This window comes from Peromyscus maniculatus, chromosome 9 (genome assembly GCF_049852395.1).
Source record: "Peromyscus maniculatus bairdii isolate BWxNUB_F1_BW_parent chromosome 9, HU_Pman_BW_mat_3.1, whole genome shotgun sequence".
NCBI lineage: Eukaryota > Metazoa > Chordata > Mammalia > Rodentia > Cricetidae > Peromyscus > Peromyscus maniculatus.
In genome coordinates, this window is record NC_134860.1 from 32,181,968 (window position 1) to 32,325,340 (window position 143,373).

The window sequence follows — 143,373 nt, forward strand, 5'->3', positions numbered from 1 at the left end:
AGTTCTTTTGTTCTGAGCTAGCTCACTGTACTGGCCCTATAGGAAACACAGTAGAGTGCAAGAGTGCCTGTTTCTCAAAAGCAGAGTGTTTTTCTTGTAAGGCCAACTGGGCTTCAATACAACTTCCTAAACGGAGTTGAATCACATTCAGTTTCAAGTTCTAGCATTAAGTGTTAATTCCGGGTAAGAAGACCACTATAGTGCTTTTCTGGCCATAAACAGTGCAAATAGCACTCGCATCTGTTCCCAGCAAATGCAGTGTATTGGACTGAAGAGAAGCTCCTGTTTTACTTAGTTTCCAATACTGAGTTGAACTAGTAATGCCCCGTTTGTGTAGGAAGCACAGTTCTTTTGTTCTGAGCTAGCTCACTGTACTGGCCCTATAGGAAACACAGTAGAGTGCAAGAGTGCCTGTTTCTCAAAAGCAGAGTGTTTTTCTTGTAAGGCCAACTGGGCTTCAATACAACTTCCTAAACGGAGATGAATCACATTCAGTTTAAGTTCTAGCATTAAGTGTTAATTCAGGGTAAGAACACAACTAATGTGCTTTTCTGGCCATAAACAGTGCAAATAGCACTCGCGTCTGTTCCCAGCAAATGCAGTGTATTGGACTTAAGAGAAGCTCCTGTTTTACTTAGTTTCCAATACTGAGTTGAACTAGATATGCCCCGTTTGTGTAGGAAGCACAGTTCTTTGGTTCTGAGCTAGCTCACTGTACTGGCCCTATAGGAAACACAGTAGAGTGCAAGAGTGCCTGTTTCTCAAAAGCAGAGTGTTTTTCTTGTAGGCCAACTGGGGTTCAATACAACTTCCTAAACGGAGTTGAATTACATTCAGTTTCAAGTTCTAGCATTAAGTGTTAATTCAGGGTAAGAACACCACTATTGTGCTTTTCTGGCTGTAAACAGTGCAAATAGAACTCGCGTCTGTTCCCAGCAAATGCAGTGTATTGGACTGAAGAGAAGCTCCTGTTTTACTTAGTTTCCAATACTGAGTTGAACTAGATATGCCCCGTTTGTGTAGGAAGCACAGTTCTTTGGTTCTGAGCTAGCTCACTGTACTGGCCCTATAGGAAACACAGTAGAGTGCAAGAGTGCCTGTTTCTCAAAAGCAGAGTGTTTTTCTTGTAGGCCAACTGGGGTTCAATACAACTTCCTAAACGGAGTTGAATTACATTCAGTTTCAAGTTCTAGCATTAAGTGTTAATTCAGGGTAAGAACACCACTATTGTGCTTTTCTGGCTGTAAACAGTGCAAATAGAACTCGCGTCTGTTCCCAGCAAATGCAGTGTATTGGACTGAAGAGAAGCTCCTCTTTTACTTAGTTTCCAATACTGAGTTGAACTAGATATGCCCCGTTTGTGTAGGAAGCACAGTTCATTGGTTCTGAGCTAGCTCACTGTACTGGCCCTATAGGAAACACAGTAGAGTGCATGAGTGCCTGTTTCTCAAAAGCATAGTTTTTTTCTTGTAAGGCCAACTGGGCTTCAATACAACTTCCTAAACGAAGTTGAATCATATTCAGTTTCAGGTTCTACATTAAGTGTTAATTCAGGGTAAGAAGACCACTATTGTGCTTTTCTGGCCATAAACAGTGCAAATAGCACTCGCGTCTGTTCCCAGCAAATGCAGTGTATTGGACTGAAGAGAAGCTCCTGTTTTACTTAGTTTCCAATACTGAGTTGAACTAGATATGCCCTGTTTGTGTAGGAAGCACAGTTCTTTTGTTCTGAGCTAGCTCACTGTACTGGCCATATAGGAAACACAGTAGAGTGCAAGAGTGCCTGTTTCTCAAAAGCAGAGTGTTTTTCTTGTAAGGCCAACTGTGGTTCAATACAACTTCCTAAACCGAGTTGAATCACATTCAGTTTCAAGTTCTAGCATTAAGTATTAATTCAGGGTAAGAACACCACTATTGTGCTTTTCTGGCCATAAACAGTACAAATAGCACTCGCGTCTGTTCCCAGCAAATGCAGTGTATTGGACTGAAGAGAAGCTCCTGTTTTACTTAGTTTCTAATACTGAGTTGAACTAGATATGCCCCGTATGTGTAGGAAGCACAGTTCTATGTTCTGAGCTAGCTCACTGTACTGGCCCTATAGGAAACACAGTAGAGTGCAAGAGTGCCTGTTTCTCAAAAGCAGAGTGTTTTTCTTTTAAGGCCGACAGGGGTTCAATACAACTTCCTAAACGGAGTTGAAGCACATTCAGTTTCAAGTTCTAGCATTAAGTGTTAATTCAGGGTAAGAACACCACTATTGTGCTTTTCTGGCCATAAACAGTGCAAATAGCACTCGCGTCTGTTCCCAGCAAATGCAGTGTATTGGACTGAAGAGAAGCTCCTGTTTTACTAAGTTTCCAATCCTGAGTTGAACTAGATATGCCCCGTTTGTGTAGGAAGCACAGTTCTTTTGTTCTGAGCTAGCTCACTGTACTGGCCCTATAGGAAACACAGTAGAGTGCAAGAGTGCCTGTTTCTCAAAAGCAGAGTGTTTTTCTTGTAAGGCCAACTGGGCTTCAATACAACTTCCTAAACGGAGTTGAATCACATTCAGTTTCAAGTTCTAGCATTAAGTGTTAATTCCGGGTAAGAAGACCACTATAGTGCTTTTCTGGCCATAAACAGTGCAAATAGCACTCGCATCTGTTCCCAGCAAATGCAGTGTATTGGACTGAAGAGAAGCTCCTGTTTTACTTAGTTTCCAATACTGAGTTGAACTAGTAATGCCCCGTTTGTGTAGGAAGCACAGTTCTTTTGTTCTGAGCTAGCTCACTGTACTGGCCCTATAGGAAACACAGTAGAGTGCAAGAGTGCCTGTTTCTCAAAAGCAGAGTGTTTTTCTTGTAAGGCCAACTGGGCTTCAATACAACTTCCTAAACGGAGATGAATCACATTCAGTTTAAGTTCTAGCATTAAGTGTTAATTCAGGGTAAGAACACAACTAATGTGCTTTTCTGGCCATAAACAGTGCAAATAGCACTCGCGTCTGTTCCCAGCAAATGCAGTGTATTGGACTTAAGAGAAGCTCCTGTTTTACTTAGTTTCCAATACTGAGTTGAACTAGATATGCCCCGTTTGTGTAGGAAGCACAGTTCTTTGGTTCTGAGCTAGCTCACTGTACTGGCCCTATAGGAAACACAGTAGAGTGCAAGAGTGCCTGTTTCTCAAAAGCAGAGTGTTTTTCTTGTAGGCCAACTGGGGTTCAATACAACTTCCTAAACGGAGTTGAATTACATTCAGTTTCAAGTTCTAGCATTAAGTGTTAATTCAGGGTAAGAACACCACTATTGTGCTTTTCTGGCTGTAAACAGTGCAAATAGAACTCGCGTCTGTTCCCAGCAAATGCAGTGTATTGGACTGAAGAGAAGCTCCTCTTTTACTTAGTTTCCAATACTGAGTTGAACTAGATATGCCCCGTTTGTGTAGGAAGCACAGTTCATTGGTTCTGAGCTAGCTCACTGTACTGGCCCTATAGGAAACACAGTAGAGTGCATGAGTGCCTGTTTCTCAAAACCAGAGTTTTTTTCTTGTAAGGCCAACTGGGCTTCAATACAACTTCCTAAACGAAGTTGAATCATATTCAGTTTCAGGTTCTACATTAAGTGTTAATTCAGGGTAAGAAGACCACTATTGTGCTTTTCTGGCCATAAACAGTGCAAATAGCACTCGCGTCTGTTCCCAGCAAATGCAGTGTATTGGACTTAAGAGAAGCTCCTGTTTTACTTAGTTTCCAATACTGAGTTGAACTAGATATGCCCCGTTTGTGTAGGAAGCACAGTTCTTTGGTTCTGAGCTAGCTCACTGTACTGGCCCTATAGGAAACACAGTAGAGTGCAAGAGTGCCTGTTTCTCAAAAGCAGAGTGTTTTTCTTGTAGGCCAACTGGGGTTCAATACAACTTCCTAAACGGAGTTGAATTACATTCAGTTTCAAGTTCTAGCATTAAGTGTTAATTCAGGGTAAGAACACCACTATTGTGCTTTTCTGGCTGTAAACAGTGCAAATAGAACTCGCGTCTGTTCCCAGCAAATGCAGTGTATTGGACTGAAGAGAAGCTCCTGTTTTACTTAGTTTCCAATACTGAGTTGAACTAGATATGCCCCGTTTGTGTAGGAAGCACAGTTCTTTGGTTCTGAGCTAGCTCACTGTACTGGCCCTATAGGAAACACAGTAGAGTGCAAGAGTGCCTGTTTCTCAAAAGCAGAGTGTTTTTCTTGTAGGCCAACTGGGGTTCAATACAACTTCCTAAACGGAGTTGAATTACATTCAGTTTCAAGTTCTAGCATTAAGTGTTAATTCAGGGTAAGAACACCACTATTGTGCTTTTCTGGCTGTAAACAGTGCAAATAGAACTCGCGTCTGTTCCCAGCAAATGCAGTGTATTGGACTGAAGAGAAGCTCCTCTTTTACTTAGTTTCCAATACTGAGTTGAACTAGATATGCCCCGTTTGTGTAGGAAGCACAGTTCATTGGTTCTGAGCTAGCTCACTGTACTGGCCCTATAGGAAACACAGTAGAGTGCATGAGTGCCTGTTTCTCAAAAGCATAGTTTTTTTCTTGTAAGGCCAACTGGGCTTCAATACAACTTCCTAAACGAAGTTGAATCATATTCAGTTTCAGGTTCTACATTAAGTGTTAATTCAGGGTAAGAAGACCACTATTGTGCTTTTCTGGCCATAAACAGTGCAAATAGCACTCGCGTCTGTTCCCAGCAAATGCAGTGTATTGGACTGAAGAGAAGCTCCTGTTTTACTTAGTTTCCAATACTGAGTTGAACTAGATATGCCCTGTTTGTGTAGGAAGCACAGTTCTTTTGTTCTGAGCTAGCTCACTGTACTGGCCATATAGGAAACACAGTAGAGTGCAAGAGTGCCTGTTTCTCAAAAGCAGAGTGTTTTTCTTGTAAGGCCAACTGTGGTTCAATACAACTTCCTAAACCGAGTTGAATCACATTCAGTTTCAAGTTCTAGCATTAAGTATTAATTCAGGGTAAGAACACCACTATTGTGCTTTTCTGGCCATAAACAGTACAAATAGCACTCGCGTCTGTTCCCAGCAAATGCAGTGTATTGGACTGAAGAGAAGCTCCTGTTTTACTTAGTTTCTAATACTGAGTTGAACTAGATATGCCCCGTATGTGTAGGAAGCACAGTTCTATGTTCTGAGCTAGCTCACTGTACTGGCCCTATAGGAAACACAGTAGAGTGCAAGAGTGCCTGTTTCTCAAAAGCAGAGTGTTTTTCTTTTAAGGCCGACAGGGGTTCAATACAACTTCCTAAACGGAGTTGAAGCACATTCAGTTTCAAGTTCTAGCATTAAGTGTTAATTCAGGGTAAGAACACCACTATTGTGCTTTTCTGGCCATAAACAGTGCAAATAGCACTCGCGTCTGTTCCCAGCAAATGCAGTGTATTGGACTGAAGAGAAGCTCCTGTTTTACTAAGTTTCCAATCCTGAGTTGAACTAGATATGCCCCGTTTGTGTAGGAAGCACAGTTCTTTTGTTCTGAGCTAGCTCACTGTACTGGCCCTATAGGAAACACAGTAGAGTGCAAGAGTGCCTGTTTCTCAAAAGCAGAGTGTTTTTCTTGTAAGGCCAACTGGGCTTCAATACAACTTCCTAAACGGAGTTGAATCACATTCAGTTTCAAGTTCTAGCATTAAGTGTTAATTCCGGGTAAGAAGACCACTATAGTGCTTTTCTGGCCATAAACAGTGCAAATAGCACTCGCATCTGTTCCCAGCAAATGCAGTGTATTGGACTGAAGAGAAGCTCCTGTTTTACTTAGTTTCCAATACTGAGTTGAACTAGTAATGCCCCGTTTGTGTAGGAAGCACAGTTCTTTTGTTCTGAGCTAGCTCACTGTACTGGCCCTATAGGAAACACAGTAGAGTGCAAGAGTGCCTGTTTCTCAAAAGCAGAGTGTTTTTCTTGTAAGGCCAACTGGGCTTCAATACAACTTCCTAAACGGAGATGAATCACATTCAGTTTAAGTTCTAGCATTAAGTGTTAATTCAGGGTAAGAACACAACTAATGTGCTTTTCTGGCCATAAACAGTGCAAATAGCACTCGCGTCTGTTCCCAGCAAATGCAGTGTATTGGACTTAAGAGAAGCTCCTGTTTTACTTAGTTTCCAATACTGAGTTGAACTACATATGCCCCGTTTGTGTAGGAAGCACAGTTCTTTGGTTCTGAGCTAGCTCACTGTACTGGCCCTATAGGAAACACAGTAGAGTGCAAGAGTGCCTGTTTCTCAAAAGCAGAGTGTTTTTCTTGTAGGCCAACTGGGGTTCAATACAACTTCCTAAACGGAGTTGAATTACATTCAGTTTCAAGTTCTAGCATTAAGTGTTAATTCAGGGTAAGAACACCACTATTGTGCTTTTCTGGCTGTAAACAGTGCAAATAGAACTCGCGTCTGTTCCCAGCAAATGCAGTGTATTGGACTGAAGAGAAGCTCCTCTTTTACTTAGTTTCCAATACTGAGTTGAACTAGATATGCCCCGTTTGTGTAGGAAGCACAGTTCATTGGTTCTGAGCTAGCTCACTGTACTGGCCCTATAGGAAACACAGTAGAGTGCATGAGTGCCTGTTTCTCAAAACCAGAGTTTTTTTCTTGTAAGGCCAACTGGGCTTCAATACAACTTCCTAAACGAAGTTGAATCATATTCAGTTTCAGGTTCTACATTAAGTGTTAATTCAGGGTAAGAAGACCACTATTGTGCTTTTCTGGCCATAAACAGTGCAAATAGCACTCGCGTCTGTTCCCAGCAAATGCGGTGTATTGGACTGAAGAGAAGCTCCTGTTTTACTTAGTTTCCAATACGGAGTTGAACTAGATATGCCCCGTTTGTGTAGGAAGCACAGTTCTTTTGTTCTGAGCTAGCTCACTGTACTGGCCCTATAGAAAACACAGTAGAGTGCAAGAGTGCCTGTTTCTCAAAAGCAGAGTGTTTTTCTTGTAAGGCCAACTTGGGTGCAATACAACTTCCTAAACGGAGTTGAATCACATTCAGTTTCAAGTTCTAGCATTTAGTGTTAATTTAGGGTAAGAACACCACTATTGTGCTTTTCTGGCCATAAACAGTGCAAATAGCACTCGCGTCAGTTCCCAGCAAATGCAGTGTATTGGACTGAAGAGAAGCTCCTGTTGTACTTAGTTTCCAATACTGAGTTGAACTAGATATGCCCTGTTTGTGTAGGAAGCACAGTTCTTTTGTTCTGAGCTAGCTCACTGTACTGGCCCTATAGGAAACACAGTAGAGTGCAAGAGTGCCTGTTTCTCAAAAGCAGAGTGTTTTTCTTGTAAGGCCAACTGTGGTTCAATACAACTTCCTAAACCGAGTTGAATCACATTCAGTTTCAAGTTCTAGCATTAAGTATTAATTCAGGGTAAGAACACCACTATTGTGCTTTTCTGGCCATAAACAGTACAAATAGCACTCGTGTCTGTTCCCAGCAAATGCAGTGTATTGGACTCAAGAGAAGCTCCTGTTTTACTTAGTTTCTAATACTGAGTTGAACTAGATATGCCCCGTATGTGTAGGAAGCACAGTTCTATGTTCTGAGCTAGCTCACTGTACTGGCCCTATAGGAAACACAGTAGAGTGCAAGAGTGCCTGTTTCTCAAAAGCAGAGTGTTTTTCTTTTAAGGCCGACAGGGGTTCAATACAACTTCCTAAACGGAGTTGAAGCACATTCAGTTTCAAGTTCTAGCATTAAGTGTTAATTCAGGGTAAGAACACCACTATTGTGCTCTTGACCATAAACAGTGCAAATAGCACTCGCGTATGTTCCCAGCAAATGCAGTGTATTGGACTGAAGAGAAGCTCCTGTTTTACTTAGTTTCCAATACTGAGTTGAACTAGATATGCCCCGTTTGTGTAAGAAGCACAGTTCTTTTGTTCTGAGCTAGCTCACTGTACTGGCCCTATAGGAAACACAGTAGAGTGCAAGAGTGCCTGTTTCTCAAAAGCAGAGTGTTTTTCTTGTAAGGCCAATTGGGGTTCAATACAACTTCCTAAACGGAGTTGAATCACATTCAGTTTCAAGTTCTAGCATTAAGTGTTAATTCAGGGTAAGAACACCACTATTGTGCTATTCTGGCCATAAACAGTGCAAATTAAACTCGCGTCTGTTCCCAGCAAATGCAGTGTATTGGACTGATGTGAAGCTCCTGTTTTACTTAGTTTCCAATACTGAGTTGAACTAGATATGCCCCGTTTGTGTAGGAAGCATAGTTCTTTTGTTCTGAGCTAGCTCACTGTACTGGCCCTATAGGAAACACAGTAGAGTGCAAGAGTGCCTGTTTCTCAAAAGCAGAGTGTTTTTCTTGTAAGGCCAACTGGGATTCAATACAACTTCGTAAACGGAGTTGAATCACATTCAGTTTCAAGTTCTAGCATTTAGTGTTAATTCAGGGTAAGAACACCACTATTGTGCTTTTCTGGCCATAAACAGTGCAAATAGCACTCGCGTCTGTTCCCAGCAAATGCAGTGTATTGGACTGAAGAGAAGCTCCTGTTTCAATTAGTTTTCAATACTGAGTTGAACTAGATATGCCCCGTTTGTGTAGGAAGCACACTTCATTGGTTCTGAGCTAGCTCACTGTACTGGCCCTATAGGAAACACAGTAGAGTGCATGAGTGCCTGTTTCTCAAAAGCAGAGTGTTTTTCTTGTAAGGCCAACTGGGCTTCAATACAACTTCCTAAACGGAGTTGAATCACATTCAGTTTCAAGATCTAGCATTAAGTGTTAATTCCGGGTAAGAAGACCACTATTGTGCTTCTCTGGCCATAAACAGTGCAAATAGCACTCGCGTCTGTTCCCAGCAAATGCAGTGTATTGGAGTAAAGAGAAGCTCCTGTTTTACTTAGTTTCCAATACTGAGTTGAACTAGATATGCCCCGTTTGTGTAGGAAGCACAGTTCTTTTGTTCTGAGCTAGCTCACTGTACTGGCCCTATAGGAAACACAGTAGAGTGCAAGAGTGCCTGTTTCTCAAAAGCAGAGTGTTTTTCTTGTAAGGCCGATTGGTGTTCAATACAACTTCCTAAACGAAGTTGAATCATATTCAGTTTCAGGTTCTACATTAAGTGTTAATTCAGGGTAAGAAGACCACTATTGTGCTTTTCTGGCCATAAACAGTGCAAAGAGCACTCGCGTCTGTTCCCAGCAAATGCAGTGTATTGGACTGAAGAGAAGCTCCTGTTTTACTTAGTTTCCAATACTGAGTTGAACTAGATATGCCCCGTTTGTGTAGGAAGCACAGTTCTTTTGTTCTGAGCTAGCTCACTGTACTGGCCCTATAGAAAACACAGTAGAGTGCAAGAGTGCCTGTTTCTCAAAAGCAGAGTGTTTTTCTTGTAAGGCCAACTGGGGTGCAATACAACTTCCTAAACGGAGTTGAATCACATTCAGTTTCAAGTTCTAGCATTTAGTGTTAATTTAGGGTAAGAACACCACTATTGTGCTTTTCTGGCCATAAACAGTGCAAATAGCACTCGCGTCTGTTCCCAGCAAATGCAGTGTATAGGACTGAAGAGAAGCTCCTGTTTTACTTAGTTTCCAATACTGAGTTGAACTAGATATGCCCTGTTTGTGTAGGAAGCACAGTTCTTTTGTTCTGAGCTAGCTCACTGTACTGGCCATATAGGAAACACAGTAGAGTGCATGAGTGCCTGTTTCTCAAAAGCAGAGTGTTATTCTTGTAAGGCCAACTGGGGTTCAATACAACTTCCTAAACGGAGTTGAATCACATTCAGTTTCAAGTTCTAGCATTTAGTGTTAATTCAGGGTAAGAACACCACTATTGTGCTTTTCTGTCCATAAACAGTGCAAATAGCATTCGCGTCTGTTCCCAGCAAATGCAGTGTATTGGACTGAAGAGAAGCTACAGTTTTACTTAGTTTCCAATACTGAGTTGAACTAGATATGCCCCGTTTGTGTAGGAAGCACAGTTCTTTTGTTCTGAGCTAGCTCACTGTACTGGCCCTATAGGAAACACAGTAGAGTGCAAGAGTGCCTGTATCTCAAAAGCAGAGTGTTATTCTTGTAGGGCCAACTGGGCTTGAGTACAACTTCCAAAACGGAGTTGAATCACATTCAGTCTCAAGTTCTAGCATTAAGTGTTAATTCCGGGTAAGAAGACCACTATTGTGCTTTTCTGGCCATAAACATTGGAAATACCACTCGCGTCTGTTCCCAGCAAATGCAGTGTATTGGACTGAAGAGAAGCTCCTGTTTTACTTATTTTCCAATACTGAGTTGAACTAGATATGCCCCGTTTGTGTAGGAAGCACAGTTCTTTTGTTCTTAGCTAGCTCACTGTACTGGCCCTATAGGAAACACAGTAGAGTGCAAGAGTGCCTGTTTCTCAAAAGCAGAGTGTTTTTCTTGTAAGGCCAACTGGGGTTCAATACAACTTCCTAAACGGAGTTGAATCACATTCAGTTTCAAGTTCTAGCATTAAGTGTTAATTCAGGGTAAGAACACCACTATTGTGCTTTTCTGGCCATAAACAGTGCAAATAGCACTCGCGTCTGTTCCCAGCAAATGCGGTGTATTGGACTGAAGAGAAGCTCCTGTTTTACTTAGTTTCCAATACTGAGTTGAACTAGATATGCCCCGTTTGTGTAGGAAGCACAGTTCTTTTGTTCTGAGCTAGCTCACTGTACTGGCCCTATAGAAAACACAGTAGAGTGCAAGAGTGCCTGTTTCTCAAAAGCAGAGTGTTTTTCTTGTAAGGCCAACTGGGGTGCAATACAACTTCCTAAACGGAGTTGAATCACATTCAGTTTCAAGTTCTAGCATTTAGTGTTAATTTAGGGTAAGAACACCACTATTGTGCTTTTCTGGCCATAAACAGTGCAAATAGCACTCGCGTCTGTTCCCAGCAAATGCAGTGTATTGGACTGAAGAGAAGCTCCTGTTTTACTTAGTTTCCAATACTGAGTTGAACTAGATATGCCCTGTTTGTGTAGGAAGCACAGTTCTTTTGTTCTGAGCTAGCTCACTGTACTGGCCATATAGGAAACACAGTAGAGTGCAAGAGTGTCTGTTTCTCAAAAGCAGAGTGTTTTTCTTGTAAGGCCAACTGTGGTTCAATACAACTTCCTAAACCGAGTTGAATCACATTCAGTTTCAAGTTCTCGCATTAAGTGTTAATTCAGGGTAAGAACACCACTATTGTGCTTTTCTGGCCATAAACAGTGCAAATAGCACTCGTGTCTGTTCCCAGCAAATGCGGTGTATTGGACTCAAGAGAAGCTCCTGTTTTACTTAGTTTCCAATACTGAGTTGAACTAGATATGCCCCGTTTGTGTAGGAAGCACAGTTCTTTTGTTCTGAGCTAGCTCACTGTACTGGCCCTATAGGAAACACAGTAGAGTGCAAGAGTGCCTGTTTCTGAAAAGCAGAGTTTTTTTCTTGTAAGGCCAACTGGGGTTCAGTAGAACTTCCTAAACGGAGTTGAATCACATTCAGTTTCAAGTTCTAGCATTAAGTGTTAATTCAGCGTAAGAACACCACTATTGTGCTTTTCTGGCCATAAACAGTACAAATAGCACTCGCGTCTGTTCCCAGCAAATGCAGTGTATTGGACTGAAGAGAAGCTCCTGTTTTACTTAGTTTCCAATACTAAGTTGAACTAGATATGCCCCGTATGTGTAGGAAGCACAGTTCTATGTTCTGAGCTAGCTCACTGTACTGGCCCTATAGGAAACACAGTAGAGTGCAAGAGTGCCTGTTTCTCAAAAGCAGAGTGTTTTTCTGGTTAGGCCAACTGGGGTTCAATACAACTTCCTAAACGGAGTTGAATCACATTCAATTTCAAGTTCTAGCATTAAGTGTTAATTCAGCTTAAGAACACCACTATTGTGCTTTCTGGCCATAAACAGTGCAAATAGCACTCGCGTCTGTTCCCAGCAAATGCAGTGTATTGGACTGAAGAGAAGCTCCTGTTTTACTTAGTTTCCAATACTGAGTTGATCTAGAGATGCCCCGTTTGTGTAGGAAGCACAGTTCTTTTGTTCGGAGCTAGCTCACTGTACTGGCCGTATAGGAAACACAGTAGAGTGCAAGAGTGCCTGTTTCTCAAAAGCAGAGTGTTTTTCTTGTAAGGCCAAGTGGGCTTCAATACAACTTCCTAACGGAGTTGAATCAAATTCAGTTTCAAGTTCTAGCATTAAGTGTTAATTCAGGGTAAGAACACCACTATTGTGCTTTTCTGGCCAGAAACAGTGCAAATAGCACTCGCGTCTGTTCCCAGCAAATGCAGTGTATTGGACTGAAGAGAAGCTCCTGTTTTACTTAGTTTCCAATACTGAGTTGAACTAGATAAGCCCCGTTTGTGTAGGAAGCACAGTTCTTTTCTACTGAGCTAGCTCACTGTACTGGACCTATAGGAAACACAGTAGAGTGCAAGAGTGCCTGTTTCTCAAAAGCAGAGTGTTTTTCTTGTAAGGCCAACTGGGGTTCAATACAACTTCCTAAACGGAGTTGAATCACATTCAGTTTCAAGTTCTAGCATTAAGTGTTAATTCAGGGTAAGAACACCACTATTGTGCTCTTGACTGTAAACAGTGCAAATAGCACTCGCATCTGTTCCCAGCAAATGCAGAGTATTGGACTGAAGAGAAGCTCCTGTTTTACTTAGTTTCCAATACTGAGTTGAACTAGATATGCCCCGTTTGTGTAGGAAGCACAGTTCTTTTGTTCTGAGCTAGCTCACTGTACTGGCCCTATAGGAAACACAGTAGAGTGCAAGAGTGCCTGTTTCTCAAAAGCAGAGTGTTTTTCTTGTAAGGCCAACTGGGCTTCAATACAACTTCCTAAACGGATTTGAATCACATTCAGTTTCAAGTTCTAGCATTAAGTGTTAATTCAGGGTAAGAACACCACTATTGTGCTTCTCTGGCCATAAACAGTGCAAATAGCACTCGCGTCTCTTCCCAGCAAATGCAGTGTATTGGACTGAAGAGAAGCTCCTGTTTTACTTAGTTTCCAATACTGAGTTGAACTAGATAAGCCCCGTTTGTGTAGGAAGCATAGTTTTTTTCTACTGAACTAGCTCACTGTACTGGACCTATAGGAAACACAGTAGAGTGCAAGAGTGCCTGTTTCTCAAAAGCAGAGTGTTTTTCTTGTAAGGCCAACTGGGGTTCAATACAACTTCCTAAACGGAGTTGAATCACATTCAGTTTCAAGTTCTAGCATTAAGTGTTAATTCAGGGTAAGAACACAACTAATGTGCTTTTCTGGACATAAACAGTGCAAATAGCACTCGCGTCTGTTCCCAGCAAATGCAGTGTATTGACTGAAGAGAAGCTCCTGTTTTACTAAGTTTCCAATCCTGAGTTTAACTAGATTTGCCCCGTTTGTGTAGGAAGCACAGTTCTTTTGTTCTGAGCTAGCTCACTGTACTGGCCCTATAGGAAACACAGTAGATTGCAAGAGTGCCTGTTTCTCAAAAGCAGAGTGTTTTTCTTGTAAGGCCAACTGGGCTTCAATACAACTTCATAAACGGAGTTGAATCACATTCATTTTCAAGTTCTAGCATTAAGTGTTAATTCAGGGTAAGAACACCACTATTGTGCTTTTCTGGCCATAAACAGTGCAAATAGCACTCGCGTCTGTTCCCAGCAAATGCAGTGTATTGGAGTGAAGAGAAGCTCCTGTTTTACTTAGTTTTCAATACTGAGTTGAACTAGATATGCCCCGTTTGTGTAGGAAGCACAGTTCTTTTGTTCGGAGCTAGCTCACTGTACTGGCCCTATAGGAAACACAGTAGAGTGCAAGAGTGCCTGTTTCTCAAAAGCAGAGTGTTTTTCTTGTAAGGCCGACTGGTGTTCAATACAACTTCCTAAACGAAGTTGAATCATATTCAGTTTCAGGTTCTACATTAAGTGTTAATTCAGGGTAAGAACACCACTATTGTGCTTTTCTGGCCATAAACAGTGCAAAGAGCATTCGCGTCTGTTCCCAGCAAATGCAGTGTATTGGACTGAAGAGAAGCTCCTGTTTAAGTTAGTTTTCAATACTGAGTTGAACTAGATATGCCCCGTTTCTGTAGGAAGCACAGTTCTTTTGTTCTGAGCTAGCTCACTGTACTGGCCCTATAGGAAACACAGTAGAGTGCAAGAGTGCCTGTTTCTCAAAAGCAGAGTGTTTTTCTTGTAAGGCCAACTGGGGTTCAATACAACTTCCTAAACGGAGTTGAATCACATTCAGTTTCAAGTTCTAGCATTAAGTGTTAATTCAGGGTAAGAACACCACTATTGTGCTTTTCTGGCCATAAACAGTGCAAATAGCACTCGCGTCTGTTCCCAGCAAATGCAGTGTATTGGACTGAAGAGAAGCTCCTGTTTTACTTAGTTTCCAATACTGAGTTGAACTAGATATGCCCCGTTTGTGTAGGAAGCACATTTCTTTTGTTCTGAGCTAGCTCACTGTACTGGCCCTATAGGAAACACAGTAGAGTGCAAGAGTGCCTGTTTCTCAAAAGCAGAGTGTTTTTCTTGTAAGGCAAACTGGGGTTCAATACAACTTCCTAAACGGAGTTGAATCATATTCAGTTTCAAGTTCTAGCATTAAGTGTTAATTCAGGGTAAGAACACCACTATTGTGCTTTTCTGGCCATAAACAGTGCAAATAGCACTCGCGTCTGTTCCCAGCAAATGCAGTGTATTGGACTGAAGAGAAGCTCCTGTTTTAGTTAGTTTTCAATATTGAGTTGAACTAGATATGCCCCGTTTCGTAGGAAGCACAGTTCTTTTGTTCTGAGCTAGCTCACTGTACTGGTCCTATAGGAAACACAGTAGAGTGCAAGAGTGCCTGTTTCTCAAAAGCAGAGTGTTTTTCTTGTAAGGCCAACTGGGGTTCAATACAACTTCCTAAACGGAGTTGAATCACATTCAGTTTCAAGTTCTAGCATTAAGTGTTAATTCAGGGTAAGAACACCACTATTGTGCTTTTCTGGCCATAAACAGTGCAAATAGCACTCGCGTCTGTTCCCAGCAAATGCAGTGTATTGGACTGAGGTGAAGCTCCTGTTTTACTTAGTTTCCAATACTGAGTTGAACTAGATATGCCCCGTTTGTGTAGGAAGCATAGTTCTTTTGTTCTGAGCTAGCTCACTGTACTGGCCCTATAGGAAACACAGTAGAGTGCAAGAGTGCCTGTTTCAAAAAAGCAGAGTGTTTTTCTTGTAAGGCCAACTGGGCTTCAATACAACTTCCTAAACGGAGTTGAATCACATTCAGTTTAAGTTCTAGCATTAAGTGTTAATTCAGGGTAAGAACACAACTAATGTGCTTTTCTGGCCATAAACAGTGCAAATAGCACTCGCGTCTGTTCCCAGCAAATGCAGTGTATTGGACTTAAGAGAAGCTCCTGTTTTACTTAGTTTCTAATACTGAGTTGAACTAGATATGCCCCGTTTGTGTAGGAAGCACAGTTCTTTGGTTCTGAGCTAGGTCACTGTACTGGCCCTATAGGAAACACAGTAGAGTGCAAGAGTGCCTGTTTCTCAAAAGCAGAGTGTTTTTCTTGTAGGCCAACTGGGGTTCAATACAACTTCCTAAACGAAGTTGAATCACATTCAGTTTCAAGTTCTAGCATTAAGTGTTAATTCAGGGTAAGAACACCACTATTGTGCTTTTCTGCTCATAAACAGTGCAAATAGCACTCGCGTCTGTTCCCAGCAAATGCAGTGTATTGGACTGAAGAGAAGCTCCTGTTTTACTTAGTTTCCAATACTGAGTTGAACTAGATAAGCCCCGTTTGTGTAGGAAGCATAGTTCTTTTCTACTGAGCTAGCTCACTGTACTGGCCCTATAGGAAACACAGTAGAGTGCAAGAGTGCCTGTTTCTCAAAAGCAGAGTGTTTTTCTTGTAAGGCCAACTGGGGATCAATACAACTTCCTAAATGGAGTTGAATCACATTCAGTTTCAAGTTCTAGCATTAAGTGTTAATTCAGGGTAAGAACACAACTAATGTGCTTTTCTGGACATAAACAGTGCAAATAGCACTCGCGTCTGTTCCCAGCAAATGCAGTGTATTGGACAGAAGAGAAGCTCCTGTTTTACTAAGTTTCCAATCCTGAGTTTAACTAGATTTGCCCCGTTTGTGTAGGAAGCACAGTTCTTTTGTTCTGAGCTAGCTCACTGTACTGGCCCTATAGGAAACACAGTAGATTGCAAGAGTGCCTGTTTCTCAAAAGCAGAGTGTTTTTCTTGTAAGGCCAACTGGGCTTCAATACAACTTCATAAACGGAGGTGAATCACATTCATTTTCAAGTTCTAGCATTAAGTGTTAATTCAGGGTAAGAACACCACTATTGTGCTTTTCTGGCCATAAACAGTGCAAATAGCACTCGCGTCTGTTCCCAGCAAATGCAGTGTATTAGACTGAAGAGAAGCTCCTGTTTTACTTAGTTTGCAATACTGAGTTGAACTAGATATGCCCCGTTTGTGTAGGAAGCACAGTTCTTTTGTTCTGAGCTAGCTCACTGTACTGGCCCTATAGGAAACACAGTAGAGTGCAAGAGTGCCTCTTTCTCAAAAGCAGAGTGTTTTTCTTCTAAGGCCAACTGGGCTTCAATACATCTTGCTAAACGGAGTTGAATCACATTCAGTTTCAAGTTCTAGCATTAAGTGTTAATTCAGGGTAAGAACACCACTATTGTGCTTTTCTGGCCATAAACATTGCAATTAGCACTCGCTTCTGTTCCGAGCAAATGCAGTGTATTGGACTGAAGAGAAGCTCCTGTTTTACTTAGTTTCCAATACTGAGTTGAACTAGATATGCCCCGTTTGTGTAGGAAGCACATTTCTTTTGTTCTGAGCTAGCTCACTGTACTGGCCCTATAGGAAACACAGTAGAGTGCAAGAGTGCCTGTTTCTCAAAAGCAGAGTGTTTTTCTTGTAAGGCCAACTGGGGTTCAATACAACTTCCTAAACGGAGTTGAATCACATTCAGTTTCAAGTTCTAGCATTAAGTGTTAATTCAGGGTAAGAACACCACTATTGTGCTTTTCTGGCCGTAAACAGTACAAATAGCACTCGCGTCCCTTCCCCGGAAATGCAGTGTACTGGACTGAAGAGAAGCTCCTGTTTTTAGTTTCCAATACTGAGTTGAACTAGATATGCCCCGTTTGTGTAGGAAGCACAGTTCTTTTGTTCTGAGCTAGCTCACTGTACTGGCCCTATAGGAAACACAGTAGAGTGCAAGAGTGCCTGTTTCTCAAAAGCAGAGTGTTTTTCTTGTAAGGCCAACTGGGGTTCAATACAACTTCATAAACGGAGTTGAATCACATTCAGTTTCAAGTTCTAGCATTAAGTGTTAATTCAGGGTAAGAACACCACTATTGTGCTTTTCTGGCTGTAAACAGTGCAAATAGCACTCGCGTCTCTTCCCAGCAAATGCAGTGTATTGGACTGAAGAGAAGCTCCTGTTTTACTTAGTTTCCAATAATGAGTTGAACTAGATATGCCCCGTTTGTGTAGGAAGCACAGTTCTTTTTTTCTGAGCTAGCTCACTGTACTGGCCCTATAGGAAACACAGTAGAGTGCATGAGTGCCTGTTTCTCAAAAGCAGAGTGTTTTTCTTGTAAGGCCAACTGGGCTTCAATACAACTTCCTAAACGTAGTTGAATCACATTCAGTTTCAAGATCTAGCATTAAGTGTTCTTTCCGGGTAAGAAGACCACTATTGTGCTTCTCTGGCCATAAACAGTGCAAATAGCACTCGCGTCTGTTCCCAGCAAATGCAGTGTATTGGAGTAAAGAGAAGCTCCTCTTTTACTTAGTTTCCAATACTGAGTTGAACTAGATATGCCCCGTTTGTGTAGGAAGCACAGTTCTTTTGTTCTGAGCTAGCTCACTGTACTGGCCCTATAGGAAACACAGTAGAGTGCAAGAGTGCCTGTTTCTCAAAAGCAGAGTGTTTTTCTTGTAAGGCCGATTGGTGTTCAATACAACTTCCTAAACGAAGTTGAATCATATTCAGTTTCAGGTTCTACATTAAGTGTTAATTCAGGGTAAGAACACCACTATTGTGCTTTTCTGGCCATAAACAGTGCAAAGAGCACTCGCGTCTGTTCCCAGCAAATGCAGTGTATTGGACTGAAGAGAAGCTCCTGTTTAAGTTAGTTTTCAATACTGAGTTGAACTAGATATGCCCCGTTTGTGTAGGAAGCACAGTTCTTTTGTTCTGAGCTAGCTCACTGTACTGGCCCTATAGGAAACACAGTAGAGTGCAAGAGTGCCTGTTTCTCAAAAGCAGAGTGTTTTTCTTGTAAGGCAAACTGGGGTTCAATACAACTTCCTAAACGGAGTTGAATCATATTCAGTTTCAAGTTCTAGCATTAAGTGTTAATTCAGGGTAAGAACACCACTATTGTGCTTTTCTGGCCATAAACAGTGCAAATAGCACTCGCGTCTGTTCCCAGCAAATGCAGTGTACTGGACTGAAGTGAAGCTCCTGTTTTAGTTAGTTTTCAATATTGAGTTGAACTAGATATGCCCCGTTTCGTAGGAAGCACAGTTCTTTTGTTCTGAGCTAGCTCACTGTACTGGTCCTATAGGAAACACAGTAGAGTGCAAGAGTGCCTGTTTCTCAAAAGCAGAGTGTTTTTCTTGTAAGGCCAACTGGGGTTCAATACAACTTCGTAAACGGAGTTGAATCACATTCAGTTTCAAGTTCTATCATTAAGTGTTAATTCAGGGTAAGAACACCACTATTGTGCTTTTCTGGCCATAAACAGTGCAAATAGCACTCGCGTCTGTTCCCAGCAAATGCAGTGTATTGGACTGAGGTGAAGCTCCTGTTTTACTTAGTTTCCAATACTGAGTTGAACTAGATATGCCCCGTTTGTGTAGGAAGCATAGTTCTTTTGTTCTGAGCTAGCTCACTGTACTGGCCCTATAGGAAACACAGTAGAGTGCAAGAGTGCCTGTTTCAAAAAAGCAGAGTGTTTTTCTTGTAAGGCCAACTGGGCTTCAATACAACTTCCTAAACGGAGTTGAATCACATTCAGTTTAAGTTCTAGCATTAAGTGTTAATTCAGGGTAAGAACACAACTAATGTGCTTTTCTGGCCATAAACAGTGCAAATAGCACTCGCGTCTGTTCCCAGCAAATGCAGTGTATTGGACTTAAGAGAAGCTCCTGTTTTACTTAGTTTCCAATACTGAGTTGAACTAGATATGCCCCGTTTGTGTAGGAAGCACAGTTCTTTGGTTCTGAGCTAGGTCACTGTACTGGCCCTATAGGAAACACAGTAGAGTGCAAGAGTGCCTGTTTCTCAAAAGCAGAGTGTTTTTCTTGTAGGCCAACTGGGGTTCAATACAACTTCCTAAACGGAGTTGAATCACATTCAGTTTCAAGTTCTAGCATTAAGTGTTAATTCAGGGTAAGAACACCATTATTGTGCTTTTCTGGCTGTAAACAGTGCAAATAGCACTCGCGTCTCTTCCCAGCAAATGCAGTGTATTGGACTGAAGAGAAGCTCCTGTTTTACTTAGTTTCCCATAATGAGTTGAACTAGATATGCCCCGTTTGTGTAGGAAGCACAGTTCTTTTGTTCTGAGCTAGCTCACTGTACTGGCCCTATAGGAAACACATTAGAGTGCAAGAGTGCCTGTTTCTCAAAAGCAGAGTGTTTTTCTTGTAAGGCAAACTGGGGTTCAATACAACTTCCTAAACGGAGTTGAATCACATTCAGTTTCAAGTTCTAGCATTAAGTGTTAATTCAGGGTAAGAACACCACTATTGTGCTTTTCTGGCCGTAAATAGTGCAAATAGCACTCGCGTCTGTTCCCAGGAAATGCAGTGTACTGGACTGAAGAGAAGCTCCTGTTTTACTTAGTTTCCAATACTGAGTTGAACTAGATATGCCCGGTTGGGTAGGAAGCACAGTTCTTTTGTTCTGAGCTAGCTCACTGTACTGGCCCTATAGGAAACACAGTAGAGTGCAAGAGTGCCTGTTTCTGAAAAGCAGAGTGTTTTTCTTGTAAGGCCAACTGGGGTTCAATACAACTTCCTAAACGGAGTTGAATCACATTCAGTTTCAAGTTCTAGCATTAAGTGTTAATTCCGGGTAAGAAGACCACTATTGTGCTTTTCTGGCCATAAACAGTGCAAATAGCACTCGCGTCTCTTCCCAGCATATGCAGTGTATTGGACTGAAGAGAAGCTCCTGTTTTAGTTAGTTTTCAATATTGAGTTGAACTAGATATGCCCCGTTTCGTAGGAAGCACAGTTCTTTTGTTCTGAGCTAGCTCACTGTACTGGTCCTATAAAAAACACAGTAGAGTGCAAGAGGGCCTGTTTCTCAAAAGCAGAGTGTTTTTCTTGTAAGGCCAACTGGGGTTCAATACAACTTCCTAAACGGAGTTGAATCACATTCAGTTTCAAGTTCTAGCATTATGTGTTAATTCAGGGTAAGAACACCACTATTGTGCTTTTCTGGCCATAAACTGTGCAAATAGCACTCGCGTCTGTTCCCAGCAAATGCAGTGTATTGGACTTAAGAGAAGCTCCTGTTTTACTTAGTTTCCAATACTGAGTTGAACTAGATATGCCCCGTTTGTGTAGGAAGCACAGTTCTTTTGTTCTGAGCTAGCTCACTGTACTGGCCCTATAGGAAACACAGTAGAGTGCAAGAGTGCCCGTTTCACAAAAGCAGAGTGTTATTCTTGTAAGGCCAACTGGGGTTCAATACAACTTCCTAAACGGAGTTGAATCACATTCAGTTTCAAGTTCTAGCATTTAGTGTTAATTCAGGGTAAGAACACCACTATTGTGCTTTTCTGGCTGTAAACAGTGCAAATAGCACTCGCGTCTCTTCCCAGCAAATGCAGTGTATTGGACTGAAGAGAAGCTCCTGTTTTACTTATTTTCCAATAATGAGTTGAACTAGATATGCCCCGTTTGTGTAGGAAGCACAGTTCTTTTGTTCTGAGCTAGCTCACTGTACTGGCCCTATAGGAAACACAGTAGAGTGCAAGAGTGCCTGTTTCTCAAAAGCAGAGTGTTTTTCTTGAAAGGCCAACTGGGGTTCAATACAACTTCCTAAACGGAGTTGAATCACATTCAGTTTCAAGTTCTAGCATTAAGTGTTAATTCAGGGTAAGAACACCACTATTGTGCTTTTCTGGTCATAAACAGTGCAAATAGCACTCGCTTCTGTTCCGAGCAAATGCAGTGTATTGGACTGAAGAGAAGCTCCTGTTTCAGTTAGTTTTCAATACTGAGTTGAACTAGATATGCCCCGTTTGTGTAGGAAGCACAGTTCTTTTGTTCTGAGCTAGCTCACTGTACTGGCCCTATAGGAAACACAGTAGAGTGCAAGAGTGCCTGTTTCTCAAAAGCAGAGTGTTATTCTTGTAAGGCCAACTGGGGTTCAATACAACTTCCTAAACGGAGTTGAATCACATTCAGTTTCAAGTTCTAGCATTTAGTGTTAATTCAGGGTAAGAACACCACTATTGTGCTTTTCTGGCCATAAACAGTGCAAATAGCATTCGCGTCTGTTCCCAGCAAATGCAGTGTATTGGACTGAAGAGAAGCTCCTGTTTCAGTTAGTTTTCAATACTGAGTTGAACTAGATATGCCCCGTTTGTGTAGGAAGCACAGTTCTTTTCTTCTGAGCTAGCTCACTGTACTGGCCCTATAGGAAACACATTAGAGTCCAAGAGTGCCTCCTTCTCAAAAGCAGAGTGTTATTCTTGTAAGGCCAACTGGGCTTCAATACAACTTCATGAACGGAGTTGAATCACATTCAGTTTCAAGTTTTGGTTTAAGTGTTAATTCAGGGTAAGAACACCACTATTGTGCTTTTCTGGCTGTAAACAGTGCAAATAGCACTCGCGTCTGTTCCCAGCAAATGCAGTGTATTGGACTGAAGGGAAGCTCCTGTTTTACTTAGTTTCCAATACTGAGTTAACTAGATTTGCCCCGTTTGTGTAGGAAGCACAGTTCATTGGTTCTGAGCTAGCTCACTATACTGGCCCTATAGGAAACACAGTAGAGTGCATGAGTGCCTGTTTCTCAAAAGCAGAGTGTTTTTCTTGTAAGGCCAACTGGGCTTCAATACAACTTCCTAAACGGAGTTGAATCACATTCAGTTTCAAGATCTAGCATTAAGTGTTAATTCCGGGTAAGAAGACCACTATTGTGCTTCTCTGGCCATAAACAGTGCAAATAGCACTCGCGTCTGTTCCCAGCAAATGCAGTGTATTGGAGTGAAGAGAAGCTCCTGTTTTACTTAGTTTCCAATTCTGAGTTGAACTAGATATGCCCCGTTTGTGTAGGAAGCACAGTTCTTTTGTTCTGAGCTAGCTCACTGTACTGGCCCTATAGGAAACACAGTAGAGTGCAAGAGTGCCTCTTTCTCAAAAGCAGAGTGTTTTTCTTCTAAGGCCAACTGGGCTTCAATACATCTTGCTAAACGGAGTTGAATCACATTCAGTTTCAAGTTCTAGCATTAAGTGTTAATTCAGGGTAAGAACACCACTATTGTGCTTTTCTGGCCATAAACATTGCAATTAGCACTCGCTTCTGTTCCGAGCAAATGCAGTGTATTGGACTGAAGAGAAGCTCCTGTTTTACTTAGTTTCCAATACTGAGTTGAACTAGATATGCCCCGTTTGTGTAGGAAGCACATTTCTTTTGTTCTGAGCTAGCTCACTGTACTGGCCCTATAGGAAACACAGTAGAGTGCAAGAGTGCCTGTTTCTCAAAAGCAGAGTGTTTTTCTTGTAAGGCCAACTGGGGTTCAATACAACTTCCTAAACGGAGTTGAATCACATTCAGTTTCAAGTTCTAGCATTAAGTGTTAATTCAGGGTAAGAACACCACTATTGTGCTTTTCTGGCCGTAAACAGTACAAATAGCACTCGCGTCCCTTCCCCGGAAATGCAGTGTACTGGACTGAAGAGAAGCTCCTGTTTTACTTAGTTTCCAATACTGAGTTGAACTAGATATGCCCCGTTTGTGTAGGAAGCACAGTTCTTTTGTTCTGAGCTAGCTCACTGTACTGGCCCTATAGGAAACACAGTAGAGTGCAAGAGTGCCTGTTTCTCAAAAGCAGAGTGTTTTTCTTGTAAGGCCAACTGGGGTTCAATACAACTTCATAAACGGAGTTGAATCACATTCAGTTTCAAGTTCTAGCATTAAGTGTTAATTCAGGGTAAGAACACCACTATTGTGCTTTTCTGGCTGTAAACAGTGCAAACAGCACTCGCGTCTCTTCCCAGCAAATGCAGTGTATTGGACTGAAGAGAAGCTCCTGTTTTACTTAGTTTCCAATAATGAGTTGAACTAGACATGCCCCGTTTGTGTAGGAAGCACAGTTCTTTTGTTCTGAGCTAGCTCACTGTACTGGCCATATAGGAAACACAGTAGAGTGCAAGAGTGCCTGTTTCTCAAAAGCAGAGTGTTTTTCTTGTAAGGCCAACTGGGGTTCAATACAACTTCCTAAACGGAGTTGAATCACATTCAGTTTCAAGTTCTAGCATTAAGTGTTAATTCCGGGTAAGAAGACCACTATTGTGCTTTTCTGGCCATAAACAGTGCAAATAGCACTCGCGTCTGTTCCCAGCAAATGCAGTGTATTGGACTGAAGAGAAGCTCCTGTTTTAGTTAGTTTTCAATATTGAGTTGAACTAGATATGCCCCGTTTCGTAGGAAGCACAGTTCTTTTGTTCTGAGCTAGCTCACTGTATTGGTCCTATAGGAAACACAGTAGAGTGCAAGAGGGCCTGTTTCTCAAAAGCAGAGTGTTTTTCTTGTAAGGCCAACTGGGGTTCAATACAACTTCCTAAACGGAGTTGAATCACATTCAGTTTCAAGTTCTAGCATTAAGTGTTAATTCAGGGTAAGAACACCACTATTGTGCTTTTCTGGCCATAAACAGTACAAATAGCACTCGCGTCTGTTCCCAGCAAATGCAGTGTATTGGACTGAGGTGAAGCTCCTGTTTTACTTAGTTTCCAATACTGAGTTGAACTAGATATGCCCCGTTTGTGTAGGAAGCATAGTTCTTTTGTTCTGAGCTAGCTCACTGTACTGGCCCTATAGGAAACACAGTAGAGTGCAAGAGTGCCTGTTTCTCAAAAGCAGAGTGTTTTTCTTGTAAGGCCAACTGGGCTTCAATACAACTTCCTAAACGGAGTTGAATCACATTCAATTTAAGTTCTAGCATTAAGTGTTAATTCAGGGTAAGAACACAACTAATGTGCTTTTCTGGCCATAAACAGTGCAAATAGCACTCGCGTCTGTTCCCAGCAAATGCAGTGTATTGGACTGAAGAGAAGCTCCTGTTTTACTTAGTTTCCAATACTGAGTTGAACTAGATATGCCCCGTTTGTGTAGGAAGCACAGTTCTTTTGTTCTGAGCTAGCTCACTGTACTGGCCCTATAGGAAACACAGTAGAGTGCAAGAGTGCCTCTTTCTCAAAAGCAGAGTGTTATTCTTGTAAGGCCAACTGGGGTTCAATACAACTTCCTAAACGGAGTTGAATCACATTCAGTTTCAAGTTCTAGCATTTAGTGTTAATTCAGGGTAAGAACACCACTATTGTGCTTTTCTGTCCATAAACAGTGCAAATAGCATTCGCGTCTGTTCCCAGCAAATGCAGTGTATTGGACTGAAGAGAAGCTCCTGTTTTACTTATTTTCCAATACTGAGTTGAACTAGATATGCCCCGTTTGTGTAGGAAGCACAGTTCTTTTGTTCTGAGCTAGCTCACTGTACTGGCCCTATAGGAAACACATTAGAGTCCAAGAGTGCCTCTTTCTCAAAAGCAGAGTGTTATTCTTGTAAGGCCAACTGGGCTTGAATACAACTTCATAAACGGAGTTGAATCACATTCAGTTTCAAGTTCTAGCATTAAGTGTTAATTCAGGGTAAGAACACCACTATTGTGCTTTTCTGGCTGTAAACAGTGCAAATAGCACTCGCGTCTGTTCCCAGCAAATGCAGTGTATTGGACTGAAGAGAAGCTCCTGTTTTACTTAGTTTCCAATACTGAGTTGAAATAGATTTGCCCCGTTTGTGTAGGAAGCACAGTTCATTGGTTCTGAGCTAGCTCACTGTACTGGCCCTATAGGAAACACAGTAGAGTGCATGAGTGCCTGTTTCTCAAAAGCAGAGTGTTTTTCTTGTAAGGCCAACTGGGCTTCAATACAACTTCCTAAACGGAGTTGAATCACATTCAGTTTCAAGTTCTAGCATTAAGTGTTAATTCCGGGTAAGTAGACCACTATTGTGCTTTTCTGGCCATAAACAGTGCAAATAGCACTCGCGTCTGTTCCCAGCAAATGCAGTGTATTGGAGTGAAGAGAAGCTCCTGTTTTACTTAGTTTCCAATACTGAGTTGAACTAGATATGCCCCGTTTGTGTAGGAAGCACAGTTCTTTTGTTCTGAGCTAGCTCACTGTACTGGCCCTATAGGAAACACAGTAGAGTGCAAGAGTGCCTGATTCTCAAAAGCAGAGTGTTTTTCTTGTAAGGCCGACTGGTGTTCAATACAACTTCCTAAACGAAGTTGAATCATATTCAGTTTCAGGTTCTACATTAAGTGTTAATTCAGGGTAAGAACACCACTATTGTGCTTTTCTGGCCATAAACAGTGCAAAGAGCACTCGCGTCTGTTCCCAGCAAATGCAGTGTATTGGACTGAAGAGAAGCTCCTGTTTAAGTTAGTTTTCAATACTGAGTTGAACTAGATATGCCCCGTTTGTGTAGGAAGCACAGTTCTTTTGTTCTGAGCTAGCTCACTGTACTGGCCCTATAGGAAACACAGTAGAGTGCAAGAGTGCCTCTTTCTCAAAAGCAGAGTGTTTTTCTTCTAAGGCCAACTGGGCTTCAATACATCTTGCTAAACGGAGTTGAATCACATTCAGTTTCAAGTTCTAGCATTAAGTGTTAATTCAGGGTAAGAACACCACTATTGTGCTTTTCTGGCCTTAAACATTGCAATTAGCACTCGCTTCTGTTCCCAGCAAATGCAGTGTATTGGACTGAAGAGAAGCTCCTGTTTTACTTAGTTTCCAATACTGAGTTGAACTAGATAAGCCCCGTTTGTGTAGGAAGCACAGTTCTTTTGTTCTGAGCTAGCTCACTGTACTGGCCCTATAGGAAACACAGTAGAGTGCAAGAGTGCCTGTTTCTCAAAAGCAGAGTGTTTTTCTTGTAAGGCAAACTGGGGTTCAATACAACTTCCTAAACGGAGTTGAATCATATTCAGTTTCAAGTTCTAGCATTAAGTGTTAATTCCGGGTAAGAAGACCACTATTGTGCTTTTCTGGCCATAAACAGTGCAAATAGCACTCGCGTCTGTTCCCAGCAAATGCAGTGTATTGGACTGAAGAGAAGCTCCTGTTTTACTTAGTTTCAATATTGAGTTGAACTAGATATGCCCCGTTTCGTAGGAAGCACAGTTCTTTTGTTCTGAGCTAGCTCACTGTACTGGTCCTATAGGAAACACAGTAGAGTGCAAGAGTGCCTGTTTCTCAAAAGCAGAGTGTTTTTCTTGTAAGGCCAACTGGGGTTCAATACAACTTCCTAAACGGAGTTGAATCACATTCAGTTTCAAGTTCTAGCATTAAGTGTTAATTCAGGGTAAGAACACCACTATTGTGCTTTTCTGGCCATAAACAGTGCAAATAGCACTCGCGTCTGTTCCCAGCAAATGCAGTGTATTGGACTGAGGTGAAGCTCCTGTTTTACTTAGTTTCCAATACTGAGTTGAACTAGATATGCCCCGTTTGTGTAGGAAGCATAGTTCTTTTGTTCTGAGCTAGCTCACTGTACTGGCCCTATAGGAAACACAGTAGAGTGCAAGAGTGCCTGTTTCTCAAAAGCAGAGTGTTTTTCTTGTAAGGCCAACTGGGCTTCAATAAAACTTCCTAAACGGAGTTGAATCACATTCAGTTTAAGTTCTAGCATTAAGTGTTAATTCAGGGTAAGAACACAACTAATGTGCTTTTCTGGCCATAAACAGTGCAAATAGCACTCGCGTCTGTTCCCAGCAAATGCAGTGTATTGGACTTAAGAGAAGCTCCTGTTTTACTTAGTTTCCAATACTGAGTTGAACTAGATATGCCCCGTTTGTGTAGGAAGCACAGTTCTTTGGTTCTGAGCTAGCTCACTGTACTGGCCCTATAGGAAACACAGTAGAGTGCAAGAGTGCCTGTTTCTCAAAAGCACAGTGTTTTTCTTGTAGGCCAACTGGGGTTCAATACAACTTCCTAAACGGAGTTGAATCACATTCAGTTTCAAGTTCTAGCATTAAGTGTTAATTCAGGGTAAGAACACCACTATTGTGCTTTTCTGGTCATAAACAGTGCAAATAGCACTCGCGTCTGTTCCCAGCAAATGCAGTGTATTGGACTGAAGAGAAGCTCCTGTTTTACTTAGTTTCCAATACTGAGTTGAACTAGATATGCCCCGTTTGTGTAGGAAGCACAGTTCTTTTGTTCTGAGCTAGCTCACTGTACTGGCCCTATAGGAAACACAGTAGAGTGCAAGAGTGCCTGTTTCTCAAAAGCAGAGTGTTATTCTTGTAAGGCCAACTGGGGTTCAATACAACTTCCTAAACGGAGTTGAATCACATTCAGTTTCAAGTTCTAGCATTTAGTGTTAATTCAGGGTAAGAACACCACTATTGTGCTTTTCTGGCCATAAACAGTGCAAATAGCATTCGCGTCTGTTCCCAGCAAATGCAGTGTATTGGACTGAAGAGAAGCTCCTGTTTTACTTAGTTTCCAATACTGAATTGAACTAGATAAGCCCCGTTTGTGTAGGAAGCACAGTTCTTTTGTTCTGAGCTAGCTCACTGTACTGGCCCTATAGGAAACACAGTAGAGTGCAAGAGTGCCTGTTTCTCAAAAGCAGAGTGTTTTTCTTGTAAGGCAAACTGGGGTTCAATACAACTTCCTAAACGGAGTTGAATCATATTCAGTTTCAAGTTCTAGCATTAAGTGTTAATTCAGGGTAAGAACACCACTATTGTGCTTTTCTGGCCATAAACAGTGCAAATAGCACTCGCGTCTGTTCCCAGCAAATGCAGTGTACTGGACTGAAGAGAAGCTCCTGTTTTAGTTAGTTTTCAATATTGAGTTGAACTAGATATGCCCCGTTTCGTAGGAAGCACAGTTCTTTTGTTCTGAGCTAGCTCACTGTACTGGTCCTATAGGAAACACAGTAGAGTGCAAGAGTGCCTGTTTCTCAAAAGCAGAGTGTTTTTCTTGTAAGGCCAACTGGGGTTCAATACAACTTCCTAAACGGAGTTGAATCACATTCAGTTTCAAGTTCTAGCATTAAGTGTTAATTCAGGGTAAGAACACCACTATTGTGCTTTTCTGGCCATAAACAGTGCAAATAGCACTCGCGTCTGTTCCCAGCAAATGCAGTGTATTGGACTGAGGTGAAGCTCCTGTTTTACTTAGTTTCCAATACTGAGTTGAACTAGATATGCCCCGTTTGTGTAGGAAGCATAGTTCTTTTGTTCTGAGCTAGCTCACTGTACTGGCCCTATAGGAAACACAGTAGAGTGCAAGAGTGCCTGTTTCTCAAAAGCAGAGTGTTTTTCTTGTAATGCCAACTGGGCTTCAATACAACTTCCTAAACGGAGTTGAATCACATTCAGTTTAAGTTCTAGCATTAAGTGTTAATTCAGGGTAAGAACACAACTAATGTGCTTTTCTGGCCATAAACAGTGCAAATAGCACTCGCGTCTGTTCCCGGCAAATGCAGTGTATTGGACTTAAGAGAAGCTCCTGTTTTACTTAGTTTCCAATACTGAGTTGAACTAGATATGCCCCGTTTGTGTAGGAAGCACAGTTCTTTGGTTCTGAGCTAGCTCACTGTACTGGCCCTATAGGAAACACAGTAGAGTGCAAGAGTGCCTGATTCTCAAAAGCAGAGTGTTTTTCTTGTAAGGGCAACTGGGGTTCAATACAACTTCATACACGGAGTTGAATCACATTCAGTTTCAAGTTCTAGCATTAAGTGTTAATTCAGGGTAAGAACACAATTATTGTGCTTTTCTGGCTGTAAACAGTGCAAATAGCACTCGCGTCTCTTCCCAGCAAATACAGTGTATTGGACTGAAGAGAAGCTCCTGTTTTACTTAGTTTCCAATAATGAGTTGAACTAGATATGCCCCGTTTGTGTAGGAAGCACAGTTCTTTTGTTCTGAGCTAGCTCACTGTACTGGCCCTATAGGAAACACAGTAGAGTGCAAGAGTGCCTGTTTCTCAAAAGCAGAGTGTTATTCTTGTAAGGCCAACTGGGGTTCAATACAACTTCCTAAACGGAGTTGAATCACATTCAGTTTCAAGTTCTAGCATTTAGTGTTAATTCAGGGTAAGAACACCACTATTGTGCTTTTCTGGCCATAAACAGTGCAAATAGCATTCGCGTCTGTTCCCAGCAAATGCAGTGTATTGGACTGAAGAGAAGCTCCTGTTTTACTTATTTTCCAATACTGAGTTGAACTAGATATGCCCCGTTTGTGTAGGAAGCACAGTTCTTTTGTTCTGTGCTAGCTCACTGTACTGGCCCTATAGGAAACACATTAGAGTCCAAGAGTGCCTCTTTCTCAAAAGCAGAGTGTTATTCTTGTAAGGCCAACTGGGCTTGAATACAACTTCCTAAACGGAGTTGAATCACATTCAGTTTCAAGTTCTAGCATTAAGTGTTAATTCAGGGTAAGAACACCACTATTGTGCTTTTCTGGCTGTAAACAGTGCAAATAGCACTCGCGTCTGTTCCCAGCAAATGCAGTGTATTGGACTGAAGAGAAGCTCCTGTTTTACTTAGTTTCCAATACTGAGTTGAACTAGATTTGCCCCGTTTGTGTAGGAAGCACAGTTCATTGGTTCTGAGCTAGCTCACTGTACTGGCCCTATAGGAAACACAGTAGAGTGCATGAGTGCCTGTTTCTCAAAAGCAGAGTGTTTTTCTTGTAAGGCCAACTGGGCTTCAATACAACTTCCTAAACGGAGTTGAATCACATTCAGTTTCAAGTTCTAGCATTAAGTGTTAATTCCGGGTAAGAAGACCACTATTGTGCTTTTCTGGCCATAAACAGTGCAAATAGCACTCGCGTCTGTTCCCAGCAAATGCAGTGTATTGGAGTGAAGAGAAGCTCCTGTTTTACTTAGTTTCCAATACTGAGTTGAACTAGATATGCCCCGTTTGTGTAGGAAGCACAGTTCTTTGGTTCTGACCTAGCTCACTGTACTGGCCCTATAGGAAACACAGTAGAGTGCAAGAGTGCCTGTTTCTCAAAAGCACAGTGTTTTTCTTGTAGGCCAACTGGGGTTCAATACAACTTCCTAAACGGAGTTGAATCACATTCAGTTTCAAGTTCTAGCATTAAGTGTTAATTCAGGGTAAGAACACCACTATTGTGCTTTTCTGGTCATAAACAGTGCAAATAGCACTCGCGTCTGTTCCCAGCAAATGCAGTGTATTGGACTGAAGAGAAGCTCCTGTTTTAGTTAGTTTTCAATCCTGAGTTGAACTAGATATGCCCCGTTTGTGTAGGAAGCACAGTTCTTTTGTTCTGAGCTAGCTCACTGTACTGGCCCTATAGGAAACACAGTAGAGTGCAAGAGTGCCTGTTTCTCAAAAGCAGAGTGTTTTTCTTCTAGGCCGACTGGTGTTCAATACAACTTCCTAAACGAAGTTGAATCATATTCAGTTTCAGGTTCTACATTAAGTGTTAATTCAGGGTAAGAACACCACTATTGTGCTTTTCTGGCCATAAACAGTGCAAAGAGCACTCCCGTCTGTTCCCAGCAAATGCAGTGTATTGGACTGAAGAGAAGCTCCTGTTTAAGATAGTTTTCAATACTGAGTTGAACTAGATATGCCCCGTTTGTGTAGGAAGCACAGTTCTTTTGTTCTGAGCTAGCTCACTGTACTGGCCCTATAGGAAACACAGTAGAGTGCAAGAGTGCCTGATTCTCAAAAGCAGAGTGTTTTTCTTGTAAGGAAGACTGGTGTTCAATACAACTTCCTAAACGAAGTTGAATCATATTCAGTTTCAGGTTCTACATTAAGTGTTAATTCAGGGTAAGAACACCACTATTGTGCTTTTCTGGCCATAAACAGTGCAAAGAGCACTCGCGTCTGTTCCCAGCAAATGCAGTGTATTGGACTGAAGAGAAGCTCCTGTTTTACTTAGTTTCCAATACTGAGTTGAACTAGATATGCCCCGTTTGTGTAGGAAGCACAGTTCTTTGGTTCTGAGCTAGCTCACTGTACTGGCCCTATAGGAAAGACAGTAGAGTGCAAGAGTGCCTGTTTCTCAAAAGCACAGTGTTTTTCTTGTAGGCCAACTGGGGTTCAATACAACTTCCTAAACGGAGTTGAATCACATTCAGTTTCAAGTTCTAGCATTAAGTGTTAATTCAGGGTAAGAACACCACTATTGTGCTTTTCTGGTCATAAACAGTGCAAATAGCACTCGCGTCTGTTCCCAGCAAATGCAGTGTATTGGACTGAAGAGAAGCTCCTGTTTTACTTAGTTTCCAATACTGAGTTGAACTAGATATGCCCCGTTTGTGTAGGAAGCACAGTTCTTTTGTTCTGAGCTAGCTCACTGTACTGGCCCTATAGGAAACACAGTAGAGTGCAAGAGTGCCTGTTTCTCAAAAGCAGAGTGTTATTCTTGTAAGGCCAACTGGGGTTCAATACAACTTCCTAAACGGAGTTGAATCACATTCAGTTTCAAGTTCTAGCATTTAGTGTTAATTCAGGGTAAGAACACCACTATTGTGCTTTTCTGGCCATAAACAGTGCAAATAGCATTCGCGTCTGTTCCCAGCAAATGCAGTGTATTGGACTGAAGAGAAGCTCCTGTTTTACTTATTTTCCAATACTGAGTTGAACTAGATATGCCCCGTTTGTGTAGGAAGCACAGTTCTTTTGTTCTGTGCTAGCTCACTGTACTGGCCCTATAGGAAACACATTAGAGTCCAAGAGTGCCTCTTTCTCAAAAGCAGAGTGTTATTCTTGTAAGGCCAACTGGGCTTGAATACAACTTCCTAAACGGAGTTGAATCACATTCAGTTTCAAGTTCTAGCATTAAGTGTTAATTCAGGGTAAGAACACCACTATTGTGCTTTTCTGGCCATAAACATTGCAAATAGCACTCGCGTCTGTTCCCAGCAAATGCAGTGTATTGGACTGAAGAGAAGCTCCTGTTTTACTTAGTTTCCAATACTGAGTTGAACTAGATTTGCCCCGTTTGTGTAGGAAGCACAGTTCATTGGTTCTGAGCTAGCTCACTGTACTGGCCCTATAGGAAACACAGTAGAGTGCATGAGTGCCTGTTTCTCAAAAGCAGAGTGTTTTTCTTGTAAGGCCAACTGGGCTTCAATACAACTTCCTAAACGGAGTTGAATCACATTCAGTTTCAAGTTCTAGCATTAAGTGTTAATTCCGGGTAAGAAGACCACTATTGTGCTTTTCTGGCCATAAACAGTGCAAATAGCACTCGCGTCTGTTCCCAGCAAATGCAGTGTATTGGAGTGAAGAGAAGCTCCTGTTTTACTTAGTTTCCAATACTGAGTTGAACTAGATATGCCCGGTTTGTGTAGGAAGCACAGTTCTTTTGTTCTGAGCTAGCTCACTGTACTGGCCCTATAGGAAACACAGTAGAGTGCAAGAGTGCCTGTTTCTCAAAAGCACAGTGTTTTTCTTGTAAGGCCGACTGGTGTTCAATACAACTTCCTAAACGAAGTTGAATCATATTCAGTTTCAGGTTCTACATTAAGTGTTAATTCAGGGTAAGAACACCACTATTGTGCTTTTCTGGCCATAAACAGTGCAAAGAGCACTCGCGTCTGTTCCCAGCAAATGCAGTGTATTGGACTGAAGAGAAGCTCCTGTTTAAGTTAGTTTTCAATACTGAGTTGAACTAGATATGCCCCGTTTGTGTAGGAAGCACAGTTCTTTTGTTCTGAGCTAGCTCACTGTACTGGCCCTATAGGAAACACAGTAGAGTGCAAGAGTGCCTCTTTCTCAAAAGCAGAGTGTTTTTCTTCTAAGGCCAACTGGGCTTCAATACATCTTGCTAAACGGAGTTGAATCACATTCAGTTTCAAGTTCTAGCATTAAGTGTTAATTCAGGGTAAGAACACCACTATTGTGCTTTTCTGGCCATAAACATTGCAATTAGCACTCGCGTCTGTTCCCAGCAAATGCAGTGTATTGGACTTAAGAGAAGCTCCTGTTTTACTTAGTTTCCAATACTGAGTTGAACTAGATATGCCCCGTTTGTGTAGGAAGCACAGTTCTTTGGTTCTGAGCTAGCTCACTGTACTGGCCCTATAGGAAACACAGTAGAGTGCAAGAGTGCCTGTTTCTCAAAAGCACAGTGTTTTTCTTGTAGGCCAACTGGGGTTCAATACAACTTCCTAAACGGAGTTGAATCACATTCAGTTTCAAGTTCTAGCATTAAGTGTTAATTCAGGGTAAGAACACCACTATTGTGCTTTTCTGGTCATAAACAGTGCAAATAGCACTCCCGTCTGTTCCCAGCAAATGCAGTGTATTGGACTGAAGAGAAGCTCCTGTTTTAGTTAGTTTTCAATACTGAGTTGAACTAGATATGCCCCGTTTGTGTAGGAAGCACAGTTCTTTTGTTCTGAGCTAGCTCACTGTACTGGCCCTATAGGAAACACAGTAGAGTGCAAGAGTGCCTGTTTCTCAAAAGCACAGTGTTTTTCTTGTAGGCTGACTGGTGTTCAATACAACTTCCTAAACGAAGTTGAATCATATTCAGTTTCAGGTTCTACATTAAGTGTTAATTCAGGGTAAGAACACCACTATTGTGCTTTTCTGGCCATAAACAGTGCAAAGAGCACTCGCGTCTGTTCCCAGCAAATGCAGTGTATTGGACTGAAGAGAAGCTCCTGTTTAAGATAGTTTTCAATACTGAGTTGAACTAGATATGCCCCGTTTGTGTAGGAAGCACAGTTCTTTTGTTCTGAGCTAGCTCACTGTACTGGCCCTATAGGAAACACAGTAGAGTGCAAGAGTGCCTCTTTCTCAAAAGCAGAGTGTTTTTCTTCTAAGGCCAACTGGGCTTCAATACATCTTGCTAAACGGAGTTGAATCAAATTCAGTTTCAAGTTCTCGCATTAAGTGTTAATTCAGGGTAAGAACACCAGTATTGTGCTTTTCTGGCCATAAACAGTGCAAATAGCACTCGTGTCTGTTCCCAGCAAATGCGGTGTATTGGACTGAAGAGAAGCTCCTGTTTTACTTAGTTTCCAATACTGAGTTGAACTAGATATGCCCCGTATGTGTAGGAAGCACAGTTCTTTTGTTCTGAGCTAGCTCACTGTACTGGCCCTATAGGAAACACAGTAGAGTGCAAGAGTGCCTGTTTCTCAAAAGCAGAGTGTTTTTCTTGTAAGGGCAACTGGGGTTCAATACAACTTCATAAACGGAGTTGAATCACATTCAGTTTCAAGTTCTAGCATTAAGTGTTAATTCAGGGTAAGAACACCACTATTGTGCTTTTCTGGCTGTAAACAGTGCAAATAGCACTCGCGTCTCTTCCCAGCAAATACAGTGTATTGGACTGAAGAGAAGCTCCTGTTTTACTTAGTTTCTCTAATGAGTTGAACTAGATATGCCCCGTTTGTGTAGGAAGCACAGTTCTTTTGTTCTGAGCTAGCTCACTGTACTGGCCCTATAGGAAACACAGTAGAGTGCAAGAGTGCCTGTTTCTCAAAAGCAGAGTGTTTTTCTTGTAAGGCCAACTGGGGTTCAATACAACTTCCTAAACGGAGTTGAATCACATTCAGTTTCAAGTTCTAGCATTAAGTGTTAATTCCGTGTAAGAAGACCACTATTGTGCTTTTCTGGCCATAAACAGTGCAAATAGCACTCGCGTCTGTTCCCAGCAAATGCAGTGTATTGGACTGAAGAGAAGCTCCTGTTTCACTTAGTTTCCAATACTGAATTGAACTAGATATTCCCCGATTGTGTAGGAAGCACAGTTCTTTTGTTCTGAGCTAGCTCACTGTACTGGCCCTATAGGAAACACAGTAGAGTGCAAGAGTGCCTGTTTCTCAAAAGCAGAGTGTTTTTCTTGTAAGGCCAACTGGGGTTCAATACAACTTCCTAAACGGAGTTGAATCTAATTCAGTTTCAAGTTCTAGCATTAAGTGTTAATTCAGGGTAAGAACACCACTATTGTCCTTTTCTGGCAGTAAACAGTTCAAATAGCACTCGCGTCTGTTCCCAGCAAATGCAGTGTATTGGACTGAAGAGAAGCTCCTGTTTTACTTAGTTTCCAATACTGAGTTGAACAAGATATGCCCCGTTTGTGTAGGAAGCACAGTTCTTTTGTTCTGAGCTAGCTCACTGTACTGGCCCTATAGGAAACACAGTAGAGTGCAAGAGTGCCTGTTTCTCAACAGCAGAGTGTTTTTCTTGTAAGGCCAAGTGGGCTTGAATACAACTTCCTAAACGGAGTTGAATCACATTCAGTTTCAAGTTCTAGCATTAAGTGTTAATTCAGGGTAAGAACACCACTATTGTGCTTTTCTGGGCATAATCAGTGCAAATAGCACTCGTGTCTGTTCCCAGCAAATGCAGTGTATTGGACTGAAGAGAAGATCCTGTTTTACTTAGTTTCCAATACTGAGTTGAACTAGATATGCCCCGTTTGTGTAGGAAGCACAGTTCTTTTGTTCTGAGCTAGCTCACTGTACTGGCCCTATATGAAAAACAATAGAATGCAAGAGTACCTGTTTCTTAAAAGCAGAGAGTTTTTCTTGTAAGGCCAACTGGGGTTCAATACAACTTCCTAAACGGAGTTGAATCACATTCAGTTTCAAGTTCTAGCATTAAGTGTTAATTCAGGGTAAGAACACCACTATTGTGCTTTCTGTCCATAAACAGTGCAAATAGCACTCGCGTCTGTTCCCAGCAAATGCAGTGTATTGGACTGAAGAGAAGCTCCTCTTTTACTTAGTTTCCAATCCTGAGTTGAACTAGATATGCCCCGTTTGTGTAGGAAGCACATTTCTTTTGTTCTGAGCTAGCTCACTGTACTGGCCCTATAGGAAACACAGTAGAGTGCAAGAGTGCCTGTTTCTCAACAGCAGAGTGTTTTTCTTGTAAGGCCAACTGGCCTTCAATACAACTTCCTAAACGGAGTTGAATCACATTCAGTTTCAAGTTCTAGCATTAAGTGTTAATTCAGGGTAAGAACACCACTATTGTGCTTTTCTTGCCATAAACAGTGCAAATAGCACTCGCGTCTGTTCCCAGCAAATGTAGTGTATTGGACTGAAGAGAAGCTCCTGTTTTACTTAGTTTCCAATACTGAGTTGAACTAGATATGCCCCGTTTGTGTAGGAAGCACAGTTCTTTTGTTCTGAGCTAGCTCACTCTACTGGCCCTATAGGAAACACAGTAGAGTGCAAGAGTGCCTGTTTCTCAACAGCAGAGTGTTTTTCTTGTAAGGCCAACTGGGGTTCAATACAACTTCCTAAACGGAGTTGAATCACATTGAGTTTCAATTTCTAGCATTAAGTGTTAATTCAGGGTAAGAACACCACTATTGTGCTTTTCTGGCCATAAACAGTGCAAATAGCACTCGTGTCTGTTCCCAGCAAATGCAGTGTATTGGACTGAAGAGAAGCTCCTGTTTTACTTAGTTTCCAATACTGAGTTGAACTAGATATGCCCCGTTTGTGTAGGAAGCACAGTTCTTTTGTTCTGAGCTAGCTCACTGTACTGGCCCTATAGGAAAAACAATAGAATGCAAGAGTGCCTGTTTCTTAAAAGCAGAGAGTTTTTCTTGTAAGGCCAACTGGCCTTCAATACAACTTCCTAAACGGAGCTGAATCACATTCAGTTTCAAGTTCTAGCATTTAGTGTTAATTCAGGGTAAGAACACCACTATTGTGCTTTTCTGGACATAAACAGTGCAATTAGCACTCGCTTCTGTTCCCAGCAAATGCAGTGTATTGGACTGAAGAGAAGCTCCTGTTTTACTTAGTTTCAAATACTGAGTTGAACTAGATATGCCCCGTTTGTGTAGGAAGCACAGTTCTTTTGTTCTGAGCTAGCTCACTCTACTGGCCCTATAGGAAACACAGTAGAGTGCAAGAGTGCCTGTTTCTGAAAAGCAGAGTGTTTTTCTTGTAAGGCCAACTGGGGTTCAATACAACTTCCTAAACGGAGTTGAATCACATTGAGTTTCAATTTCTAGCATTAAGTGTTAATTCAGGGTAAGAACACCACTATTGTGCTTTTCTGGCCATAAACAGTGCAAATAGCACTCGCGTCTGTTCCCAGCAAATGCAGTGTATTGGACTGAAGAGAAGCTCCTGTTTTACTTAGTTTCCAATACTGAGTTGAACTAGATATGCCCCGTTTGTGTAGGAAGCACAGTTCTTTTGTTCTGAGCTAGCTCACTGTACTGGCCCTATATGAAAAACAATAGAATGCAAGAGTGCCTGTTTCTTAAAAGCAGAGAGTTTTTCTTGTAAGGCCAACTGGGGTTCAATACAACTTCCTAAACGGAGTTGAATCACATTCAGTTTCAAGTTCTAGCATTAAGTGTTAATTCAGGGTAAGAACACCACTATTGTGCTTTCTGTCCATAAACAGTGCAAATAGCACTCGCGTCTGTTCCCAGCAAATGCAGTGTATTGGACTGAAGAGAAGCACCTCTTTTACTTACTTTCCAATCCTGAGTTGAACTAGATATGCCCCGTTTGTGTAGGAAGCACATTTCTTTTGTTCTGAGCTAGCTCACTGTACTGGCCCTATAGGAAACACAGTAGAGTGCAAGAGTGCCTGTTTCTTAAAAGCAGAGTGTTTTTCTTGTAAGGCCAACTGGCCTTCAATACAACTTCCTAAACGGAGCTGAATCACATTCAGTTTCAAGTTCTAGCATTTAGTGTTAATTCAGGGTAAGAACACCACTATTGTGCTTTTCTGGCCATAAACATTGCAATTAGCACTCGCTTCTGTTCCCAGCAAATGCAGTGTATTGGACTGAAGAGAAGCTCCTGTTTTACTTAGTTTCCAATACTGAGTTGAACTAGATATGCCCCGTTTGTGTAGGAAGCACAGTTCTTTTGTTCTGAGCTAGCTCACTATACTGGCCCTATAGGAAACACATTAGAGTGCAAGAGTGCCTGCTTCTCAAAAGCAGAGTGTTTTTCTTCTAAGGCCAACTGGGATTCAATACAACTTGCTAAACGGAGTTGAATTACATTCAGTTTCAAGTTCTAGCACTAAGTGTTAATTCAGGGTAAGAACACCACTATTGTGCTTTTCTGGCCATAAACATTGCAATTAGCACTCGCTTCTGTTCCCAGCAAATGCAGTGTATTGGACTGAAGAGAAGCTCCTGTTTTACTTAGTTTCCAATACTGAGTTGAACTAGATATGCCCCGTTTGTGGAGGAAGCACATTTCTTTTGTTCTGAGCTAGCTCACTGTACTGGCCCTATAGGAAACACAGTAGAGTGCAAGAGTGCCTGTTTCTCAAAAGCAGAGTGTTTTTCTTGTAAGGCAAACTGGGGTTCAATACAACTTCCGAAACGGAGTTGAATCACATTCAGTTTCAAGTTCTAGCATTAAGTGTTAATTCAGGGTAAGAACACCACTATTGTGCTTTTCTGGCCGTAAACAGTGCAAATAGCACTCGCGTCTCTTCCCAGCAAATGCAGTGTATTGGACTGAAGAGAAGCTCCTGTTTTACTTAGTTTCCAATACTGAGTTGAACTAGATTTGCCCCGTTTGTGTAGGAAGCACATTTCTTTTGTTCTGAGCTAGCTCACTGTACTGGCCCTATAGGAAACACAGTAGAGTGCAAGAGTGCCTGTTTCTCAAAAGCAGAGTGTTTTTCTTGTAAGGCCAACTGGCCTTCAATACAACTTCCTAAACGGAGCTGAATCACATTCAGTTTCAAGTTCTAGCATTTAGTGTTAATTCAGGGTAAGAACACCACTATTGTGCTTTTCTGGCCATAAACATTGCAATTAGCACTCGCTTCTGTTCCCAGCAAATGCAGTGTATTGGACTGAAGAGAAGCTCCTGTTTTACTTAGTTTCCAATACTGAGTTGAACTAGATATGCCCCGTTTGTGTAGGAAACACAGTTCTTTTGTTCTGAGCTAGCTCACTGTACTGTCCCTATAGGAAACACAGTAGAGTGCAAGAGTGTCTGTTTCTCAAAAGCAGAGTGTTTTTCTTGTAAGGCCAATGGGGGTTCAATACAACTTCCTAAACGGAGTTGAATCACATTCAGTTTCAAGTTTTAACATTTAGTGTTAATTCAGGGTAAGAACACCACTCTTGTGCTTTTCTGGCCGTAAACAGTGCAAATAGCACTCGCGATTGTTCCCAGCAAATGCAGTGTATTGGACTGAAGAGAAGCTCCTGTTTTACTTAGTTTCCAATACTGAGTTGAACTAGATATGCCCCGTTTTTGTAGGAAGCACAGTTCTTTTGTTCTGAGCTAGCTCACTGTACTGGCCCTATAGGAAACCCAGTAGAGTGCAAGAGTGCCTGTTTCTCAAAAGCAGAGTGTTTTTCTTGTAAGGCCAACTGGGCTTCAATACAACTTCCTAAACGGAATTGAATCTAATTCAGTTTCAAGTTCTAGCATTAAGTGTTTATTCAGGGTAAGAACACCACTATTGTCCTTTTCTGGCCGTAGTAAATAGCACTCGCGTCTGTTCCCAGCAAATGCAGTGTATTGGACTGAAGAGAAGCTCCTGTTCAAGTTAGTTTTCAATACTGAGTTGAACTAGATATGCCCCGTTTGTGTAGGAAGCACAGTTCTTTTGTTCTGAGCTAGCTCACTGTACTGGCCCTATATGAAAAACAATAGAATGCAAGAGTGCCTGTATCTTAAAAGCAGAGAGTTTTTCTTGTAAGGCCAACTGGGCTTCAATACAACTTCCTAAACGGAGTTGAATCACATTCAGTTTCAAGTTCTAGCATTAAGTGTTAATTCAGGGTAAGAACACCACTATTGTGCTTTCTGTCCAAAAAAAAGTGCAAATAGCACTCGCGTCTGTTCCCAGCAAATGCAGTGTATTGGACTGAAGAGAAGCTCCTCTTTTACTTAGTTTCCAATCCTGAGTTGAACTCGATATGCCCCGTATGTGTAGGAAGCACATTTCTTTTGTTCTGAGCTAGCTCACTGTACTGGCCCTATAGGAAACACAGTAGAGTGCAAGAGTGCCTGTTTCTCAAAAGCAGAGTGTTTTTCTTGTAAGGCCAACTGGCCTTCAATACAACTTCCTAAACGGAGCTGAATCACATTCAGTTTCAAGTTCTAGCATTTAGTGTTAATTTAGGGTAAGAACACCACTATTGTGCTTTTCTGGCCATAAACATTGCAATTAGCACTCGCTTCTGTTCCCAGCAAATGCAGTGTATTTGACTGAAGAGAAGCTTCTGTTTTACTTAGTTTCCAATACTGAGTTGAACTAGATATGCCCCGTTTGTGTAGGAAGCACAGTTCTTTTGTTCTGAGCTAGCTCACTATACTGGCCCTATAGGAAACACATTAGAGTGCAAGAGTGCCTGCTTCTCAAAAGCAGAGTGTTTTTCTTCTAAGGCCAACTGGGATTCAATACAACTTGCTAAACGGAGTTGAATCACATTCAGTTTCAAGTTCTAGCATTAAGTGTTAATTCAGGGTAAGAACACCACTATTGTGCTTTTCTGGCCATAAACATTGCAATTAGCACTCGCTTCTGTTCCCAGCAAATGCAGTGTATTGGACTGAAGAGAAGCTCCTGTTTAACTTAGTTTCCAATACTGAGTCGAACTAGATATGCCCCGTTTGTGTAGGAAGCACATTTCTTTTGTTCTGAGCTAGCTCACTGTACTGGCCCTATAGGAAACACAGTAGAGTGCAAGAGTGCCTGTTTCTCAAAAGCAGAGTGTTTTTCTTGTAAGGCCAACTGGGGTTCAATACAACTTCCTAAACGGAGTTGAATCACATTCAGTTTCATGTTCTAGCATTTAGTGTTAATTCAGGGTAAGAACACCACTATTGTGCTTTTCTGGCCTTAAACAGTGCAAATAGCACTCGCGTCTGTTCCCAGCAAATGCAGTGTATTGGACTTAAGAGAAGCTCCTGTTTTACTTAGTTTCCAATACTGAGTTGAACTAGATATGCCCCGTTTGTCGAGGAAGCACAGTTCTTTGGTTCTGAGCTAGCTCACTGTACTGGCTCTATAGGAAACACAGTAGAGTGCAAGAGTGCCTGTATCTCAAAAGCAGAGTGTTTTTCTTGTAGGCCAACTGGGGTTCAATACAACTTCCTAAACGAAGTTGAATCACATTCAGTTTCAAGTTCTAGCATTAAGTGTTAATTCAGGGTAAGAACACTACTATTGTGCTTTTCTGGCCATAAACAGTGCAAATAGCACTCGCGTCTGTTCCCAGCAAATGCAGTGTATTGGACTGAAGAGAAGCTCCTGTTTTAGTTAGTTTTCAATACTGAGTTGAACTAGATATGCACCGTTTGTGTAGGAAGCACAGTTCTTTTGTTCTGAGCTAGCTCACTGTACTGGCCCTATAGGAAACACAGTAGAGTGCAAGAGTCCCTGTTTCTCAAAAGCAGAGTGTTATTCTTGTAAGGCCAACTGGGGTTCAATACAACTTCCTAAACGGAGTTGAATCACATTCAGTTTCAAGTTCTAGCATTTAGTGTTAATTCAGGGTAAGAACACCACTATTGTGCTTTTCTGGCCATAAACAGTGCAAATAGCACTCGCGTCTGTTCCCAGCAAATGCAGTGTATTGGACTGAAGAGAAGCTCCTGTTTTACTTAGTTTCCAATACTGAGTTGAACTAGATATGCCCCGTTTGTGTAGGAAGCACAGTTCTTTTGTTCTGAGCTAGCTCACTGTATTGGCCCTATAGGAAACACAGTAGAGTGCAAGAGTGCCTCTTTCTCAAAAGCAGAGTGTTATTCTTGTAAGGCCAACTGGGCTTGAATACAACTTCATAAACGGAGTTGAATCACATTCAGTTTCAAGTTCTAGCATTAAGTGTTAATTCAGGGTAAGAACACCACTATTGTGCTTTTCTGGCCATAAACAGTTCAAATAGCACTCGCGTCTGTTCCCAGCAAATGCAGTGTATTGGACTGAAGAGAAGCTCCTGTTTTACTTAGTTTCCAATACTGAGTTGAACTAGATTTGCCCCGTTTGTGTAGGAAGCACAGTCCATTGGTTCTGAGCTAGCTCACTGTACTGGCCCTATAGGAAACACAGTAGAGTGCAAGAGTGCCTGTTTCTCAAAAGCAGAGTGTTTTTCTTGTAAGGCCGACTGGGGTTCAATACAACTTCCTAAATGAAGTTGAATCATATTCAGTTTCAAGTTCTAGCATTAAGTGTTAATTCAGGGTAAGAACACCACTATTGTGCTTTTCTGGCCAAAAAAGTGCAAAGAGCACTCGCGTCTGTTCCCAGCAAATGCAGTGTATTGGACTGAAGAGAAGCTCCTGTTTAAGTTAGTTTTCAATACTGAGTTGAACTAGATATGCCCCGTTTGTGTAGGAAGCACAGTTCTTTTGTTCTGAGCTAGCTCACTCTACTGGCCCTATGTGAAAAGCAATAGAATGCAAGAGTGCCTGTTTCTTAAAAGCAGAGAGTTTTTCTTGTAAGGCCAACTGGGGTTCAATACAACTTCCTAAACGGAGTTGAATCACATTCATTTTCAAGTTCTAGCATTAAGTGTTAATTCAGGGTAAGAACACCACTATTGTGCTTTCTGTCCATAAACAGTGCAAATAGAACTCGCGTCTGTTCCCAGCAAATGAAGTGTATTGGACAGAAGAGAAGCTCCTCTTTTACTTAGTTTCCAATCATGAGTTGAACTAGATATGCCCCGTTTGTGTAGGAAGCACATTTCTTTTGTTCTGAGCTAGCTCACTGTACTGGCCCTATAGGAAACACAGTAGAGTGCAAGAGTGCCTGTTTCTCAAAAGCAGAGTGTTTTTCTTGTAAGGCCAACTGGCCTTCAATGCAACTTCCTAAACGGAGCTGAATCACATTCAGTTTCAAGTTCTAGCATTTAGTGTTAATTCAGTGTAAGAACACCACTATTGTGCTTTTCTGGCCGTAAACAGTACAAATAGCACTCGCGTCTCTTCCCAGCAAATGCAGTGTACTGGACTGAAGAGAAGCTCCTGTTTTACTTAGTTTCCAATACTGAGTTGAACTAGATTTGCCCCGTTTGTGTAGGAAGCACAGTTCATTGGTTCTGAGCTAGCTCACTGTACTGGCCCTATAGGAAACACAGTAGAGTGTAAGAGTGCCTGTTTCTCAAAAGCAGAATGTTTTTCTTGTAAGGCCAACGGGGCTTCAATACAACTTCCTAAACGGAGTTGAATCACATTCAGTTTCAAGTTCTAGCATTAAGTGTTAATTCCGGGTAAGAAGACGACTATTGTGCTTTTCTGGCCATAAACAGTGCAAATAGCACTCGCGTCTCTTCCCAGCAAATGCAGTGTATTGGAGTGAAGAGAAGCTCCTGTTTTACTTAGTTTCCAATACTGAGTTGAACGAGATATGCCCCGTTTGTGTAGGAAGCACAGTTCTTTTGTTCTGAGCTAGCTCACTGTACTGGCCCTATAGGAAACACAGTAGAGTGCAAGAGTGCCTGTTTCTCAAAAGCAGAGTGTTTTTCTTGTAAGGCCGACTGGGGTTCAATACAACTTCCTAAACGAAGTTGAATCATATTCAGTTTCAAGTTCTAGCATTAAGTGTTAATTCAGGGTCAGAACACCACTATTGTGCTTTTCTGGCCATAAACAGTGCAAAGAGCACTCGTGTCTGTTCCTAGCAAATGCAGTGTATTGGACTGAAGAGAAGCTCCTGTTTAAGTTAGTTTTCAATACTGAGTTCAACTAGATATGCCCCGTTTGTGTAGGAAGCACAGTTCTTTTGTTCTGAGCTAGCTCACTGTACTAGCCCTATATGAAAAACAATAGAATGCAAGAGTGCCTGTTTCTTAAAAGCAGAGAGTTTTTCTTGTAAGGCCAACTGGGCTTCAATACAACTTCCTAAACGGAGTTGAATCACATTCAGTTTCAAGTTCTAGCATTAAGTGTTAATTCAGGGTAAGAAAAAAACTATTGTGCTTTCTGGCCATAAAGAGTGCAAATAGCACTCGCGTCTCTTCCCAGCAAATGCAGTGTATTGGACTGAAGAGAAGCTCCTGTTTTACTTAGTTTCCAATACTGAGTTGAATTAGATATGCCCCGTTTGTGTAGGAAGCACAGTTCTTTTGTTCTGAGCTAGCTCACTATACTGGCCCTATAGGAAACACATTAGAGTGCAAGAGTGCCTGTTTCTCAAAAGCAGAGTGTTTTTCTTCTAAGGCCAACTGGGCTTCAATACAACTTCCTAAACGGAGTTGAATCTAATTCAGTTTCAAGTTCTAGCATTAAGTGTTAATTCAGGGTAAGAACACCACTATTGTGCTTTTCTGGCCATAAACAGTGCAAATAGCACTCGTGTCTGTTCCCAGCAAATGCAGTGTATTGGACTGAAGAGAAGCTCCTGTTTTACTTAGTTTCCAATACTGAGTTGAACCAGATATGCCCCGTTTGTGTAGGAAGCACAGTTCTTTTGTTCTGAGCTAGCTCACTGTACTGGCCCTATAGGAATCACAGTAGAGTGCAAGATGCCTGTTTCTCAAAAGCAGAGTGTTTTTCTTGTAAGGCCAACTGGGGTTCAATACAACTTCCTAAACGGAGTTGAATCTAATTCAGTTTCAAGTTCTAGCATTAAGTGTTAATTCAGGATAAGAACACCACTATTGTCCTTTTCTGGCCGTAAACAGTGCAAATAGCACTCGCGTCTGTTCCCAGCAAATGCAGTGTATTGGACTGAAGAGAAGCTCCTGTTTTACTTAGTTTCCAATACTGAGTTGAAGTAGATATGCCCCGTTTGTGTAGGAAGCACAGTTCTTTTGTTCTGAGCTAGCTCACTGTACTGGCCCTATAGGAAACACATTTGAGTGCAAGAGTGCCTGTTTCTCAACAGCAGAGTGTTTTTCTTGTAAGGCCAACTGGGGTTCAATACAACTTCATAAACGGAGTTGAATCACATTCAGTTTCAAGTTCTAGCATTAAGTGTTAATTCAGGGTAAGAACACCACTATTGTGCTTTTCTGGCCATAAACAGTGCAAATAGCACTCGCGTCTCTTCCCAGCAAATGCAGTGTATTGGACTGAAGAGAAGCTCCTGTTTTACTTAGTTTCCAATACTGAGTTGAACTAGATTTGCCCCGTTAGTGTAGGAAGCACAGTTCATTGGTTCTGAGCTAGCTCACTGTACTGGCCCTATAGGAAACACAGTAGAGTGCAAGAGTGCCTGTTTCTCAAAAGCAGAGTGTTTTTCTTGTAAGGCCGACTGGGGTTCAATATGTGGGGCGTTTACCCACCACCCCCACAGCTTCCCAGAGTTTTCTTGAGTGCGAGCAGCAGGAAATATTAGATAGAAGGATTTATAGCGGAGAATCTTGCGGAGATAAACAGATAGAAAATAAAGGATAGCCTCGAGAGGGCCTGGAACCTATTCCAACGGGCCCGGACTGTCTCTGGTCCAGGGTTTTTATAGAGACGCCAAGGGGTGGAGCAAAAGACCTCCTCCCCCAGCACAGCCAAGTGCAGACCATCTCAGACACCTGCACTCAGGCCCGTGGTCCTGATCATCCTCTATTCGGACCTGCTGGGTAAAGCCACGAGGAACCCCAGAACGGGCTCCCACAGGTCCCCCCTTCTTAATATATAAAAAAATAACTATTAATGGCTTACAGCAATCTCCATAGCTGTTACACCTCCCAGTATGGGAGTAGAGGATGATATAGATGGCATTTCTCTTTTGAATTAGGTCCAAGGTGACCACAGCAGTCTTAGCTGCCTCAAGCCCTTTCTAAACCAAAACTCTTAAGGCAACTACAAACTTAAAGAATCCCTTAGCTTCATCATTACCATTAACAGGTTAACATAAATATTGCTATACATAGTCACAATTCTCTCAATCTTACAACTCAAAGCAAACTCTTAACAAAACCATTTGAATTAGCATATATGGTGCTATATATAGTTAACAATTTTCTCCGTCTTACAACTTTAACTCAATCATTTGAATTTTCTTGTTAACAGAACATAGGAAAAACTTCGATGTATTCACATCAAACTTAAATATTTCCTCAACTCCACAAAACCAGGGTGCATTAATATCAATAGGTTTCTGCGAACATAATTCAATCTCATAACTCCTCCTTTTCTTTATAATTTTTAAACAAAAACTCAAACCTAGTTAGAGGACCCAAACTTTTCTGTTTAAACAGTTCCATTTGTAACACAAAACCAGTTCCATAAGTAATTCCATTTTTACATAAACAGTTCCACAAAACAACTCATAAATCACCAGTTAATAAAGCATATACGCATACACAAAATTGCATCTTGATTCTAAGTAGAAATACATTTCTTCATTTAAACAGTTTCATTTTTAACCCAATTCCAGAAAACCGTTCCTAGGTCATTACTATAAGTAAGCTCAAAATTGTCCCATTGCAATGAAATCTCTATTGTTCATTTCATTTAAGTACCAAAATTCAAATGATAAATATTGGTACTAGCCTTCCAAATTTGAAGAAATCCATAACCAAAATGTTTTTGTAATTTTATCTCATTTTAAGTTCAAAAAGTTTAAATAAGAAATAAATTCTGGTATCAGGCTTTTACTTCCAAATATGAAGAGACTTTTTTAACCAAAACTTTTTGCAGTTAATAATTTTTGTTCAAACAAGCGTCTCTGCAACTTTTGTTCTCACAGACAGACCTTTTTAGTATAGTAAGATTTTAAACCGCACCGTTTTTGCTGTTAAGCTCAGGTTTTTCTGTGCTGCGTTGATATTCCATGGATCTCAGCTGCGGATGCCTTGTGCTGGTTCTGGCGTCCGCCATTCTTAGCTTCTTAGCGGCTTCTGGAGCTTTTGAAATCATTTAGACTGCCTACTTTGCAGTCTACTAGGACACTATCTCCTGTGTCTCAGGTGTTTTCACCATATACATTAATAGACTCCCACTTAACATTTACACTTTTTCACAAACTCACATATAACATTTTTTTTTTTTGCCTTGCAAAGCATTTAGACTCATATTCAACATTTACACGTTTTTACAAACTCACATACAACATATTAGCATCTACTTATTTATACTTTATAGAACTACTTTAGCAAATATATTTCCTATTAATTCTTATATACTTATCTTATTTCTTATTTAAACTTACATTTAAAACTAGCATCTTACAAGCTTATTACTACATGTCTTAAGACTACCTTAGATACTTCTTACAAGCTTATATTCTTAAAGGAACTCTATTGATCTATTTTACAAACTTATATAGGCTACCATTAGCATATATCTAACTTAGCAAACACCTAAAGATTTCTTAACACAGATCTAACAAGACAGAATTTTACAAACTCACATATCTTATATTCGTCTCTCTACTTCTTACTCTTAATTATTATCACCATCTCTATCAGAAAGATTCTCTTAACTAGACAGGAAGTACGTACATCATTTCTAAAGTTTACAGTTTATAGTTAGCTTTGTTATAAAGCACTGGGATTTAGTGAGTGTTGTCATTATAGAGTTGTGATACTTGTTGCTAGGGGATTGTAACATTCTCAGGACGAAGCCACACTCCAAAGTTTCGAGTTCTCTCAGCCATTCCGGACCGGCAGAGATGCACTGTCAGCAGTAGACAGTTTTTATCTAGAGGCTGTCCCTTCACCCAAATTCATAGTAGCTACCCTAAGTGCTTCAATTCAAACAAACGTTTCTATCACAGCAGTACTTTTGGTTTGCTCTATTGAAAAACTTCACTTCACACTGAGGGTGAAATTACCATATTTAGCTGCTGTAAAGCTCTTCACCAAAAACTGCACAGCTATTAGGTGGTATTTTAAGGAGTCTCTTATAGGTAGCTTTTTGTCATCCAACTGCCGTAAAAACTTTTCACAGCTATTAGGGTAAATAAGGCATTTTACCAACGGCGCCCCAAACCACGAAGCACCTAGTTCCGTATCCTTTCAATTTTTTATTGGAACTGACACTTAAACCCTTAGACAATTTTCCTACTCATTCTTTTAAAAGCTGTATTTTAAGTTTACCATGAACGTATTTTCGAGCTGACAAAAGTGTTTCAGGGCAATGTCGCCATCTTTAGCGGAAAAACTACCTTTCCCAGAATGCATTTCCCTTATATCAGTCCATAATTATATCAGTCCCTTATATCAGTCCCTTCCCATAGTTCTTTTTGGGTCTGAGAGTCAACTGGTTCTCTTACAGAACTTGCTTACAAATTCTTGCCCGGGAGGTTTGAACAAAGTTTTTTGCTTTTGCAATGGGAGATTTGAACAAGCATTTTACATTTTCAGCTATGGGACATTGGGAGGTTTCTGTTCTCTTCAGCTGGCTTCAACAGGTGTCTCTCCTTCATCAGACACTGGCCCCAGATCAGAACTGCACCTGCCTCGTTAGCGCGCATTGAGGCTGGCATTTCTGATAGCAACTTTCCTTGGGGCTTGTGTTTGTCTTAGCCAGTGAAAAACAAGATCATTTACAAGAGCTTTTCCATAGCTCCTTCAGAGAGATTTTCTCCCACTGATCTTATTTTGCTTGTTCCTTCCTTCCCCAGATGCAGAGCTTCAGCTATCTGTCTGCAGCTCTGTTCCTCTGCTAGCTGCCTTTGGAGGTAGGGGCTTTTTTTTCTCCCCCCGAATCTGCCTCAAACCCTAGCAGCTTTGTCAGGTCATGCATTTTCTGGGGAGGAATCTGTCCCTTCTGTTTCTTCAGTCTTTCTCCCAGACAGTTCCCAGTTTGGTCTCAGTTTATCCCCTCTACCCCAGAAACGGTTTCCGACACTAGAGTGGCGGCTTTCCCTGCTACTGAAGGTAGGGGCTTTAGTCCGTTTCTGTTTTCGGGGTCTGTGTGGTTTGCGTACAGACTGGAAAATTTAACAAGGGAGGTTTTTGCCATTTCTAAACTCCCATTGGACAGGTACTTTGCCTCATCAGGCCTTCACCTGGCCCAGTCCCCCAGTTGGTTGTGTTTACTTGTCTGGGTGCTCAAGGACAGAGCTTATGCCAGAGGCAATCACCCCTCAGGGCTACATTCCCTCCTTTCATCGGGAGTCAGTTGAAACAAAGCTTTTCTCAAAGAGATGCTTCCTCTGACAGAAAAGAGAGCTTTAATCCTGGATAGTTCTGTTTTGCCCTGGCTGGGCTCTTTCCCCAGACAGCGTTCTGACTTGGCAGCATAACTGCTTCAGACACAGTTCAGCTTTACTGTTTTCCCAGAAAGGTCCTTTCTCTGATAGGAAAGCTTTTTCTCAGATTTTCTTTTTGCAGTTGTGGACCTATCAACCCGGGACTTGTAGGAAAGCAGACAACTGTGCTGTTCCCACTGGCTTTAGCTTTGTTTGTTCATTAGCAATCTTCCCCTGGGTCCTGCACCTTCCTGCCTCAGCTCTGTGCTGCAGGAAGTTTACCACTGCAGGAACCCTAGTATCCCAGAAATGCACTCCAACTCAGAGACGCTGGCCAGTCGCCTCTGGGTTTTTGGTCAGAAGCGAGGATACAATGCTAACAGTTTGCGTTGCTTCAGGAGATCTTTGCATTAGGAAGATTAGGAGCACCATTCCATTCTGAAATGCTCACTCAGTAACAAAGCACTTGTCTCAGCTCCTCTGTAACTGAAAAGCTTGGCTTTTTGCTTTTCTCAGGTCAAGTTTGCTGTCCTTTTGGGCTCTCTGTAGCTGTTCACCCATGCTCTCCCAAGCGTTTCCCTCAGGATACTCTGACCCACTGTCTTTTACTAGCTTGAAGAGAGCTTAGAAGAGGTTTTTAGGAACTTGTTCCTGCCTCCTGCATTGCAGGGAGGATTTTTAGAGCTTGAAAGAGAACTTAGAGGTTTTGCTGACTTAAATTTGTTTTCCCTTAGAGCTAATCACAGGTGGTCCCCATACTAATATCTTCAGGTGATTCTAATTTTTGTCCTCTCTCAGAAAGACAAATTTAGTTTTTAAGTTTGAGAGCTTTTGAGAAAGATTAAGGCTTTTTAGAGAGTTTCTTCCCAAGTTTTCCAAGAAAAGCTTTATAGTTTAAGAGAAAGGTTCCCCCCCCCCAGGAGAAAGACCAACTTTTCCCAAAACTTCCCAACTTTAAACTTTGACTTCTTATACCCCCATTTTTGCCTCAGGGAGAAATTACTTTCTCCTGCCGCTTGGACTTAGCATTTCAGCTGTCCTCAGGTCAAAAGCTTCCATAGGAAACTTTTTCTTCCCCATAAGCTCAAAGAAGAGCTTTTTTACTACCCGTAAAGCCCAAAGAAAGATTTTTTTCCCCAGTTTGCTTTCAAAGCCCCCAAAGTTAGAAAATTGAAGAGTTTTTCTGTCTAGTTGCCTTACTTATTTTTTCCTACACAATCTTACACTTCTAAGTTTTTCCTAAACTATATTACTACCCTATATCTTATACTTATCACAGATAGAAATTGAGAAAGGGATAGAAGATAGAAAATTTTGACAGAAGAGAATTTCGCTGCAGCATCGGACATCCTTCCAGTCCGCTTTCCTTTTCTCTCGAGGATAAAACCCCTGCCTTACCAAAAAAATATATATATATATAAATATATATATTCCATAACACCGGCATGCCTTTCCACTGGCAGGGCTGACTCAGCACTTTCACCAAAAACTCTGTAATAAAACTATTATTTTCCTTTATCTTTAGTCCCTATTACTTTGTCTTTAGTCCCTGTTCATTTGTCTTTAGTCCCCCCTTTTTTGTTCCCCCTTTTTTTCTTCAGTCCCTTTTTTTCTTCAGTCCCTTTTTTTCTTCAGTCCCTTTTTTTCTTTAGTCCCTTTTTTTCTTTAGTCCCTTTTTTTTCTTTAGTCCCTTTTTTTTCTTTAGTCCCTGTTCACGGCGCCATTCTGTGGGGCGTTTACCCACCACCGCCACAGCTTCCCAGAGTTTTCTTGAGTGCGAGCAGCAGGAAATATTAGATAGAAGGATTTATAGCGGAGAATCTTGCGGAGATAAACAGATAGAAAATAAAGGATAGCCTCGAGAGGGCCTGGAACCTATTCCAACGGGCCCGGACTGTCTCTGGTCCAGGGTTTTTATAGAGACGCCAAGGGGTGGAGCAAAAGACCTCCTCCCCCAGCACAGCCAAGTGCAGACCATCTCAGACACCTGCACTCAGGCCCGTGGTCCTGATCATCCTCTATTCGGACCTGCTGGGTAAAGCCACGAGGAACCCCAGAACGGGCTCCCACACAATACAACTTCCTAAACGAAGTTGAATCACATTCAGTTTCAAGTTCTAGCATTAAGTGTTAATTCAGGGTAAGAACACCACTATTGTGCTTTTCTGGCCGTAAACAGTGCAAATAGCACTCGCGTCTCTTCCCAGCAAATGCAGTGTACTGGACTGAAGAGAAGCTCCTGTTTTACTTAGTTTCCAATACTGAGTTGAACTAGATATGCCCCGTTTGTGTAGGAAACACAGTTCTTTTGTTCTGAGCTAGCTCACTGTACTGGCCCTATAGGAAACACAGTAGAGTGCAAGAGTGCCTGTTTTTCAAAAGCATAGTGTTTTTCTTGTAAGCCAACTGGGGTTCAATACAACTTCATAAACGGAGTTGAATCTAATTCAGTTTCAAGTTCTAGCATTAAGTGTTAATTCAGGATAAGAACACGACTACTGTCCTTTTCTGGCCGTAAACAGTGCAAATAGCACTCGCGTCTGTTCCCAGCAAATGCAGTGTATTGGACTGAAGAGAAGCTCCTGTTTTACTTAGTTTCCAATACTGAGTTGAACTAGATATGCCCCGTTTGTGTAGGAAGCACAGTTCTTTTGTTCTGAGCTAGCTAACTGTACTGGCCCTATAGGAAACACAGTAGAGTGCAAGAGTGCCTGTTTCTCAACAGCAGAGTGTTTTTCTTGTAAGGCCAACTGGGGTTCAATACAACTTCATAAACGGAGTTGAATCACATTCAGTTTCAAGTTCTAGCATTAAGTGTTAATTCATGGTAAGAACACCACTATTGTGCTTTTCTGGCCATAAACTGTGCAAATAGCACTCGCGTCTGTTCCCAGCAAATGCAGTGTATTGGACTGAAGAGAAGCTCCTGTTTTACTTAGTTTCCAATACTGAGTTGAACTAGATTTGCCCCGTTTGTGTAGGAAGCACAGTTCATTGGTTCTGAGCTAGCTCACTGTACTGGCCCTATAGGAAACACAGTAGAGTGCAAGAGTGCCTGTTTCTCAAAAGCAGAGTGTTTTTCTTGTAAGGCCAACTGGGCTTCAATACAACTTCCTAAACGGAGTTGAAGCAGATTCAGTTTCAAGTTCTAGCATTAAGTGTTAATTCAGGGTAAGAACACCACTATTGTGCTTTTCTGGCCATAAACAGTGCAAATAGCACTCGCGTCTGTTCCCAGCAAATGCAGTGTATTGGAGTGAAGAGAAGCTCCTGTTTTACTTAGTTTCCAATACTGAGTTGAACTAGATATGCCCCATTTGTGTAGGAAGCACAGTTCTTTTGTTCTGAGCTAGCTCACTGTACTGGCCCTATAGGAAACACAGTAGAGTGCAAGAGTGCCTGTTTCTCAAAAGCAGAGTGTTTTTCTTGTAAGGCCGACTGGGGTTCAATACAACTTCCTAAACGAAGTTGAATCATATTCAGTTTCAAGTTCTAGCATTAAGTGTTAATTCAGGGTAAGAACACCACTATTGTGCTTTTCTGGCCATAAACAGTGCAAATAGCACTCGCGTCTGTTCCCAGCAAATGCAGTGTATTGGAGTGAAGAGAAGCTCCTGTTTAAGTTAGTTTTCAATACTGAGTTGAACTAGATATGCCCCATTTGTGTAGGAAGCACAGTTCTTTTGTTCTGAGCTAGCTCACTGTACTGGCCCTATATGAAAAACAATAGAATGCAAGAGTGCCTGTTTATTAAAAGCAGAGAGTTTTTCTTGTAAGGCCAACTGGGGTTCAATACAACTTCCTAAACGGAGTTGAATCACATTCAGTTTCAAGTTCTAGCATTAAGTGTTAATTCAGGGTAAGAACAACACTATTGTGCTTTCTGTCCATAAACAGTGCAAATAGCACTCGCGTCTGTTCCCAGCAAATGCAGTGTATTGGACTGAAGAGAAGCTCCTCTTTTACTTAGTTTCCAATACTGAGTTGAACTAGATATGCCCCGTTTGTGTAGGAAGCACAGTTCTTTTGTTCTGAGCTAGCTCACTGTACTGGCCCTATAGGAAACACATTAGAGTGCAAGAGTGCCTGTTTCTCAAAAGCAGAGTGTTTTTCTTCTAAGGCCAACTGGGCTTCAATACAACTTGCTAAACGGAGTTGAATCACATTCAGTTTCAAGTTCTAGCATTAAGTGTTAATTCAGGGTAAGAACACCACTATTGTGCTTTTCTGGCCATAAACATTACAATTAGCACTCGCTTCTGTTCCCAGCAAATGCAGTGTACTGGACTGAAGAGAAGCTCCTGTTTTACTTAGTTTCCAATACTGAGTTGAACTAGATATGCCCCGTTTGTGTAGGAAGCACAGTTCTTTTGTTCTGAGCTAGCTCACTGTACTGGCCCTATAGGAAACACAGTAGAGTGCAAGAGTGCCTGTTTCTCAAAAGCAGAGTGTTTTTCTTGTAAGGCCAACTGGGGTTCAATACAACTTCTTAAACGGAGTTGAATCACATTCAGTTTCAAGTTCTAGCTTTAAGTGTTAATTCAGGGTAAGAACACCACTATTGTGCTTTTCTGGCTGTAAACAGTGCAAATAGCACTCGCATCTCTTCCCAGCAAATGCAGTGTATTGGACTGAAGAGAAGCTCCTGTTTTACTTAGTTTCCAATAATGAGTTGAACTAGATATGCCCCGTTTGTGTAGGAAGCACAGTTCTTTTGTTCTGAGCTAGCTCACTGTACTGGCCCTATAGGAAACACAGTAGAGTGCAAGAGTGCCTGTTTCTCAAAAGCAGAGTGTTTTTCTTGTAAGGCCAACTGGGGTTCAATACAACTTCCTAAACGGAGTTGAATCACATTCAGTTTCAACTTCTAGCATTAAGTGTTAATTCTGGGTAAGAAGACCACTATTGTGCTTTTCTGGCCATAAACAGTACAAATAGCACTCGCGTCTGTTCCCAGCAAATGCAGTGTATTGGACTGAAGAGAAGCTCCTGTTTTACTTAGTTTCCAATACTGAGTTGAACCAGATATGCCCCGTATGTGTAGGAAGCACAGTTCTTTTGTTCTGAGCTAGCTCACTGTACTGGCCCTATAGGAAACACAGTAGAGTGCAAGATGCCTGTTTCTCAAAAGCAGAGTGTTTTTCTTGTAAGGCCAACTGGGGTTCAATACAACTTCCTAAACGGAGTTGAATCTAATTCAGTTTCAAGTTCTAGCATTAAGTGTTAATTCAGGATAAGAACACCACTATTGTACTTTTCTGGCCGTAAACAGTGCAAATAGCACTCGCGTCTGTTCCCAGCAAATGCAGTGTATTGGACTGAAGAGAAGCTCCTGTTTTACTTAGTTTCCAATATTGAGTTGAACTAGATATGCCCCGTTTGTGTAGGAAGCACAGTTCTTTTGTTCTGAGCTAGCTCACTGTACTGGCCCTATAGGAAACACAGTAGAGTGCAAGAGTGCCTGTTTCTCAAAAGCAGAGTGTTTTTCTTGTAAGGCCAACTGGGGTTCAATACAACTTCCTAAACGGAGTTGAATCACATTCAGTTTCAAGTTCTAGCATTAAGTGTTAATTCAGGGTAAGAACACCACTATTGTGCTTTTCAGGCCATAAACAGTGCAAATAGCACTCGCGTCTCTTCCCAGCACATGCAGTGTACTGGACTGAAGAGAAGCTCCTGTTTTACTTAGTTTCCAATACTGAGTTGAACTAGATATGCCCCGTTTCTGTAGGAAGCACAGTTCTTTTGTTCTGAGCTAGCTCACTGTACTGGCCCTATAGGAAACACAGTAGAGTGGAAGAGTGCCTGTTTCTCAAAAGCAGAGTGTTTTTCTTGTAAGGCCCACTGGGGTTCAATACAACTTCATAAACGGAGTTGAATCACATTCAGTTTCAAGTTCTAGCATTAAGTGTTAATTCAGGGTAAGAACACCACTATTGTGCTTTTCTGGCTGTAAACAGTGCAAATAGCACTCGCGTCTCTTCCCAGCAAATGCAGTGTATTGGACTGAAGAGAAGCTCCTGTTTTACTTAGTTTCCAATAATGAGTTGAACTAGATATGCCCCGTTTGTGTAGGAAGCACAGTTCTTTTGTTCTGAGCTAGCTCACTGTACTGGCCCTATAGGAAACACAGTAGAGTGCAAGAGTGCCTGTTTCTCAAAAGCAGAGTGTTTTTCTTGTAAGGCCAACTGGGGTTCAATACAACTTCCTAAACGGAGTTGAATCACATTCAGTTTCAACTTCTAGCATTAAGTGTTAATTCCGGGTAAGAAGACCACTATTGTGCTTTTCTGGCCATAAACAGTACAAATAGCACTCGCGTCTGTTCCCAGCAAATGCAGTGTATTGGACTGAAGAGAAGCTCCTGTTTTACTTAGTTTCCAATACTGAGTTGAACCAGATATTCCCCGTATGTGTAGGAAGCACAGTTCTTTTGTTCTGAGCTAGCTCACTGTACTGGCCCTATAGGAAACACAGTAGAGTGCAAGATGCCTGTTTCTCAAAAGCAGAGTGTTTTTCTTGTAAGGCCAACTGGGGTTCAATACAACTTCATAAACGGAGTTGAATCACATTCAGTTTCAAGTTCTAGCATTAAGTGTTAATTCAGGGTAAGAACACCACTATTGTGCTTTTCTGGCTGTAAACAGTGCAAATAGCACTCGCGTCTCTTCCCAGCAATTGCAGTGTATTGGACTGAAGAGAAGCTCCTGTTTTACTTAGTTTCCAATAATGAGTTGAACTAGATATGCCCCGTTTGTGTAGGAAGCACAGTTCTTTTGTTCTGAGCTAGCTCACTGTACTGGCCCTATAGGAAACACAGTAGAGTGCAAGAGTGCCTGTTTCACAAAAGCAGAGTGTTTTTCTTGTAAGGCCAACTGGGGTTCAATACAACTTCCTAAACGGAGTTGAATCACATTCAGTTTCAACTTCTAGCATTAAGTGTTAATTCCGGGTAAGAAGACCACTATTGTGCTTTTCTGGCCATAAACAGTACAAATAGCACTCGCGTCTGTTCCCAGCAAATGCAGTGTATTGGACTGAAGAGAAGCTCCTGTTTTACTTAGTTTCCAATACTGAGTTGAACCAGATATGCCCCGTATGTGTAGGAAGCACAGTTCTTTTGTTCTGAGCTAGCTCACTGTACTGGCCCTATAGGAAACACAGTAGAGTGCAAGATGCCTGTTTCTCAAAAGCAGAGTGTTTTTCTTGTAAGGCCAACTGGGGTTCAATACAACTTCCTAAACGGAGTTGAATCTAATTCAGTTTCAAGTTCTAGCATTAAGTGTTAATTCAGGATAAGAACACCACTATTGTACTTTTCTGGCCGTAAACAGTGCAAATAGCACTCGTGTCTGTTCCCAGCAAATGCAGTGTATTGGACTGAAGAGAAGCTCCTGTTTTACTTAGTTTCCAATACTGAGTTGAACTAGATATGCCCCGTTTGTGTAGGAAGCACAGTTCTTTTGTTCTGAGCTAGCTCACTGTACTGGCCCTATAGGAAACACAGTAGAGTGCAAGAGTGCCTGTTTCTCAACAGCAGAGTGTTTTTCTTGTAAGGCCAACTGGGCTTGAATACAACTTCCTAAACGGAGTTGAATCACATTCAGTTTCAAGTTCTAGCATTAAGTGTTAATTCAGGGTAAGATCACCACTATTGTGCTTTCTGGCCATAAACAGTGCAAATAGCACTCGCGTCTGTTCCCAGCAAATGCAGTGTATTGGACTGAAGAGAAGCTCCTGTTTTACTTAGTTTCCAATACTGAGTTGAACTAGATATGCCCCGTTTGTGTAGGAAGCACAGTTCTTTTGTTCTGAGCTAGCTAACTGTACTGGCCCTATAGGAAACACAGTAGAGTGCAAGAGTGCCTGTTTCTCAAAAGCAGAGTGTTTTTCTTGTAAGGCCAACTGGGGTTCAATACAACTTCCTAAACGGAGTTGAATCACATTCAGTTTCAAGTTCTAGCATTAAGTGTTAATTCAGGGTAAGAACACCACTATTGTGCTTTTCTGGCCATAAACTGTGCAAATAGCACTCGCGTCTGTTCCCAGCAAATGCAGTGTATTGGACTGAAGAGAAGCTCCTGTTTTACTTAGTTTCCAATACTGAGTTGAACTAGATTTGCCCCGTTTGTGTAGGAAGCACAGTTCATTGGTTCTGAGCTAGCTCACTGTACTGGCCCTATAGGAAACACAGTAGAGTGCAAGAGTGCCTGTTTCTCAAAAGCAGAGTGTTTTTCTTGTAAGGCCAACTGGGCTTCAATACAACTTCCTAAACGGAGTTGAAGCACATTCAGTTTCAAGTTCTAGCATTAAGTGTTAATTCAGGGTAAGAACACCACTATTGTGCTTTTCTGGCCATAAACAGTGCAAATAGCACTCGCGTCTGTTCCCAGCAAATGCAGTGTATTGGAGTGAAGAGAAGCTCCTGTTTTACTTAGTTTCCAATACTGAGTTGAACTAGATATGCCCCATTTGTGTAGGAAGCACAGTTCTTTTGTTCTGAGCTAGCTCACTGTACTGGCCCTATAGGAAACACAGTAGAGTGCAAGAGTGCCTGTTTCTCAAAAGCAGAGTGTTTTTCTTGTAAGGCCGACTGGGGTTCAATACAACTTCCTAAACGAAGTTGAATCACATTCAGTTTCAAGTTCTAGCATTAAGTGTTAATTCAGGGTAAGAACACCACTATTGTGCTTTTCTGGCCATAAACAGTGCAAATAGCACTCGCGTCTGTTCCCAGCAAATGCAGTGTATTGGAGTGAAGAGAAGCTCCTGTTTAAGTTAGTTTTCAATACTGAGTTGAACTAGATATGCCCCATTTGTGTAGGAAGCACAGTTCTTTTGTTCTGAGCTAGCTCACTGTACTGGCCCTATATGAAAAACAATAGAATGCAAGAGTACCTGTTTATTAAAAGCAGAGAGTTTTTCTTGTAAGGCCAACTGGGGTTTAATACAACTTCCTAAACGGAGTTGAATCACATTCAGTTTCAAGTTCTACCATTAAGTGTTAATTCAGGGTAAGAACAACACTATTGTGCTTTCTGTCCATAAACAGTGCAAATAGCACTCGTGTCTGTTCCCAGCAAATGCAGTGTATTGGACTGAAGAGAAGCTCCTCTTTTACTTAGTTTCCAATACTGAGTTGAACTAGATATGCCCCGTTTGTGTAGGAAGCACAGTTCTTTTGTTCTGAGCTAGCTCACTGTACTGGCCCTATAGGAAACACAGTAGAGTGCAAGAGTGCCTGTTTCTCAAAAGCAGAGTGTTTTTCTTGTAAGGCCAACTGGGCTTCAATACAACTTGCTAAACGGAGTTGAATCACATTCAGTTTCAAGTTCTAGCATTAAGTGTTAATTCAGGGTAAGAACACCACTATTGTGCTTTTCTGGCCATAAACAGTGCAAATAGCACTCGCGTCTGTTCCCAGCAAATGCAGTGTATTGGACTGAAGAGAAGCTCCTGTTTTACTTACTTTCCAATACTGAGTTGAACTAGATATGCCCCGTTTTTGTAGAAAGCACATTTCTTTTGTTCTGAGCTAGCTCACTGTACTGGCCCTATAGGAAACACAGTAGAGTGCAAGAGTGCCTGTTTCTCAAAAGCAGAGTGTTTTTCTTGTAAGGCAAACTGGGGTTCAATACAACTTCCTAAACGGAGTTGAATCACATTCAGTTTCAAGTTCTGGCATTAAGTGTTAATTCAGGGTAAGAACACCACTATTGTGCTTTTCTGGCCATAAACAGTGCAAATAGCACTCGCGTCTCTTCCAAGCAAATGCAGTGTACTGGACTGAAGAGAAGCTCCTGTTTTACTTAGTTTCCAATACTGAGTTGAACTAGATATGCCCCGTTTGTGTAGGAAGCACAGTTCTTTTGTTCTGAGCTAGCTCACTGTACTGGCCCTATAGGAAACACAGTAGAGTGCAAGAGTGCCTGTTTCTCAAAAGCAGAGTGTTTTTCTTGTAAGGCCAACTGGGGTTCAATACAACTTCATAAACGGAGTTGAATCACATTCAGTTTCAAGTTCTAGCATTAAGTGTTAATTCAGGGTAAGAACACCACTATTGTGCTTTTCTGGCTGTAAACAGTGCAAATAGCACTCGCGTCTCTTCCCAGCAAATGCAGTGTATTGGACTGAAGAGAAGCTCCTGTTTTACTTAGTTTCCAATAATGAGTTGTACTAGATATGCCCCGTTTGTGTAGGAAGCACAGTTCTTTTGTTCTGAGCTAGCTCACTGTACTGGCCCTATAGGAAACACAGTAGAGTGCAAGAGTGCCTGTTTCTCAAAAGCAGAGTGTTTTTCTTGTAAGGCCAACTGGGGTTCAATACAACTTCCTAAACGGAGTTGAATCACATTCAGTTTCAACTTCTAGCATTAAGTGTTAATTCCGGGTAAGAAGACCACTATTGTGCTTTTCTGGCCATAAACAGTACAAATAGCACTCGCGTCTGTTCCCAGCAAATGCAGTGTATTGGACTGAAGAGAAGCTCCTGTTTTACTTAGTTTCCAATACTGAGTTGAACCAGATATGCCCCGTATGTGTAGGAAGCACAGTTCTTTTGTTCTGAGCTAGCTCACTGTACTGGCCCTATAGGAAACACAGTAGAGTGCAAGATGCCTGTTTCTCAAAAGCAGAGTGTTTTTCTTGTAAGGCCAACTGGGGTTCAATACAACTTCCTAAACGGAGTTGAATCTAATTCAGTTTCAAGTTCTAGCATTAAGTGTTAATTCAGGATAAGAACACCACTATTGTACTTTTCTGGCCGTAAACAGTGCAAATAGCACTCGCGTCTGTTCCCAGCAAATGCAGTGTATTGGACTGAAGAGAAGCTCCTGTTTTACTTAGTTTCCAATACTGAGTTGAACTAGATATGCCCCGTTTGTGTAGGAAGCACAGTTCTTTTGTTCTGAGCTAGCTCACTGTACTGGCCCTATAGGAAACACAGTAGAGTGCAAGAGTGCCTGTTTCTCAACAGCAGAGTGTTTTTCTTGTAAGGCCAACTGGGCTTGAATACAACTTCCTAAACGGAGTTGAATCACATTCAGTTTCAAGTTCTAGCATTAAGTGTTAATTCAGGGTAAGATCACCACTATTGTGCTTTCTGGCCATAAACAGTGCAAATAGCACTCGCGTCTGTTCCCAGCAAATGCAGTGTATTGGACTGAAGAGAAGCTCCTGTTTTACTTAGTTTCCAATACTGAGTTGAACTAGATATGCCCCGTTTGTGTAGGAAGCACAGTTCTTTTGTTCTGAGCTAGCTCACTCTACTGGCCCTATAGGAAACACAGTAGAGTGCAAGAGTGCCTGTTTCTGAAAAGCAGAGTGTTTTTCTTGTAAGGCCAACTGGGTTTCAATACAACTTCCTAAACGGAGTTGAATCACATTGAGTTTCAAGTTCTAGCATTAAGTGTTATTTCCGGGTAAGAAGACCACTATTGTGCTTTTCTGGCCATAAACAGTGCAAATAGCACTCGCGTCTGTTCCCAGCAAATGCAGTGTATTGGACTGAAGAGAAGCTCCTGTTTTACTTAGTTTCCAATACTGAGTTGAACCAGATATGCCCCGTTTGTGTAGGAAGCACAGTTCTTTTGTTCTGAGCTAGCTCACTGTACTGGCCCTATAGGAAACACAGTAGAGTGCAAGATGCCTGTTTCTCAAAAGCAGAGTGTTTTTCTTGTAAGGCCAACTGGGGTTCAATACAACTTCCTAAACGGAGTTGAATCTAATTCAGTTTCATGTTCTAGCATTAAGTGTTAATTCAGGATAAGAACACCACTATTGTCCTTTTCTGGCCATAAACAGTGCAAATAGCACTCGCGTCTGTTCCCAGCAAATATAGTGTATTGGACTGAAGAGAAGCTCCTGTTTTACTTAGTTTCCAACACTCAGTTGAACTAGATATGCCCCGTTTGTGTAGGAAGCACAGTTCTTTTGTTCTGAGCTAGCTCACTGTACTGGCCCTATAGGAAACACAATAGAGTGCAAGAGTGCCTGTTTCTCAAAAGCAGAGTGTTTTTCCTGTAAGTCCAACTGGGCTTCAATACAACTTCCTAAACGGAGTTGAATCACATTCAGTTTCAAGTTCTAGCATTTAGTGTTAATTCAGGTTAAGAACACCACTATTGTGCTTTTCTGGCCGTAAACAGTGCAAGTAGTACCCGCGTCTGTTCCCAGCAAATGCAGTGTATTGGACTGAAGAGAAGCTCCTGTTTTACTTAGTTTCCAATACTGAGTTGAACCAGATATGCCCCGTTTGTGTAGGAAGCACAGTTCTTTTGTTCTGAGCTAGCTCACTGTACTGGCCCTATAGGAAACAGAGTAGAGTGCAAGAGTGCCTGTTTCTCAAAAGCAGAGTGTTTTTCTTGTAAGGCCAACTGGGGTTCAATACAAGTTCCTAAAATGAGTTAAATCACATTCAGTTTCAAGTTCTAGCATTAATTGTTAATTCAGGGTAAGAACACCACTATTGTGCTTTTCTGGCCGTAAACAGTGCAAATAGCACTCGTGTCTGTTCCCAGCAAATGCAGTGTATTGGACTGAAGAGAAGCTCCTCTTTTACTTAGTTTCCAATATTGAGTTGAAATAGATATGCCCTGTTTGTGTAGGAAGCACAGTTCTTTTGTAGTGAGCTAGCTCACTGTACTGTCCCTATAGGAAACACAGTAGAGTGCAAGAGTGCCTGTTTCTCAAAAGAAGAGTGTTTTTCCTGTAAGGCCAACTGGGCTTCAATACAACTTCTTAAACGGAGTTGAATCACATTCAGTTTCAAGTTCTAGCATTAAGTGTTAATTCAGGGTAAGAACACTACTATTGTGCTTTTTGGCCATAAACAGTGCAAATAGCACTCGCGTCTGTTCCCAGCAAATGCAGTGTATTTGACTGAAGAGAAGCTCCTGTTTTACTTAGTTTCCAATATTGAGTTGAACTAGATATGCCCTGTTTGTGTAGGAAGCACAATTCTTTTTTTCTGAGCTAGCTCACTGTACTGGCCCTATAGGAAACACAGTAGAGTGCAAGAGTGACTGTTTCTCAAAAGCAGAGTGTTTTTCTTGTAAGGCCAACTGGAGTTCAATACAACTTCCTAAACGGAGTTGAATCACATTCAGTTTCAAGTTCTAGGATTTAGTGTTAATTCAGGGTAAGAACACCACTATTGTGCTTTTCTGGCCATAAACAGTGCAAATAGCACTCGCATCTGTTCCCAGCAAATGCAGTGTATTGGACTGAAGAGAAGCTCCTGTTTTACTTAGTTTCCAATACTGAGTTGAACTATATATGCCCCGTTTGTGTAGGAAGCACAGTTCTTTTGTTCTGAGCTAGCTCACTGTACTGGCCCTATAGGAAACACAGTAGAGTGCAAGAGTGCCTGTTTCTCAAAAGCAGCGTGTTTTTCTTGTAAGGCCAACAGGGCTTCAATACAACTTCCTAAACGGAGTTGAATCACATTCAGTTTCAAGTTCTAGCATTAAGTGTTAATTCAGGGTAAGAACACCACTAGTGTCTTTTCTGGCTATAAACAGTGCATATAGCACTCGCGTCTGTTCCCAGCAAATGCAGTGTATTCAACTGAAGAGAAGCTCCTGTTTTACTTAGTTTCCAATACTGAGTTGAACTAGATATGCCCCGTTTGTGTAGGAAGCACAGTTCTTTTGTTCTGAGCTAGCTCACATTACTGGCCCTATAGGAAACACAGTACAGAGCAAGAGTGCCTGTTTCTCAAAAGCAGAGTGTTTTTCTTGTAAGGCCGACTGGGGTTCAATACAACTTCCTAAACGGAGTTGAAGCACATTCAGTTTCAAGTTCTAGCATTAAGTGTTAATTCAGGGTAAGAACACCACTAGTGTCCTTTTCTGGCCGTAAACAGTGCAAATAGCACTCGTGTCTGTTCCCAGCAAATGCAGTGTATTGGACTGAAGAGAAGCTCCTGTTTTACTTAGTTTCCAATACTGAGTTGAACTAGATATGCCCCGTTTGTGTAGGAAGCACAGTTCTTTTGTTCTGAGCTAGCTCACTGTGCTGGACCTATAGGAAACACAGTAGAGTGCAAGAGTGCCTGTTTCTCAACAGCAGAGTGTTTTTCTTGTAAGGCCAACTGGGCTTGAATACAACTTCCTAAACAGAGTTGAATCATATTCAGTTTCAAGTTCTAGCATTAAGTGTTAATTCAGGGTAAGATCACCACTATTGTGCTTTCTGGCCATAAACAGTGCAAATAGCACTCGCGTCTGTTCCCAGCAAATGCTGTGTATTGGACTGAAGACAAGCTCCTGTTTTACTTAGTTTCCAATACTGAGTTGAACTAGATATGCCCCGTTTGTGTAGGAAGCACAGTTCTTTTGTTCTGAGCTAGCTCACTGTACTGGCCCTATAGGAAACACAGTAGAGCGCAAGAGTGCCTGTTTCTGAAAAGCAGAGTGTTTTTCTTGTAAGGCCAACTGGGTTTCAATACAACTTCCTAAACGGAGTTGAATCACATTGAGTTTCAAGTTCTAGCATTAAGTGTTAATTCAGGGTAAGAACACCACTAGTGTGCTTTTCTGGCCATAAACAGTGCAAATAGCACTCGCGTCTGTTCCCAGCAAATATAGTGTATTGGACTGAAGAGAAGCTCCTGTTTTACTTAGTTTCCAATACTCAGTTGAACTAGATATGCCCCGTTTGTGTAGGAAGCACAGTTCTTTTGTTCTGAGCTAGCTCACTGTACTGGCCCTATAGGAAACACAGTAGAGTGCAAGAGTGCCTGTTTCTCAAAAGCAGAGTGTTTCTCTTGTAAGGCCAACTGGGCTTCAATACAACTTCCTAAACGGAGTTGAATCACATTCAGTTTCAAGTTCTAGCATTAAGTGTTAATTCAGGGTAAGAACACCACGATTGTGCTTCTCTGGCCATAAACAGTGCAAATAGCACTCGCGTCTCTTCCCAGCAAATGCAGTGTATTGGACTGAAGAGAAGCTCCTGTTTTACTTAGTTTCCAATCATGAGTTGAACTAGATATGCCCCGTTTGTGTAGGAAGCACAGTTCTTTTGTTCTGAGCTAGCTCACTGTACTGGCCCTATAGGAAACACAGTAGAGTGCAAGAGTGCCTGTTTCTCAAAAGCAGAGTGTTTTTCTTGTAAGGCCAACTGGGCTTCAATACAACTTCCTAAACGGAGTTGAATCACATTCAGTTTCAAGTTCTAGCATTAAGTGTTAATTCCTGGTAAGAAGACAACTATAGTGCTTTTCTGGCCATAAACAGTGCAAATAGCACTCGCGTCTGTTCCCAGCAAATGCAGTGTATTGGACTGAAGTGAAGCTCCTGTTTTACTTAGTTTCCAATAATGAGTTGAACTAGATATGCCCCGTTTGTGTAGGAAGCACAGTTCTTTGTTCTTAGCTTGCTCACTGTACTGTCCCTATAGGAAACACAGTAGAGTGCAAGAGTGCCTGTTTCTCAAAAGCAGAGTGTTTTTCTTGTAAGGCCAACTGGAGTTCAATACAACTTCCTAAACAGAGTTGAATCACATTCAGTTTCAAGTTTTAGCATTTAGTGTTAATTCAGGGTAAGAACACCACTATTGTGCTTTTCTGGCCATAAACATTGCAAATAGCACTCACGACTGTTCCCAGCAAATGCAGTGTATTGGACTGAAGAGAAGCTCCTGTTTTACTTAGTTTCCAATACTGAGTTGAACTAGATATGCCCCGTTTGTGTAGGAAGCACAGTTCTTTTGTTCTGAGCTAGCTCACTGTACTGGCCCTATAGGAAACACAGTAGAGTGCAAGAGTGCCTGTTTCTCAAAAGCAGAGTGTTTTTCTTGTAAGGCCAACTGGGCTTCAATACAACTTCCTAAACGGAGTTGAATCACATTCAGTTTCAAGTTCTAGCATTAAGAGTTAATTCAGGGTAAGAACACCACTATTGTGCTTTTCTGGCCATAAACAGTTCAAATAGCACTCGCGTCTGTTCCCAGCAAATGCAGTGTATTGGACTGAAGAGAAGCCCCTGTTTAACTTAGTTTCCAATACTGAGTTGAACTAGATATGCCCCGTTTGTGTAGGAAGCACAGTTCTTTTGTTCTGAGCTAGCTCACTGTACTGGCCCTATAGGAAACAGAGTAGAGTGCAAGAGTGCCTGTTTCTCAAAAGCAGAGTGTTTTTCTTGTAAGGCCAACTGGGGTTCAATACAAGTTCCTAAAATGAGTTGAATCACATTCAGTTTCAAGTTCTAGCATTAATTGTTAATTCAGGGTAAGAACACCACTATTGTGCTTTTCTGGCCGTAAACAGTGCAAATAGCACTCGTGTCTGTTCCCAGCAAATGCAGTGTATTGGACTGAAGAGAAGCTCCTCTTTTACTTAATTTCCAATATTGAGTTGAAATAGATATGCCCTGTTTGTGTAGGAAGCACAGTTCTTTTGTAGTGAGCTAGCTCACTGTACTGTCCCTATAGGAAACACAGTAGAGTGCAAGAGTGCCTGTTTCTCAAAAGCAGAGTGTTTTTCTTGTAAGGCCAACTGGAGTTCAATACAACTTCCTAAACAGAGTTGAATCACATTCAGTTTCAAGTTTTAGCATTTAGTATTAATTCAGGGTAAGAACACCACTATTGTGCTTTTCTGGCCATAAACATTGCAAATAGCACTCACGACTGTTCCCAGCAAATGCAGTGTATTGGTCTGAAGAGAAGCTCCTGTTTTACTTAGTTTCCAATACTGAGTTGAACTAGATATGCCCCGTTTGTGTAGGAAGCACAGTTCTTTTGTAGTGAGCTAGCTCACTGTACTGGCCCTATAGGAAACACAGTAGAGTGCAAGAGTGCCTGTTTCTCAAAAGCAGAGTGTTTTTCTTGTAAGGCCAACTGGGCTTCAATACAACTTCCTAAACGGAGTTGAATCACATTCAGTTTCAAGTTCTAGCATTAAGTGTTAATTCAGGGTAAGAACACCACTATTGTGCTTTTCTGGCCATAAACACTTCAAATAGTACTCGCGTCTGTTCCCAGCCAATGCGGTGTATTGGACTGAAGAGAAGCTCCTGTTTAACTTAGTTTCCAATACTGAGTTGAACTAGATATGCCCCGTTTGTGTAGGAAGCACAGTTCTTTTGTTCTGAGCTAGCTCACTGTACTGGCCCTATAGGAAACAGAGTAGAGTGCAAGAGTGCCTGTTTCTCAAAAGCAGAGTGTTTTTCTTGTAAGGCCAACTGGGGTTCAATACAAGTTCCTAAAATGAGTTTAATCACATTCAGTTTCAAGTTCTAGCATTAATTGTTAATTCAGGGTAAGAACACCACTATTGTGCTTTTCTGGCCGTAAACAGTGCAAATAGCACTCGTGTCTGTTCCCAGCAAATGCAGTATATTGGACTGAAGAGAAGCTCCTCTTTTACTTAGTTTCCAATATTGAGTTGAAATAGATATGCCCTGTTTGTGTAGGAAGCACAGTTCTTTTGTAGTGAGCTAGCTCACTGTACTGGCCCTATAGGAAACACAGTAGAGTGCAAGAGTGCCTGTTTCTCAAAAGAAGAGTGTTTTTCTTGTAAGGCCAACTGGAGTTCAATACAACTTCCTAAACGGAGTTGAATCACATTCAGTTTCAATTTCTAGCATTTAGTGTTAATTCAGGGTAAGAACACCACTAGTGTGCTTTTCTGGCCATAAACAGTGCAAATAGCACTCGCGTCTGTTCCCAGGAAATGAAGTGTATTGGACTGAAGAGAAGCTCTTGTTTTACTTAGTTTCCAAAACTGAGTTGAATTAGATATGCCCCGTTTGTGTAGGAAGCACAGTTCTTTTGTTCTGAGCTAGCTCACTGTACTGGCCCTATAGGAAACACAGTAGAGTGCAAGAGTTCCTGTTTCTCAAAAGAAGAGTGTTTTTCCTGTAAGGCCAACTGGGCTTCAATACAACTTCTTAAACGGAGTTGAATCACATTCAGTTTCAAGTTCTAGCATTAAGTGTTAATTCAGGGAAAGAACAACACTAGTGTGCTTTTCTGGCCATAAACAGTGCAAATAGCACTCGCGTCTGTTCCCAGCAAATGCAGTGTATTGGACTGAAGAGAAGCTCCTCTTTTACTTAGTTTCCAATATTGAGTTGAAATAGATATGCCCTGTTTGTGTAGGAAGCACAGTTCTTTTGTAGTGAGCTAGCTCACTGTACTGTCCCTATAGGAAACACAGTAGAGTGCAAGAGTGCCTGTTTCTCAAAAGCAGAGTGTTTTTCTTGTAAGGCAAACTGGAGTTCAATACAACTTCCTAAACAGAGTTGAATCACATTCAGTTTCAAGTTTTAGCATTTAGTGTTAATTCAGGGTAAGAACACCACTATTGTGCTTTTCTGGCCATAAACATTGCAAATAGCACTCACGACTGTTCCCAGCAAATGCAGTGTATTGGACTGAAGAGAAGCTCCTGTTTTACTTAGTTTCCAATACTGAGTTGAACTAGATATGCCCCGTTTGTGTAGGAAGCACAGTTCTTTTGTTCTGAGCTAGCTCACTGTACTGGCCCTATAGGAAACACAGTAGAGTGCAAGAGTGCCTGTTTCTCAAAAGCAGAGTGTTTTTCTTGTAAGGCCAACTGGGCTTCAATACAACTTCCTAAACGGAGTTGAATCACATTCAGTTTCAAGTTCTAGCATTAAGAGTTAATTCAGGGTAAGAACACCACTATTGTGCTTTTCTGGCCATAAACAGTTCAAATAGTACTCGCGTCTGTTCCCAGCAAATGCAGTGTATTGGACTGAAGAGAAGCCCCTGTTTAACTTAGTTTCCAATACTGAGTTGAACTAGATATGCCCCGTTTGTGTAGGAAGCACAGTTCTTTTGTTCTGAGCTAGCTCACTGCACTGGCCCTATAGGAAACAGAGTAGAGTGCAAGAGTGCCTGTTTCTCAAAAGCAGAGTGTTTTTCTTGTAAGGCCAACTGGGGTTCAATACAAGTTCCTAAAATGAGTTTAATCACATTCAGTTTCAAGTTCTAGCATTAATTGTTAATTCAGGGTAAGAACACCACTATTGTGCTTTTCTGGCCGTAAACAGTGCAAATAGCACTCGTGTCTGTTCCCAGCAAATGCAGTGTATTGGACTGAAGAGAAGCTCCTCTTTTACTTAGTTTCCAATATTGAGTTGAAATAGATATGCCCTGTTTGTGTAGGAAGCACAGTTCTTTTGTAGTGAGCTAGCTCACTGTACTGGCCCTATAGGAAACACAGTAGAGTGCAAGAGTGCCTGTTTCTCAAAAGCAGAGTGTTTTTCTTGTAAGGCCAACTGGAGTTCAATACAACTTCCTAAACGGAGTTGAATCACATTCAGTTTCAATTTCTAGCATTTAGTGTTAATTCAGGGTACGAACACCAGTATTGTGCTTTTCTGGCCATAAACAGTGCAAATAGCACTCGCGTCTGTTCCCAGGAAATGCAGTGTATTGGACTGAAGAGAAGCTCTTGTTTTACTTAGTTTCCAATACTGAGTTGAATTAGATATGCCCCGTTTGTGTAGGAAGCACAGTTCTTTTGTTCTGAGCTAGCTCACTGTACTGGCCCTATAGGAAACACAGTAGAGTGCAAGAGTGCCTGTTTTTCAAAAGCAGAGTGTTTTTCTTGTAAGGCCAACTGGAGTTCAATACAACTTCCTAAACGGAGTTGAATCACATTCAGTTTCAAGTTCTAGGATTTAGTGTTAATTCAGGGTAAGAACACCACTATTGTGCTTTTCTGGCCATAAACAGTGCAAATAGCACTCACATCTGTTCCCAGCAAATACAGTGTATTGGACTGAAGAGAAGCTCCTGTTTTACTTAGTTTCCAATACTGAGTTGAACTAGATATGCCCCGTTTGTGTAGGAAGCACAGTTCTTTTGTTCTGAGCTAGCTCACTGTACTGGCCCTATAGGAAACACAGTAGAGTGCAAGAGTGCCTGTTTCTCAAAAGCAGCGTGTTTTTCTTGTAAGGCCAACAGGGCTTCAATACAACTTCCTAAACGGAGTTGAATCACATTCAGTTTCAAGTTGTAGCATTAAGTGTTAATTCAGGGTAAGACACCACTAGTGTGCTTTTCTGGCTATAAACAGTGCATATAGCACTCGCGTCTGTTCCCAGCAAATGCAGTGTATTGGACTGAAGAGAACCTCCTGTTTTACTTAGTTTCCAATAATGAGTTGAACTAGATATGCCCCGTTTGTGTAGGAAGCACAGTTCTTTTGTTCTGAGCTAGCTCACTGTACTGGCCCTATAGGAAACACAGTAGAGTGCAAGAGTGCCTGTTTCTCAAAAGCAGAGTGTTTTTCTTGTAAGTCCAACTGGGGTATAATACAACTTCTTAAACGGAGTTGAATCACATTCAATTTCAAGTTCTAGCATTAAGTGTTAATTCAGGGTAAGAACACCACTATTGTGCTTTTCTGGCCATAAACAGTGCAAATAGCACTCGCGTCTGTTCCCAGCAAATGCAGTGTATTGGTCTGAAGAGAAGCTCCTGTTTTACTTAGTTTTCAATACTGAGTTGAACTAGATATGCCCCGTTTGTGTAGGAAGCACAGTTCTTGTGTTCTGAGCTAGCTCACTGTACTGGCCCTATAGGAAACACAGTAGAGTGCAAGAGTGCCTGTTTCTCAAAAGCAGAGTGTTTTTCTTTTAAGGCCAATTGGGGTTCAATACAACTTCCTAAACGGAGTTGAATCACATTCAGTTTCAAGTTCTAGCATTAAGAGTTAATTCAGGATAAGAACACCACTATTGTCCTTTTCTGGCCGTAAACAGTGCAAATAGCACTCGCGTCTGTTCCCAGCAAATGCAGTGTATTGGACTGAAGAGAAGCTCCTGTTTTACTTAGTTTCCAATACTGAGTTGAACTAGGTATGCCCCGTTTGTGTAGGAAGCACAGTTCTTTTGTTCTGAGCTAGCTCACTGTACTGGACCTATAGGAAACACTGTAGAGTGCAAGAGTGCCTGTTTCTCAACAGCAGAGTGTTTTTCTTGTAAGGCCAACTGGGCTTGAACAACTTCCTAAACGGAGTTGAATCATATTCAGTTTCAAGTTCTAGCATTAAGTGTTAATTCAGGGTAAGATCACAACTATTGTGCTTTCTGGCCATAAACAGTGCAAATAGCACTCGCGTCTGTTCCCAGCAAATGCAGTGTATTGGACTGAAGAGAAGCTCCTGTTTTACTTAGTTTCCAATACTGAGTTGAACTAGATATGCCCCGTTTGTGTAGGAAGCACAGTTCTTTTGTTCTGAGCTAGCTCACTGTACTGGCCCTATAGGAAACACAGTAGAGTGCAAGAGTGCCTGTTTCTGAAAAGCAGAGTGTTTTTCTTGTAAGGCCAACTGGGTTTCAATACAACTTCCTAAACGGAGTTGAATCACATTGAGTTTCAAGTTCTAGCATTAAGTGTTAATTCAGGGTAAGAACACCACTAGTGTGCTTTTCTGGCCATAAACAGTACAAATAGCACTCGCGTCTGTTCCCAGCAAATATAGTGTATTGGACTGAAGAGAAGCTCCTGTTTTACTTAGTTTCCAATACTGAGTTGAACTAGATATGCCCCGTTTGTTTAGGAAGCACAGTTCTTTTGTTCTGAGCTAGCTCACTGTACTGGCCCTATAGGAAACACAATAGAGTGCAAGAGTGCCTGTTTCTCAAAAGCAGAGTGTTTTTCTTGTAAGGCCAACTGGGCTTCAATACAACTTCCTAAACGGAGTTGAATCACATTCAGTTTCAAGTTCTAGCATTTAGTGTTAATTCAGGGTAAGAACACCACTATTGTGCTTTTCTGGCCATAAACAGTGCAAATAGTACTCGCGTCTGTTCCCAGCAAATGCAGTGTATTGGACTGAAGAGAAGCTCCTGTTTTACTTAGTTTCCAATACTGTGTTGAACTAGATATGCCCCGTTTGTGTAGGAAGCACAGTTCTTTTGTTCTGAGCTAGCTCACTGTACTGGCCCTATAGGAAACACAGTAGAGTGCAAGAGTGCCTGTTTCTCAAAAGCAGAGTGTTTTTCTTGTAAGGCCAACTGGGGTTCAATAAAACTTCCTAAACGGAGTTGAATCACATTCAGTTTCAAGTTGTAGCATTAAGTGTTAATTCAGGGTAAGAACACCACTATTGTGCTTCTCTGGCCATAAACAGTGCAAATAGCACTCGCGTCTCTTCCCAGCAAATGCAGTGTATTGGACTGAAGAGAAGCTCCTGTTTTACTTAGTTTCCAATCATGAGTTGAACTATATATGCCCCGTTTGTGTAGGAAGCACAGTTCTTTTGTTCTGAGCTAGCTCACTGTACTGGCCCTATAGGAAACACAGTAGAGTGCAAGAGTGCCTGTTTCTCAAAAGCAGAGTGTTTTTCTTGTAAGGCCAACTGGGCTTCAATACAACTTCCTAACCGGAGTTGAATCACATTCAGTTTCAAGTTCTAGCATTAAGTGTTAATTCCGGGTAAGAAGACCACTATAGTGCTTTTCTGGGCATAAACAGTGCAAATAGCACTCGCGTCTGTTCCCAGCAAATGCAGTGTATTGGACTGAAGTGAATCTCCTGTTTTACTTAGTTTCCAATAATGAGTTGAACTAGATATGCCCCGTTTGTGTAGGAAGCACAGTTCTTTTGTTCTGAGCTTGCTCACTGTACTGTCCCTATAGGAAACACAGTAGAGTGCAAGAGTGCCTGTTTCTCAAAAGCAGAGTGTTTTTCTTGTAAGGCCAACTGGAGTTCAATACAACTTCCTAAACAGAGTTGAATCACATTCAGTTTCAAGTTTTAGCATTTAGTGTTAATTCAGGGTAAGAACACCACTATTGTCCTTTTCTGGCCGTAAACAGTGCAAATAGCACTCACGACTGTTCCCAGCAAATGCAGTGTATTGGACTGAAGAGAAGCTCCTGTTTTACTTAGTTTCCAATACTGAGTTGAACTAGATATGCCCCGTTTGTGTAGGAAGCACAGTTCTTTTGTTCTGAGCTAGCTCACTGTACTGGCCCTATAGGAAACACAGTAGAGTGCAAGATGTCTGTTTCTCAAAAGCAGAGTGTTTTTCTTGTAAGGCCAACTGGGGTTCAATACAACTTCCTAAACGGAATTGAATCTAATTCAGTTTCAAGTTCTAGCATTAAGTGTTAATTCAGGGTAAGAACACCACTATTGTCCTTTACTGGCTGTAAACAGTGCCAATAGCACTCGCGTCTGTTCCCAGCAAATGCAGTGTATTGGAATGAAGAGAAGCTCCTGTTTTACTTAGTTTCCAATACTGAGTTGAACTAGATATGCCCCGTTTGTGTAGGAAGCACAGTTCTTTTGTTCTGAGCTAGCTCACTGTACTGGCCCTATAGGAAACACAGTAGAGTTCGAGAGTGCCTGTTTCTCAACAGCAGAGTGTTTTTCTTGTAAGGCCAACTGGGGTTCAATACAACTTCCTAAACGGAGTTGAATCACATTCAGTTTCAAGTTCTAGCCTTAAGTGTTAATTCAGGGTAAGATCACCACTATTGTCCTTTACTGACCTTAAACAGTGCAAATAGCACTCGCGTCTGTTCCCAGCAAATGCAGTGTATTGGACTGAAGAGAAGCTCCTGTTTTACTTAGTTTCCAATACTGAGTTGAACTAGATATGCCCCGTTTGTGTAGGAAGCACAGTTCTTTTGTTCTGAGCTAGCTCACTGTACTGGCCCTATAGGAAACACAGTAGAGTGCAAGAGTGCCTGTTTCTCAAAAGCAGAGTGTTTTTCTTGTAAGGCAAACGCGGGTTCAATAAAACTTCCTAAACGGAGTGAATCACATTCAGTTTCAAGTTCTAGCATTAAGTGTTAATTCAGGGTAAGAACACCACTATTGTGCTTTTCTGGCCATAAACATTGCAAATAGCACTCGCGTGTGTTCCCAGCAAATGCAGTGTATTGGACTGAAGAGAAGCTCCTGTTTTACTTAGTTTCCAATACTGAGTTGAACTAGATATGCCCCGTTTGTGTAGGAAGCACAGTTCTTTTGTTCTGAGCTAGCTCACTATACTGGCCCTATAGGAAACACAGTAGAGTGCAAGAGTGCCTGTTTCTCAAAAGCAGAGTGTTTTTTGTAAGGCCAACTGGGCTTCAATACAACTTCCTAAACGGAGTTGAATCACATTCAGTTTCAAGTTCTAGCATTAAGTGTTAATTCAGGGTAAGAACACCACTATTGTGCTTTTCTGGACATAAACAGTTCAAATAGCACTCGCGTCTGTTCCCAGCAAATGCAGTGTATTGGACTGAAGAGAAGCTCCTCTTTTACTTAGTTTCCAATACTGAGTTGAACTAGATATGCCCCGTTTGTGTAGGAAGCACAGTTCTTTTGTTCTGAGCTAGCTCACTGTACTGGCCCTATAGGAAACACAGTAGAGTGCAAGAGTGCCTGTTTCTCAAAAGCAGAGTGTTTTTCTTGTAAGGCCAACTGGGGTTCAATAAAACTTCCTAAACGGAGTTGAATCACATTCAGTTTCAAGTTGTAGCATTAAGTGTTAATTCAGGGTAAGAACACCACTATTGTGCTTCTCTGGCCATAAACAGTGCAAATAGCACTCGCGTCTCTTCCCAGCAAATGCAGTGTATTGGACTGAAGAGAAGCTCCTGTTTTACTTAGTTTCCAATCATGAGTTGAACTATATATGCCCCGTTTGTGTAGGAAGCACAGTTCTTTTGTTCTGAGCTAGCTCACTGTACTGGCCCTATAGGAAACACAGTAGAGTGCAAGAGTGCCTGTTTCTCAAAAGCAGAGTGTTTTTCTTGTAAGGCCAACTGGGCTTCAATACAACTTCCTAAACGGAGTTGAATCACATTCAGTTTCAAGTTCTAGCATTAAGTGTTAATTCCGGGTAAGAAGACCACTATAGTGCTTTTCTGGCCATAAACAGTGCAAATAGCACTCGCGTCTGTTCCCAGCAAATGCAGTGTATTGGACTGAAGTGAATCTCCTGTTTTACTTAGTTTCCAATAATGAGTTGAACTAGATATGCCCCGTTTGTGTAGGAAGCACAGTTCTTTTGTTCTGAGCTTGCTCACTGTACTGTCCCTATAGGAAACACAGTAGAGTGCAAGAGTGCCTGTTTCTCAAAAGCAGAGTGTTTTTCTTGTAAGGCCAACTGGAGTTCAATACAACTTCCTAAACAGAGTTGAATCACATTCAGTTTCAAGTTTTAGCATTTAGTGTTAATTCAGGGTAAGAACACCACTATTGTTCTTTTCTGGCCGTAAACAGTGCAAATAGCACTCACGACTGTTCCCAGCAAATGCAGTGTATTGGACTGAAGAGAAGCTCCTGTTTTACTTAGTTTCCAATACTGAGTTGAACTAGATATGCCCCGTTTGTGTAGGAAGCACAGTTCTTTTGTTCTGAGCTAGCTCACTGTACTGGCCCTATAGGAAACACAGTAGAGTGCAAGATGTCTGTTTCTCAAAAGCAGAGTGTTTTTCTTGTAAGGCCAACTGGGGTTCAATACAACTTCCTAAACGGAATTGAATCTAATTCAGTTTCAAGTTCTAGCATTAAGTGTTAATTCAGGGTAAGAACACCACTATTGTCCTTTACTGGCTGTAAACAGTGCCAATAGCACTCGCGTCTGTTCCCAGCAAATGCAGTGTATTGGAATGAAGAGAAGCTCCTGTTTTACTTAGTTTCCAATACTGAGTTGAACTAGATATGCCCCGTTTGTGTAGGAAGCACAGTTCTTTTGTTCTGAGCTAGCTCACTGTACTGGCCCTATAGGAAACACAGTAGAGTTCGAGAGTGCCTGTTTCTCAACAGCAGAGTGTTTTTCTTGTAAGGCCAACTGGGGTTCAATACAACTTCCTAAACGGAGTTGAATCACATTCAGTTTCAAGTTCTAGCCTTAAGTGTTAATTCAGGGTAAGATCACCACTATTGTCCTTTACTGACCTTAAACAGTGCAAATAGCACTCGCGTCTGTTCCCAGCAAATGCAGTGTATTGGACTGAAGAGAAGCTCCTGTTTTACTTAGTTTCCAATACTGAGTTGAACTAGATATGCCCCGTTTGTGTAGGAAGCACAGTTCTTTTGTTCTGAGCTAGCTCACTGTACTGGCCCTATAGGAAACACAGTAGAGTGCAAGAGTGCCTGTTTCTCAAAAGCAGAGTGTTTTTCTTGTAAGGCAAACGCGGGTTCAATAAAACTTCCTAAACGGAGTGAATCACATTCAGTTTCAAGTTCTAGCATTAAGTGTTAATTCAGGGTAAGAACACCACTATTGTGCTTTTCTGGCCATAAACATTGCAAATAGCACTCGCGTGTGTTCCCAGCAAATGCAGTGTATTGGACTGAAGAGAAGCTCCTGTTTTACTTAGTTTCCAATACTGAGTTGAACTAGATATGCCCCGTTTGTGTAGGAAGCACAGTTCTTTTGTTCTGAGCTAGCTCACTATACTGGCCCTATAGGAAACACAGTAGAGTGCAAGAGTGCCTGTTTCTCAAAAGCAGAGTGTTTTTTGTAAGGCCAACTGGGCTTCAATACAACTTCCTAAACGGAGTTGAATCACATTCAGTTTCAAGTTCTAGCATTAAGTGTTAATTCAGGGTAAGAACACCACTATTGTGCTTTTCTGGACATAAACAGTTCAAATAGCACTCGCGTCTGTTCCCAGCAAATGCAGTGTATTGGACTGAAGAGAAGCTCCTCTTTTACTTAGTTTCCAATACTGAGTTGAACTAGATATGCCCCGTTTGTGTAGGAAGCACAGTTCTTTTGTTCTGAGCTAGCTCACTGTACTGGCCCTATAGGAAACACAGTAGAGTGCAAGAGTGCCTGTTTCTCAAAAGCAGAGTGTTTTTCTTGTAAGGCCAACTGGAGTTCAATACAAGTTCCTAAAATGAGTTGAATCACATTCAGTTTAAAGTTCTAGCATTAAGTGTTAATTCAGGGTAAGAACACCACTAGTGTGCTTTTCTGGCTATAAACAGTGCATATAGCACTCGCGTCTGTTCCCAGCAAATGCTGTGTATTGGACTGAAGAGAAGCTCCTGTTTTACTTAGTTTCCAATACTGAGTTGAACTAGATATGCCCCGTTTGTGTAGGAAGCACAGTTCTGTTGTTCTGAGCTAGCTCACTGTATTGGCCCTATAGGAAACACAGTAGAGTGCAAGAGTGCCTGTTTCTCAAAAGCAGAGTGTTTTTCTTGTAAGTCCAACTGGGGTATAATACAACTTCTTAAACGGAGTTGAATCACATTCAATTTCAAGTTCTAGCATTAAGTGTTAATTCAGGGTAAGAACACCACTATTGTGCTTTTCTGGCCATAAACAGTGCAAATAGCACTCGCGTCTGTTCCCAGCAAATGCAGTGTATTGGACTGAAGAGAAGCTCCTGTTTTACCTTGTTTTCAATACTGAGTTGAACTAGATATGCCCCGTTTGTGTAGGAAGCACAGTTCTTTTGTTCTGAGCTAGCTCACTGTACTGGCCCTATAGGAAACACAGTAGAGTGCAAGAGTGCCTGTTTCTCAAAAGCAGAGTGTTTTTCTTGTAAGTCCAACTGTGGTTCAATACAACTTCCTCAACGGAGTTGAATCACATTCAGTTTCAATTTCTAGCATTAAGTGTTAATTCAGGGTAAGAACACCACTATTGTGCTTTTCTGGCCATAAAGAGTGCAAATAGCACTCGCGTCTGTTCCCAGCAAATGCAGTGTATTGGACTGAAGAGAAGCTCCTGTTTAACTTAGTTTCCAATACTGAGTTGAACTAGATATGCCCCGTTTGTGTAGGAAGCACAGTTCTTGTGTTCTGAGCTAGCTCACTGTACTGGCCCTATAGGAAACACAGTAGAGTGCAAGAGTGCCTGTTTCTCAAAAGCAGAGTGTTTTTCTTGTAAGGCCAATTGGGGTTCAATACAACTTCCTAAACGGAGTTGAATCACATTCAGTTTCAAGTTCTAGCATTAAGTGTTAATTCAGGGTAAGAACACCACTATTGTGCTTTTCTGGCCATAAACAGTGCAAATAGCACTCGCGTCTGTTCCCAGCAAATGCAGTGTATTGGACTGAAGAGAAGCTCCTGTTTTACTTAGTTTCCAATACTGAGTTGAACTAGATATGCCCCGTTTGTGTAGGAAGCACAGTTCTTTGGTTCTGAGCTAGCTCACTGTACTGGCCCTATAGGAAACACAGTAGAGTGCAAGAGTGCCTGTTTCTCAAGAGCAGAGTGTTTTTCTTGTAAGGCCAACTGGGGTTCAATACAACTTCCTAAACGGAGTTGAATCACATTCAGTTTCAAGTTATAGCATTAAGTGTTAATTCAGGGTAAGAACACCACTATTGTGCTTTTCTGGCCATAAACAGTGCAAATAGCACTCGCGTGTGTTCACAGAAAATGTAGTGTATTGGACTGAAGAGAAGCTCCTGTTTTACTTAGTTTCCAATACTGAGTTGAACTAGATATGCCCCGTTTGTGTAGGAAGCACAGTTCTTTGGTTCTGAGCTAGCTCACTGTACTGGCCCTATAGGAAACACAGTAGAGTGCAAGAGTGCCTGTTTCTCAAAAGCAGAGTGTTTTTCTTGTAAGGCCAACTGGGGTTCAATACAACTTCCTAAACGGAGTTGAATCACATTCAGTTTCAAGTTCTAGCATTAAGTGTTAATTCAGTGTAAGAACACCACTATTGTGCTTTTCTGGCCATAAACAGTGCAAATAGCACTCGCGTCTGTTCCCAGCAAATTCAGTGTATTGGACTGAAAGTAGCTCTTCTTTTACTTAGTTTCCAATACTGAGTTGAACTAGATATGCCCCGTTTGTGTAGGAAGCACAGTTCTTTTGTTCTGAGCTAGATCACTGTACTGGCCCTATAGCAAACACAGTAGAGTGCAAGAGTGCCTGTTTCTCAAAAGCAGAGTGTTTTTCTTGTAAGGCCAACAGGGCTTCAATACAACTTCCTAAACGGAGTTGAATCACATTCAGTTTCAAGTTCTAGCATTAAGTGTTAATTCAGGGTAAGAACACTACTATTGTGCTTTTCTGGCCATAAACAGTGCAAATAGCACTCGCGTCTGTTCCCAGCAAATGCAGTGTATTGGAATGAAGAGAAGCTCCTGTTTTACTTAGTTTCCAATACTGAGTTGAACTAGATATGCCCCGTTTGTGTAGGAAGCACAGTTCTTTTGTTCTGAGCTAGCTCACTGTACTGGCCCTATAGGAAACACAGTAGAGTGCAAGGGTGCCTGTTTCTCAAAAGCAGAGTGTTTTTCAGTAAGGCCGACTGGGGTTCAATACAACTTCCTAAACGGAGTTGAAGCACATTCAGTTTCAAGTTCTAGCATTAAGTGATAATTCAGGGTAAGAACACCACTAGTGTGCTTTTCTGGCCATCAACAGTGCAAATAGCACTCGCGTCTGTTCCCAGCAAATGCAGTGTATTGGACTGAAGAAAAGCTCCTGTTTTACTTAGTTTCCAATACTGAGTTGAACTAGATATGCCCCGTTTGTGTAGGAAGCACAGTTCTTTTGTTCTGAGCTAGCTCACTGTACTGGCCCTATAGGAAACACAGTAGAGTGCAAGAGTGCCTGTTTCTCAAAAGCAGAGTATTTTTCTTGTAAGGCCGACTGGGGTTCAATACAACTTCCTAAACGGAGTTGAAGCACATTCAGTTTCAAGTTCTAGCATTAAGTGTTAATTCAGGGAAAGAACAACACTAGTGTGCTTTTCTGGCCATCAACAGTGCAAATAGCACTCGCGTCTGTTCCCAGCAAATGCAGTGTATTGGACTGAAGAGAAGCTCCTGTTTTACTTAGTTTCCATTACTGAGTTGAACTAGATATGCCCCGTTTGTGTAGGAAGCACAGTTCTTTGGTTCTGAGCTAGCTCACTGTACTGGCCCTATAGGAAACACAGTAGAGTGCAAGGATGCCTGTTTCTCAAAAGCAGAGTGTTTTTCTTGTAAGGCCGACTGGGGTTCAATACAACTTCCTAAACGGAGTTGAAGCACATTCAGTTTCAAGTTCTAGCATTAAGTGATAATTCAGGGTAAGAACACCACTAGTGTGCTTTTCTGGCCATCAACAGTGCAAATAGCACTCGCGTCTGTTCCCAGCAAATGCAGTGTATTGGACTGAAGAGAAGCTCCTGTTTTACTTAGTTTCCAATACTGAGTTGAACTAGATATAACCCGTTTGTGTAGGAAGCACAGTTCTTTTGTTCTGAGCTAGCTCACTGTACTGGCCCTATAGGAAACACAGTAGAGTGTTTGAGTGCCTGTTTCTCAGAAGCAGAGTGTTTTTCTTGTAAGACCAACTGGGCTTCAATACAACTTCCTAAACAGAGTTGCATCACATTCAGTTTCAAGTTCTAGCATTAAGTGTTAATTCAGGGTAAGAACACCACTAGTGTGCTTTTCTGGCCATCAACAGTGCAAATAGCACTCGCGTCTGTTCCCAGCAAATGCAGTGTATTGGACTGAAGAGAAGCTCCTGTTTTACTTAGTTTCCAATACTCAGTTGAACTAGATATGCCCCGTTTGTGTAGGAAGCACAGTTCTTTTGTTCTGTGCTAGCTCACTCTACTGGCCCTATAGGAAACACAGTAGAGTGCAAGAGTGCCTGTTTCTCAAAAGCAGAGTGTATTTCTTGTAAGGCCAACTGGGGGTCAATACAACTTCCTAAACGGAGTTGAATCACATTCAGTTTCAAGTTCTAGCATAAAGTGTTAATTCAGGGTAAGAACACCACTAGTGTGCTTTTCTGGACATCAACAGTGCAAATAGCACTCGCGTCTGTTCCCAGCAAATGCAGTGTATTGGACTGAAGAGAAGCTCCTGTTTTACTTAGTTTCCAGTACTGAGTTGAACTACATATGACCCGTTTGTGTAGGAAGCACAGTTCTTTTGTTCTGAGCTAGCTCACTGTACTGGCCCTATAGGAAACACAATAGAGTGCAAGAGTGCCTGTTTCTCAAAAGCAGAGTGTTTTTCTTGTAAGGCCAACTGAGCTTCAATACAACTTCCTAAACGGAGTTGAATCACATTCAGTTTCAAATTCTAGCATTAAGTGTTAATTCAGGTTAAGAACACAAATATTGGGCTTTTCTGGCCATAAACAGTGCAAAAAGCACTCGCGTCGATTCCCAGCAAATGCAGTGTATTGGACTGAAGAGAAGCTCCTGTTTTACTTAGTTTCCAATACTGAGTTGAACTAGATATGCCCCGTTTGTGTAGGAATCACAGTTCTTTTGTTTTGAGCTAGCTCACTGTACTGGCCCGATAGGAAACACAGTAGTGTGCAAGAGTGCCTGTTTCTCAACAGCAGAGTGTTTTTCTTGTAAGGCCAACTGGGCTTCAATACAACTTCCTAAACGGAGTTGAATCACATTCAGTTTCAAGTTCTAGCATTAAGTGTTAATTCAGGGTAAGAACACCCCTTGTGCTTTTCTGGCCATAAACAGTGCAAATAGCACTCGCGTCTGTTCCCAGCAAATGCAGTGTATTGGACTGAAGAGAAGCTCCTGTTTTACTTAGTTTCCAATACTGAGTTGAACTAGATGTGACCAGTTTGTGTAGGAAGCACAGTTCTTTTGTTCTGAGCTAGCTCACTGTACTGGCCCTATAGGAAAAACAGTAGAGTGCAAGAGTGCCTGTTTCTCAAAAGCAGAGTGTTTTTCTTGTAAGGCCAACTGGGGTTCAACACAACTTCCTAAACGGAGTTGAATCACATTCAGTTTCAAGTTCTAGCATTAAGTGTTAATTCAGGGTAAGAACACCACTATTGGGCTTTTCTGGCCATAAACAGATCAAATAGCACTCGCGTCGGTTCACAGCAAATGCGGTGTATTGGACTGAAGAGAAGTTCCTGTTTTACTTAGTTTCCAATACTGAGTAGAACTAGATATGCCCAGTTTGTGTAGGAAGCACACTTCTTTTGTTCTGAGCTAGCTCACTGTAATGGCCCTATAGGAAACACAGTAGAGTGCAAGAGTGCCTGTTTCTCAAAAGCAGAGTGTTTTTCTTGTAAGGCCGACTGGGGTTCAATACAACTTCCTAAACGGAGTTGAAGCACATTCAGTTTCAAGTTCTAGCATTAAGTGTTAATTCAGGGTAAGAACACCACTAGTGTGCTTTTCTGGCCATAAACAGTGCAAATAGCACTCGCGTCTGTTCCCAGCAAATGCAGAGTATTGGACTGAAGAGAAGCTCCTGTTTTACTTAGTTTCCAATACTGAGTTGAACTAGATATGCCCCGTTTGTGTAGAAAGCACAGTTCTTTTGTTCTGAGCTAGCTCACTGTATTGGCCCTATAGGAAACACAGTAGAGTGCAAGACTGACTGTTTCTCAAAAGCAGCGTGTTTTTCTTGTAAGGCCAACTGGGATTCAATACAACTTCCTAAACGGAGTTGAATCACATTCAGATTCAAGTTCTAGCATTAAGTGTTAATTCAGGGTAAGAAAACCACTATTGTGCTTTTCTGGCCATAGAGTGCAAATAGCATTCGCGTCTGTTCCCAGCAAATGCAGTGTATTGGACTGAAGAGAAGCTCCTGTTTTATTTAGTGTCCATACTGAGTTAAACTAGATATGTCCCGTTTGTGTCGGAAGCACAGTTCTTTTGTTCTGAGCTAGCTCACTGTACTGGCCCTATAGGAAACACAGTAGAGTGCAAGAGTGCCTGTTTCTCAAAAGCAGAGTGTTTTTCTTGTAAGGCCAACTGGGCTTCAATACAACTTCCTAAATGGAGTTGAATAACATTCAGTTTCAAGTTCTAGCATAAAGTGTTAATTCAGGGTAAGAACACCACTATTGGGCTTTTCTGGCCATAAACAGTGCAAATAGCACTCGCGTCTGTTCCCAGCAAATGCGGTGTATTGGACTGAAGAGAAGCTCCTGTTTTACTTAGTTTCCAATACTGAGTTGAACTAGATATGCCCCGTTTGTGTAGGAAGCACAGTTCTTTTGTTCTGAGCTAGCTCACTGTACTGGCCCTATAGGAAACACAGTAGAGTGCAAGAGTGCCTGTTTCTCAAAAGCAGAGTATTTTTCTTGTAAGGCCGACTGGGGTTCAATACAACTTCCTAAACGGAGTTGAATCACATTCAGTTTCAAGTTCTAGCATTAAGTGTTAATTCAGGGAAAGAACAACACTAGTGTGCTTTTCTGGCCATCAACAGTGCAAATAGCACTCGTGTCTGTTCCCAGCAAATGCAGTGTATTGGACTGAAGAGAGCTCCTGTTTTACTTAGTTTCCATTACTGAGTTGAACTAGATATGCCCCGTTTGTGTAGGAAGCACAGTTCTTTGGTTCTGAGCTAGCTCACTGTACTGGCCCTATAGGAAACACAGTAGAGTGCAAGGGTGCCTGTTTCTCAAAAGCAGAGTGTTTTTCTTGCAAGGCCGACTGGGGTTCAATACAACTTCCTAAACGGAGTTGAAGCACATTCAGTTTCAAGTTCTAGCATTAAGTGATAATTCAGGGTAAGAACACCACTAGTGTGCTTTTCTGGCCATCAACAGTGCAAATAGCACTCGCGTCTGTTCCCAGCAAATGCGGTGTATTGGACTGAAGAGAAGCTCCTGTTTTACTTAGTTTCCAATACTGAGTTGAACTAGATATGCCCCGTTTGTGTAGGAAGCACAGTTCTTTTGTTCTGAGCTAGCTCACTGTACTGGCCCTATAGGAAACACAGTAGAGTGCAAGAGTGCCTGTTTCTCAAAAGCAGAGTATTTTTCTTGTAAGGCCGACTGGGGTTCAATACAACTTCCTAAACGGAGTTGAAGCACATTCAGTTTCAAGTTCTAGCATTAAGTGTTAATTCAGGGAAAGAACAACACTAGTGTGCTTTTCTGGCCATCAACAGTGCAAATAGCACTCGCGTCTGTTCCCAGCAAATGCAGTGTATTGGACTGAAGAGAAGCTCCTGTTTTACTTAGTTTCCATTACTGAGTTGAACTAGATATGCCCCGTTTGTGTAGGAAGCACAGTTCTTTGGTTCTGAGCTAGCTCACTGTACTGGCCCTATAGGAAACACAGTAGAGTGCAAGGGTGCCTGTTTCTCAAAAGCAGAGTGTTTTTCTTGTAAGGCCGACTGGGGTTCAATACAACTTCCTAAACGGAGTTGAAGCACATTCAGTTTCAAGTTCTAGCATTAAGTGATAATTCAGGGTAAGAACACCACTAGTGTGCTTTTCTGGCCATCAACAGTGCAAATAGCACTCGCGTCTGTTCCCAGCAAATGCAGTGTATTGGACTGAAGAGAAGCTCCTGTTTTACTTAGTTTCCAATACTGAGTTGAACTAGATATAACCCGTTTGTGTAGGAAGCACAGTTCTTTTGTTCTGAGCTAGCTCACTGTACTGGCCCTATAGGAAACACAGTAGAGTGCAAGAGTGCCTGTTTCTCAGAAGCAGAGTGTTTTTCTTGTAAGACCAACTGGGCTTCTATACAACTTCCTAAACAGAATTGCATCACATTCAGTTTCAAGTTCTAGCATTAAGTGTTAATTCAGGGTAAGAACACCACTAGTGTGCTTTTCTGGCCATCAACAGTGCAAATAGCACTCGCGTCTGTTCCCAGCAAATGCAGTGTATTGGACTGAAGAGAAGCTCCTGTTTTACTTAGTTTCCAATACTCAGTTGAACTAGATATGCCCCGTTTGTGTAGGAAGCACAGTTCTTTTGTTCTGTGCTAGCTCACTGTACTGGCCCTATAGGAATCACAGTAGAGTGCAAGAGTGCCTGTTTCTCAAAAGCAGAGTGTATTTCTTGTAAGGCCAACTGGGTTTCAATACAACTTCCTAAACGGAGTTGAATCACATTCAGTTTCAAGTTCTAGCATTAAGTGTTAATTCAGGGTAAGAACACCACTATTGTGCTTTTCTGGCCATAAACAGTGCAAATAGCACTCGCGTCTGTTCCCAGCAAATGCAGTGTATTAGACTGAAGAGAAGCTCCTGTTTTACTTAGTTTCCAATACTGAGTTGAACTAGATATGCCCCGTTTGTGTAGGAAGCACAGTTCTTTTGTTCTGAGCTAGCTCACTGTACTGGCCCTAAAGGAAACACAGTAGTGTGCAAGAGTGCCTGTTTCTCAAAAGCAGAGTGTTTTTCTTGTAAGGCCAACTGGGTTCAATATAACTTCCTAAACGGAGTTGAATCACATTAAGTTTCATGTTCTAGCATTAAGTGTTAATTCAGGGTAAGAACACAACTAGTGTGCTTTTCTGGCCATAAACAGTGCAAATAGCACTCGTGTCTCTTCCCAGTAAATGCAGTGTATTGGACTGAAGAGAAGCTCCTGTTTTACTTAGTTTCCAATACGGAGTTGAACTAGATATGCCCGTTTGTGTAGGAAGCACAGTTCTTTTGTTCTGAACTAGCTCACTGTACTGGCCCTATAGGAAACACAGTAGAGTGCAAGAGTGCCTGTTTCTCAAAAGCAGAGTGTTTTTCTTGTAAGGCCAACTGAGCTTCAATACAACTTCCTAAACGGAGTTGAATCACATTCAGTTTCAAGTTCTAGCATTTAGTGTTAATTCAGGGTAAGAACACCACTATTGTGCTTTTCTGGCCATAAACAGTGCAAATAGCACTCGCGTCTGTTCCCAGCAAATGCAGTGTATTGGACTGAAGAGAAGCTCCTGTTTTACTTAGTTTCCAATACTGAATTGAACTAGATATGCCCCGTTTGTGTAGGAAGCACAGTTCTTTTGTTCTGTGCTAGCTCACTGTACTGGCCCTATAGGAAACACAGTAGAGTGCAAGAGTGCCTGTTTCTCAAAAGCAGAGTGTATTTCTTGTAAGGCCAACTGGGGTTCAATACAACTTCCTAAATGGAGTTGAATCACATTCAGTTTCAAGTTCTAGCATTAAGTGTTCATTCAGGGTAAGAACACCACTATTGTGCTTTTCTGGCCATAAACAGTGCAAATAGCACTCGCGTCTGTTCCCAGCAAATGCAGTGTATTGGACTGAAGAGAAGCTCCTGTTTTACTTAGTTTCCAATACTGAGTTGAACTAGATATACCCCGTTTGTGTAGGAAGCACAGTTCTTTTGTTCTGAGCTAGCTCACTGTACTGGCCCTAAAGGAAACACAGTAGAGTGCAAGAGTGTCTGTTTCTCAAAAGCAGAGTGTTTTTCTTGTAAGGCCAACTGGGGTTCAATACAACTTCCTAAACGGAGTTGAATCACATTCAGTTTCAAGTTCTAGCATTAAGTGTTAATTCAGGGTAAGAACACCACTATTGGGCTTTTCTGGCCATAAACAGTGCAAATAGCACTCGCGTCTGTTCCCAGCAAATGCGGTGTATTGGACTGAAGAGAAGCTCCTGTTTTACTTAGTTTCCAATACTGAGTTGAACTAGATATGCCCCGTTTGTGTAGGAAGCACAGTTCTTTTGTTCTGAGCTAGCTCACTGTACTGGCCCTATAGGAAACACAGTAGAGTGCAAGAGTGCCTGATTCTCAAAAGCAGAGTGTTTTTCTTGTAAGGTCCACTGGGGTTCAATACAACTTCCTAAATGGAGTTGAATCACATTCAGTTTCAAGTTCTAGCATTAAGTGTTAATTCAGGGTAAGAACACCACTATTGGGCTTTTCTGGCCATAAACAGTGCAAATAGCATTCGCGTCTGTCCCAGCAAATGCAGTGTATTGGACTGAAGAGAAGCTCCTGTTTTATTTAGTGTCCATACTGAATTGAACTAGATATGCCCCGTTTGTGTCGGAAGCACAGTTCTTTTGTTCTGAGCTAGCTCACTGTACTGGCCCTATAGGAAACACATTAGAGTGCAAGAGTGCCTGTTTCTCAAAAGCAGAGTGGTTTTCTTGTAAGGCCAACTGGGCTTCAATACAACTTCCTAAACGGAGTTGCATCACATTCAGTTTCAAGTTCTAGCATTAAGTGTTAATTCAGGGTAAGAACACCACTATTGGGCTTTTCTGGCCATAAACAGTGCAAATAGCACTCGCGTCTGTTCGCAACAAATGCGGTGTATTGGACTGAAGAGAAGCTCCTGTTTTACTTTGTTTCCAATACTGAGTTGAACTAGATATGCCCCGTTTGTGTAGGAAGCACAGTTATTTTGTTCTGAGCTAGCTCACTGTACTGGCCCTATAGGAAACACAGTAGAGTGCAAGAGTGCCTGTTTCTCAAAAGCAGAGTATTTTTCTTGTAAGGCCGACTGGGGTTCAATACAACTTCCTAAACGGAGTTGAAGCACATTCAGTTTCAAGTTCTAGCATTAAGTGTTAATTCAGGGAAAGAACAACACTAGTGTGCTTTTCTGGCCATCAACAGTGCAAATAGCACTCGCGTCTGTTCCCAGCAAATGCAGTGTATTGGACTGAAGAGAAGCTCCTGTTTTACTTAGTTTCCATTACTGAGTTGAACTAGATATGCCCCGTTCGTGTAGGAAGCACAGTTCTTTTGTTCTGAGCTAGCTCACTGTACTGGCCCTATAGGAAACACAGTAGAGTGCAAGGGTGCCTGTTTCTCAAAAGCAGAGTGTTTTTCTTGTAAGGCCGACTGGGGTTCAATACAACTTCCTAAACGGAGTTGAAGCACATTCAGTTTCAAGTTCTAGCATTCAGTGTTAATTCAGGGTAAGAACACCACTATTGTGCTTTTCTGGCCATAAACTGTGCAAATAGCACTCGCGTCTGTTCCCAGCAAATGCAGTGTATTGGACTGAAGAGAAGCTCCTGTTTTACTTAGTTTCCAATACTGAGTTGAACTAGATATAACCCGTTTGTGTAGGAAGCACAGTTCTTTTGTTCTGAGCTAGCTCACTGTACTGGCCCTATAGGAAACACAGTAGAGTGTTTGAGTGCCTGTTTCTCAGAAGCAGAGTGTTTTTCTTGTAAGACCAACTGGGCTTCAATACAACTTCCTAAACAGAGTTGCATCACATTCAGTTTCAAGTTCTAGCATTAAGTGTTAATTCAGGGTAAGAACACCACTAGTGTGCTTTTCTGGCCATCAACAGTGCAAATAGCACTCGCGTCTGTTCCCAGCAAATGCAGTGTATTGGACTGAAGAGAAGCTCCTGTTTTACTTAGTTTCCAATACTCAGTTGAACTAGATATGCCCCGTTTGTGTAGGAAGCACAGTTCTTTTGTTCTGTGCTAGCTCACTCTACTGGCCCTATAGGAAACACAGTAGAGTGCAAGAGTGCCTGTTTCTCAAAAGCAGAGTGTATTTCTTGTAAGGCCAACTGGGGGTCAATACAACTTCCTAAACGGAGTTGAATCACATTCAGTTTCAAGTTCTAGCATAAAGTGTTAATTCAGGGTAAGAACACCACTAGTGTGCTTTTCTGGACATCAACAGTGCAAATAGCACTCGCGTCTGTTCCCAGCAAATGCAGTGTATTGGACTGAAGAGAAGCTCCTGTTTTACTTAGTTTCCAGTACTGAGTTGAACTACATATGACCCGTTTGTGTAGGAAGCACAGTTCTTTTGTTCTGAGCTAGCTCACTGTACTGGCCCTATAGGAAACACAATAGAGTGCAAGAGTGCCTGTTTCTCAAAAGCAGAGTGTTTTTCTTGTAAGGCCAACTGAGCTTCAATACAACTTCCTAAACGGAGTTGAATCACATTCAGTTTCAAATTCTAGCATTAAGTGTTAATTCAGGTTAAGAACACAAATATTGGGCTTTTCTGGCCATAAACAGTGCAAAAAGCACTCGCGTCGATTCCCAGCAAATGCAGTGTATTGGACTGAAGAGAAGCTCCTGTTTTACTTAGTTTCCAATACTGAGTTGAACTAGATATGCCCCGTTTGTGTAGGAATCACAGTTCTTTTGTTTTGAGCTAGCTCACTGTACTGGCCCGATAGGAAACACAGTAGTGTGCAAGAGTGCCTGTTTCTCAACAGCAGAGTGTTTTTCTTGTAAGGCCAACTGGGCTTCAATACAACTTCCTAAACGGAGTTGAATCACATTCAGTTTCAAGTTCTAGCATTAAGTGTTAATTCAGGGTAAGAACACCCCTTGTGCTTTTCTGGCCATAAACAGTGCAAATAGCACTCGCGTCTGTTCCCAGCAAATGCAGTGTATTGGACTGAAGAGAAGCTCCTGTTTTACTTAGTTTCCAATACTGAGTTGAACTAGATGTGACCAGTTTGTGTAGGAAGCACAGTTCTTTTGTTCTGAGCTAGCTCACTGTACTGGCCCTATAGGAAAAACAGTAGAGTGCAAGAGTGCCTGTTTCTCAAAAGCAGAGTGTTTTTCTTGTAAGGCCAACTGGGGTTCAACACAACTTCCTAAACGGAGTTGAATCACATTCAGTTTCAAGTTCTAGCATTAAGTGTTAATTCAGGGTAAGAACACCACTATTGGGCTTTTCTGGCCATAAACAGATCAAATAGCACTCGCGTCGGTTCACAGCAAATGCGGTGTATTGGACTGAAGAGAAGTTCCTGTTTTACTTAGTTTCCAATACTGAGTAGAACTAGATATGCCCAGTTTGTGTAGGAAGCACACTTCTTTTGTTCTGAGCTAGCTCACTGTAATGGCCCTATAGGAAACACAGTAGAGTGCAAGAGTGCCTGTTTCTCAAAAGCAGAGTGTTTTTCTTGTAAGGCCGACTGGGGTTCAATACAACTTCCTAAACGGAGTTGAAGCACATTCAGTTTCAAGTTCTAGCATTAAGTGTTAATTCAGGGTAAGAACACCACTAGTGTGCTTTTCTGGCCATAAACAGTGCAAATAGCACTCGCGTCTGTTCCCAGCAAATGCAGAGTATTGGACTGAAGAGAAGCTCCTGTTTTACTTAGTTTCCAATACTGAGTTGAACTAGATATGCCCCGTTTGTGTAGAAAGCACAGTTCTTTTGTTCTGAGCTAGCTCACTGTATTGGCCCTATAGGAAACACAGTAGAGTGCAAGACTGACTGTTTCTCAAAAGCAGCGTGTTTTTCTTGTAAGGCCAACTGGGATTCAATACAACTTCCTAAACGGAGTTGAATCACATTCAGATTCAAGTTCTAGCATTAAGTGTTAATTCAGGGTAAGAAAACCACTATTGTGCTTTTCTGGCCATAGAGTGCAAATAGCATTCGCGTCTGTTCCCAGCAAATGCAGTGTATTGGACTGAAGAGAAGCTCCTGTTTTATTTAGTGTCCATACTGAGTTAAACTAGATATGTCCCGTTTGTGTCGGAAGCACAGTTCTTTTGTTCTGAGCTAGCTCACTGTACTGGCCCTATAGGAAACACAGTAGAGTGCAAGAGTGCCTGTTTCTCAAAAGCAGAGTGTTTTTCTTGTAAGGCCAACTGGGCTTCAATACAACTTCCTAAATGGAGTTGAATAACATTCAGTTTCAAGTTCTAGCATAAAGTGTTAATTCAGGGTAAGAACACCACTATTGGGCTTTTCTGGCCATAAACAGTGCAAATAGCACTCGCGTCTGTTCCCAGCAAATGCGGTGTATTGGACTGAAGAGAAGCTCCTGTTTTACTTAGTTTCCAATACTGAGTTGAACTAGATATGCCCCGTTTGTGTAGGAAGCACAGTTCTTTTGTTCTGAGCTAGCTCACTGTACTGGCCCTATAGGAAACACAGTAGAGTGCAAGAGTGCCTGTTTCTCAAAAGCAGAGTATTTTTCTTGTAAGGCCGACTGGGGTTCAATACAACTTCCTAAACGGAGTTGAATCACATTCAGTTTCAAGTTCTAGCATTAAGTGTTAATTCAGGGAAAGAACAACACTAGTGTGCTTTTCTGGCCATCAACAGTGCAAATAGCACTCGTGTCTGTTCCCAGCAAATGCAGTGTATTGGACTGAAGAGAGCTCCTGTTTTACTTAGTTTCCATTACTGAGTTGAACTAGATATGCCCCGTTTGTGTAGGAAGCACAGTTCTTTGGTTCTGAGCTAGCTCACTGTACTGGCCCTATAGGAAACACAGTAGAGTGCAAGGGTGCCTGTTTCTCAAAAGCAGAGTGTTTTTCTTGCAAGGCCGACTGGGGTTCAATACAACTTCCTAAACGGAGTTGAAGCACATTCAGTTTCAAGTTCTAGCATTAAGTGATAATTCAGGGTAAGAACACCACTAGTGTGCTTTTCTGGCCATCAACAGTGCAAATAGCACTCGCGTCTGTTCCCAGCAAATGCGGTGTATTGGACTGAAGAGAAGCTCCTGTTTTACTTAGTTTCCAATACTGAGTTGAACTAGATATGCCCCGTTTGTGTAGGAAGCACAGTTCTTTTGTTCTGAGCTAGCTCACTCTACTGGCCCTATAGGAAACACAGTAGAGTGCAAGAGTGCCTGTTTCTCAAAAGCAGAGTATTTTTCTTGTAAGGCCGACTGGGGTTCAATACAACTTCCTAAACGGAGTTGAAGCACATTCAGTTTCAAGTTCTAGCATTAAGTGTTAATTCAGGGAAAGAACAACACTAGTGTGCTTTTCTGGCCATCAACAGTGCAAATAGCACTCGCGTCTGTTCCCAGCAAATGCAGTGTATTGGACTGAAGAGAAGCTCCTGTTTTACTTAGTTTCCATTACTGAGTTGAACTAGATATGCCCCGTTTGTGTAGGAAGCACAGTTCTTTGGTTCTGAGCTAGCTCACTGTACTGGCCCTATAGGAAACACAGTAGAGTGCAAGGGTGCCTGTTTCTCAAAAGCAGAGTGTTTTTCTTGTAAGGCCGACTGGGGTTCAATACAACTTCCTAAACGGAGTTGAAGCACATTCAGTTTCAAGTTCTAGCATTAAGTGATAATTCAGGGTAAGAACACCACTAGTGTGCTTTTCTGGCCATCAACAGTGCAAATAGCACTCGCGTCTGTTCCCAGCAAATGCAGTGTATTGGACTGAAGAGAAGCTCCTGTTTTACTTAGTTTCCAATACTGAGTTGAACTAGATATAACCCGTTTGTGTAGGAAGCACAGTTCTTTTGTTCTGAGCTAGCTCACTGTACTGGCCCTATAGGAAACACAGTAGAGTGCAAGAGTGCCTGTTTCTCAGAAGCAGAGTGTTTTTCTTGTAAGACCAACTGGGCTTCTATACAACTTCCTAAACAGAATTGCATCACATTCAGTTTCAAGTTCTAGCATTAAGTGTTAATTCAGGGTAAGAACACCACTAGTGTGCTTTTCTGGCCATCAACAGTGCAAATAGCACTCGCGTCTGTTCCCAGCAAATGCAGTGTATTGGACTGAAGAGAAGCTCCTGTTTTACTTAGTTTCCAATACTCAGTTGAACTAGATATGCCCCGTTTGTGTAGGAAGCACAGTTCTTTTGTTCTGTGCTAGCTCACTGTACTGGCCCTATAGGAAACACAGTAGAGTGCAAGAGTGCCTGTTTCTCAAAAGCAGAGTGTATTTCTTGTAAGGCCAACTGGGTTTCAATACAACTTCCTAAACGGAGTTGAATCACATTCAGTTTCAAGTTCTAGCATTAAGTGTTAATTCAGGGTAAGAACACCACTATTGTGCTTTTCTGGCCATAAACAGTGCAAATAGCACTCGCGTCTGTTCCCAGCAAATGCAGTGTATTAGACTGAAGAGAAGCTCCTGTTTTACTTAGTTTCCAATACTGAGTTGAACTAGATATGCCCCGTTTGTGTAGGAAGCACAGTTCTTTTGTTCTGAGCTAGCTCACTGTACTGGCCCTAAAGGAAACACAGTAGTGTGCAAGAGTGCCTGTTTCTCAAAAGCAGAGTGTTTTTCTTGTAAGGCCAACTGGGTTCAATATAACTTCCTAAACGGAGTTGAATCACATTAAGTTTCATGTTCTAGCATTAAGTGTTAATTCAGGGTAAGAACACAACTAGTGTGCTTTTCTGGCCATAAACAGTGCAAATAGCACTCGTGTCTCTTCCCAGTAAATGCAGTGTATTGGACTGAAGAGAAGCTCCTGTTTTACTTAGTTTCCAATACGGAGTTGAACTAGATATGCCCGTTTGTGTAGGAAGCACAGTTCTTTTGTTCTGAACTAGCTCACTGTACTGGCCCTATAGGAAACACAGTAGAGTGCAAGAGTGCCTGTTTCTCAAAAGCAGAGTGTTTTTCTTGTAAGGCCAACTGAGCTTCAATACAACTTCCTAAACGGAGTTGAATCACATTCAGTTTCAAGTTCTAGCATTTAGTGTTAATTCAGGGTAAGAACACCACTATTGTGCTTTTCTGGCCATAAACAGTGCAAATAGCACTCGCGTCTGTTCCCAGCAAATGCAGTGTATTGGACTGAAGAGAAGCTCCTGTTTTACTTAGTTTCCAATACTGAATTGAACTAGATATGCCCCGTTTGTGTAGGAAGCACAGTTCTTTTGTTCTGTGCTAGCTCACTGTACTGGCCCTATAGGAAACACAGTAGAGTGCAAGAGTGCCTGTTTCTCAAAAGCAGAGTGTATTTCTTGTAAGGCCAACTGGGGTTCAATACAACTTCCTAAATGGAGTTGAATCACATTCAGTTTCAAGTTCTAGCATTAAGTGTTCATTCAGGGTAAGAACACCACTATTGTGCTTTTCTGGCCATAAACAGTGCAAATAGCACTCGCGTCTGTTCCCAGCAAATGCAGTGTATTGGACTGAAGAGAAGCTCCTGTTTTACTTAGTTTCCAATACTGAGTTGAACTAGATATACCCCGTTTGTGTAGGAAGCACAGTTCTTTTGTTCTGAGCTAGCTCACTGTACTGGCCCTAAAGGAAACACAGTAGAGTGCAAGAGTGTCTGTTTCTCAAAAGCAGAGTGTTTTTCTTGTAAGGCCAACTGGGGTTCAATACAACTTCCTAAACGGAGTTGAATCACATTCAGTTTCAAGTTCTAGCATTAAGTGTTAATTCAGGGTAAGAACACCACTATTGGGCTTTTCTGGCCATAAACAGTGCAAATAGCACTCGCGTCTGTTCCCAGCAAATGCGGTGTATTGGACTGAAGAGAAGCTCCTGTTTTACTTAGTTTCCAATACTGAGTTGAACTAGATATGCCCCGTTTGTGTAGGAAGCACAGTTCTTTTGTTCTGAGCTAGCTCACTGTACTGGCCCTATAGGAAACACAGTAGAGTGCAAGAGTGCCTGATTCTCAAAAGCAGAGTGTTTTTCTTGTAAGGTCCACTGGGGTTCAATACAACTTCCTAAATGGAGTTGAATCACATTCAGTTTCAAGTTCTAGCATTAAGTGTTAATTCAGGGTAAGAACACCACTATTGGGCTTTTCTGGCCATAAACAGTGCAAATAGCATTCGCGTCTGTCCCAGCAAATGCAGTGTATTGGACTGAAGAGAAGCTCCTGTTTTATTTAGTGTCCATACTGAATTGAACTAGATATGCCCCGTTTGTGTCGGAAGCACAGTTCTTTTGTTCTGAGCTAGCTCACTGTACTGGCCCTATAGGAAACACATTAGAGTGCAAGAGTGCCTGTTTCTCAAAAGCAGAGTGGTTTTCTTGTAAGGCCAACTGGGCTTCAATACAACTTCCTAAACGGAGTTGCATCACATTCAGTTTCAAGTTCTAGCATTAAGTGTTAATTCAGGGTAAGAACACCACTATTGGGCTTTTCTGGCCATAAACAGTGCAAATAGCACTCGCGTCTGTTCGCAACAAATGCGGTGTATTGGACTGAAGAGAAGCTCCTGTTTTACTTTGTTTCCAATACTGAGTTGAACTAGATATGCCCCGTTTGTGTAGGAAGCACAGTTATTTTGTTCTGAGCTAGCTCACTGTACTGGCCCTATAGGAAACACAGTAGAGTGCAAGAGTGCCTGTTTCTCAAAAGCAGAGTATTTTTCTTGTAAGGCCGACTGGGGTTCAATACAACTTCCTAAACGGAGTTGAAGCACATTCAGTTTCAAGTTCTAGCATTAAGTGTTAATTCAGGGAAAGAACAACACTAGTGTGCTTTTCTGGCCATCAACAGTGCAAATAGCACTCGCGTCTGTTCCCAGCAAATGCAGTGTATTGGACTGAAGAGAAGCTCCTGTTTTACTTAGTTTCCATTACTGAGTTGAACTAGATATGCCCCGTTCGTGTAGGAAGCACAGTTCTTTTGTTCTGAGCTAGCTCACTGTACTGGCCCTATAGGAAACACAGTAGAGTGCAAGGGTGCCTGTTTCTCAAAAGCAGAGTGTTTTTCTTGTAAGGCCGACTGGGGTTCAATACAACTTCCTAAACGGAGTTGAAGCACATTCAGTTTCAAGTTCTAGCATTCAGTGTTAATTCAGGGTAAGAACACCACTATTGTGCTTTTCTGGCCATAAACTGTGCAAATAGCACTCGCGTCTGTTCCCAGCAAATGCAGTGTATTGGACTGAAGAGAAGCTCCTGTTTTACTTAGTTTCCAATACTGAGTTTAACTAGATATGCCCCGTTTGTGTAAGAAGCACAGTTCTTTTTTTCTGAGCTAGCTCACTCTATTGGCCCTATAGGAAACACAGTAGAGTGGAAGAATGCCTGTTTCTCAAAAGCAGAGTGTTTTTCTTGTAAGGCCTACTGGGGTTCAATACAACTTCCTAAACGGAGTTGAATCACATTCAGTTTCAAGTTCTAGCATTAATTGTTAATTCAGGGTAAGAACACCACTAGTGTGCTTTTCTGGCCATCAACAGTGCAAATAGCACTCGCGTCTGTTCCCAGCAAATGCAGTGTATTGGACTGAAGAGAAGCTCCTGTTTTACTTAGTTTCCAATACTCAGTTGAACTAGATATGCCCCGTTTCTGTAGGATGCACAGTTCTTTTGTTCTGTGCTAGCTCACTCTACTGGCCCTATAGGAAACACAGTAGAGTGCAAGAGTGCCTGTTTCTCAAAAGCAGAGTGTTTTTCTTGTAAGGCCAACTGGGGTTCAATACAACTTCCTAAACGGAGTTGAATCACATTCAGTTTCAAGTTCTAGCATTAATTGTTAATTCAGGGTAAGAACACCACTAGTGTGCTTTTCGGGCCATCAACATTGCAAATAGCACTCGCGTCTGTTCCCAGCAAATGCAGTGTATTGGACTGAAGAGAAGCTCCTGTTTTACTTAGTTTCCCATACGGAGTTGAACTAGATATGCCCCTTTTGTGTAGGAAGGACAGTTCTTTTGTTCTGTGCTAGCTCACTGTACTGGCCCTATAGGAAACACAGTAGAGTGCAAGAGTGCCTGTTTCTCAAAAGCAGAGTGTATTTCTTGTAAGGCCAACTGGGGTTCAATACAAATTCCTAAATGGAGTTGAATCACATTCAGTTTCAAGTTCTAGCATTAAGTGTTAATTCAGGGTAAGAACACCACTATTGTGTTTTTCTGGCCATAAACAGTGCAAATAGCATTCGCGTCTGTCCCAGCAAATGCAGTGTATTGGACTGAAGAGAAGCTCCTGTTTTATTTAGTGTCCATACTGAGTTGAACTAGATATACCCCGTTTGTGTCGGAAGCACAGTTCTTTTGTTCTGAGCTAGCTCACTGTACTGGCCCTATAGGAAACACATTAGAGTGCAGGAGTGCCTGTTTCTCAAAAGCAGAGTGGTTTTCTTGTAAGGCCAACTGGGCTTCAATACAACTTCCTAAACGGAGTTGCATCACATTCAGTTTCAAGTTCTAGTTTTAAGTGTTAATTCAGGGTAAGAACACAACTAGTGTGCTTTTCTGGACATCAACAGTGCAAATAGCACTCGCGTCTGTTCCCAGCAAATGCAGTGTATTGGACTGAAGAGAAGCTCCTGTTTTACTTAGTTTCCAATACTGAGTTGAACGAGATATGCCCCGTTTGTGTAGGAAGCACAGTTCTTTTGTTCTGAGCTAGCTCACTGTACTGGCCCTATAGGAAACACAGTAGAGTGCAAGAGTGCCTGTTTCTCAAAAGCAGAGTGTTTTTCTGTAAGGCCAACTGGGCTTCAATACAACTTCCTAAATGGAGTTGAATCACATTCAGTTTCAAGTTCTAGCATTTAGTGTTAATTCAGGGTAAGAACACCACTATTGTGCTTTTCTGGCCATAAACAGTGCAAATAGCACTCGCGTCTGTTCCCAGCAAATGCAGTGTATTGGACTGAAGAGAAGATCCTGTTTTACTTAGTTTCCAATACTGAGTTGAACTAGATATGCCCCTTTTGTGTAGGAAGCACAGTTCTTTTGTTCTGTGCTAGCTCACTGTACTGGCCCTATAGGAAACATAGTAGAGTGCAAGAGTGCCTGTTTCTCAAAAGCAGAGTGTATATCTTGTAAGGATAACTGGGGTTCAATACAAATTCCTAAATGGAGTTGAATCACATTCAGTTTCAAGTTCTAGCATTAAGTGTTAATTCAGGGTAAGAACACCACTATTGTGCTTTTCTGGCCATAAACAGTGCAAATAGCACTCGCGTCTGTTCCCAGCAAATGCAGTGTATTGGACTGAAGAGAAGCTCCTGTTTTACTTAGTTTCCAATACTGAGTTGAACTAGATATGCCCCGTTTGTGTAGGAAGCACAGTTCTTTTGTTCTGAGCTAGCTCACTGTACTGGCCTTAAAGGAAACACAGTAGAGTGCAAGAGTGTCTGTTTCTCAAAAGCAGAGTGTTTTTCTTGTAAGGCCAACTGGGGTTCAATACAACTTCCTAAACGGAGTTGAATCACATTCAGTTTCAAGTTCTAGCATTAAGTGTTAATTCAGGGTAAGAACACCACTATTGTGCTTTGCTGGCCATAAACGGTGCAAATAGCATTCGCGTCTGTCCCAGCAAATGCAGTGTATTGGACTGAAGAGAAGCTCCTGTTTTATTTAGTGTCCATACTGAGTTGAACTATATATGCCCCGTTTGTGTCGGAAGCACAGTTCTTTTGTTCTGAGCTAGCTCACTGTACTGGCCCTATAGGAAACACATTAGAGTGCAAGAGTGCCTGTTTCTCAAAAGCAGAGTGGTTTTCTTGTAAGGCCAACTGGGCTTCAATACAACTTCCTAAATGGAGTTGAATCACATTCAGTTTCAAGTTCTAGCATAAAGTGTTAATTCAGGGTAAGAAAACCACTATTGGGCTTTTCTGGCCATAAACAGTGCAAATAGCACTCGCGTCTGTTCCCAGCAAATGCGGTGTATTGGACTGAAGAGAAGCTCCTGTTTTACTTTGTTTCCAATACTGAGTTGAACTAGATATGCCCCGTTTGTGTAGGAAGCACAGTTATTTTGTTCTGAGCTAGCTCACTGTACTGGCCCTATAGGAAACACAGTAGAGTGCAAGAGTGCCTGTTTCTCAAAAGCAGAGTGTTTTTCTTGTAAGGCCAACTGGGCTTCAATACAACTTCCTAAATGGAGTTGAATCACATTCAGTTTCAAGTTCTAGCATAAAGTGTCAATTCAGGGTAAGAACACCACTATTGGGCTTTTCTGGCCATAAACAGTGCAAATAGCACTCGCGTCTGTTCCCAGCAAATGCGGTGTATTGGACTGAAGAGAAGCTCCTGTTTTACTTTGTTTCCAATACTGAGTTGAACTAGATATGCCCCGTTTGTGTAGGAAGCACAGTTATTTTGTTCTGAGCTAGCTCACTGTACTGGCCCTATAGGAAACACAGTAGAGTGCAAGAGTGCCTGTTTCTCAAAAGCAGAGTGTTTCTTGTAAGGCCGACTGGGGTTCAATACAACTTCCTAAACAGAGTTCAAGCACATTCAGTTTCAAGTTCTAGCATTAAGTGTTAATTCAGGGTAAGAACACCACTAGTGTGCTTTTCTGGCCATCAATATTGGAAATAGCACTCGCGTCTGTTCCCAGCAAATGCTGTGTATTGGACTGAAGAGAAGCTCCTGTTTTACTTAGTTTCCAATACTGAGTTGAACTAGATATGCCCCGTTTGTGTAGGAAGCACAGTTCTTTTGTTCTGAGCTAGCTCACTGTATTGGCCCTATAGGAAACACAGTAGAGTGCAAGACTGACTGTTTCTCAAAAGCAGCGTGTTTTTCTTGTAAGGCCAACTGGGATTCAATACAACTTCCTAAATGGAGTTGAATCACATTCAGATTCAAGTTCTACCCTTAAGTGTTAATTCAGGTTAAGAAAACCACTATTGTGCTTTTCTGGCCATACAGTGCAAATAGCACTCGCGTCTGTTCCCAGCAAATGCAGTGTATTGGACTGAAGAGAAGCTCCTGTTTTATTTAGTGTCCATACTGAGTTGAACTAGATATGCCCCGTTTGTGTAGGAAGCACAGTTCTTTTGTTCTGAGCTAGCTCACTGTACTGGCCCTATAGGAAACACAGGAGAGTGCAAGAGTGCCTGTTTCTCAAAAGCAGAGTGTTTTTCTTGTGAGGCCAACTGGGCTTCAATACAACTTCCTAAACGGAGTTGCATCACATTCAGTTTCAAGTTCTAGTTTTAAGTGTTAATTCAGGGTAAGAACACCACTAGTGTGCTTTTCTGGACATCAACAGTGCAAATAGCACTCGCGTCTGTTCCCAGCAAATGCAGTGTATTGGACTGAAGAGAAGCTCCTGTTTTACTTAGTTTCCAATACTGAGTTGAACTACATATGACCCGTTTGTGTAGGAAGCACAGTTCTTTTGTTCTGAGCTAGCTCACTGTACTGGCCCTATAGGAAACACAGTAGAGTGCAAGAGTGCCTGTTTCTCAAAAGCAGAGTGTTTTTCTTGTAAGGCCAACTGGGCTTCAATACAACTTCCTAAACGGAGTTGAATCACATTCAGTTTCAAGTTCTAGCATTAAGTGTTAATTCAGGTTAAGAACACAAATATTGGGCTTTTCTGGCCATAAACAGTGCAAATAGCACTTGCGTCGATAACCAGCAAATGCAGTGTATTGGACTGAAGAGAAGCTCCTGTTTTACTTAGTTTCCAATACTGAGTTGAACTAGATATGCCCCGTTTGTGTAGGAATCACTGTTCTTTTGTTTTGAGCTAGCTCACTGTACTGGCCCTATAGGAAACACAGTAGAGTGCAAGAGTGCCTGTTTCTCAAAAGCAGAGTGTTTTTCTTGTAAGGCCGACTGGGGTTCAATACAACTTCCTAAACGGAGTTGAAGCACATTCAGTTTCAAGTTCTAGCATTCAGTGTTAATTCAGGGTAAGAACACCACTATTGTGCTTTTCTGGCCATAAACAGTGCAAATAGCACTCGCGTGTGTTCCCAGCAAATGCAGTGTATTGGACTGAAGAGAAGCTCCTGTTTTACTTAGTTTCCAATACTGAGTTTAACTAGATATGCCCCGTTTGTGTAAGAAGCACAGTTCTTTTTTTCTGAGCTAGCTCACTCTATTGGCCCTATAGGAAACACAGTAGAGTGGAAGAATGCCTGTTTCTCAAAAGCAGAGTGTTTTTCTTGTAAGGCCAACTGGTGTTCAATACAACTTCCTAAACGGAGTTGAATCACATTCAGTTTCAAGTTCTAGCATTAAGTGTTAATTCAGGGTAAGAACACCACTAGTGTGCTTTTCTGGCCATCGACAGTGCAAATAGCACTCGCGTCTCTTCCCAGCAAATGCAGTGTATTGGACTGAAGAGAAGCTCCTGTTTTACTTAGTTTCCAATACTCAGTTGAACTAGATATGCCCCGTTTCTGTAGGAAGCACAGTTCTTTTGTTCTGTGCTAGCTCACTCTATGGGCCCTATAGGAAACACAGTAGAGTGCAAGAGTGCCTGTTTCTCAAAAGCAGAGTGTATTTCTTGTAAGGCCAACTGGGGGTCAATACAACTTCCTAAACGGAGTTGAATCACATTCAGTTTCAAGTTCTAGCATTAAGTGTTAATTCAGGGTAAGAACACCACTATTGTGCTTTTCTGGCCATAAACAGTGCAAATAGCACTCGCGTCTGTTCCCAGCAAATGCAGTGTATTGGACTGAAGAGAAGCTCCTGTTTTACTTAGTTTCCAATACTGAGTTGAACTAGATATGCCCCTTTTGTGTAGGAAGCACAGTTCTTTTGTTCTGAGCTAGCTCACTGTACTGGCCCTATAGGAAACACAGTAGAGTGCAAGAGTGCCTGTTTCTCAAAAGCAGAGTGTTTTTCTTGTAAGGCCAACTGGGGTTCAATACAACTTCCTAAACGGAGTTGAATCACATTAAGTTTCAAGTTCTAGCATTAAGTGTTAATTCAGGGTAAGAACACCACTAGTGTGCTTTTCTGGCCATCAACAGTGCAAATAGCACTCGCGTCTGTTCCCAGTAAATGCAGTGTATTGGACTGAAGAGAAGCTCCTGTTTTACTTAGTTTCCAATACTGAGTTGAACTAGATATGCCCCGTTTGTGTAGGAAGCACACTTCTTTTGTTCTGAGCTAGCTCACTGTAATGGCCCTATAGGAAACACAGTAGAGTGCAAGAGTGCCTGTTTCTCAAAAGCAGAGTGTTTTTCTTGTAAGGCCGACTGGGGTTCAATACAACTTCCCAAACGGAGTTGAAGCACATTCAGTTTCAAGTTCTAGCATTAAGTGTTAATTCAGGGTAAGAAAACCACTATTGTGCTTTTCTGGCCATACAGTGCAAATAGCATTCGCGTCTGTCCCAGCAAATGCAGTGTATTGGACTGAAGAGAAGCTCCTGTTTTATTTAGTGTCCATACTGAGTTGAACTAGATATGCCCCGTTTGTGTCGGAAGCACAGTTCTTTTGTTCTGAGCTAGTTCACTCTATTGGCCCTATAGGAAACACAGTAGAGTGGAAGAATGCCTGTTTCTCAAAAGCAGAGTGTTTTTCTTGTAAGGACAACTGGGGTTCAATACAACTTCCTAAACGGAGTTGAATCACATCCAGTTTCAAGTTCTAGCATTAAGTGTTAATTCAGGGTAAGAACACCACTAGTGTGCTTTTCTGGCCATCAACAGTGCAAATAGCACTCGCGTCTATTCCCAGCAAATGCAGTGTATTGGACTGAAGAGAAGCTCCTGTTTTACTTAGTTTCCAATACTCAGTTGAACTAGATATGCCCCGTTTCTGTAGGAAGCACAGTTCTTTTGTTCTGTGCTAGCTCACTCTATGGGCCCTATAGGAAACACAGTAGAGTGCAAGAGTGCCTGTTTCTCAAAAGCAGAGTGTATTTCTTGTAAGGCCAACTGGGGGTCAATACAACTTCCTAAACGGAGTTGAATCACATTCAGTTTCAAGTTCTAGCATTAAGTGTTAATTCAGGGTAAGAACACCACTATTGTGCTTTTCTGGCCATAAACAGTGCAAATAGCCCTCGCGTCTGTTCCCAGCAAATGCAGTGTATTGGACTGAAGAGAAGCTCCTGTTTTACTTAGTTTCCAATACTGAGTTGAACTAGTTATGCCCCGTTTGTGTAGGAAGCACAGTTCTTTTGTTCTGAGCTAGCTCACTGTACTGGCCCTAAAGGAAACACAGTAGAGTGCAAGAGTGCCTGTTTCTCAAAAGCAGAGTGTTTTTCTTGTAAGGCCAACTGGGGTTCAATATAACTTCCTAAACGGAGTTGAATCACATTAAGTTTCAAGTTCTAGCATTAAGTGTTAATTCAGGGTAAGAACACCACTAGTGTGCTTTTCTGGCCATAAACAGTGTAAATAGCACTCGCGTCTGTTCCCAGTAAATGCAGTGTATTGGACTGAAGAGAAGCTCCTGTTTTACTTAGTTTCCAATACGGTGTTGAACTAGATATGCCCCGTTTCTGTAGGAAGCACAGTTCTTTTGTTCTGAGCTAGCTCACTGTACTGGCCCTATAGGAAACACAGTAGAGTGCAAGAGTGCCTGTTTCTCAAAAGCAGAGTGTTTTTCTTGTAAGGCCAACTGAGCTTCAATACAACTTCCTAAACGGAGTTGCATCACATTCAGTTTCAAGTTCTAGCATTTAGTGTTAATTCAGGGTAAGAACACCACTATTGTGCTTTTCTGGCCATAAACAGTGCAAATAGCACTCGCGTCTGTTCCCAGCAAATGCAGTGTATTGGACTGAAGAGAAGCTCCTGTTTTACTTAGTTTCCAATACTGAGTTGAACTAGATATACCCCGTTTGTGTAGGAAGCACAGTTCTTTTGTTCTGTGCTAGCTCACTGTACTGGCCCTATAGGAAACACAGTAGAGTGCAAGAGTGCCTGTTTCTCAAAAGCAGAGTGTATTTCTTGTAAGGCCAACTGGGGTTCAATACAAATTCCTAAATTGAGTTGAATCACATTCAGTTTCAAGTTCTAGCATTAAGTGTTAATTCAGGGTAAGAACACCACTATTGTGCTTTGCTGGCCATAAACAGTGCAAATAGCACTCGCGTCTGTTCCCAGCAAATGCAGTGTATTGGACTGAAGAGAAGCTCCTGTTTTACTTAGTTTCCAATACTGAGTTTAACTAGATATGCCCCGTTTGTGTAGGAAGCACAGTTCTTTTGTTCTGAGCTAGCTCACTGTACTGGCCCTAAAGGAAACACAGTAGAGAGCAAGAGTGTCTGTTTCTCAAAAGCAGAGTGTTTTTCTTGTAAGGCCAACTGGGGTTCAATACAACTTCCTAAACGGAGTTGAATCACATTCAGTTTCAAGTTCTAGCATTAAGTGTTAATTCAGGGTAAGAACACCACTATTGTGCTTTTCTGGCCATAAACAGTGCAAATAGCACTCGCGTCTGTTCCCAGCAAATGCAGTGTATTGGACTGAAGAGAAGCTCCTGTTTTACTTAGTTTCCAATACTGAGTTGAACTAGATATGCCCCGTTTGTGTAGGAAGCACAGTTCTTTTGTTCTGTGCTAGCTCACTGTACTGGCCCTAAAGGTAACACAGTAGAGTGCAAGAGTGTCTGTTTCTCAAAAGCAGAGTGTTTTTCTTGTAAGGCCAACTGGGGTTCAATACAACTTCCTAAACGGAGTTGAATCACATTCAGTTTCAAGTTCTAGCATTAAGTGTTAATTCAGGGTAAGAACACCACTATTGGGCTTTTCTGGCCATAAACAGTGCAAATAGCACTCGCGTCTGTTCCCAGCCAATGCGGTGTATTGGACTGAAGAGAAGCTCCTGTTTTACTTAGTTTCCAATACTGAGTTGAACTAGATATGCCCCGTTTGTGTAGGAAGCACAGTTCTTTTGTTCTGAGCTAGCTCACTGTACTGGCCCTAAAGGAAACACAGTAGAGTGCAAGAGTGCCTGTTTCTCAAAAGCAGAGTGTTTTTCTTGTAAGGTCCACTGGGGTTCAATACAACTTCCTAAACGGAGTTGAAGCACATTCAGTTTCAAGTTCTAGCATTAAGTGTTAATTCAGGGTAAGAACACCACTAGTGTGCTTTTCTGGCCATCAACAGTGCAAATAGCACTCGCGTCTGTTCCCAGAAAATGTAGCGTATTGGACTAAAGAGAAGCTCCTGTTTTACTTAGTTTCCAATACTGAGTTGAACTAGATATGCCCCGTTTGTGTGGGAAGCACAGTTCTTTTGTTCTGAGCTAGCTCACTCTACTGGCCCTATAGGAAACACAGTAGAGTGCAAGAGTGCCTGTTTCTCAAAAGCAGAGTGTTTTTCTTGTAAGGCCGACTGGGGTTCAATACAACTTCCTAAACGGAGTTGAAGCACATTCAGTTTCAAGTTCTAGCATTAAGTGTTAATTCAGGGTAAGAACACCACTAGTGTGCTTTTCTGGCCATCAACAGTGCAAATAGCACTCACGTCTGTGCCCAGCAAATGCAGTGTATTGGACTGAAGAGAAGCTCCTGTTTTACTTAGTTTCCAATACTGAGTTGAACTAGATATGACCAGTTTGTGTAGGAAGCACAGTTCTTTTGTTCTGAGCTAGCTCACTGTACTGGCCCTATAGGAAACACAGTAGAGTGCAAGAGTGCCTGTTTCTCAAAAGCAGAGTGTTTTTCTTGTAAGGCCAACTGGGGTTCAACACAACTTCCTAAACGGAGTTGAATCACATTCAGTTTCAAGTTCTAGCATTAAGTGTTAATTCAGGGTAAGAACACCACTATTGGGCTTTTCTGGCCATAAACAGATCAAATAGCACTCGCGTCGGTTCCCAGCAAATGCGGTGTATTGGACTGAAGAGAAGTTCCTGTTTTACTTAGTTTCCAATACTGAGTAGAACTAGATATGCCCCGTTTGTGTAGGAAGCACACTTCTTTTGTTCTGAGCTAGCTCACTGTAATGGCCCTATAGGAAATACAGTAGAGTGCAAGAGTGCCTGTTTCTCAAAAGCAGAGTGTTTTTCTTGTAAGGCCGACTGGGGTTCAATACAACTTCCCAAACGGAGTTGAAGCACATTCAGTTTCAAGTTCTAGCATTAAGTGTTAATTCAGGGTAAGAAAACCACTATTGTGCTTTTCTGGCCATACAGTGCAAATAGCATTCGCGTCTGTCCCAGCAAATGCAGTGTATTGGACTGAAGAGAAGCTCCTGTTTTATTTAGTGTCCATACTGAGTTGAACTAGATATGCCCCGTTTGTGTCGGAAGCACAGTTCTTTTGTTCTGAGCTAGCTCTCTGTACTGGCCCTATAGGAAACACATTAGAGTGCAAGAGTGCCTGTTTCTCAAAAGCAGAGTGTTTTTCTTGTAAGGCCAACTGGGCTTTAATACAACTTCCTAAACGGAGTTGCATCACATTCAGTTTCAAGTTCTAGTTTTATTGTTAATTCAGGGTAAGAAAACTACTATTGTGCTTTTCTGGCCATACAGTGCAAATAGCATTCGCGTCTGTCCCAGCAAATGCAGTGTATTGGACTGAAGAGAAGCTCCTGTTTTATTTAGTGTCCATACTGAGTTGAACTAGATATGCCCCGTTTGTGTTGGAAGCACAGTTCTTTTGTTCTGAGCTAGCTCACTGTACTGGCCCTATAGGAAACACATTAGAGTGCAAGAGTGCCTGTTTCTCAAAAGCAGAGTGTTTTTCTTGTAAGTCCAACTGGGCTTCAATACAACTTCCTAAATGGAGTTGAATCACATTCAGTTTCAAGTTCTAGCATAAAGTGTTAATTCAGGGTAAGAACACCACTATTGGGCTTTTCTGGCCATAAACAGTGCAAAAAACACTCGCGTCTGTTTCCAGCAAATGCGGTGTATTGGACTGAAGAGAAGCTCCTGTTTTACTTTGTTTCCAATACTGAGTTGAACTAGATATGCCCCGTTTGTGTAGGAAGCACAGTTCTTTTGTTCTGAGCTAGCTCACTGTACTGGCCCTATAGGAAACACAGTAGAGTGCAAGAGTGCCTGTTTCTCAAAAGCAGAGTATTTTTCTTGTAAGGCCGACTGGGGTTCAATACAACTTCCTAAACGGAGTTGAAGCACATTCAGTTTCAAGTTCTAGCATTAAGTGTTAATTCAGGGAAAGAACAACACTAGTGTGCTTTTCTGGCCATCAACAGTGCAAATAGCACTCGCGTCTGTTCCCAGCAAATGCAGTGTATTGGACTGAAGAGAAGCTCCTGTTTTACTTAGTTTCCATTACTGAGTTGAACTAGATATGCCCCGTTTGTGTAGGAAGCACAGTTCTTTTGTTCTGAGCTAGCTCACTGTACTGGCCCTATAGGAAACACAGTAGAGTGCAAGGGTGCCTGTTTCTCAAAAGCAGAGTGTTTTTCTTGTAAGGCCCACTGGGGTTCAATACAACTTCCAAAACGGAGTTGAAGCACATTCAGTTTCAAGTTCTAGCATTCAGTGTTAATTCAGGGTAAGAACACCACTATTGGGCTTTTCTGGCCATAAACAGTGCAAATAGCACTCGCGTCTGTTCCCAGCAAATGCAGTGTATTGGACTGAAGAGAAGCTCCTGTTTTACTTAGTTTCCAATACTGAGTTTAACTAGATATGCCCCGTTTGTGTAAGAAGCACAGTTCTTTTGTTCTGAGCTAGCTCACTCTATTGGCCCTATAGGAAACACAGGAGAGTGGAAGAATGCCTGTTTCTCAAAAGCAGAGAGTTTTTCTTGTAAGGCCAACTGGGGTTCAATACAACTTCCTAAACGGAGTTGAATCACATTCAGTTTCAAGTTCTAGCATTAAGTGTTAATTCAGGGTAAGAACACCACTAGTGTGCTTTTCTGGCCATCAACAGTGCAAATAGCACTCGCGTCTGTTCCCAGCAAATGCAGTGTATTGGACTGAAGAGAAGCTCCTGTTTTACTTAGTTTCCAATACTCAGTTGAACTAGATATGCCCCGTTTCTGTAGGATGCACAGTTCTTTTGTTCTGTGCTAGCTCACTCTACTGGCCCTATAGGAAACACAGTAGAGTGCAAGAGTGCCTGTTTCTCAAAAGCAGAGTGTTTTTCTTGTAAGGCCGACTGGGGTTCAATACAACTTCCTAAATGGAGTTGAATCACATTCAGTTTCAAGTTCTAGCATAAAGTGTTAATTCAGGGTAAGAACACCACTATTGGGCTTTTCTGGCCATAAACAGTGCAAAAAACACTCGCGTCTGTTCCCAGCAAATGCGGTGTATTGGACTGAAGAGAAGCTCCTGTTTTACTTTGTTTCCAATACTGAGTTGAAGTAGATATGCCCCGTTTGTGTAGGAAGCACAGTTCTTTTGTTCTGAGCTAGCTCACTGTACTGGCCCTATAGGAAACACAGTAGAGTGCAAGAGTGCCTGTTTCTCAAAAGCAGAGTATTTTTCTTGTAAGGCCGACTGGGGTTCAATACAACTTCCTAAACGGAGTTGAAGCACATTCAGTTTCAAGTTCTAGCATTAAGTGTTAATTCAGGGTAAGAACACCACTATTGTGCTTTTCTGGCCATAAACAGTGCAAATAGCACTCGCGTCTGTTCCCAGCAAATGCAGTGTATTGGACTGAAGAGAAGCTCCTGTTTTACTTAGTTTCCAATACTGAGTTTAACTAGATATGCCCCGTTTGTGTAAGAAGCACAGTTCTTTTGTTCTGAGCTAGCTCACTCTATTGGCCCTATAGGAAACACAGTAGAGTGGAAGAATGCCTGTTTCTCAAAAGCAGAGAGTTTTTCTTGTAAGGCCAACTGGGGTTCAATACAACTTCCTAAACGGAGTTGAATCACATTCAGTTTCAAGTTCTAGCATTAAGTGTTAATTCAGGGTAAGAACACCACTAGTGTGCTTTTCTGGCCATCAACAGTGCAAATAGCACTCGCGTCTGTTCCCAGCAAATGCAGTGTATTGGACTGAAGAGAAGCTCCTGTTTTACTTAGTTTCCAATACTCAGTTGAACTAGATATGCCCCGTTTCTGTAGGATGCACAGTTCTTTTGTTCTGTGCTAGCTCACTCTACTGGCCCTATAGGAAAAACAGTAGAGTGCAAGAGTGCCTGTTTCTCAAAAGCAGAGTGTATTTCTTGTAAGGCCAACTTTGGTTCAATACAACTTCCTAAACGGAGTTGAATCACATTCAGTTTCAAGTTCTAGCATTAAGTGTTAATTCAGGGTAAGAACACCACTATTGTGCTTTTCTGGGCATAAACAGTGCAAATAGCACTCGCGTCTCTTCCCAGCAAATGCAGTGTATTGGACTGAAGAGAAGCTCCTGTTTTACTTAGTTTCCAATACTGAGTTGAACTAGATATGCCCCGTTTGTGTAGGAAGCACAGTTCTTTTGTTCTGAGCTAGCTCACTGTACTGGCCCTAAAGGAAACACAGTAGAGTGCAAGAGTGCCTGTTTCTCAAAAGCAGAGTGTTTTTCTTGTAAGGCCAACTGGGGTTCAATATAACTTCCTAAACGGAGTTGAATCACATTAAGTTTCAAGTTCTAGCATTAAGTTTTAATTCAGGGTAAGAACACCACTAGTGTGCTTTTCTGGCCATAAACAGTGCAAATAGCACTCGCGTCTGTTCCCAGTAAATGCAGTGTCTTCGACTGAAGAGAAGCTCCTGTTTTACTTCGTTTCCAATACCGAGTTGAACTAGATATGCCCCGTTTGTGTAGGAAGCACAGTTCTTTTGTTCTGTGCTAGCTCACTGTACTGGCCCTATAGGAAACACAGTATAGTGCAAGAGTGCCTGTTTCTCAAAAGCAGAGTGTATATCTTGTAAGGCCAACTGGGGTTCAATACAAATTCCTAAATGGAGTTGAATCACATTCAGTTTCAAGTTCTAGCATTAAGTGTTAATTCATGGTAAGAACACCACTATTGTGCTTTTCTGGCCATAAACAGATCAAATAGCACTCGCGTCTGTTCCCAGCAAATGTAGTGTATTGGACTGAAGAGAAGCTCCTGTTTTACTTAGTTTCCAATACTGAGTTGAACTAGATATGCCCCGTTTGTGTAGGAAGCACAGTTCTTTTGTTCTGAGCTAGCTCACTGTACTGGCCCTAAAGGAAACACAGTAGAGTGCAAGAGTGTCTGTTTCTCAAAAGCAGAGTGTTTTTCTTGTAAGGCCAACTGGGGTTCAATAAAACTTCCTAAACGGAGTTGAATCACATTCAGTTTCAAGTTCTAGCATTAAGTGTTAATTCAGGGTAAGAACACCACTATTGGGCTTTTCTGGCCATAAACAGTGCAAATAGTACTCGCGTCTGTTCCCAGCAAATGCGGTGTATTGGACTGAAGAGAAGCTCCTGTTTTACTTAGTTTCCAATACTGAGTTGAACTACATATGCCCCGTTTGTGTTGGAAGCACAGTTCTTTTGTTCTGAGCTAGCTCACTGTACTGGCCCTATAGGAAACACAGTAGAGTGCAAGAGTGCCTGTTTCTCAAAAGCAGAGTGTTTTTCTTGTAAGGTCCACTGGGGTTCAATACAACTTCCTAAACGGTGTTGAAGCACATTCAGTTTCAAGTTCTAGCATTAAGTGTTAATTCAGGGTAAGAACACCACTAGTGTGCTTTTCTGGCCATCAACAGTGCAAATAGCACTCGCGTCTGTTCCCAGCAAATGTAGTGTATTGGACTGAAGAGAAGCTCCTGTTTTACTTAGTTTCCAATACTGAGTTGAACTAGATATGCCCCGTTTGTGTGGGAAGCATAGTTCTTTTGTTCTGAGCTAGCTCACTCTACTGGCCCTATAGGAAACACAGTAGAGTGCAAGAGTGCCTGTTTCTCAAAAGCAGTGTGTTTTTCTTGTAAGGCCGACTGGGGTTCAATACAACTTCCTAAACGGAGTTGAAGCACATTCAGTTTCAAGTTCTAGCATTAAGTGTTAATTCAGGGTAAGAACACCACTAGTGTGCTTTTCTGGCCATGAACAGTGCAAATAGCACTCGCGTCTGTGCCCAGCAAATGCAGTGTATTGGACTGAAGAGAAGCTCCTGTTTTACTTAGTTTCCAATACTGAGTTGAACTAGATAAGCCCCGTTTGTGTAGGAAGCACAGTTCTTTTGTTCTGAGCTAGCTCACTGTACTGGCCCTATAGGAAACACAATAGAGTACAAGAGTGCCTGTTTCTCAAAAGCAGAGTGTTTTTCTTGTAAGGCCAACTGGGCTTCAATACAACTTCCTAAACGGAGTTGCATCACATTGAGTTTCAAGTTCTAGCATTTAGTGTTAATTCAGGGAAAGAACACCACTATTGTGCTTTTCTGGCCATAAACAGTGCAAATAGCACTCGCGTCTGTTCCCAGCAAATGCAGTGTATTGGACTGAAGAGAAGCTCCTGTTTTAATTAGTTTCCAATACCGAGTTGAACTAGATATGCCCCGTTTGTGTAGGAAGCACAGATCTTTTATTCTGAGCTAGCTCACTGTACTGGCCCTATAGGAAACACAGTAGAGTGCAAGAGTGCCTGTTTCTCAAAAGCATAGTGTTTTTCTTGTAAGGCCAACTTAGGTTCAATACAACTTCATAAACGGATTTGAATCACATTCAGTTTCAAGTTCTAGCATTAAGTGTTAATTCAGTGTAAGAACACCACTAGTGTGCTTTTCTGGACATCAACAGTGCAAATAGCCCTCGCGTCTGTTCCCAGCAAATGCAGTGTATTGGACTGAAGAGAAGCTCCTGTTTTACTTAGTTTCCAATACTGAGTTGAACTAGATATGCCCCGTTTGTGTGGGAAGCACAGTTCTTTTGTTCTGACCTAGCTCAATGTACTGGCCCTATAGGAAACACAGTAGAGTGCAAGAGTGCCTGTTTCTCAAAAGCAGAGTGTTTTTCTTGTAAGGCCCACTGGGGTTCAATACAACTTCCTAAACGGAGTTGAAGCACATTCAGTTTCAAGTTCTAGCATTAAGTGTTAATTCAGGGTAAGAACACCACTAGTGTGCTTTTCTGGCCATCAACAGTGCAAATAGCACTCGCGTCTGTTCCCAGCAAATGCAGTGTATTGGACTGAAGAGAAGCTCCTGTTTTCCTTAGTTTCCAATACGGAGTTGTACTAGATATGCCCTGTTTGTGTAGGAAGCATAGTTCTTTTTTTCTGAGCTAGCTCACTGTACTGGCCCTATAGGAAACACAGTAGAGTGCAAGAGTGCCTGTTTCTCAAAAGCAGAGTGTTTTTCTTGTAAGGCCCACTGGGGTTCAATACAACTTCCTAAACGGAGTTGAAGCACATTCAGTTTCAAGTTCTAGCATTAAGTGTTAATTCAGGGTAAGAACACCACTAGTGTGCTTTTCTGGGCATAAACAGTGCAAATAGCACTCGCGTCTGTTCCCAGCAAATGCAGTGTATTGGACTGAAGAGAAGCTCCTGTTTTACTTAGTTTCCAATACTGAGTTGAACTAGATATGCCCCGTTTGTGTAGGAAGCACAGTTCTTTTGTTCTGCGCTAGCTCACTGTACTGGACCTAAAGGAAACACAGTAGAGTGCAAGAGTGCCTGTTTCTCAAAAGCAGAGTGTTTTTCTTGTAAGGCCAACTGGGGTTCAATATAACTTCCTAAACGGAGTTGAATCACATTAAGTTTCAAGTTCTAGCATTAAGTTTTAATTCAGGGTAAGAACACCACTAGTGTGCTTTTCTGGCCATAAACAGTGCAAATAGCACTCGCGTCTGTTCCCAGTAAATGCAGTGTCTTCGACTGAAGAGAAGCTCCTGTTTTACTTCGTTTCCAATACGGAGTTGAACTAGATATGCCCCGTTTGTGTAGGAAGCACAGTTCTTTTGTTCTGTGCTGGCTCACTGTACTGGCCTTATAGGAAACACAGTAGAGTGCAAGAGTGCCTGTTTCTCAAAAGCAGAGTGTATATCTTGTAATGCCAACTGGGGTTCAATACAAATTCCTAAATGGAGTTGAATCACATTCAGTTTCAAGTTCTAGCATTAAGTGTTAATTCAGGGTAAGAACACCACTATTGTGCTTTTCTGGCCATAAACAGATCAAATAGCACTCGCGTCTGTTCCCAGCAAATGCAGTGTATTGGACTGAAGAGAAGCTCCTGTTTTACTTAGTTTCCAATACTGAGTTGAACTAGATATGCCCCGTTTGTGTAGGAAGCACAGTTCTTTTGTTCTGAGCTAGCTCACTGTACTGGCCCTATAGGAAACACAGTAGAGTGCAAGAGTGCCTGTTTCTCAAAAGCAGTGTGTTTTTCTTGTAAGGCCGACTGGGGTTCAATACAACTTCCTAAACGGAGTTGAAGCACATTCAGTTTCAAGTTCTAGCATTAAGTGTTAATTCAGGGTAAGAACACCACTAGTGTGCTTTTCTGGCCATCAACAGTGCAAATAGCACTCGCGTCTGTGCCCAGCAAATGCAGTGTATTGGACTGAAGAGAAGCTCCTCTTTTACTTAGTTTCCAATACTGAGTTGAACTAGATAAGCCCCGTTTGTGTAGGAAGCACAGTTCTTTTGTTCTGAGCTAGCTCACTGTACTGGCCCTATAGGAAACACAATAGAGTACAAGAGTGCCTGTTTCTCAAAAGCAGAGTGTTTTTCTTGTAAGGCCAACTGGGCTTCAATACAACTTCCTAAACGGAGTTGCATCACATTCAGTTTCAAGTTCTAGCATTTAGTGTTAATTCAGGGTAAGAACACCACTAGTGTGCTTTTCTGGCCATAAACAGTGCAAATAGCACTCGCGTCTGTTCCCAGCAAATGCAGTGTATTGGACTGAAGAGAAGCTCCTGTTTTACTTAGTTTCCAATACCGAGTTGAACTAGATATGCCCCGTTTGTGTAGGAAGCACAGATCTTTTGTTCTGAGCTAGCTCACTGTACTGGCCCTATAGGAAACACAGTAGAGTGCAAGAGTGCCTGTTTCTCAAAAGCATAGTGTTTTTCTTGTAAGGCCAACTTAGGTTCAATACAACTTCATAAACGGATTTGAATCACATTCAGTTTCAAGTTATAGCATTAAGTGTTAATTCAGTGTAAGAACACCACTAGTGTGCTTTTATGGACATCAACAGTGCAAATAGCCCTCGCGTCTGTTCCCAGCAAATGCAGTGTATTGGACTGAAGAGAAGCTCCTGTTTTACTTAGTTTCCAATACTGAGTTGAACTAGATATGCCCCGTTTGTGTGGGAAGCACAGTTCATTTGTTCTGACCTAGCTCAATGTACTGGCCCTATAGGAAACACAGTAGAGTGCAAGAGTGCCTGTTTCTCAAAAGCAGAGTGTTTTTCTTGTAAGGCCCACTGGGGTTCAATACAACTTCCTAAACGGAGTTGAAGCACATTCAGTTTCAAGTTCTAGCATTAAGTGTTAATTCAGGGTAAGAACACCACTAGTGTGCTTTTCTGGCCATTAACAGTGCAAATAGCACTCGCGTCTGTTCCCAGCAAATGCAGTGTATTGGACTGAAGAGAAGCTCCTGTTTTCCTTAGTTTCCAATACGGAGTTGTACTAGATATGCCCCGTTTGTGTAGGAAGCATAGTTCTTTTGTTCTGAGCTAGCTCACTGTACTGGCCCTATAGGAAACACAGTAGAGTGCAAGAGTGCCTGTTTCTCAAAAGCAGAGTGTTTTTCTTGTAAGGCCGACTGGCGTTCAATACAACTTCCTAAACGGAGTTGAAGCACATTCAGTTTCAAGTTCTAGCATTAAGTGTTAATTCAGGGTAAGAACACCACTAGTGTGCTTTTCTGGCCATCAACAGTGCAAATAGCACTCGCGTCTGTTCCCAGCAAATGCAGTGTATTGGACTGAAGAGAAGCTCCTGTTTTACTTAGTTTCCAATACTGAGTTTAACTAGATATGCCCCGTTTGTGTAAGAAGCACAGTTCTTTTGTTCTGAGCTAGCTCACTCTATTGGCCCTATAGGAAACACAGTAGAGTGGAAGAATGCCTGTTTCTCAAAAGCAGAGTGTTTTTCTTGTAAGGCCAACTGGGGTTCAATACAACTTCCTAAACGGAGTTGAAGCACATTCAGTTTCAAGTTCTAGCATTAAGTGTTAATTCAGGGTAAGAACACCACTAGTGTGCTTTTCTGGCCATCAACAGTGCAAATAGCACTCGCGTCTGTTCCCAGCAAATGCAGTGTATTGGACTGAAGAGAAGCTCCTGTTTTACTTAGTTTCCAATACTCAGTTGAACTAGATATGCCCCGTTTCTGTAGGATGCACAGTTCTTTTGTTCTGTGCTAGCTCACTCTACTGGCCCTATAGGAAACACAGTAGAGTGCAAGAGTGCCTGTTTCTCAAAAGCAGAGTGTATTTCTTGTAAGGCCAACTGGGGTTCAATACAACTTCCTAAACGGAGTTGAATCACATTCAGTTTCAAGTTCTAGCATTAAGTGTTAATTCAGGGTAAGAACACCACTATTGTGCTTTTCTGGGCATAAACAGTGCAAATAGCACTCGCGTCTGTTCCCAGCAAATGCAGTGTATTGGACTGAAGAGAAGCTCCTGTTTTACTTAGTTTCCAATACTGAGTTGAACTAGATATGCCCCGTTTGTGTAGGAAGCACAGTTCTTTTGTTCTGAGCTAGCTCACTGTACTGGCCCTAAAGGAAACACAGTAGAGAGCAAGAGTGCCTGTTTCTCAAAAGCAGAGTGTTTTTCTTGTAAGGCCAACTGGGGTTCAATATAACTTCCTAAACGGAGTTGAATCACATTAAGTTTCAAGTTCTAGATTTAAGTGTTAATTCAGGGTAAGAACACCACTAGTGTGCTTTTCTGGCCATAAACAGTGCAAATAGCACTCGCGTCTATTCCCAGTAAATGCAGTGTATTGGACTGAATAGAAGCTCCTGTTTTACTTCGTTTCCAATACGGAGTTGAACTAGATATGCCCCGTTTGTGTAGGAAGCACAGTTCTTTTGTTCTGAGCTAGCTCACTGTACTGGCCCTATAGGAAACACAGTAGAGTGCAAGAGTGCCTGTTTCTCAAAAGCAGAGTGTTTTTCTTGTAAGGCCAACTGAGCTTCAATACAACTTCCTAAACGGAGTTGCATCACATTCAGTTTCAAGTTCTAGCATTTAGTGTTAATTCAGGGTAAGAACACCACTATTGTGCTTTTCTGGCCATAAACAGTGCAAATAGCTCTCGCGTCTGTTCCCAGCAAATGCAGTGTATTGGACTGAAGAGAAGCTCCTGTTTTACTTAGTTTCCAATACTGAGTTGAACTAGATATGCCCCGTTTGTGTAGGAAGCACAGTTCTTTTGTTCTGTGCTAGCTCAATGTACTGGCCCTATAGGAAACACAGTAGAGTGCAAGAGTGCCTGTTTCTCAAAAGCAGAGTGTATATCTTGTAAGGCCAACTGGGGTTCAATACAAATTCCTAAATGGAGTTGAATCACATTCAGTTTCAAGTTCTAGCATTAAGTGTTAATTCAGGGTAAGAACACCACTATTGTGCTTTTCTGGCCATAAACATATCAAATAGCACTCGCGTCTGTTCCCAGCAAATGCAGTGTATTGGACTGAAGAGAAGCTCCTGTTTTACTTAGTTTCCAATACTGAGTTGAACTAGATATGCCCCGTTTGTGTAGGAAGCACAGTTCTTTTTTTCTGAGCTAGCTCACTGTACTGGCCCTAAAGGAAACACAGTAGAGTGCAAGAGTGTCTGTTTCTCAAAAGCAGAGTGTTTTTCTTGTAAGGCCAACTGGGGTTCAATACAACTTCCTAAACGGAGTTGAATCACATTCAGTTTCAAGTTCTAGCATTAAGTGTTAATTCAGGGTAAGAACACCACTAGTGTGCTTTTCTGGCCATCAACAGTGCAAATAGCACTCGCGTCTGTGCCCAGCAAATGCAGTGTATTGGACTGAAGAGAAGCTCCTCTTTTACTTAGTTTCCAATACTGAGTTGAACTAGATAAGCCCCGTTTGTGTACGAAGCACAGTTCTTTTGTTCTGAGCTAGCTCACTGTACTGGCCCTATAGGAAACACAATAGAGTACAAGAGTGCCTGTTTCTCAAAAGCAGAGTGTTTTTCTTGTAAGGCCAACTGGGCTTCAATACAACTTCCTAAACGGAGTTGAAGCACATTCAGTTTCAAGTTCTAGCATTTAGTGTTAATTCAGGGTAAGAACACCACTAGTGTGCTTTTCTGGCCATAAACAGTGCAAATAGCACTCGCGTCTGTTCCCAGCAAATGCAGTGTATTGGACTGAAGAGAAGCTCCTGTTTTACTTAGTTTCCAATACCGAGTTGAACTAGATATGCCCCGTTTGTGTAGGAAGCACAGATCTTTTGTTCTGAGCTAGCTCACTGTACTGGCCCTATAGGAAACACAGTAGAGTGCAAGAGTGCCTGTTTCTCAAAAGCATAGTGTTTTTCTTGTAAGGCCAACTTAGGTTCAATACAACTTCATAAACGGATTTGAATCACATTCAGTTTCAAGTTATAGCATTAAGTGTTAATTCAGGGTAAGAACACCACTAGTGTGCTTTTCTGGACATCAACAGTGCAAATAGCCCTCGCGTCTGTTCCCAGCAAATGCAGTGTATTGGACTGAAGAGAAGCTCCTGTTTTACTTAGTTTCCAATACTGAGTTGAACTAGATATGCCCCGTTTGTGTGGGAAGCACAGTTCTTTTGTTCTGACCTAGCTCAATGTACTGGCCCTATAGGAAACACAGTGAGTGCAAGAGTGCCTGTTTCTCAAAAGCAGAGTGTTTTTCTTGTAAGGCCCACTGGGGTTCAATACAACTTCCTAAACGGAGTTGAAGCACATTCAGTTTCAAGTTCTAGCATTAAGTGTTAATTCAGGGTAAGAACACCACTAGTGTGCTTTTCTGGCCATCAACAGTGCAAATAGCACTCGCATCTGTTCCCAGCAAATGCAGTGTATTGGACTGAAGAGAAGCTCCTGTTTTCCTTAGTTTCCAATACGGAGTTGTACTAGATATGCCCCGTTTGTGTAGGAAGCATAGTTCTTTTGTTCTGAGCTAGATCACTCTACTGGCCCTATAGGAAACACAGTAGAGTGCAAGAGTGCCTGTTTCTCAAAAGCAGTGTGTTTTTCTTGTAAGGCCGACTGGGGTTCAATACAACTTCCTAAACGGAGTTGAAGCACATTCAGTTTCAAGTTCTAGCATTAAGTGTTAATTCAGGGTAAGAACACCACTAGTGTGCTTTTCTGGCCATCAACAGTGCAAATAGCACTCGCGTCTGTGCCCAGCAAATGCAGTGTATTGGACTGAAGAGAAGCTCCTGTTTTACTTAGTTTCCAATACTGAGTTGAACTAGATATGACCAGTTTGTGTAGGAAGCACAGTTCTTTTGTTCTGAGCTAGCTCACTGTACTGGCCCTATAGGAAACACAGTAGAGTGCAAGAGTGCCTGTTTCTCAAAAGCAGAGTGTTTTTCTTGTAAGGCCAACTGGGGTTCAACACAACTTCCTAAACGGAGTTGAATCACATTCAGTTTCAAGTTCTAGCATTAAGTGTTAATTCAGGGTAAGAACACCACTATTGGGCTTTTCTGGCCATAAACAGATCAAATAGCACTCGCGTCGGTTCCCAGCAAATGCGGTGTATTGCACTGAAGAGAAGTTCCTGTTTTACTTAGTTTCCAATACTGAGTAGAACTAGATATGCCCCGTTTGTGTAGGAATCACACTTCTTTTGTTCTGAGCTAGCTCACTGTAATGGCCCTATAGGAAACACAGTAGAGTGCAAGAGTGCCTGTTTCTCAAAAGCAGAGTGTTTTTCTTGTAAGGCCGACTGGGGTTCAATACAACTTCCCAAACGGAGTTGAAGCACATTCAGTTTCAAGTTCTAGCATTAAGTGTTAATTCAGGGTAAGAACACCACTAGTGTGCTTTTCTGGCCATCAACAGTGCAAATAGCACTCGCGTCTGTTCCCAGCAAATGCAGTGTGTTGGACTGAAGAGAAGCTCCTGCTTTACTTAGTTTCCAATACTGAGTTGAACTAGATATGCCCCGTTTGTGTAGGAAGCACAGTTCTTTTGTTCTGAGCTAGCTCACTGTATTGGCCCTATAGGAAACACAGTAGAGTGCAAGACTGACTGTTTCTCAAAAGCAGCGTGTTTTTCTTGTAAGGCCAACTGGGATTCAATACAACTTCCTAAACGGAGTTGAATCACATTCAGATTCAAGTTCTAGCATTAAGTGTTAATTCAGGGTAAGAAAACCACTATTGTGCTTTTCTGGCCATACAGTGCAAATAGCATTCGCGTCTGTCCCAGCAAATGCAGTGTATTGGACTGAAGAGAAGCTCCTGTTTTATTTAGTGTCCATACTGAGTTGAACTAGATATGCCCCGTTTCTGTAGGATGCACAGTTCTTTTGTTCTGTGCTAGCTCACTCTACTGGCCCTATAGGAAACACAGTAGAGTGCAAGAGTGCCTGTTTCTCAAAAGCAGAGTGTATTTCTTGTAAGGCCAACTGGGGTTCAATACAACTTAATAAACGGAGTTGAATCACATTCAGTTTCAAGTTCTAGCATTAAGTGTTAATTCAGGGTAAGAACACCACTAGTGTGCTTTTCTGGCCATAAACAGTGCAAATAGCACTCGCGTCTGTTCCCAGTAAATGCAGTGTATTGGACTGAAGAGAAGCTCCTGTTTTACTTCGTTTCCAATACGGAGTTGAACTAGATATGCCCCGTTTGTGTAGGAAGCACAGTTCTTTTGTTCTGAGCTAGCTCACTGTACTGGCCCTAAAGGAAACACAGTAGAGTGCAAGAGTGTCTGTTTCTCAAAAGCAGAGTGTTTTTCTTGTAAGGCCAACTGGGGTCAATACAACTTCCTAAACGGAGTTGAATCACATTCAGTTTCAAGTTCTAGCATTAAGTGTTAATTCAGGGTAAGAACACCACTATTGGGCTTTTCTGTCCATAAACAGTGCAAATAGCACTCGCGTCTGTTCCCAGCAAATGCGGTGTATTGGACTGAAGAGAAGCTCCTGTTTTACTTAGTTTCCAATACTCAGTTGAACTACATATGCCCCGTTTGTGTAGGAAGCACAGTTCTTTTGTTCTGAGCTAGCTCACTCTACTGGCCCTATAGGAAACACAGTAGAGTGCAAGAGTGCCTGTTTCTCAAAAGCAGTGAGTTTTTCTTGTAAGGCCGACTGGGGTTCAATACAACTTCCTAAACGGAGTTGAAGCACATTCAGTTTCAAGTTCTAGCATTAAGTGTTAATTCAGGGTAAGAACACCACTAGTGTGCTTTTCTGGCCATCAACAATGCAAATAGCACTCGCGTCTGTGCCCAGCAAATGCAGTGTATTGGACTGAAGAGAAGCTCCTCTTTTACTTAATTTCCAATACTGAGTTGAACTAGATAAGCCCCGTTTGTGTAGGAAGCACAGTTCTTTTGTTCTGAGCTAGCTCACTGTACTGGCCCTATAGGAAACACAATAGAGTACAAGAGTGCCTGTTTCTCAAAAGCAGAGTGTTTTTCTTGTAAGGCCAACTGGGCTTCAATACAACATCCTAAACGGAGTTGCATCACATTCAGTTTCAAGTTCTAGCATTTAGTGTTAATTCAGGGTAAGAACACCACTATTGTGCTTTTCTGGCCATAAACAGTGCAAATAGCTCTCGCGTCTGTTCCCAGCAAATGCAGTGTATTGGACTGAAGAGAAGCTCCTGTTTTACTTAGTTTCCAATACTGAGTTGAACTAGATATGCCCCGTTTGTGTAGGAAGCACAGTTCTTTTGTTCTGTGCTAGCTCACTGTACTGGCCCTATAGGAAACACAGTAGAGTGCAAGAGTGCCTGTTTCTCAAAAGCAGAGTGTATATCTTGTAAGGCCAACTGGGGTTCGATACAAATTCCTAAATGGAGTTGAATCACATTCAGTTTCAAGTTCTAGCATTAAGTGTTAATTCAGGGTAAGAACACCACTATTGTGCTTTTCTGGCCATAAACAGATCAAATAGCACTCGCGTCTGTTCCCAGCAAATGCAGTGTATTGGACTGAAGAGAAGCTCCTGTTTTACTTAGTTTCCAATACTGAGTTGAACTAGATATGCCCCATTTGTGTAGGAAGCACAATTCTTTTGTTCTGAGCTAGCTCACTGTACTGGCCCTAAATGAAACACAGTAGAGTGCAAGAGTGTCTGTTTCTCAAAAGCAGAGTGTTTTTCTTGTAAGGCCAACTGGGGTTCAATACAACTTCCTAAACGGAGTTGAATCACATTCAGTTTCAAGTTCTAGCATTAAGTGTTAATTCAGGGTAAGAACACCACTATTGGGCTTTTCTGGCCATAAACAGTGCAAATAGCACTCGCGTCTGTTCCCAGCAAATGCGGTGTATTGGACTGAAGAGAAGCTCCTGTTTTACTTAGTTTCCAATACTGAGTTGAACTACATATGCCCCGTTTGTGTAGGAAGCACAGTTCTTTTGTTCTGAGCTAGCTCACTCTACTGGCCCTATAGGAAACACAGTAGAGTGCAAGAGTGCCTGTTTCTCAAAAGCAGAGTGTTTTTCTTGTAAGGTCCACTGGGGTTCAATACAACTTCCTAAACTGAGTTGAAGCACATTCAGTTTCAAGTTCTAGCATTAAGTGTTAATTCAGGGTAAGAACACCACTATTGTGCTTTTCTGGCCATCAACAGTGCAAATAGCACTCGCGTCTGTTCCCAGCAAATGTAGTGTATTGGACTGAAGAGAAGCTCCTGTTTTACTTAGTTTCCAATACTGAGTTGAACTAGATATGCCCCGTTTGTGTGGGAAGCACAGTTCTTTTGTTCTGAGCTAGCTCACTCTACTGGCCCTATAGGAAACACAGTAGAGTGCAAGAGTGCCTGTTTCTCAAAAGCAGTGAGTTTTTCTTGTAAGGCCGACTGGGGTTCAATACAACTTCCTAAACGGAGTTGAAGCACATTCAGTTTAAAGTTCTAGCATTAAGTGTTAATTCAGGGTAAGAACACCACTAGTGTGCTTTTCTGGCCATCAACAGTGCAAATAGCACTCGCGTCTGTGCCCAGCAAATGCAGTGTATTGGACTGAAGAGAAGTTCCTCTTTTACTTAATTTCCAATACTGAGTTGAACTAGATAAGCCCCGTTTGTGTAGGAAGCACAGTTCTTTTGTTCTGAGCTAGCTCACTGTACTGGCCCTATAGGAAACACAATAGAGTACAAGAGTGCCTGTTTCTCAAAAGCAGAGTGTTTTTCTTGTAAGGCCAACTGGGCTTCAATACAACATCCTAAACGGAGTTGCATCACATTCAGTTTCAAGTTCTAGCATTTAGTGTTAATTCAGGGTAAGAACACCACTATTGTGCTTTTCTGGCCATAAACAGTGCAAATAGCACTCGCGTCTGTTCCCAGCAAATGCAGTGTATTGGACTGAAGAGAAGCTCCTGTTTTACTTAGTTTCCAATACCGAGTTGAACTACATATGCCCCGTTTTTTGTAGGAAGCACAGATCTTTTGTTCTGAGCTAGCTCACTGTACTGGCCCTATAGGAAACACAGTAGAGTGCAAGAGTGCCTGTTTCTCAAAAGCAGAGTGTTTTTCTTTTAAGGCCGACTGGGGTTCAATACAACTTCCTAAACGGAGTTGAATCACATTCAGTTTCAAGTTCTAGCATTAAGTGTTAATTCAGGGTAAGAACACCACTAGTGTGCTTTTCTGACCATAAACAGTGGAAATAGCACACGCGTCTGTTTCCAGCAAATGTAGTGTATTAGACTGAAGAGAAGCTCCTGTTTTACTTAGTTTCCAATACTGAGTTGAACTAGATATGCCCCGTTTGTGTAGGAAGCACAGTTCTTTTGTTCTGTGCTAGCTCACTGTACTGGCCCTATAGGAAACACAGTAGAGTGCAAGAGTGCCTGTTTCTCAAAAGCAGAGCGTTTTTCTTGTAAGGCCGACTGGGGTTCAATACAACTTCCTAAACGGAGTTGAATCACATTCAGTTTCAAGTTCTAGCATTAAGTGTTAATTCAGGGTAAGAACACCCCTATTGTGCTTTTCTGGCCATAAACAGTGCAAATAACACTCGTGTCTGTTCCCAGCAAATGCAGTGTATTGGACTGAAGAGAAGCTCCTGTTTTACTTAGTTTCCAATAATGAGTTGAACTAGATATGACCCGTTTGTGTAGGAAGCACAGTTCTTTTGTTCTGAGCTAGCTCACTGTACTGGCCCTATAGTAAACACAGTAGAGTGCAAGAGTGCCTGTTTCTCAAAAGCAGAGTGTTTTTCTTGTAAGGCCAACTGTGGTTCAATACAACTTCCTAAACGGAGTGGAATCACATTCAGTTTCAAGTTCTAGCATTAAGTGTGAATTCAGGGTAAGAAAACCACTATTGTGCTTTTCTGGCCATAAACAGTGCAAATAGCATTCGCGTCTGTTCCCAGCAAATGCAGTGTATTGGACTGAGGAGAAGCTCCTGTTTTACTTAGTTTCCAATACTGAGTTGAACTAGATATGCCCCGTTTGTGTAGGAAGCACAGTTCTTTTGTTCTGAGCTAGCTCACTGTACTGGCCCTATAGGAAACACAGTAGAATGCAAGAGTGCCTGTTTCTCAAAAGCAGAGTGTTTTTCTTGTAAGGCCAACTAGGGTTCAATATAACTTCCTAAACGGAGTTGAATCACATTCAGTTTCAAGTTCTAGCATTAAGTGTTAATTCAGGGTAAGAACACCACTATTGTGCTTTTCTGGCCATAAACAGTGCAAATAGCACACGCGTCTGTTCCCAGCAAATGCAGTGTATTGGACTGAGGAGAAGCTCCTGTTTTACTTAGTTTCCAATACTGAGTTGAACTAGATATGCCCCGTTTGTGTAAGAAGCACAGTTCTTTTGTTCTGAGCTAGCTCACTGTATTGGCCCTATAGGAAACACAGTAGAGTGCAAGAGTGCCTATTTCTCAAAAGCAGATTTTTTTTTCTTGAAAGGCCAACTGGGCTTCAATACAACTTCCTAAATGGAGTTGAAGCACATTCAGTTTCAAGTTCTAGCATTAAGTGTTAATTCATTGTGAGAACACCACTATTGTGCTTTTCTGGCCATAAACAGTGCAAATAGCACTCTTGTCTGTTCCCAGCAAATGCGGTGTATTGGACTGAAGAGAAGCTCCTGTTTTACTTAGTTTCCATTACTGAGTTGAACTAGATATGCCCGGTTTGTGTAGGAAGCACAGTTCTTTTGTTCTGAGTTAGCTCACTGTACTGGCCCTATAGGAAACACAGTACAGTGCAAGAGTGCCTGTTTCTCAAAAGCAGAGTGTTTTTCTTGTAAGGCCAACTGGGGTTCAATACAACTTCCTAAACGGAGTTGCATCACATTCAGTTTCAAGTTCTAGCATTAAGTGTTAATTCAGGGTAAGAACACCACTATTGTGCTTTTCTTGCCATAAACAGTGCAAATAGAACTCGCGTCTGTTCCAAGCAAATGCAGTGTATTGGACTGAAGAGAAGCTCCTGTTTTACTTAGTTTCCAATACGGAGTTGAACTAGATATGCCCCATTTGTGTAGGAAGCACAGTTCTTTTGTTCTGAGCTAGCTCACTGTACTGGCCCTATAGGAAACACAGTAGAGTGCAAGAGTGCCTGTTTCTCAAAAGCAGAGTGTTTTTCTTGTAAGGCCCACTGGGGTTCAATACAACTTCCTAAACGGAGTTGAAGCACATTCAGTTTCAAGTTCTAGCATTAAGGGTTAATTCAGTGTAAGAACACCACTAGTGTGCTTTTCTGGCCATCAACAGTGCAAATAGCACTCGCGTCTGTTCCCAGCAAATGTAGTATATTTGACTGAAGAGAAGCTCCTGTTTTACTTAGTTTCCAATACTGAGTTGAACTAGATATGCCCCGTTTGTGTGGGAAGCACAGCTCACTGTACTGGCCCTATAGGAAACACAGTAGAGTGCAAGAGTGCCTGTTTCTCAAAAGCAGAGTGTTTTTCTTGTAAGGCCAACTGGGCTTCAATACAACTTCCTAAACGGAGTTGCATCACATTCAGTTTCAAGTTATAGCATTTAGTGTTAATTCAGGGTAAGATCACCACTATTTTGCTTTTCTGGCCATAAACAGTGCAAATAGCACTCGCGTCTGTTCCCAGCAAATGCAGTGTATTGGACTGAAGAGAAGCTCCTGTTTTACTTAGTTTCCAATACTGAGTTGAACTAGATATGCCCCGTTTCTGTAGGAAGCACAGTTCTTTTGTTCTGAGCTAGCTCACTGTACTGGCCCTATAGGAAACACAGTAGAGTGCAAGAGTGCCTGTTTCTCAAAAGCAGAGTGTTTTTCTTGTAAGGCCAACTGGGGTTCAATACAACTTCCTAAACGGAGTTGAAGCACATTCAGTTTCAAGTTCTAGCATTAAGTGTTAATTCAGGGTAAGAACACCACTATTGTGCTTTTCTGGCCATCAACATGCAAATAGCACTCGCGTCTGTTCCCAGCAAATGCAGTGTATTGGACTGAAGAGAAGCTCCTGTTTACTTAGTTTTCAATACTGAGTTGAATTATATATGCCCCGTTTGTGTAGGAAGCACAGTTCTTTTGTTCTGAGCTAGCTCACTGTACTGGCCCTTTAGGAAACACAGTAGAGTGCAAGAGTGCCTGTTTCTCAAAAGCAGAGTGTTTTTCTTGTAAGGCCGACTGGGGTTCAATACAACTTCCTAAACGGAGTTGAAGCACATTCAATTTCAAGTTCTAGCATTAAGTGTTAATTCAGGGTAAGAACACCACTATTGTGCTTTTCTGGCCATAAACAGTGCAAATAGCACTCGCCTCTGTTCCCAGCAAATGCAGTGTATTAGACTGAAGAGAAGCTCCTGTTTTACTTAGTTTCCAATACTGAGTTGAACTAGATATGCCCCGTTTGTGTAGGAAGCACAGTTCTTTTGTTCTGAGCTAGCTCACTGTACTGGCCCTATAGGAAACACAGTAGAGTGCAAGAGTGCCTATTTCTCAAAAGCAGAGTGTTTTTCTTGTAAGGCCAACTAGGGTTCAATACAACTTCCTAAATGGAGTTGAATCACATTCAGTTTCAAGTTCTAGCATTAAGTGTTCATTCAGGGTAAGAACACCACTATTGGGCTTTTCTTGCCATAAGCAGTGCAAATAGCACTCGCGTGTGTTCCCAGCAAATGCGGTGTATTGGACTGAAGAGAAGCTCCTGTTTTACTTAGTTTCCAATACTGAGTTGAACTAGATATGCCCCGTTTGTGTAGGAAGCACAGTTCTTTTGTTCTGAGCTAGCTCACTGTACTGGCCCTATAGGAAACAAAGTAGAGTGCAAGAGTGCCTGTTTCTCAAAAGCAGAGTGTTTTTCTTGTAAGGCCAACAGAGGTTCAATACAACTTCCTAAACGGAGTTGAATCACATTCAGTTTCAAGTTCTAGCATTAAGTGTTAATTCAAGGTAAGAACACCACTATTGTGCTTTTCTGGAAATAATCAGTGCAAATAGCACTCGTGTCTGTTCCCAGCAAATGCAGTGTATTGGACTGAAGAGAAGCTCCTGTTTTACTTAGTTTTCAATACTGAGTTGAATTAGATATGCCCCGTTTGTGTAGGAAGCACAGTTCTTTTGTTCTGAGCTAGCTCACTGTACTGGCCCTATAGGAAACACAGTAGAGTGCAAGAGTGCCTGTTTCTCAAAAGCAGAGTGTTTTTCTTGTAAGGCCAACTGGGGTTCAATACAACTTCCTAAACGGAGTTGAATCACATTAATTTTTAAGTTCTAGACTTAAGTGTTCATTCAGGGTAAGAACACAACTATTGTGCTTTTCTGGCCATAAACAGTGCAAATAGCACTCGCGTCTGTTCCCAGCAAATGCAGTGTATTGGACTGAAGAGAAGCTCCTGTTTTACTTAGTTTCCAATACTGAGTTGAACTAGATATGCCCCGTTTGTGTAGGAAGCACAGTTCTTTTGTTCTGAGCTAGCTCACTGTACTGGCCCTATAGGAAACACAGTAGAGTGCAAGAGTGCCTGTTTCTCAAAAGCAGAGTGTTTTTCTTTTAAGGCCCACTGGGGTTCAATACAACTTCCTAAACGGAGTTGAAGCACATTCAGTTTCAAGTTCTAGCATTAAGTGTTAATTCAGGGTAAGAACACAACTAGTGTGCTTTTCTGGCCATAAACAGTGCAAATAGCACTCATGTCTGTTCCCAGCAAATGCAGTGTATTGGACTGAAGAGAAGCTCCTGTTTTACTTAGTTTCCAATACTGAGTTGAACTAGATATGCCCCGTTTGTGTATGAAGCACAGTTCCTTTGTTTGTAGCTAGCTCACTGTACTGGCCCTATAGGAAACACAGTAGAGTGCAAGAGTGCCTGTTTCTCAAAAGCAGAGTGTTTTTCTTGTAAGGCCGACTGGGGTTCAATACAACTTCCTAAACGGAGTTGAAGCACATTCAGTTTCAAGTTCTAGCATTAAGTGTTAATTCAGGGTAAGAACACCACTATTGTGCTTTTCTGGCCATAAACAGTGCAAATAGCACTCGCGTCTGTTCCCAGCAAATGCAGTGTATTGGAATGAAGAGAAGCTCCTGTTTTACTTAGTTTCCAACACTGAGTTTAACTAGATATGCCCCGTTTGTGTAGGAAGCACAGTTCTTTTGTTCTGAGCTAGCTCACTGTACTGGCCCTATAGGAAACACAGTAGAGTGCAAGAGTGCCTGTTTCTCAAAAGCAGAGTGTTTTTCTTGTAAGGCCAACTGGGGTTCAATACAACTTCCTAAACGGAGTTTCATCACATTCAGTTTCAAGTTCTAGCATTAAGTGTTAATTCAGGGTAAGAACACCACTATTTGCTTTTCTGGCCATAAACAGTGCAAATAGAACTCGCGTTTGTTCCAAGCAAATGCAGTGTATTGGACTGAAGAGAAGCTCCTGTTTTACTTAGTTTCCAATACTGAGTTGAACTAGATATGACCCGTTTGTGTAGGAAGCACAGTTCTTTTGTTCTGAGCTAGCTCACTGTACTGGCCCTATAGGAAACACAGTAGAGTACAAGAGTGCCTGTTTCTCAAAAGCAGAGTGTTTTTCTTGTAAGGCCAACTGGCGTTCAATACAACTTCCTAAACGGAGTTGAATCACATTCAGTTTCAAGTTCTAGCATTAAGTGTTCATTCAGGGTAAGAACACCACTATTGTGCTTTTCTGGCCATAAACAGTGCAAATAGCACTCGTGTCTGTTCCCAGCAAATGCAGTGTATTGGACTGAAGAGAAGCTTCTGTTTTACTTAGTTTCCAATACTGAGTTGAACTAGACATGCCCCGTTGTGTAGGAAGCACAGTTCTTTTGTTCTGAGCTAGCTCACTGTACTGGCCCTGTAGGAAACACAGTAGAGTGCAAGAGTGCCTGTTTCTCAAAAGCAGAGTGTTTTTCTTGTAAGGCCAACTGGGCTTCAATACAACTTCCTTAAAGGAGTTGAATCCCATGCAGTTTCAAGTTCTAGCATTAAGTGTTAATTCAGGGTAAGAACACCACTATTGTGCTTTTCTGGCCATAAACAGTGCAAATAGCACTCGCGTCTGTTCCCAGCAAATGCAGTGTATTAGACTGAAGAGAAGCTCCTGTTTTACTTAGTTTCCAGTAGTGAGTGAACTAGATATGCCCCGTTTGTGTAGGCAGCACAGTTCTTTTGTTCTGAGCTAGCTCACTGTACTGGCCCTATAGGAAACACAGTAGAGTGCAAGAGTGCCTATTTCTCAAAAGCAGAGTGTTTTTCTTGTAAGGCCAACTAGGGTTCAATACAACTTCCTAAATGGAGTTGAATCACATTCAGTTTCAAGTTCTAGCATTAAGTGTTCATTCAGGGTAAGAACACCACTATTGGGCTTTTCTGGCCATAAACAGTGCAAATAGCACTGCTGTGGGACGGTCTGTATGTTAAATTGCTCTGATTGGTCAATAAATAAAACACTGATTGGCCAGTGGCCAGGCAGGAAGTAGGTGGGACAAGGAGAGAGGAGAATTGTGGGAAGCGGAAGGCTGAGGGGAGAGACACTGCAGCCGCCGCCATGACCAGCAGCATGTGAAGACGCCGGTAAGCCACCAGCCACGTGGCAAGGTATAGATTTATGGAAATGGATTCATTTAAGATAAAAGAACAGTTAGCAAGAAGCCTGCCACGGCCATACAGTTTGTAAGCAATATAAGTCTCTGTGTTTACTTGGTTGGGTCTGAGCGGCTGTGGGACTGGTGGGTGACAAAGATTTGTCCTGACTGTGGGCAAGGCAGGAAAACTCTAGCTACAAATGGCGCCCAACGTGGGGCAAGAGTTTCCACCTAAAACCTGAGAAAAGATTCTAAAACGGAGCTAAAAACAGCTTCCTAATTGTCTCTCTCAAATGAGCAGCAGCTGCCGGTTTGAGTTACTGGCGGGTTCCTGGTGTGTGCGCTCGATCTGCAGTATGGCGGGAATGAGGCCTCTGCAAGTGGCACATTAAGCTGCGTGGTGGATTTAGCCTTTGCTAGTACAAAACAAAAAAAGAGGTTTCTGGGCTACACGCTGCTTGAATAAAAGCATAGACCCACGATGGCTCCCAGAGCTGGCGGAAAACGTACCACTGCCATGTTGGGAAGCTGAAGTGGGTGGAGCCAGCAGCCACAGCGCCGTTTCAGGCTTAAAAGGCTGCAGTTTAAAGCAATAGGCTCAAGGTAATATAAAACATAAGCCACATAAAGATGGCTACCACACAGAGAATGTGGATTATGTTCTCTTTGATATTCGTAACTGAAGAGAAACATTTGATTGCAAAAGCTGTTGAGTTATGCCAAAATGTGTGTTTTAAAGGTACCTTAACTTCAAAATTTGGATGTAAGGATATGTTGCTTTGGAAAGGAGGCTCTGCTTTTGTTTCTACAGAAAGCCAGAGGCTATGGATTTGTTCCAGATTAAGATACATCAGGTTTGACCAGCCAAGACCACCTGAAAGGTCTCCGATGACACCATGGCCCAGATGATCCAACATCCAGAATCGTTTCAAGGCAACTGGTTCAGACGATACGGTCTCACGGACTACTCCATGATCCTAAAATTTTCTTTGTGTCCCCATAAGATACAGCGCCCCCCTCCAGCAGGAAGTAGTAAGAGAAGCTACGCCCAAATTCCCAAATATACCAAGCTGACTTTGGAGATGTGTAAAAGTTAAAACCTTCCTTTTAAAAAAAAGAAAGGGGAAGTGCTGTGGGACGGTCTGTATGTTAAATTGCTCTGATTGGTCAATAAATAAAACACTGATTGGCCAGTGGCCAGGCAGGAAGTAGGTGGGACAAGGAGAGAGGAGAATTGTGGGAAGCGGAAGGCTGAGGGGAGAGACACTGCAGCCGCCGCCATGACCAGCAGCATGTGAAGACGCCGGTAAGCCACCAGCCACGTGGCAAGGTATAGATTTATGGAAATGGATTCATTTAAGATAAAAGAACAGTTAGCAAGAAGCCTGCCACGGCCATACAGTTTGTAAGCAATATAAGTCTCTGTGTTTACTTGGTTGGGTCTGAGCGGCTGTGGGACTGGTGGGTGACAAAGATTTGTCCTGACTGTGGGCAAGGCAGGAAAAGTCTAGCTACATAGCACTCGCGTGTGTTCCCAGCAAATGCGGTGTATTGGACTGAAGAGAAGCTCCTGTTTTACTAAGTTTCCAATACTGAGTTGAATTAGATATGCCCCGTTTGTGTAGGAAGCACAGTTCTTTTGTTCTGAGCTAGCTCACTGCACTGGCCCTATAGGAAACAAAGTAGAGTGCAAGAGTGCCTGTTTCTCAAAAGCAGAGTGTTTTTCTTGTAAGGCCAACAGGGGTTCAATACAACTTCCTAAACGGAGTTGAATCACATTCAGTTTCAAGTTCTAGCATTAAGTGTTAATTCAAGGTAAGAACACCACTATTGTGCTTTTCTGGCCATAAACAGTACAAATAGCACTCGTGTCTGTTCCCAGCAAATGCAGTGTATTGGACTGAAGAGAAGCTCCTGTTTTACTTAGTTTTCAATACTGAGTTGAACTAGATATGCCCCGTTTGTGTAGGAAGCACAGTTCTTTTGTTCTGAGCTAGCTCACTGTACTGGCCCTGTAGGAAACACAGTAGAGTGCAAAAGTGCTGTTTCTCAAAAGCAGAGTGTTTTTCTTGTAAGGCCAACTGGGGTTCAATACAACTTCCTAAACGGAGTTGAATCACATTAAGTTTCAAGTTCTAGCATTAAGTGTTCATTCAGGGTAAGAACACAACTATTGTGCTTTTCTGGCCGTAAACAGTGCAAATAGCACTCGCGTCTGTTCCCAGCAAATGCAGTGTATTGGACTGAAGAGAAGCTTCTGTTTTACTTAGTTTCCAATACTGAGTTGAACTAGATATGCCCCGTTTGTGTAGGAAGCACAGTTCTTTTGTTCTGTGGTAGCTCACTGTACTGGCCCTATAGGAAACACAGTAGAGTGCAAGAGTGCCTGTTTCTCAAAAGCATAGTGTTTTTCTTGTAAGGCCAACTGGGGTTCAATACAACTTCCTAAATGGAGTTGAATCACATTCAGTTTCAAGTTCTAGCATTAAGTGTTAATTCAGGGTATGAACACTAGTGAGTGTGCTTTTCTGGCCATAAACAGTGCAAAAAGCACTCACATCTGTTCCCAGCAAATGCGGTGTATTGGACTGAAGAGAAGCTCCTGTTTTACTTAGTGACCATACTGAGTTGAACTAGATATGCCCCGTTTGTTTAGGAAGCACAGTTCTTTTGTTCTGAGCTAGCTCACTGTACTGGCCCTATAGGAAACACAGTAGAATGCAAGAGTGCCCGTTTCACAAAAGCAGAGTGTTTTTCTTGTAAGGGCAACTGGGCTTCAATACAACTTCCTAAACGGAGTTGCATCACATTCAGTTTCAAGTTCTAGCATTTAGTGTTAATTCAGGGTAAGAACACCACTATTGTGCTTCTCTGGCCATAAACAGTGCAAATAGCACTCGCCTCTGTTCCCAGCAAATGCAGTGTATTGGACTGAAGAGAAGCTCCTGTTTTACTTAGTTTTCAATACTGAGTTGAACTAGATATGCCCCGTTTGTGTAGGAAGCACAGTTCTTTTGTTCTGAGCTAGCTCACTGTACTGGCCCTATAGGAAACACCGTAGAATGCAAGAGTGCCTGTTTCTCAAAAGCAGAGTGTTTTTCTTGTATGGCCAACTAGGGTTCAATATAACTTCCTAAACGGAGTTGAATCACATTCCGTTTCAAGTTCTAGCCTTGAGTGTTAATTCAGGGTAAGAACACCACTATTGTGCTTTTCTGGCCATAAACAGTGCAAATAGAACTCGCGTCTGTTCCAAGCAAATGCAGTGTATTGGACTGAAGAGAAGCTCCTGTTTTACTTAGTTTCCAATACTGAGTTGAACTAGATATGCCCCGTTTGTGTAGGAAGCACAGTTCTTTTGTTCTGAGCTAGCTCACTGTACTGGCCCTATAGGAAACACAGTAGAGTGCAAGAGTGTCTGTTTCTCAAAAGCAGAGTGTTTTTCTTGTAAGGCCAACTGGGGTTCAATACAACTTCCTAAACGGAGTTGAATCACATTCAGTTTCAAGTTCTAGCATTAAGTGTTCATTCAGGGTAAGAACACCACTATTGTGCTTTTCTGGACATAAACAGTGCAAATAGCACTCGCGTCTGTTCCCAGCAAATGCAGTGTATTGGACTGAAGAGAAGCTCCTGTTTTACTTAGTTTCCAATACTGAGTTGAACTAGATATGCCCCGTTTGTGTAGGAAGCACAGTTCTTTTGTTCTGTGCTAGCTCACTGTACTGGCCCTATAGGAAACACAGTTGAGTGCTGGAGTGCCTGTTTCTCAAAAGCAGAGTGTTTTTCTTGTAAGGCCAACTGGGGTTCAATACAACTTCCTAAATGGAGTTGAATCACATTCAGTTTCAAGTTCTAGCATTAAGTGTTCATTCAGGGTAAGAACACAACTATTGTGCTTTTCTGGCCGTAAACAGTGCAAATAGCACTCGCGTCTGTTCCTAGCAAATGCAGTGTATTGGACTGAAGAGAAGCTTCTGTTTTACTTAGTTTCCAATACTGAGTTGAACTAGATATGCCCCGTTTGTGTAGGAAGCACAGTTCTTTTGTTTAGAGCTAGCTCACTGTACTGGCCCTATAGGAAACACAGTAGAGTGCAAGAGTGCCTGTTTCTCAAAAGCAGAGTGTTTTTCTTGTAAGGCCAACTGGGATTCAATACAACTTCCTAAACGGAGTTGAATCACATTCAGTTTCAAGTTCTAGCATTAAGTGTTAATTCAGGGTAAGAACACCACTATTGTGCTTTTCTGGCCATAAACAGTGCAAATAGCACTTGCATCTGTACCCAGCAAATGCGGTGTATTGGACTGAAGAGAAGCTCCTGCTTTACTTAGTTTCCAATACTGAGTTGAACTAGATATGTCCCTTTTGTGTAGGAAGCACAGTTCTTTTGTTCTCAGCTAGCTCACTGTACTGGCCCTATAGGAAACACAGTAGAATGCAAGAGTGCCTGTTTCTCAAAAGCAGAGTGTTTTTCTTGTAAGGCCAACTAGGGTTCAATATAACTTCCTAAACGGAGTTGAATCAAATTCAGTTTCAAGTTCTAGCATTAAGTGTTAATTCAGGGTAAGAACACCACTATTGTGCTTTTCTGGCCATAAACAGTGCAAATAGAACTCGCGTCTGTTCCAAGCAAATGCAGTGTATTGGACTGAAGAGAAGCTCCTGTTTTACTTAGTTTCCAATACTGAGTTGAACTAGATATGCCCCGTTTGTGTAGGAAGCACAGTTCTTTTATTCTGAGCGTGCTCACTGTACTGGCCCTATAGGAAACACAGTAGAGTGCAAGAGAGCCTGTTTCTCAAAAGCAGAGTGTTTTTCTTGTAAGGCCAACTGGGGTTCAATACAACTTTCTAAACGGAGTTGAATCATATTCAGTTTCAAGTTCTAGCATTAAGTGTTAATTCAGGGTAAGAACACCGCTATTGTGCTTTTCTGGCCATAAACAGTGCAAATAGAACTCGCGTCTCTTCCCAGCAAATGCAGTGTATTGGACTGAAGAGAAGCTCCTGTTTTACTTAGTTTCCAATACTGAGTTGAACTAGATATGCCCCGTTTGTGTAGGAAGCACAGTTCTTTTGTTCTGAGCTAGCTCACTGTACTGGCCCTGTAGGAAACACAGTAGAGTGCCAGAGTGCCTGTTTCTCAAAAGCAGAGTGTTTTTCTTGTAAGGCCAACTGGGGTTCAATACAACTTCCTAAACGGAGTTTCATCACATTCAGTTTCAAGTTCTAGCATTAAGTGTTAATTCAGGGTAAGAACACCACTATTTGCTTTTCTGGCCATAAACAGTGCAAATAGAACTCGCGTTTGTTCCAAGCAAATGCAGTGTATTGGACTGAAGAGAAGCTCCTGTTTTACTTAGTTTCCAATACTGAGTTGAACTAGATATGACCCGTTTGTGTAGGAAGCACAGTTCTTTTGTTCTGAGCTAGCTCACTGTACTGGCCCTATAGGAAACACAGTAGAGTGCAAGAGTGCCTGTTTCTCAAAAGCAGAGTGTTTTTCTTGTAAGGCCAACTGGCGTTCAATACAACTTCCTAAACGGAGTTGAATCACATTCAGTTTCAAGTTCTAGCATTAAGTGTTCATTCAGGGTAAGAACACCACTATTGTGCTTTTCTGGCCATAAACAGTGCAAATAGCACTCGTGTCTGTTCCCAGCAAATGCAGTGTATTGGACTGAAGAGAAGCTTCTGTTTTACTTAGTTTCCAATACTGAGTTGAACTAGACATGCCCCGTTGTGTAGGAAGCACAGTTCTTTTGTTCTGAGCTAGCTCACTGTACTGGCCCTATAGGAAACACAGTAGAGTGCAAGAGTGCCTGTTTCTCAAAAGCAGAGTGTTTTTCTTGTAAGGCCAACTGGGCTTCAATACAACTTCCTTAAAGGAGTTGAATCCCATGCAGTTTCAAGTTCTAGCATTAAGTGTTAATTCAGGGTAAGAACACCACTATTGTGCTTTTCTGGCCATAAACAGTGCAATAAGCACTCGCGTCTGTTCCCAGCAAATGCAGTGTATTAGACTGAAGAGAAGCTCCTGTTTTACTTAGTTTCCAGTAGTGAGTGAACTAGATATGCCCCGTTTGTGTAGGAAGCACAGTTCTTTTGTTCTGAGCTAGCTCACTGTACTGGCCCTATAGGAAACACAGTAGAGTGCAAGAGTGCCTATTTCTCAAAAGCAGAGTGTTTTTCTTGTAAGGCCAACTAGGGTTCAATACAACTTCCTAAATGGAGTTGAATCACATTCAGTTTCAAGTTCTAGCATTAAGTGTTCATTCAGGGTAAGAACACCACTATTGGGCTTTTCTGGCCATAAACAGTGCAAATAGCACTCGCGTGTGTTCCCAGCAAATGCGGTGTATTGGACTGAAGAGAAGCTCCTGTTTTACTAAGTTTCCAATACTGAGTTGAATTAGATATGCCCCGTTTGTGTAGGAAGCACAGTTCTTTTGTTCTGAGCTAGCTCACTGTACTGGCCCTATAGGAAACAAAGTAGAGTGCAAGAGTGCCTGTTTCTCAAAAGCAGAGTGTTTTTCTTGTAAGGCCAACAGGGGTTCAATACAACTTCCTAAACGGAGTTGAATCACATTCAGTTTCAAGTTCTAGCATTAAGTGTTAATTCAAGGTAAGAACACCACTATTGTGCTTTTCTGGCCGTAAACAGTGCAAATAGCACTCGCGTCTGTTCCCAGCAAATGCAGTGTATTGGACTGAAGAGAAGCTTCTGTTTTACTTAGTTTCCAATACTGAGTTGAACTAGATATGCCCCGTTTGTGTAGGAAGCACAGTTCTTTTGTTCTGTGCTAGCTCACTGTACTGGCCCTATAGGAAACACAGTAGAGTGCAAGAGTGCCTGTTTCTCAAAAGCAGAGTGTTTTTCTTGTAAGGCCAACTGGGATTCAATACAACTTCCTAAACGGAGTTGAATCACATTCAGTTTCAAATTCTAGCATTAAGTGTTAATTCAGGGTAAGAACACCACTATTGTGCTTTTCTGGCCATAAACAGTGCAAATAGCACTCGCATCTGTTCCCAGCAAATGCGGTGTATTGGACTGAAGAGAAGCTCCTGTTTTACTTAGTTTCCAATACTGAGTTGAACTAGATATGTCCCGTTTGTGTAGGAAGCACAGTTTTTTGTTCTGAGCTAGCTCACTGTACTGGCCCTATAGGAAACACAGTAGAGTGCAAGAGTGCCTGTTTCTCAAAAGCATAGTGTTTTTCTTGTAAGGCCAACTGGGGTTCAATACAACTTCCTAAATGGAGTTGAATCACATTCAGTTTCAAGTTCTAGCATTAAGTGTTAATTCAGGGTATGAACACTACTGAGTGTGCTTTTCTGGCCATAAACAGTGCAAAAAGCACTCACATCTGTTCCCAGCAAATGCGGTGTATTGGACTGAAGAGAAGCTCCTGTTTTACTTAGTTTCCAATACTGAGTTGAACTAGATATGACCCGTTTGTGTAGGAAGCACAGTTCTTTTGTTCTGAGCTAGCTCACTGTACTGGCCCTATAGGAAACACAGTAGAGTGCAAGAGTGCCTGTTTCTCAAAAGCAGAGTGTTTTTCTTGTAAGGCCAACTGGGCTTCAATACAACTTCCTTAAAGGAGTTGAATCCCATGCAGTTTCAAGTTCTAGCATTAAGTGTTAATTCAGGGTAAGAACACCACTATTGTGCTTTTCTGGCCATAAACAGTGCAAATAGCACACGCGTCTGTTCCCAGCAAATGCAGTGTATTGGACTGAAGAGAAGCTCCTGTTTTACTTACTTTCCAATACTGAGTTGAACTAGATATGCCCCGTTTGTGTAAGAAGCACAGTTCTTTGGTTCTGAGCTAGCTCACTGTATTGGCCCTATAGGAAACACAGTAGAGTGCAAGAGTGCCTATTTCTCAAAAGCAGAGTGTTTTTCTTGTAAGGCCAACTGGGGTTCCATTCAACTTCCTAAACGGAGTTGAATCACATTCAGTTTGAAGTTCTAGCATTAAGTGTTAATTCAGCGTAAAAACACCACTATTGGGCTTTTCTGGCCATAAACAGTGCAAATAGCCCTCGCGTCTGTTCCCAGCAAATGCAGTGTACTGGACTGAAGAGAAGCTCCTGTTTTACTTAGTTTCCAATACTGTGTTGAACTAGATATGCCCCGTTTGTGTAGGAAGCACAGTACTTTTGTTCTGAGCTAGCTCACTGTACTGGCCCTATAGGAAACACAGTAGAGTGCAAGAGTGCCTGTTTCTCAAAAGCAGAGTGTTTTTCTTGTAAGGACAATTGTGTTTCAATACAACATCCTAAACGGAGTTGAATCACATTCAGTTTCAAGTTCTAGCATTAAGTGTGAATTCAGGGTAACAACACCACTATTGTGCTTTTCTGGCCATAAACAGTGCAATTAGCACTCGTGTCTGTTCCCAGCAAATGCAGTGTATTGGACTGAAGAGAAGCTCCTGTTTTACTTAGTGACCATACTGAGTTGAACTAGATATGCCCCGTTTGTTTAGGAAGCACAGTTCTTTTGTTCTGAGCTAGCTCACTGTACTGGCCCTATAGGAAACACAGTAGAATGCAAGAGTGCCCGTTTCACAAAAGCAGAGTGTTTTTCTTGTAAGGGCAACTGGGCTTCAATACAACTTCCTAAACGGAGTTGCATCACATTCAGTTTCAAGTTCTAGCATTTAGTGTTAATTCAGGGTAAGAACACCACTATTGTGCTTCTCTGGCCATAAACAGTGCAAATAGCACTCGCCTCTGTTCCCAGCAAATGCAGTGTATTGGACTGAAGAGAAGCTCCTGTTTTACTTAGTTTTCAATACTGACTTGAACTAGATATGCCCCGTTTGTGTAGGAAGCACAGTTCTTTTGTTCTGAGCTAGCTCACTGTACTGGCCCTATAGGAAACACAGTAGAATGCAAGAGTGCCTGTTTCTCAAAAGCAGAGTGTTTTTCTTGTATGGCCAACTAGGGTTCAATATAACTTCCTAAACGGAGTTGAATCACATTCCGTTTCAACTTCTAGCATTTAGTGTTAATTCAGGGTAAGAACACCACTATTGTGCTTTTCTGGCCATAAACAGTGCAAATAGAACTCGCGTCTGTTCCAAGCAAATGCAGTGTATTGGACTGAAGAGAAGCTCCTGTTTTACTTAGTTTCCAATACTGAGTTGAACTAGATATGCCCCGTTTGTGTAGGAAGCACAGTTCTTTTGTTCTGAGCTAGCTCACTGTACTGGCCCTATAGGAAACACAGTAGAGTGCAAGAGTGCCTGTTTCTCAAAAGCAGAGTGTTTTTCTTGTAAGGCCAACTGGGGTTCAATACAACTTCCTAAACGGAGTTGAATCTCATTCAGTTTCAAGTTCTAGCATTAAGTGTTCATTCAGGGTAAGAACACCACTATTGTGCTTTTCTGGACATAAACAGTGCAAATACCACTCGCGTCTGTTCCCAGCAAATGCAGTGTATTGGACTGAAGAGAAGCTCCTGTTTTACTTAGTTTCCAATACTGAGTTGAACTAGATATGCCCCGTTTGTGTAGGAAGCACAGTTCTTTTGTTCTGTGCTAGCTCACTGTCCTGGCCCTATAGGAAACACAGTTGAGTGCTGGAGTGCCTGTTTCTCAAAAGCAGAGTGTTTTTCTTGTAAGGCCAACTGGGGTTCAATACAACTTCCTAAATGGAGTTGAATCACATTCAGTTTCAAGTTCTAGCATTAAGTGTTCATTCAGGGTAAGAACACAACTATTGTGCTTTTCTGGCCGTAAACAGTGCAAATAGCACTCGCGTCTGTTCCTAGCAAATGCAGTGTATTGGACTGAAGAGAAGCTTCTGTTTTACTTAGTTTCCAATACTGAGTTGAACTAGATATGCCCCGTTTGTGTAGGAAGCACAGTTCTTTTGTTTAGAGCTAGCTCACTGTACTGGCCCTATAGGAAACACAGTAGAGTGCAAGAGTGCCTGTTTCTCAAAAGCAGAGTGTTTTTCTTGTAAGGCCAACTGGGATTCAATACAACTTCCTAAACGGAGTTGAATCACATTCAGTTTCAAGTTCTAGCATTAAGGGTTAATTCAGGGTAAGAACACCACTATTGTGCTTTTCTGGCCATAAACAGTGCAAATAGCACTTGCATCTGTACCCAGCAAATGCGGTGTATTGGACTGAAGAGAAGCTCCTGCTTTACTTAGTTTCCAATACTGAGTTGAACTAGATATGTCCCTTTTGTGTAGGAAGCACAGTTCTTTTGTTCTCAGCTAGCTCACTGTACTGGCCCTATAGGAAACACAGTAGAATGCAAGAGTGCCTGTTTCTCAAAAGCAGAGTGTTTTTCTTGTAAGGCCAACTAGGGTTCAATATAACTTCCTAAACGGAGTTGAATCACATTCAGTTTCAAGTTCTAGCATTAAGTGTTAATTCAGGGTAAGAACACCACTATTGTGCTTTTCTGGCCATAAACAGTGCAAATAGAACTCGCGTCTGTTCCAAACAAATGCAGTGTATTGGACTGAAGAGAAGCTCCTGTTTTACTTAGTTTCCAATACTGAGTTGAACTAGATATGCCCCGTTTGTGTAGGAAGCACAGTTCTTTTGTTCTGAGCTAGCTCACTGTACTGGCCCTATAGGAAACACAGTAGAGTGCAAGAGAGCCTGTTTCTCAAAAGCAGAGTGTTTTTCTTGTAAGGCCAACTGGGGTTCAATACAACTTTCTAAACGGAGTTGAATCACATTCAGTTTCAAGTTCTAGCATTAAGTGTTAATTCAGGGTAAGAACACCGCTATTGTGCTTTTCTGGCCATAAACAGTGCAAATAGAACTCGCGTCTCTTCCCAGCAAATGCAGTGTATTGGACTGAAGAGAAGCTCCTGTTTTACTTAGTTTCCAATACTGAGTTGAACTAGATATGCCCCGTTTGTGTAGGAAGCACAGTTCTTTTGTTCTGTGCTAGCTCACAGTACTGGCCCTATAGGAAACCCAGTTGAGTGCAGGAGTGCCTGTTTCTCAAAAGCAGAGTGTTTTTCTCGTAAGGCCAACTGGGGTTCAATACAACTTCCTAAATGGAGTTGAATCACATTCAGTTTCAAGTTCTAGCATTAAGTGTTCATTCAGGGTAAGAACACAACTATTGTGCTTTTCTGGCCGTAAACAGTGCAAATAGGACTCGCGTCTGTTCCTAGCAAATGCAGTGTATTGGACTGAAGAGAAGTTTCTGTTTTACTTAGTTTCCAATACTGAGTTGAACTAGATATGCCCCGTTTGTGTAGGAAGCACAGTTCTTTTGTTTAGAGCTAGCTCACTGTACTGGCCCTATAGGAAACACAGTAGAGTGCAAGAGTGCCTGTTTCTCAAAAGCAGAGTGTTTTTCTTGTAAGGCCAACTGGGATTCAATACAACTTCCTAAACGGAGTTGAATCACATTCAGTTTCAAGTTCTAGCATTAAGTGTTAATTCAGGGTAAGAACACCACTATTGTGCTTTTCTGGCCATAAACAGTGCAAATAGCACTCGCATCTATTCCCAGCAAATGCGGTGTATTGGACTTAAGAGAAGCTCCTGTTTTACTTAGTTTCCAATACTGAGTTGAACTAGATATGCCCCGATTGTGTAGGAAGCACAATTCTTTTGTTCTGAGCTAGGTCACTGTACTGGCCCTATAGGAAACAAAGTAGAGTGCAAGAGTGCCTGTTTCTCAAAAGCAGAGTGTTTTTCTTGTAAGGCCAACTGGGGTTCAATACAACTTCCTAAACGGAGTTGAATCACATTCAGTTTCAAGTTCTAGCATTAAGTGTTAATTCAGGGTAAGAACACCACTATTGTGCTTTTCTGGCCATAAACAGTGCAAATAGCTCTCGCGTCTGTTCCCAGAAAATGGAATGTATTGGACTGAAGAGAAGCTCCTGTTTTACTTAGATTCCAATACTCAGTTGAACTAGATATGCCCCGTTTGTGTAGGAAGCACAGTTCTTTTGTTCTGAGCTAGCTCACTGTACTGGCCCTATTGGAAACACAGTAGAGTGCAAGAGTGCCTGTTTCTCAAAAGCAGAGTGTTTTTCTTGTAAGGCCGACTGGGGTTCAATACAACTTCCTAAAGGGAGTTGAATCACATTCAGTTTCAAGTTCTAGCATTAAGTGTTAATTCAGGGTAAGAACACCACTATTGTGCTTTTCTGGCCATAAATAGTGCAAATAGCACTCGCGTAAGTTCCCAGCATATGCAGTGTATTGGACTGAAGAGAAGCTCCTGTTTTACTTAGTTTCCAATACTGAGTTGAATTAGATATGACCCGTTTGTGTAGGAAGCACAGTTCTTTTGTTCTGAGCTAGCTCACTGTACTGGCCCTATAGGAAACACAGTAGAGTGCAAGAGAGCCTGTTTCTCAAAAGCAGAGTGTTTTTCTTGTAAGGCCAACTGGGGTTCAATACAACTTTCTAAACGGAGTTGAATCACATTGAGTTTCAAGTTCTAGCATTAAGTGTTAATTCAGGGTAAGAACACCACTATTGTGCTTTTCTGGCCATAAACAGTGCAAATAGAACTCGCGTCTGTTCCCAGCAAATGCAGTGTATTGGACTGAAGAGAAGCTCCTGTTTTACTTAGTTTCCAATACTGAGTTGAACTAGATATGCCCCGTTTGTGTAGGAAGCACAGTTCTTTTGTTCTGAGCTAGCTCACTGTACTGGCCCTATAGGAAACACAGTAGAGTGCAAGAGTGCCTGTTTCTCAAAAGCAGAGTGTTTTTCTTGTAAGGCCAACTGGGCTTCAATACAACTTCCTAAACGGAGTTGAATCACATTCAGTTTCAAGTTCTAGCATTAAGTGTTAATTCAGGGTGAGAACACCACTATTGTGCTTTTCTGGCCATAAACACTGCAAATAGAACTCGCGTCTGTTCCCAGCAAATGCAGTGTATTGGACTGAAGAGAAGTTCCTGTTTTACTTAGTTTCCAATACTGAGTTGAACTAGATATGCCCCGTTTGTGTAGGAAGCACAGTTCTTTTGTGCTGAGCTAGCTCACTGTACTGGCCCTATAGGAAACACAGTAGAGTGCAAGAGTGCCTGTTTCTCAAAAGCAGAGTGTTTTTCTTGTAACGCCAACTGGGCTTCAATACAACTTCCTAAACTGAGTTGAATCACATTCAGTTTCAAGTTCTAGCATTAAGTGTTAATTCAGGGTAAGAACACCACTATTCTGCTCTTCTGGCCGTAAACAGTGAAATAGCACTCGTGTCTGTTCCCAGCAAATGCAGTGTATTGGACTGAAGAGAAGCTCCTGTTTTACTTAGATTCCAATATTGACTTGAACTAGATATGCCCGTTTGTGTAGGAAGCACAGTTCTTTTGTTCTGAGCTAGCTCACTGTACTGGCCCTATAGGAAACACAGTAGAGTGCAAGAGTGCCTGTTTCTCAAAAGCAGAGTGTTTTTCTTGTAAGGCCAACGGGGGTTCAATACAACTTTCTAAACGGACTTGAATCACATTCAGTTTCAAGTTCTAGCATTAAGTGTTAATTCAGGGTAAGAACACCACTATTGTGCTTTTCTGGCCATAAACAGTGCAAATAGCACTCGCGTCTGTTCACAGAAAATGCAGTGTATTGGACTGAGGAGAAGCTCCTGTTTTACTGAGTTTCCAATACTGAGTTGAACTAGATATGCCCCGTTTGTGTAGGAAGCACAGTTCTTTTGTTCTGAGCTAGCTTACTGTACTGGCCCTATAGGAAACACAGTAGAGTGCAAGAGTGCCTGTTTCTCAAAAGCAGAGTGTTTTTCTTGTAAGGCCAACTGGGGTTCAATAAAACTTCCTAAACGGAGTTGAATCACATTCAGTTTCAAGTTCTAGCATTAAGTGTTAATTCAGGGTAAGAACACCACTATTGTGCTTTTCTGGCCATAAACAGTGCAAATAGCTCTCGCGTCTGTTCCCAGCAAATGCAGTGTATTGGACTGAAGAGAATCTCCTCTTTTACTTTGTTTCCAATACTGAGTTGAACTAGATATGTCCCGTTTGTGTAGGAAGCACAGTTCTTTTTTTTGAGCTAGCTCACTGTACTGGCACTATAGGAAACACAGTAGAGTGCAAGAGTGCCTGTTTCTCAAAAGCAGAGTGTTTTTCTTGTAAGGCCAACTGGGGTGCAATACAACTTTCTAAACGGAGTTGAATCACATTCAGTTTCAAGTTCTAGCATTAAGTGTTAATTCAGGGTAAGAACACCACTATTGTGCTTTTCTGGCCATAAACAGTACAAATAGCACTTGCGTCTGTTCACAGAAAATGCAGTGTATTGGCCTGAGGAGAAGCTCCTGTTTTACTTAGTTTCCAATACTGAGTTGAACTAGATATGCCCCGTTTGTGTAGGAAGCACAGTTCTTTTGTTCTGAGCTAGCTCACTGTACTGGCCCTATAGGAAACACAGTAGAGTGCAAGAGTGCCTATTTCTCAAAAGCAGAGTGTTTTTCTTGTAAGGCCAACTGGGCTTCAATACAACTTCCTAAAGGGAGTTGAATCACATTCAGTTTCAAGTTCTAGCCTTAAGTGTTAATTCAGGGTAAGAACACCACTATTGTGCTTTTCTGGCCATAAACAGTGCAAATAGCCCTCGCGTCTGTTCCCAGCAAATGCAGTGTGCTGGACTGAAGAGAAGCTCCTGTTTTACTTAGTTTCCAATACCGAGTAGAACCAGATATGCCCCGTTTGTGTAGGAAGCACAGTTCTTTTGTTCTGAGCTAGCTCACTGTACTGGCCCTAGAGGAAACACAGTAGAGTGCAAGAGTGCCTGTTTCTCAAAAGCAGAGTGTTTTTCTTGTAAGGCCAACTGGGCTTCAATACAACTTCCTAAACGGAGTTGAATCACATTCAGTTTCAAGTTCTAGCATTAAGTGTTAATTCAGGGTGAGAACACCACTATTGTGCTTTTCTGGCCATAAACACTGCAAATAGAACTCGCGTCTGTTCCCAGCAAATGCAGTGTATTGGACTGAAGAGAAGTTCCTGTTTTACTTAGTTTCCAATACTGAGTTGAACTAGATATGCCCCGTTTGTGTAGGAAGCACAGTTCTTTTGTGCTGAGCTAGCTCACTGTACTGGCCCTATAGGAAACACAGTAGAGTGCAAGAGTGCCTGTTTCTCAAAAGCAGAGTGTTTTTCTTGTAACGCCAACTGGGCTTCAATACAACTTCCTAAACTGAGTTGAATCACATTCAGTTTCAAGTTCTAGCATTAAGTGTTAATTCAGGGTAAGAACACCACTATTCTGCTCTTCTGGCCGTAAACAGTGAAATAGCACTCGTGTCTATTCCCAGAAAATGCAGTGTATTGGACTGAAGAGAAGCTCCTGTTTTACTTAGATTCCAATATTGACTTGAACTAGATATGCCCGTTTGTGTAGGAAGCACAGTTCTTTTGTTCTGAGCTAGCTCACTGTACTGGCCCTATAGGAAACACAGTAGAGTGCAAGAGTGCCTGTTTCTCAAAAGCAGAGTGTTTTTCTTGTAAGGCCAACGGGGGTTCAATACAACTTTCTAAACGGACTTGAATCACATTCAGTTTCAAGTTCTAGCATTAAGTGTTAATTCAGGGTAAGAACACCACTATTGTGCTTTTCTGGCCATAAACAGTGCAAATAGCACTCGCGTCTGTTCAAAGAAAATGCAGTGTATTGGACTGAGGAGAAGCTCCTGTTTTACTGAGTTTCCAATACTGAGTTGAACTAGATATGCCCCGTTTGTGTAGGAAGCACAGTTCTTTTGTTCTGAGCTAGCTTACTGTACTGGCCCTATAGGAAACACAGTAGAGTGCAAGAGTGCCTGTTTCTCAAAAGCAGAGTGTTTTTCTTGTAAGGCCAACTGGGGTTCAATAAAACTTCCTAAACGGAGTTGAATCACATTCAGTTTCAAGTTCTAGCATTAAGTGTTAATTCAGGGTAAGAACACCACTATTGTGCTTTTCTGGCCATAAACAGTGCAAATAGCTCTCGCGTCTGTTCCCAGCAAATGCAGTGTATTGGACTGAAGAGAATCTCCTCTTTTACTTTGTTTCCAATACTGAGTTGAACTAGATATGTCCCGTTTGTGTAGGAAGCACAGTTCTTTTTTTTGAGCT